Source organism: Rhinolophus ferrumequinum, chromosome 9 (genome assembly GCF_004115265.2).
Source record: "Rhinolophus ferrumequinum isolate MPI-CBG mRhiFer1 chromosome 9, mRhiFer1_v1.p, whole genome shotgun sequence".
NCBI classification, from domain to species: domain Eukaryota; kingdom Metazoa; phylum Chordata; class Mammalia; order Chiroptera; family Rhinolophidae; genus Rhinolophus; species Rhinolophus ferrumequinum.
In genome coordinates, this window is record NC_046292.1 from 86,333,139 (window position 1) to 86,477,317 (window position 144,179).

At 41.2% G+C, this 144,179-nt stretch overlaps 2 protein-coding genes across 4 annotated transcripts; both read right to left on the bottom strand.

Moving 5' to 3' along the window:
- Window positions 1-22,897: 22,897 nt before the first annotated feature.
- Window positions 22,898-43,170, bottom strand: SNRNP48 (small nuclear ribonucleoprotein U11/U12 subunit 48). The gene is made up of 9 exons (XM_033115721.1): window positions 42,965-43,170; window positions 38,536-38,649; window positions 38,221-38,281; window positions 37,303-37,377; window positions 30,825-31,013; window positions 30,201-30,322; window positions 25,435-25,523; window positions 24,930-25,094; window positions 22,898-23,822 (listed from the first exon to the last, which is right to left on the bottom strand). Exons 1-9 carry the CDS (start codon window positions 43,118-43,120, stop codon window positions 23,774-23,776), a joined length of 1,020 nt encoding a protein of 339 aa, XP_032971612.1. The 5' UTR covers window positions 43,121-43,170; the 3' UTR covers window positions 22,898-23,773.
- Window positions 43,171-46,779: 3,609 nt separating this feature from the next.
- DSP (desmoplakin) lies at window positions 46,780-87,805 on the bottom strand. Of its 3 annotated transcripts, none has more exons than XM_033113599.1 (24): window positions 87,090-87,805; window positions 75,304-75,406; window positions 73,266-73,414; window positions 72,303-72,477; window positions 68,475-68,603; window positions 67,500-67,550; window positions 66,440-66,601; window positions 65,738-65,842; window positions 64,791-64,886; window positions 64,294-64,419; window positions 63,596-63,748; window positions 62,241-62,395; window positions 61,309-61,435; window positions 60,373-60,574; window positions 59,890-60,116; window positions 59,048-59,214; window positions 58,466-58,604; window positions 57,705-57,898; window positions 56,497-56,659; window positions 55,920-56,003; window positions 55,378-55,485; window positions 54,707-54,805; window positions 53,423-53,920; window positions 46,780-50,680 (listed from the first exon to the last, which is right to left on the bottom strand). In XM_033113599.1, the coding sequence occupies exons 1-24, from the start codon at window positions 87,293-87,295 to the stop codon at window positions 47,456-47,458; spliced, it is 6,843 nt and encodes a 2,280-aa protein (XP_032969490.1). In that variant the 5' UTR covers window positions 87,296-87,805; the 3' UTR covers window positions 46,780-47,455. The 3 variants fall into 3 exon arrangements, with proteins under 3 accessions (XP_032969490.1, XP_032969489.1, XP_032969488.1); XM_033113598.1 differs by having other exon boundaries at window positions 46,781-50,680; window positions 52,955-53,920; window positions 87,090-87,450; XM_033113597.1 differs by having other exon boundaries at window positions 46,781-50,680; window positions 51,626-53,920; window positions 87,090-87,450.
- Between the last annotated feature and the right edge of the window lie 56,374 nt (window positions 87,806-144,179).

Here is a 144,179-nt window from a genome sequence, read left to right on the forward strand (position 1 = left end):
AGAATCACGCAATAGCACTCTTCACAGCAGATGGATCCTTCCTCTTGTCACACCCTCTCCTCTCAGCTTTGTGACGTCACCTGATTTCCCCCTTCGTCTCTGGCTACTCTTCCTCTTTGCTGCCCCCTAGTTCTCCAATTGATGTCCAAATGGTAGCATCTGCCCAGCTCAGCCCTTCCCCCTTCACTGTCTTGCTGGATGATCTCATGTGTCACCTGTTATATGCACCTCTCCTCCCTGAGCAGCCTGTCCCCTTCTGCCTCTCTACAGTGTGGAGGTCACTTGTGCGATTTGTCAGGATTTCATGTGCTCATTTCTTCCAGATAATGTTTTTATGGAGGGCAGAGTTAGGCATTGCAGGGAACTAGATTGAGCTGCTGGCCGGTTTCTTGGATATTCATGTCTACCTTGTTATTGACACTCATCCTTTCCTTTGTTTATTTCAGCTGGTGGATTTTTGCTGACTCACTCTTTGGTTGTTCACACTGCTAGCTTTTGGAGGAAGGAAGATTTTTGAGATCGGACTTCCCACTGTCAATTTCAATAGCAGGTCAGAGACCTGATGAATATGTTTGCTTTTTATGTAAAAATCTCATTAGAAGTATACGTTTGGGGCCAGCCCGGTGGCTCAGGCGGTTGAAGAGCCTTGCTCCTAATGCCAAGGTCGTAGGTTCGATTCCCACATGGGCCAGTGAGCTGCGCCCTCTACAGCTAAGATTGTGAACAACAGCTCTCCCTGGAGCTGGGCTGCCGTGAGCTGCCACAGGCTACCGTGTGCTGCCCTGAGCCACTGTGAGCTGCTGCCAGGGACCGACTGCCTCAGCAGGGGGAGCGCAAGGCTCATAATTCCAGCATGGGCCAGGTAGCTGTGTCCTACAACTAGATTGAGAAACAAGGGCTTGAACTGGAGTGGGGGGCAGGCGGTGGGGGGTAGCGGAAGAAGGGGGGAAGAAAAGTATATGTTTCTATTGTATCTCATACACCAGCCTATCAATCATTTTCCTTCCCAGTTCTTATCACAGCTTATAATTATATATTTATTTGGAAAATTATTTTTTAATTTCTCCACAAGTAGTCAGAAACTCCATGAAGGCAAACTCCACTATATCTGCATTGTAGCCTCAGTCATTAGTAAAACGCTTATTAACACGTGTACAAAGTGTATAAAATATTTGTTGGCTGAATTAATTAGTCAGCTGGGCAATCCATCTATTACTAGGATCACGTTATCCTCTCACTGATCATGTTATAGTAACAGTTAATCATGCCCCCACATTGATTTTGGGGTGTGTGCGTCTGTGTGCATGTAAAGTTAAAATTAAAGTTAGGACTATTTGAATAATATGTACTGATATGATATGCTGGATACTCTGCTGCATGCCATGGTGAATGGATTAACAGTATAAATTTTGGTGTCTTTTTTGTCCTCATAGCTTATAGGCTAAAAGAGACAGTAACTGGTAAGTGCTGTATCAAAAGAATAAGTCATGAAAATGCAAATCAAAACCACAATGAGGTACCACCTCACACCTGTTAGAATGACTCTATCAAAAAGACAAGAAATAACAAGCATTGGAGAGGGTGTGGAGAGGAGGGAACACTCGTGCACTGTTGATGGGAATGTAAGTTGGTGCAGCCACTATGGAAACCAGTATGGAGGTTCCTCAAAAAATTAAAAACAGAGCTACCATATGATCCAGTAATTCCACTTCTGGGTATTTATCCAAAAGAAACAAAAATTAACTAGAAAGGATATCTGTCATGGAGGATCTCTGGTTCTGCTCCTGGCACAAGAACACAGGACATTGTGAGGCCAAAAAGGAACACCAATGGAGCCATGGATAGGGGGTTCATACCACTATATTCTCGATGGCGGCTGGATTGGCGATACAGAATGCAGGAGCCGCTCGATGCGCAATCCGCCAACCGATTCTCTGCCAACCAACCAACCCCACTTGCTAACTGCAATCTGTGCTTGCTAGCTCAGCCGCGGCAGTTATATTAGTGGCTAGTGGCTATCTGGTTACAGCTGATGGCAATCTACTACCCAAGCCAGCACTTTTCCACATGAGGCCGAGAGCCTGGAAACTGCTCTCTGGGACTCTGTCCCCACAATATCCACACCACCATGTTCATTGCAGCATTATTTATAATAGCCAAGACATGGAAACAACCTAAGTGTCTTTCAATGAACGAATAAAGAAAATATGGTATACTAGGAATATTATTCAGCCATAAAAATGGAAATCCTGCCATTTGTGACAACATGGATGGACCTTGAGGACATATGCTAAGTGAAATAAGTCAGACAGAAAAAAAATACTGTATGATCTCAGTTATAAGTGAAATCTTTAAAAACATTTTTTTAACTGAATTCATAGATACAGAGAAGAGATTGGTGATTGCCAGAAGTGCAGAGTGGGGAGTAGGGAGGACAAAATGGGTGAATATGGTCAAAAGGTACAAGCTTCCAGTTATAAAATAAATAAGTCCTGGGGATATAATGTACAGCATGGTGACTATAATTAATAATACTGTATTGTATATTTGAAAGTTGCTAAGAGATATCTTAAAAGCTCTCATTACAAGAAAAAAATTTTTGTAACTATGTGGCGATGCATGTTAACTAGAGTTATTATGGTGATAATTTCACAAAATCATTATATTGTACACCTGAAACTTACATGTCAACTATATCTCAATTTTTTTAAAGTATAGGCCAAAATGTGGTTGTCATGCAGGGTGTCAGGCGGGGTCTCTAGTCCCACTCCCCACATAAGAACGCAGGACATGGTGAGGCCAAAAAGGAACACCCACAGAGCCATAGATAGGGGAGTCATACCACTATAGTCTCGCTGGCGGCTGGGTTGGAGACACAGGAAACAGGAGCCACATGATCCGCAACCTGCCGTCCACTTCTCTCTCTGCCAACCAACCTCACTTGCTAGCTGCAATCTGCCGTGCTAACTGCAATCCACGCTTGCTAGCTCAGCCATCATCTTCTTGCTAGCCCCCATTTTCTGCTAGCGTAGCCACAGCAGTTATATTAGTGGCCAATGGCTCACTGGTTACAGCTGACGGCCAGCTAGCCACAGCTGATGGCCATCCAATCACAGTTGATGGCCATTTACTACCTGAGCCAGCACCTTTCCATGTGAGGCCAAGAGCCTGGAAACTGCACTTCTGGCTCTGTCCCTACAGTGGTATATACGTACCATGGAATATTAAGGAAAGAAATTCTGAAACATGCTATAATATGGATGAAATTTGAAGACATTACACTCAGTAAAATAAGGCAGACACAAAAGGATAAATATTGCATGATTTCACTTACATAAGGTTCTTAGAGTAGTCAACATTATAGAGACAAAAAGCAGAACGGTGGTTGCCAAGGGCTGGGGGAGTGGGAAAGGGGAGTTAGTGTTTAATGGGGACAGAGTTTCAGTTCTGTAAGACGAAAAAAGTTCTGTGTATGGATGGTGGTGATGGTTCCACAACAGTGTGAATGTACTTAATGCCAGGGAGCTGTACACTTAAAAGTGGTTAAAATGGTTAATTTTGTTATATTTTACCACAATTTTTTTTAAAGTGTAGGCCAAATGCTGTGGGAGCTCAGAGGAAAACTCTTCTGTACACTTCCTAAGAGGATTCTGATGCCAGGTGCTAAAATAATGTATGTTTTCATCCCTAGTATAGAGTATTAATTAAGAGCATATGTGGGGGGAGGGAAGGAAGTGTTCATGAATTTAACGAAAGATTGGGTAAAACTAATGAGAAAAGGAAAATGCATTTCTTAATCTTTTCATGTGCAAAGATGTTTGGAAGCTCTTCTTGAGTAGGATTGGGCACAATTTCTAAACAGCAGTCTCAAATTCTGATCTTGATCTCGAATCACTGACGGTATGGACCACCATTTCCAGTTCAACATGGATCCCAGCACTGTTCACTTCCAGAGAGATTCACCAGGCAGAAAAGAGCTACTCACAGTTGCTGCTTCAAAATCATGGGGTTTTTTTCTGTTTTTAAAAAGCACATTTCATATGACTGCCAGTTCTAATCATCACGTAACCACTGAATGACCCCAGATGTCCCAGCTGTTCCAAGAGAATGGAAAACATCCACCCTGCACGTGTGTCTGTGGCTCTGAGGTAAATGGAAAATACCAAGTAAGGGATGCTTCAAGGGAGGTGATGGCAGGCCTTGCAGATCCCTTTCACGAGAACCAGACTGCGGTGGGGGTGTTATTTAAAATTATTTCCTCAGAGCCTGATAAATACCACCCTTACCTGTCGCCTCCTTTTGGCTTCCACTTTCTCTTTCACTCTTTCACCCTGGCATATGAATTGGGTATTCCCACCAAGATGGACATGAGTTAACACAGCCACAGGAGTCAGAGCGCCCTGAGTGAAGGAGCCCCCACAGCTGTATGGACCACCACACAGCAAAGCTGCTCTTAGGGTGGTTCTCACAAGAGCAAAAAACCATTAGAACTCACGAGTTCCACCCGATTATAGTGTTCGACTGATGGAGTTCCATTTTAGCTCCTCTGAATAGTAGATACTCACAAAATACAATAAACATTCTCTGCTAAGGCACTCAGTCTTTTTGAGAAACACACAAGAAACCACGGATTTGCAACTTGGTAGGTCAGTTTCTTTAGACATGAAATCAATGTTACCACCTTTGCTGAACTGGAGGTCTCCTTTATTTCCTACTTCGTTTTTAATATCTCTAGGATACAATCTGAGCATTTCCTATGTTTCCAGGACCACCTTTTATGTAGGAAAAGAGCTTTTCTCAAATGAAAAATGCTTAAAGGTTTGTCTCTCGCCAGGTCAAACTGCTGCCTTTCACCTGCCATTTGGGATCGCTCTCGTCTGGCGTGGTGGGGCAAGGACCATGGAAGGGATAAGGCTGGATAAGGAAGATGAAACATCACGCAGACAAGGGCCAGGCTTCTAAGACTTTGCTGGTCATTTGCCTGCTCTTAAATAATCGGGAGGGACCCAAAGCTTGGTGACTCTTCCCACAAACTGATCTCGACATGGTCAAAAATAGCCAGCCATTACCATTCTTGGCTGATTTAATGACTTTTATCAGCCAAATATATCCAGCACGCCAGGTGGGAGAGCAGACCTCGATGGAGATTAATTGAAAATATTTTTTTAAAAGGGGTGACCCCTGTTTCCTCTGATGCTGGACCAGCAGTTGGAACTGAAGTACCACCATCTGTAACCTCACAGCCAGTGGGTGCCCAGAAGTTCCCCCTGACCTGAGCTTCCCTGAAGGCTGCTGTGTTCTGTGGCTTCCAAAAGAAATGATTGTAATTCATTTGGCCAAAGCCCATTGTTTTTGACAAATGCGTTTTTCAGTACACATGGGAATCCCTCTGTTCTGATAACCCAGGAACTTCTAAAGGAGACTACCTTGGGTCAGCTGAAATTCTTGTGAGTTTCAGCTGCTCCTTAGAGACCTTTCCCTTCACGTGGCACTTGCCTCCATCACCCTAGACCTGCCGCTGCCAGACCACCCCGATCCTGGCTCATTCTGAGCACAGCTGAGACAGGCTGCTGAGAAATTTGCTTTGAATTATAATATCATAATTATGTATATGTATATATTCACATATATAATGTAAATATATAAATTATAATATATATTAACATGTTAATATTATAATAATATAAATATATTTATATGTATATAAAAATAGGGTCAAACAGAAGGAAATGTAGAATCAGTAGAAAAATAATTCAGTTTCACACAGAGAAAAAGAGAGTAGGGTGTGGTTACCAGCGGCCAGCGGGTGGGAGAAATGAGATATATTGGCCAAAGGGTACAAACCTTCAGTTATAAGATTAACAAGTTCAGGGGATGTAATGTACAGTATGGTGATTAAAGCGAATAATACTGAATTACATACTTGAGAGTTGCTAAGAGGGTAGATCTTAAATGTTCTCACCATGAAAAAGAAATGGTAATTATATGACATAATGGAGGTGTTAGCTAATGCTATGGTGGTGATCATTCTCCAATATATAAATGTATGAAATAAGCACATTGTACACTTTAAACTTACACAAATGTCATATGTCAACACCTCGGTAAAGCTGGTAAAGAAATAAATTTTTAAAACTTTTTAAATTAAAAAGAATAAAACATAGTTCAGCTTTGAAGGTAAAAGGTTCCAGCTCCACTAGAGTTATTTCGGGTCCTATCCAGTACACATAGGATTCTCCCAGGATGAGGACCCGACAGGCAATCCCCTTTCCAATACTGTAGCTCCTCCTCCTGTTTCCTGTCTCCATTGCAAATGCCCTCCTCCCTGCCACTCATACACACCGACTGGCACTGGTTCCAGGGCAGAGCCAATAGTTTTAAAACACCCTCCTTTTCTTTAAGATTGTGAATCTCTAATTTGGGAGACAGTACAGATATAATAGTTTAAAATAAGATATAAGAGGGAAAAGATGTTTATAAATAAGGTATATGAGCTCAAACTGCTCATATTAATAAATATACTTTCTGGAAAAGCAATTTCCAAAAGAAGTGTTATTTCAGGTTCCAGAGCAAGCACTCCTGACTCTAAACGACATAAGCATCCTGTGGTACATGTAAGTCCCTTGTAAGGGACAAGAGAGAGAATCCAGGTGCACAGAATGTGTTCATATTTCCTATAAAATGTCCCTTCTGGGGTATGCATGTGTTTGTAAGAAGTAAACACAGCTTTCCCCAGCAGTAACTTCTACTTTCACCAAATTATAGGGTGGACTTGGGTTCTGTTTCTGCATGTGATCCTTAGTGCATGCAGACAACCTCTTCAGGACGTCCCGTGTCGTGTATTTCATCATATCATACTTATTGCTGAAGACAAGTGATACCGTTACCAGTACAAGGGTGAAAGTCATGCCGATGAACTGGTAATTGGGTCCCAAATGTTTATAATCCATCAGAACCACTGGTAGCAAGTGTATTGTGAGTATTATGAAGGGGAAATAGCACTGACTAGAAAAATCTGCTTAATATTATATTCTTCTAGTCTGTTACATTTGCATGTACGCTTCTTCTGTAGTTCCGGACTTAGGTCAAATATTAAATAGCTATCTGACACTTAACAGAACTTAACACATAACCTTGCTTACATATTGTACCCACTTGCAAAATCACATGTCTGCACTTTGCCTCATGTTCCTTAACTCCTGCACCCACGGGCTGAGGCCGACTATCCCCACAACCAGCCAGACTCTCATGTAGGTGACTTTTCAGGCTGAGGTAAGGGGCCTACATTACAAGGAGTTCTGGGATCCCACCATTTAACTAGTTGGTTCCAACTTCCAGCAACCATCACATCCCCTTTTAGGCAGTATTCCAAACATCTGCCTATTATCTTATTGTCTTATTTCCTCCCAAAGCAGACCTTGAGGTAAGAATGTGGATCCAAAGCAACCCAAGTATCCCTCAACAATGGCTGAGTAAACAAAATGCAGTATATACATACAATGGAATAGCATTTAGCTTAAAAAAGGAGGAAATCCTGTCATATACTACCACTACTACTACTACTACTACTACTACTGCATGGATGAACCTTGAGGACACTATACCTAGTGAAATAACCCAGATACAAAATGATAAACATTGTGTGATTCCATTTATATGAAGTACCTAGAGTAGCCAAATTCATAGAGACAGACAGTAGAATGGTGGTTGCCAGGGGCAGGGGAGAGGCAGAGGGGAGTTATTTAATGGGTACAGTTTCAGGTGGGAAAAATGAGAGAGTTCCAGAGATGGATGGTGGTGATCGTTACGCAACATTGTGAACCTACTTAATGCCACGAACTGTACATTTGAAAATGGTTAAAACATTTAATTTTATGTTAATGTATATTTTGCCACAATAAAAACATTGATTAAAAATAAAAACATGGATGGATTCTTTTGGGAGGAAACCCTAGGAAGCATTGTGAGAGAAGAAAAAAGTTCAATACAGGGCATACTGCAACGGGGGCTCAATTTCTCTGGGGAGAGCACACCTCAGAATGGTCTCCCTGAGAGTGAGGGAGCTGGGCATCTATCCACCACCTGCACCCCTAATTGGTTGCTCCGGGAGCGTTAATTCTGGCCCTTCTAGCCTGCCTGCACCCAAGCGAAGCACTTCACCCCACCAGAGGCCAACAAATGCCCTGACACAGAGCCGCGCAGCAGCCAAGGGTACGTGCAAGGACTATCTGCAGGCAAGCTCAGAGGTTGGCTGGGGAGATGTGGATCACGCACCAACCGTGTCTGCTCCAGGCACAGTGCGTCCCAAGAGCTCAAAATTCATGTCCCACTGAAAGCACGTCTGTCACTTCTTCATCACACAAGGAGGGCAGTGTAATATTTTAGTTGGAGGAAAGGAATCTCCAGTCCTGCCTAATTTTCCTAGGCAGTAAAACTGCGTATGCATATTGTGTGGGTTTCCTTAAAAGTGCCCTCATTTGTCACTACATTCACGATAGCAAACAACATAGTTATGTGTGGCAAATGTTTTATTCTTACCTCCCTCCTTTCAAACTGCACCATCTGAAAACATTTCCTTTTAAAGATAAAAATTTCCACACATAGAATATTCAGTGTAAGGCTAAATGTTTTTGGAAGGATTGAGGAATACTCCTTCACGCCAAGTAAAAGTTGTTTCACTCTTACTAAGTTTGGTAAGGTTTAAATTTGAAGATTTCAGACTGAAAATGCCAGGAACTCCTTTGGAGAAAGAACTGTGCTCTTTTAATTGTGGTAAAATATTCATAATATAATCTCACATTCTCAACCTCTGTGGGGCACAAGCAGGGTTCTGAACATCTGTAGGGATATCGTATGCTTCGCCAGTGATGCATTAAATATTAAAATGGAACTAAACAATTACAGGGTTGAGGCATTCTGATATATAGGAATAGTCTCAGTAACTGCAAAGACATGCTAAAGGCAGAGTGACAAACTGCGACCACCTCTCAACCAGGAAGTCACCTGCATTGTAACTGAAGCTGCCGCAAGAACTGCTTCATAAATCCAGGAAAACAGGAAGAAGATGGTTTGTAAATAGAAAAAAGCTGTAACAACCTTTTGCATTTTTTAATTTGTGTGAAGAGTCAGATTCTGAAAGATGTGTCTCGGCTCATGCTGTAGAATTTGGCAATTCCAGAACTTTATGTGGTGAAAAGATAATGGGGGATGAGTGTGGAAATAATGGGGTCAATGTGGAGATGGGGGGGTGAGTGTAAAGATGATGGGGCTGAGTGGGGAGATAACGGGGGTGAGTGTGGAGATATGGGGAGTATGGAGACAATGGGATGAATGTGGAAATAATGGGGGTGAATGTGGAGCTAATGGGGGTAAGGTGTGGGGGTAACGAGAAGTGAGTTTGGAGATGAGGGTGCAGCGTGGAGGTAATGGAGGGTGAGTATGAGATACAAGCCAGACTTCCTCTCTTATGTGTCACTTCTATGGCCACCACCATGACTCTGACCCCTAAGAAACAAGGAAGCTTTGGGATTGTTGCCTTGGGAGAGAAAAATCAACCCCTTTTTCATTAACCTCCCTCAATCCTATTAATGACAGCAGTCCACGTGGAGCAACCCTAAACGGCCTCAGCACAGGCGTAGGACTGACCTGGGTAGTTAACTATGTGCAAACAGGAAAACATCGGTAGAGGAAATCAGCCCTGATAGGCTAGGTTAGATACGACAACACCAGCTTGCAGTTCTGGATTTTCCTCCAGTCATCTGAGATCAGCCACATGACTGTTTTTTCCTAACACAGGTCCAAGCACTAACACAGGAACAAGATAAAGCAGGAATGAGGGCTGAGTCACTCAGACGCCTGTTGGGAGTGAGCCTACAAAAGCAGGGCACATGCTGAGTTCCCGCACCTCCGGCCTGTAATGTCATCTCAGAATGGAGAGCCGTGCAATAAAATCTGTGTCTCTGAATGACAATTCAACCAGTGGCTGATGATGTCGTAAGGAGAAAGAGACTCCTGTACACTGGAGCCCACGGGCAACAAAGGAGGGGGGTCCTGGGCATAGACTGACATGTTCCCTTAACTTTAGGAACAGAGATTTCAAAGACTTCAGAGGAAAGAATGTTACTATGATTTGCCCAGGGAGTTTTAAAAGACTGCAACTCACAACAAATGGGATGTCCTAAAAATGAAATAGTCATGTCATAATCACAGCATGGTGGGGGTACAGCTCCCACTCCTGGTGTTTTTGTAGGTAAAAAAAATAACACACACAGAAGTCACATTACTTGCCAAAGCCCCAGCTAGTTAGTTAAAGAACTGGGATTCAATCCTGAGTCTTCTGTTTGACCTGCATATTTTATAGTAAGCCATAATATCTCTTCATGCCATATAGCTAACACTCATTTTTGGAGGGCTTGACTCCCCCAATCCAGAGTTTTCTACAAGCTCACCCCCAGAGCCCAAAGCTAAGCTTCTCTTAGTCATGTTTGATACCAGCCATCCGTCCTCTGGCCTAACTGGCCTGCAAACCAATCAATGGCACAATCTCTACCCTCAGGCACAGGGGGAGGACAGGACCCAGGCTGAGCTACAGGGATGACAGAAGGCTAGATTCACTATGGGTTCTTAGAACCCAGGAATCACAAAGGAAGGAGGGGATCTTTCCTGCTCAGGCAGGGCAGGCTTCAGGTCCCAACTGCCTCTGAGAAGGGCTAGCTCTCCACTTCCTGATGCTCCAGCAGGCAAGTCAGCCCGCAACTTCCATCCTGGTCCAGGAATGACTGAGAAAAGAAACTGCAGCCTCCCCGCCCCATCCCCAGATACCACAAGAATGACTGAAGCAGTCTTAGAGCCGCCCTAAGTGAGGGTAGCATGATTACTATGATATGAGAACGCTCCCCCTGGAAAACTTCTTCTACCATCATCAGCATTCTGAGACTTTCAGTTCCTTTAAGGGAAAGAAATTCTTTCCTTTTATGATGAGAGATACATTTCAAAGTTTCAAAACCCAGCAGAAGAAATACATTTATACAAATCACACTCACTAGTGTGTGATTCACCGCTATCTGATTATGGGTTTTGGTTTGCATTTCAATTTAAAGTTAGAGAGCATTAACCATCGAGGCACTGAGTATGCACCTCAGATTATGCGCTGAGCTGATCAGAGCACCGAATGTGCGTGTATTTCATTTCTAATCCCTTGCCCCTGCTTATGATGGTGATGGTAACATGAGTAAAGAAAGCTATGGGAGGAGAGACCGGAAGTGTACTTCAGCTGTAAATCGACTAATAAGGTCTTGAATTGCCTAATAATCAAGAATAACCAAGAATCCTTATGAATCATTGCCTTCTTCCCTGGAAGGCCAATAAATAAAGACATGAGCTTCTAACATGAAAATAAAACTCAATATTAAGATAATTTTAAAATTAACTCATCTACACACGAGTTTTTTAAAAGCACAAATGTACAGTTCTTTCCTCATCTTCCCCAACCCCTACCCAAACAATTGCCTCAAAGATCAGAATTTTTTAAGACCCCAGAGGAAGAATGAAATGCATGAAAACCTGATTGCTTTAAACCAATGTATCGGGGCAACCATTCTCCAGTACTGATCAGTGAAATAGAACCAGACCATTTCATCACAATTGCCTGCAGGCTTCACGACAATGAGATTCTGGTGGTTGTTATATAAATGTGCTATGCTCCTATTTTGGGCACTTGGTTTGATCTGCAATATATCAAAATCATTATTAAAAAACAATTCCTGGGGCTGCCTGTTATCTCAGTTGGTTAGAGCGCGGTGCTCTTAACAACAAGGTTGCCAGTTCAATCCCCATGTGGGCCACTGTGAGCTGCGCCCTCCACAGCTAGATTGAAACAACTACTTGACTTGGAGCTGATGGGTCCTGGAAAAACACACTTAGATAAATAAAAGTTTTTAAAAAAGAAAAAAACAATTACCCTTCAAGTTATGCATATTTTGTTTAATCAAAGCTGGGGTTTTTTTGGGTTTTTTTGTTTTTTTACATCTATGTATTTTTTCCGCAAAATAGTAAACTCTTATAAACCCTTGGCCATCCTTAAATGGCAAGACCATGAAAAGAAACACTTACCGAGTATCTGTAATATGACTAAACTCTGCACCAAAAGGAAAATTTATAACATTGACCATTGTTAGCCTTTAATTCCCAAAAGAATGGCTTGTTTCATTGCCAAATAAATATTAAAGAATGGTACTACATCAAAGGAATGATTATTTTAAAATGCTAACACTGGCAGTGGAAATAAAAGAGCAAAGATAAGAGCAATTTTTCTCCCTTTGTATGTGTTAACATTCTCTAATGTGGACTAAAGCTCCTTATAGTTATTCACTAAAGCTATTAGGCTGAGTCACAGAAAAAAGGGAGGCTACATAATTCGCAGGGCTCTGTGCAAAATGAAAATGCAGGGACCCTTGTTCACAGAGCAGAAAAACAAAAAGGATTTTTCCTTTCTTCCATGATCTCTCTTTTGATCCGTCATGGTGGTTTTTATGTTTTCAGTGTCCTGCTCCTTCAGGCATGAGGATGGTCACAGGTCAAGTGTCGACCCTTCCAAGAACTCCCCATGTCTATATTTTTTCAGTCCCCCCATGACCTTGATGCAGGCAGCCCAGTGCAGGTTTCTGTGCCAACATTTGGGAAGGGCATCAAATCCCACAGGCCTAGGCTTCAGGGATCAGGACCCTAATACGGTACAGGCTTTCCTGTACAGTGATACCTAGTGTCAGAATAACCTAACGAGCAACGGTCACGCAAACAGTAGTTACTAATGAGCCACTGTAGGACCAGAGCTCTGCCAGCCAGCCCCACTCCAGCCTCCCGTAGGGAATTCTGCTTCTACCTAGAGATCTAGAACGTGAAGAGACATAGCTGGAAAGATTGGGGTGCCAAACCCCAATTTTCCTATCAGTTAAGTAGAGAAAAGAATATAGAGCTGTGCACCTCACTGCTGTATGCGTCTCCTGTGGGTGGGCCTGCTCTGTACAGGTGATGATGGATTTTGGAGGGAAGAAGGGTGGCCCTGCCTTGAGGAGGCAACTGCTGGGGATGGAGGACATAATGGGGTGCATAATGGGACAGGTCACAACAGGCAGGAGGATGAGCAAGCCAGGCAGTGTCAGGACCTCAGGCGGAGACGAGCAGCTCCCACAGTGCCTCTGCTGGCCCTGTGGTGTCTCACCCGCTGCAAGGAGATCGAGGCCGGGGACAGAGCTGTCTTGACAACAGGAAGACCTGAGCCGTGGATGGATGCTGCCACATCAGTCCTGGTGATGGCGTGGTAGGCGTGCTGAGCACCTCCCCAGGGGCCTTCAGTACCATGTAGCAGAGACTGACAGCCGTGTACACATGCGTGTTTGACTTTGTCCACGTCAGCAAAAGAGGAGGAGTGACGGATGCACACACCGACGGAATGGCCACTGTGGTCGTGGCATGACCAGGCCATCACCTGACGTCATGCTGTGGGCCCAACCAACCCCAGACTGTGAGCAGCACAGCTGATATGCCTGGGCCACCAGAGCAGGGGGCCCTACAAGGGCCTGAGTGCTAACCAGGCTCCATTCTTTGATGTTTCTCAAGATCTCCTTCCGCGAGCATAAGAAACAGCAGCTACAGCTAAAGTCTATAGCCTGAAAGACAACACCTTTTACCTTCAATAGTATCCCCTTTCAGACACCAAAGGAGACCTGTTGCCTATTGAGGAAAGGTCATGTATCACCTGAGACCCCGGGGGAGATGCAGCAGTGCCCAGGCCAGCCCAGCGGAGGGACAGTGGGCATGCCTGAGTGGAGGCAGAGAGTGAGCTGGCCCAGCAGCACGTGTCCACACACTCAGGAGGATGGGACCAGGGTGCTTTGGATGGGACCAGGGCAGCTAAACGCCGGTCCTGCAAAGCCGCTGGTGCCGTCTGAGCCTCCCCAGAAAAATGTATCACATTTGAAAGGGCTCAGGGCCTAGAGTCAAGACTGGGGTACTTGCCACATTGGAGGGTCTTAGGGCTTCTCCCAAGTGGACCATAAAGCTGACCTTTGCAGCTGCTCTAAGCTCATTCCCCATGTTGTAGCCACAGTACCCTGGTCGTCCATGCTCTTCCTGAACACTTACTGCCCCAGCGCAGCCTCAGCTGTTGTGGGGCATTTTAACTACGAGAAAGCCTCCCTTTGTTTGAGCCATAATGTGTCTCTGATGGCTGCTATGTAATGAACGTTGTGTAAGTCAGCACCGTGTGTGTGTGTGTGTGTGTGTGTGTGTGTGTGTGTGTGTGTGTGCCATCAACATGTACCGTGCATATCCCTTGACCAGCAGTTTCACTTCTAGGAATCTGTTCAAAGAAGATGGCACAATGTGCAAAACAGAAGCAGCCAAGCGTTTTCATGGGAAATTGTCATCGTGCTCTCATCCTGTTCAAGCAGGACCTGAATGCCCCTGGACCAAATGTTCTAGAAGGGATCCCTGCATGAAACAGGATGTGAGGAGGAAAAATAATTTTCCTTCTATGCTTCTAAGTTCTTCTGGCTGGTTTAATAATAATAATAAATAAATATAATAACTACATAGAAATAAATGTAAATATAAACACATATAAATAAATAATAATCAAACTGACATGAGACAGATTAACAGGAGAAAATGACCAAATTTAACACTTATACGCTCCATAAGAATAGGAGACTGGGTACAAATCACGCCCCTAAGGCTTATATGCCATACTGAGATAAGGAGGAGGGGAGGACCGTGGTTTGGGACTTCAAAGGGCAGGAAAGCAATTTACATTGAGATGCAAAAGCAAATGTTTGCTGGGGCATCTCTAACAATGGAGCACAGAGGGGCCTGACCAAATGGGCCTTGCTCAGTCCTCCCTGTCTATCACACTTAATTATAGTTAGCTCCCCTTCTGGAGCACGTCTGCTATCTACATGCTTTTAGGAAGTTATGGGGATGTCAAATGGTTTTTCTGTTGTTTTGTCTTTTGTTTCTGTTCTTGTTTTTTGTCTTTTGTTTCTTAAAAATAACCAGCTTGAAATAATCAATATCAAGAAAGGCGTATTTTCAGGTGGCAAACACTGCTTCTTGTCGAGGACAATGGACTTGATGACCTCAAAGGGTCTCCGTTCTGTGCCCTCCATTTGCAGGTGCTTTTGGCCTCACTTTCTGTCTTCTCCACCTCATCTCTTTCTCCTCCCCTTGGGAGTAACCAACAGCTCCATGGAGAGGGCATGAAGGTAAGGCGGAGTTTCACACACTCCCCAAGGTGTCTGAGGCCACCTCTTCTGGCTATGCTGGGGGAAGCAGGAGGGGAGAGGGACTCCACATGCCCCCTCCCCACATAATCTGCTGATGGAATGCCCACTCACCGACCCATGTTCATTCACTGTGTAGTCACTAAGTTTGCAGTTGTGGCCAAAGGGACAACCATATGAGCAGCAGCCGGGGTGGCAACAGACCTTGCAGCCAGGGCTGTGAGCACAGCCACCCCCAAGTCTGCAAGGCCAGGACGAAAATGTGGCCAGGATAGGACCAACCTCCCCACCCCCCAAGAAGACGGGGGCGGGGATAGCAGGGCCGTGAAGCAGCAGCCTGCAGGCTCTCGTGGTGTTCCACCATGTTTGTGGTGGGTGCTGCAGCATGACTGTGGGCTGCACACAGGACCCTCCACAGAGGACAGCGTGAATGTGGTGAATGCAGAGGCAGAGACATCAGCGGGTTTATGGTGAAACAGCTAAAGGCCCAGAAGTGGAGCCTCGTCTTATCTTTGCAGAGGGACAGAGGGACAGCGACAAGAGCAAACAGCGTGGAAGCCAGAGTTGCAGATGCCCCAAAGGGAAGGAGGTGGAGAAGGCAGAATGCAGAATAGGGGGCTCCCCTCACTACAGGGCAGGGGCTGACCCATCATCCACCGAAATCATCCTCCAGCTGTGCCCACCAGAGGAGACAGAAAGACAAAGTCTGAGCAGCTCCGGGGACAGCCGACTCGGCTCCTCTCCTCACAAAATCCATGGCCGTGAAAGAGGTTGGACCTTCCCCAGTGAGGAGAGCGGACACTGCCAGTCCCGTGACAGACAGCAGGCAGCTCTCCCTTGAGGACCAGTACAGCCCCCCTCTGCAGCGTGGTCACGCCCAACCACAGGCTCCAGCGGTGGCTCTCTGTCCGAGGCCTTGGGGGAGCAGCAGGTGGCTGGCTAGTGGCTGAGGTGCCTGCTGCCAGTGTGACACTTGGCCGGGGAAGATGGTATCCTTGGACCCCGCTAAACAGGAGCCAGAACAGGAAGCTTCAGCGGGTATTAAGGGCAATATTCCTGGGGTCACTGCAGCTTTCCTCACTGCAGGTTCAGTGAAGGGACTGAGATAAAAGCAGCTCCGAGTGACACACGTCCTCCGTTGGATTCCATGTCCCATAGCCAAGTAATGACCACACAGTGGATTCCGTGATGTCACCGTCTGCAGCCTGAGTCCCCACCTCCAGAGGGGCCCCACCTCACGCCCTGGCCTGAGAGCCTGTGTGAGCTGCCGCTTTCCTTCCGCAGCCCTGTCCTGGGTTCTCCCCACTGCCTGTGGAAAGCACTCCCTCCGCCCCCTCTCCTCCTCCTGCTGGGTCTCCCTCCTCTGGTCCAGGGCCCTGAACGCAGGCATTCGGTCCAGGCCATAGACTAAGCAGAGCCTGATTCCTCTCCCCTCAGGAAGTTCGCAGAGGGAGTTGGCAAACAGCCTCAGAAATTCTGTCCTGTCGCCTCAGATTCCAGAGGTCTGAGCCCCGGAGAACCGCTCACACAGGTCCCAGGAAACAGTGGAGAATGTTCTAGGAAAACGTAGTTTGTAGCAGCGCCCACACGTCCCTGAACAGGAGAACAGAGACTGTGTGGAGACGCACAGTGGGACACAGACCCAGAGTGAAAGGAGCAGCAGTGACACGAGCAAGACTGCACCTCCCATACTGTTGAGTGAAAAAGCAAGCCACAGAAGAAGCACACAGGACAGTTCAAAGACAAGACCAGGTATGTATGTTGAGGACACGTTTAGCATAACAGTAGAGAAAGGGGGGCATAAAAAACACATAAGTTGTGAGTGCCGATGTCTGTAGAGTGGAGAGAAGGGAGATGTGATCAGAAAAGTTTCGACAGAGTTGATACATAACAAAAACCTGTTCAAGTCTGAAAGACCCCTTCCTGTAAAATTAAAAATTCCAAGTGACAAAATAACAAGATAAATGGGAGATCCAAGATGGCAGAGTAAACACTGTGCCTGTGTCCTTCCATGAACACATTAAAATTACAACTAAATTATAGAACAATTAACCTGGAGAACCATCTGGAGCCTGGCCAAATGTAAGTCCTATAACTAAAAATATAAAGAAGCCATGTCAAGACTGGTAGGATGGGCCGAGTCACAGAACGGGCCCCAAACCTCTGTGTAGCAGTTGAGAATCAGAAGGGATATCTCAGCCGTGAAGTTTCCCCCTGGAGGAGCAAGGAACCCCAGCCCCTCACACCAGACTTCCCAGCCCCTTGGTACTGGTGCCAGGAAGAGGAGCCCCCACAACATCTGGCGGTGAAAAACAGTGGGAATTCTGACCATCTGGCTGGGACGTAAGGCTGTGGGGAAACCCAGACATCCTCTTAAATGGGCCGCGCACAGACTTACTCGTGAGCACTCACCTTGGGCTCCAGTGGAGGCACGGTGACTCAGAGGTAGTCAGAGGAATATGGGGGTAGACTGATGTGTGTGGCTGCAGGGGGAGGACTGGAGGACAGTCTGCATTTTCCCAGTGAGGAGTCCTTTCCTGTGCAGCTGACAGGTGGGTGCCATCTTTTCTGTGTTGAGCCCTCCCCCACAGGCCAACTCTGAATCTGATTGGCCTGGTGAGCTCTGCTGTTCTGCCCTGCAGACTCAGCTGGGACGCTACCCCACCCAACTCCCACACTGCCGAAGTCACTTTCACAGCGAGCAGCCAGCCCTGCCCATACTGCACTCTTTCCTGGAAAACTATCGGAGTCCACAGGCCCCACGGGGCACAATTACTGGCCTCCATGTGCTCTGAGAGTTTTGCTGAGTCACTCCAGGCTCAGCAGTGGCACAAAACCAGTCTTTATTAATCTGGTGACCACAACGCTTCCACTCTGGTGACTCCGAGACCCTGTCTCACCCAACTTGTGCACCAAATGAGGCTCTATCAACAGCTGAACCTTAAGGGAGCTGGCAGGTGGCAGCGGGCCTCTGGGTGTCCTGGTTTTTTGCAGTTACCCCAGGCCTGGTACTTGTGGCAGCTGTCCTCAGGTTTGCAGCATGGCCTCTCCCATGTGTCTTTAGGTTTAGCACAGGCAGTAAACAACTGTGGATCACTTTGTAGCTCCTACCAGGTAGCCCCCAGCCAGCCACAGGCAGTGACTGACCTGGGCCTGCAAAGGAGCCCCTCCCAAAAGGCCCCAGAATGAACATACTTGGAGGTTTGCTTCAGACCACAGTAGAGAACCACCCAATTAGCCCCACAAGTGGCACACAAAAAGGGTGGTCTTAACAGGTACCTAGTCAGTGAGGTAAGCATCCCGTAATTTGTGGATGTGGCCAAACCCTACAGCCAGTTAGCCTGAGGGTCAATCCCACCCACTGATGTGCCAATAGCAATCAAGGCTCAACTATAACTATGACACACACAACCCACACAAGGGACACTCCTGGAGCTCCCAGCTCAGGTGGCCAGGGAAACTGTGCCACAGGGCCCCACAGGACAACTAAGGCCACCCAGCCAAGGCTGGGAGACATAGCAGATCTACCTAATATATAGAAACAAACACAGAGAGGCAGCCAAAATGATGAACAAAGAAACGCATCCCAAATGAAAGAACAGGAGAAAAATCCAGAAAAAGAACTAAAGGAAATGAAAGCAAGCAACCTACCAGAGACAGAGTTCAAAACAATGGCTATAAGGATGCTCAAGGAACGTAGTGAGAACTTCAACAAAGAGATAGCAAGCATAAAAAAGGACATAAAAACCATAAAAAAGAACCAGTCAGAAGTGAAGAACACAATAACTGAAATGAAGAATGTCCTAGAAGGAATCACCAGCAGACTAGATGAAGCAGAGGATCAAATCAGCGATTTGGAAGACAATGTAGCAGAAAATACCCAATTGGAACAGCAAAATAAAAAAATAAAAAATAAAAATAAAAATGAGGATAGTTTGAGACCTCTGGGACAAGATCAAGTGTAACAACATGCACATGATAGGGGTACCAGAAGGAAAAGAGAGAAAGCAAGGGATTGAAAACCTATTTGAAAAAATAATGACTGAAAACTTCCCTAACCTGGTGAAGGAAATAGACATACAAGCCCAGGAAGTGCAGAAGGTCCCCAACAAGATGAACCCAAACAGGACCACACCAAGACACATCATAATTAAAATGGCAAAGGTTAAAGTCGAGAGAATCCTAAAAGCAGCAAGAGAAAGGCAAATAGCAATTTATAAGGGAGCCCCCATAAGACTGTCAGCTAGCTGATTTCTCAACAGAAACTTTACAGGCCAGAAAGGATTGGCACAAAATATTCAACATAGTGAAAAGCAAGGACCTACAACCAGGGGTGTTATACCTTGCGAGGCTATCATTTAAAATCGAAAGAAGATAAAGGGCTCCCCAGACAAGAAAAAGCTAAAAGAGCTTATCATCACTAAACCAGTATTATAAGAACTATTAGAGGGACTTCTTTAAGATGGAGGGAGGGAATCAAAATTATGAATAATGGCAATAGCTACATATCTATCAATAACTACTTTCAATGTAAATAGAACAAATGTTCCAATCAAAAGACATAGGAGAGCTTAACGGATAAGAAAACAAAACTCTTACCTATGCTGTCTACAAGAGACTCACTTCAGATTAAGACACACAGAGACATAAAGTAAAACAATGGAAAAAGTATTTCACGAAAATGAAAACGAAAACAAACAAACAAACAAAAAAAACCACTGGGGTAGCAATACTTCTACCAGACAAAAGACAAAATAGACTTTTTAAAAAGGCTATAACAAGAGACAAAGAAAGACCCAGTAATTCCACTTCTGGGTATTTATCCAAGGAAATCCAAAATGCTACTTTGAAGGAGACATGTGCATCCATATGTTCATTGCAGCATTGTTTACAATAACCAAGATGTGGAGGCAGCCTGGGTGTCCATCAATGGATGCAGGGAGAAAGAGGAGGTGGTATGTATATACAATGGAATATTGCTCAGCCATGAAAGGGAATGGGTTTTGCCGTCTGTGGTGGCATGGATGGACCTGGAAGGTGTTGTGCTGAGTGGAGTATGTCAGACAGAGAAAGACAGATGCAATGTGATTTCACTTATATATGGAATTTAAATAAACAAAAAAACCCAGAAATAAACTCATAGATACAGAAAACATTTTGATGGCTGCTAGATGGTAGGGGGATTGGGGATGTAAGTAAAAAATGGAAAGGGATTAAGAAGTACAAATTAGTGGTTACACAGTAGTCATGGGGATGTAGGGTATAGCATAAAAAATATAGTCAACAGTATTGCAATAACTACGTATGGTACCACAGAGGGGTACTACATTTATCAGAGTGATAGATGGGAGGGGGTTTGGGTGGCAGGGTGAAAAAGGTAAAGAGATTAAGAAGTACTAATTGGTAGTTACAAAATAGTCATGGGCATGTAAAGTACAGCATAAGGAATATAGTCAATAATATTGTAATAACTATGTATAGTGCCAGGTGGGTACTAGTCAGGGGAATCACTTCTTAAATTATATATGTCTAACTACTATGCTGTACACCTGAAATTAATACAAACTAATATTAAATGTCAATTATAGTTGGAAAATTAAAAAGGGGGGGTGAAGAGGAATAAGAGGTCCAAATTTCCAGGTATAAAACAAGTCATTGGAATGTAGTAACAGCATAGGGAATATAGTCAATAATACTGGGATAGCGTGGTACGGTGTCTGATGGCTGCTGGACTTATCACGGTGATCACTTCTTTAGGTATAGAAAGGTTGAATAACTATGGTGTACCCCTGAAACTAATATAATATTGTATGTTAGCCACATTTTTAATTAAAAAATCTTTCAATTCTGACACATGCTACAACATGGATTTAACTTGAAACACTATGCTAAGGGAAATAAGTCAGGATCCAAAGAATAATTTGTAATTTCACTTATAAGAGGTACCTAGAATACTCAAGTTCATAGACAGAAAGTAGAATAGTGGATGCTGGGGGCTGGGGGAAGGAGTAAACGGACCCTTGTTGTTTAATGGCACAGAGTTTCAGTTTGGGAAGATGAACACGTCCTGGAGATAGCCAGTGTTGATGGCTGTACAGCGTGAAGGTATGTAATGCCAGGGAACTGTGCATCTAAAAACGGATAAAATGGTAAATTTTTTGATTTTACAGTAAAATGAAAGCTCAGAGCAGAGTCTGCTACATAGTAAACACTCAATAAACATTAACTATCCTTAGTGTTTTTAAAGAGTTCAAGAGAAAAAGTTTGGTTAGATCAAAAATGTAGATGAGAAGATGTCATCTGAGTTAGGAATTAATGGATAGTTAAGATGGACAGCAGTTACTGTAATTATTAATATCAGCACTTTATGAATAAAAAACTAGATGTTAGGTGACAGGGGTTTGCAAATGCTTTTGTCAAAATTTAAAATAACAAATAAAAACTATTATATGCTAGGCATGGGGGTTATATTGATAAAGGAGCTAGTAATGCACTGAAAGAGTTTAAAACACAAATAGATAAGCATGGAAAATTAATACATTTGAGGATCACACAAATACAATACCTGTCACTATCAAATTCTACATTTTATTAGTTTGCAGTAGTTTATACTATACTTAAAATTTGGGACTTTAAAGAACTCTGGTTACATTTTAGATCATCTTTTTCCATACTATCCTATTTTTCCCCAATCACACCACTGAACTCCTCCTTCCCACTTATTTCTCTTCTACTAAAAACCCAAGCATTCCTTTTAATTTTACTCTTTAGTTTCTTCCAGTTAGCAAAATCATTAAAATTATGAAAACCAAAATTATAAATTAAATTATGCTATATGAAATTGCTGATAATTCATATATTTTTGACCTTCAAAAGCAGTAATTTCATAGAGCTCATCATTATGGTAACTCCAAAGCTCTCGTTTTTAAGATTTTTAAATCTGAATTTTATATATTTAGAAATTAAATACAATGGCAGTCATATGGCTTCATATTGGTAAGTGATCTGCTGATTTCCAACGTATGACTCTGAAAGCTGTTCTCCATACCTGAAGCCTAACAGCCAATCGGATCTGAATCCAGTGACCCTTTCTGTCATTGTCAGGTACATATTGAAATAATTAAGGTTTCATTTCTATTTGGAACCCACTTGGAATCTTTAAGCTAGGTTTTCAAGACTCAAGATACTGCAATTCAGACATGACATGCTTAACATTTAATGCCAAAGTTTCACTGAATGATCTCTCCTACAACAGAATACACTACTAGCAATAAAAATGAATAGACCACCGACACACACAACAACATGGCCCAATCTCAAAAGTATGTGTAGTGGAAGAAGGCCGAGTACACTACATTTATATGAATTCTAAAAAGACGTATCTCATCAGCAGTAACAAAAAGCAGATCTCTGGTTGCCTATGGCTGTGGGTAGAGAAATTGATTATGGAAAGGGGTACAAGGGAGCTTTAGGGGGTGATGGCAATATTCTCTATCTTGACTGAGGTGATAGTGACATGCAGGGTATAAGTTTGTCAAAACGCAACGAAATGTACACTTAAAATGGGTGCATTTTATTTTATGTAAACAGTACCTCAATAAAGTTCACGTACAAAAAAACAGAATGACAGTATTTTTTAATGAACAAGTAAAACATGAAAACCTTATTTTTTTAAATTAATGTATTATAGGTGAAGCTCAAGTTTCCTTTGACCACCCTCCCAGTCCTGGTTTCCACCCTTATCTCCCCTATCTATACCATCTCCCCCAAAATAATCAGTTGTGAGTCTGGCAGGGGTTCTTCTGGACTTTTAAGAATATATTTATATCCATATACAGCCACTGAATACGTATAGTATTGTTTTGTACAAAGATATATAACTTGTATACCCTTTCTAAACTTGCTGTTTTCACTTAGCATTGTTTCTGAGATCTATGCATGTTCATATAGATGAAGTTTCTTTCTTTTAAACCCAATACAGTAACCTATTGTATGACTACAGTGCATTTTAGCCAGGCCTTTCCGCTCCTGACAGACATTTAGGTTGTTTTTCCCTATTACACTTCAGCAGTCTGCGCAGCGTTAATGGTAGTAAGGTAGTTACCATGGGGGGTGAGAGGGGATCGGGATTGCAGGTGTGTTGTTCCAAGGAGACTTTAGCCTTATCTGTAAGATTGGAAGTTTTTACAATGAGAATGTATTTGTGTATTATTTATATAATTAAATATTGCCTTTAAAGAATTTTCTGATAGATAAATTATCAAAAAAGAAACAAAATAGGAATAGGAAGCAATCACCTATTAAAATATAAGGAAAACAAAGTTATAGGGCAAATAGTGTACTCATGGTTTGAGATATAAGCAGTTATGAAAAATAATGATCTGAGCACTAAACAGGTCATATAAACACATTCTCCTACTCAAAGCAATTATAATGAAAATATTGGCATGTTGGTATCATGGATGGCATCAGCTTGATACATGCAACTACTTCATTTATACTTTCTGCTTTCTTCTTTTATGACTATGATGTCTTTCCCCATCCCTGAAATGAAAGGGGTGAAAAAAATTATCATAAATGATGACATTTTAATATATGAGCTTTAAAAAATCATTCATCAGTAACATACTTACATCAGATATAAAACAGAACAAGTAAAAACAGCATTTAGAATGGAACAGTGACTTTTTTAAAAGTAAATATGAAAAATGCATCATTAAAACTAAGGAATGTGAATTTTGCCACTAAAGAGTTTTAAGAGGTGAAAATTCACTTTGGCAGTAGGGTAGGACTGGATCTAAAAGGGACAAGCTTGGAGACAGGTAGAACAATTAGGAAAACTACCAACACTTTCCAGATGGACAGCAATAATGACAGGAAGAGAAGGTGTATATAAGGTATCTTCAGATAGAACTGACAGCAATTAAGACCAGATGGTAAGGAATAAAAAAGGAGTATCTAACATGACCCCTTGATTTCTGGCTCAGATGAACAGATGATGGTCAGCCATTAACCAGGACAGCAAACACTGGGGAAAGAGGAGCCAACTGAGAAAAAGAAAATAAGTTCAGTTATAGAGTTGATGAACCTGAGATCCAGGTAGATGCCCAGTAAGCAGCTAGAATATAGGAAGAGACCTCAATTGATTTAAATTTATTATTTTAGTACGAGTTCATATCTCTCAGCTATCGAAATGTCATCAAGGATATTAACAAGGGTCAATTGACTGACATTAAAGTTTGGATATTCTCTCTGACACTATACACCCTTTATCTGAGGAATTAGCAAGAGAAAGAAAGAACAAGAAAGAGAGAGAGGGTGAAAGAGAGGAAGGAAGGAAGGAGCAAAAGAAAGGCAAATACTTTTTTAACATAACTAACTTTCTACCTAGATATTACTTTCATACACCCTGGTTAAAAAACAAATAATAAAAAACAGAAACCTATATCCAATCAGGCATATAGAGAACTCTCACCAGAGCTGTGGTTATTTGAACTGAAATAGGACAAATGTTAAGAATTTTCATCAATTTTTTACTCTCCTTAATTTACTCTTACAATCTATTTTTTTCAACATGGTCTATAACAAAATGAACTGTCTATTTTTCAAAATTAAACAATTCAATGTTGGATGATGTAGAGTTAGACTTACCTCTCTTTCCTTCTTCTTGAGTCCCAGTTTTTATCCTTATCTTTGTTTCTTTTTCGTTTATGTGGGCTCCTACTCCGATTCCTTCTATGTCGTGAACACTCCGCATCCAAATAGCTCCCACCGGACTGCCGTGAATCTAGGGAGGCTGATCGCCTTTCTTCATTCCTTAAACATCAAAAGGAACATCAATCAGTCAGTAGTAACCACTGGTCTTCAGTATAGATGAGCCTAAAGCCCAATATTCTGTATCAGATCAGTGATAGACAGTGTCTAAATAAATGTGTATAATCTTACATTCCATATAAGAGGGTAATCAAAGAAACATAGCTTTTATAATGTGTTTTACATTCTGGTGTAATAATCCTGAGCAATGACAAGAAACCATACTCATTCTGATGAATTATAGTCGGCTACTAAAGGCCTTAGAAATGCTAAAGTTTAGTTAAACAATTATAGGTAACAGATTAAAGAGAGAGTATTTTCACTGATTAATACAATGACATACTTTTCAGTGTCATCCTCCGCTTTTTCCTGCTCTTCTTGCCACTGATTACTGAGTTCTTCCATATGCACATTTATCACGTCGCGAATCACCTTAGGAGAGGTAAGCACAGAACTTCAGATAAGGAAGCTGTTCAAACAATTAAGACTATAATGCTAAAAAAAAAAAAGTCACTGCTGACAATCAATCAAATATTTATTAAGAGCTTTGATACAGTGGACTGGGGGACGTGTGCAGTTTAGAAAACATAAAAAAGGCAATAGTCAAATTGGGATATAAATGGTAGATAAAAGCATTATATCAATGTTACATTTGCTAAAGTTGATAACCATGCTATGATTATGTAAGAAAGGATCCCTATTCTTAGGAAACACATACGACGTATTTAGGGATAAAGAATCATGATGGATGTAACCCTTTAATAATTCAGAAAAAAATTATGTAGATAGAGACTGAGAACAAAAACTGTACAGATAAAGAGAGTACAAATGACCAGCAAATGGAGCAAAATGTTAAAACAGGTGATTTGTATAAAGAATAGGAGTTCTTTGTACTATTTCAGTTTTGCAATTTATTTGTATGTTTTAGATTATTTACAAATAAAACTTTTCTAAAAACCTTATAATTAAGATGACAGACAAAACATGAAACATTACGGTCACTTCAGATACTTTCCCAATGAGACTATAAATCACCTAAGAACATTTAAGTTTGTTGTTTTATTTCCTATTTATCCTATTTCATCAAGCACCACGCTGGTCACTACTTAAACGAAACTAAAATAGAAGTTTACAGTTGGTTCCCTCATGCCTAATTAGGAAAGTTTTAAGAAAGGCATGGAAAAAAGGGCCAATCTCAGAGACACACTATAGCTCAAGTCTGACTGTGTTTCTCCCCACCTGAAAGAAATTTTCAGCAGCGCCTGAAGTAAAATGGCACAATGTCCAAATTCCTTAACAGAGCCTTCGAAGCCTTCCACAATTTTATTACATCACACAGTAGAAGCAGCCTTATCCCCCACTTGATAGTTTTTCAAAAACCCTAAGTTCTAGCCACCCTGGATTACTAAAGGGTCTCTGGAAAACCACTGTACTTTTATTTCCTTTTAGGAATACTAGTCCTTTCACCTGGAAAATCCTTATCCACCATTTCCCCTCCTTCATACATTGTCTTGTGGAAAAACTAAGATAGGTCAAGGTGTATCCCAGGGAGTGACATGAGTCACACATACCTGAAGCCCAATTCCAGCTCTAGCACTTCCGGAGTAGCCTATATAACTCCCTGACTAGGAGCTCTGTGAGCTCTGTGAAGCCCAAATGTTACTGGTGCAGTTTCCACACAGTCAACCTGGCACAAGGAGAGAGCCAATAAACAGACACGCCCTAACCTCTCAAGTACTGTCTTCTCTATACACATGTTGATCTCACCTTCTTTTAGCACTTACAGCAATCTGTATTTTGAAAGGTCTTTTTCCCTTGTTAAACTATAAGAAGTTCCTTGAGAGTAGGGTCTGTGTACATTTGTCTTACATACCCCACAGCAGTTTGTTATGCACAGTAACTACACTACGTAATACATTTTTACTGAAATTTATCAAAGTTCAGGTTCTAGTTCAAAGCAAACAAAAATTATGTAAGATAGAAATGAAGCTAGGAATGGCTAAAATGTTGAATGTAAATATAAATCAGAGATATAAATCACTAAAAGAATTGTAAACACTGAAGTAATTTAGAGATGAAAGATTATTTGGGATGGATCAGTTTCCAAAATTATCAAGCATCAGAGCAGGGCAGATAGGTAGTGAGACAAGGAGATCCAAACTCCTTGATTAGGTTGATAATTGTTGAAGCTGGGCGACGGGTACATACAGATTCGTTAGACTATTCTATCCACTTTAGTACATGTTTGAGTATTTCCATAATAAAAAGTTAACCATAAAATTATAAAGAACACTAGCAGCAACACTGAAACTTGATTGCAATGTTATGAGACTACTGAAGAAACAAATGATGTACAACCAAGTGTTTGAGGGACTACAGGCATCACTGAGGTTGTATGACATGGTCCCAGACCTCTACTGGGAAAGGTAAGTCTAAAACACGTACTTTAATTGCAAAAAGAACAGCATAAAATTAAATGCTAAGCCATGTGGTACAGAGCACAAATGCAGTAAGCCAGTGCATGGCTCAGAACTAGCACCTCATGGCAACAGTGGGTATCAAGATTTCAAACAGTGAAGATTCTGGTCCAAGATGGAGGCATAGGAAGACCCTGAACTCGCCTCCTCCTATAGACACGACAAATACACAGCTACATGTGGAATAATCTCCTCTGAAAAGGGCCTGAGAGCTAGATGAACAGTGCCTCCACAACAAAAGATAAAAGAGATGCATCAAGATGGGCAGGAGAGATGAATGGTCTCACCTGGGACCCCACCCCAGACATGGTGATCCACAACCAGGAGGGATCCAAAAAATATAGAACTCGCCCTCAAAGAGTGACGGGATTGTGCCCCAGATTAGGCACCCCAACTCTTGGATCCAGCACTGGGAAGATAAGCTCCCAAAATGCCTGGTTTTGAAAATCAATGGGGATTAAATCCAGGAGAAACAGAACTGCAGGGCATGTAGAACCTGCTCCTAAAAGGGCATGTGTGCAGACCCACTCACCTTGAGATCCAGCACAAAGCAGTCTGAAAAGGCCTAGACCATTAAGTGAGAAAGATCCACTTACTAAACTTAAAGCAGCTGCCAAAGAGGCAGGAACTTGTTAAGACTTTTCCCCAGGGACAAACGCGTTAGCTGGCACCATTTTTGCAATTTCATTCTAACTTGCTTGTAACGAAGCTGGTGTACACCATTTTTGGTGCCCACACCAGTAGAGTGATTTATCCATCTGGCACTGCTACCAGGCCAGGGAAGCACCTGCACCCTGCCCACCTGTGCAGCAGCCACACAACCACTCAGGCAAACACACCACATACCCCACGGTCCCTGCACAGCAGCTACACCTGATGAGCGCTCTGCAATCTGCCCATCTTAACACTGCAGTCGGCCCTGCCACAGGCCATGAGTAGGCACAGCCCCCCTACCGCACCTGGCTCTAGTGGTAAGAGAAGATTGAACTTTGGGGCCCATGGATCATCTCCTACACAAGGCCACTCCTTCAGGACTGGAACAGGTAGCTGTTTCACCTAATATATATAGACAGAGAGTCAGGCAAAATGAGGAGACAAAGAAACATGTTCCAAACCAAAGAACATAACAAACCCAGAAAAATAACCGTGATAAACAGAGATAATAGCAAACTAATGATAAAAAGTTCAAAGCAAAAGTCATAAAAATGTTCATCAAACTGAGAGAAGAATGGATGAACATAGTGAGAACTTTAAGAGAGAGAAAATATAAAGAGATCACTGTAAGTAGTTATATGCTTTTATATATACATTATATAGTTATAATTTATACCATAAATTTTTTATAAATTATTTATAAATTATTTATACTATTTATTTATACTATAATTTATAGTATGAATTATAATTTATACTAAGGTATTTCTTAAGCCCAAATATTTAATAGAGTACATAAAAGCACACTAAAATTTCTGCCAAAAAAGACAGCTATTGAGCAATTTGTGTCAACATACATAATCTCAATCAATTCTCTTAACAACCCTACAAAGTCTGTATCATAAAGTGAAAAAAAATCAAATCTTAAAAAGTTCAAAACCACCTTGCCCAACCAAGTGAAAACAGCCAACGATAAACATTAGAATCAAACCTTAAGCACCGGTTTATTTAAAGCCAAAACTCATGCTCCGACCACTTTCTCAAAAGTATGTCGTTTCTTGGGCAGCCAGTTAGAGGGCAGTTGGTTAGAGGGTGGTGCTCATAATGACAGGGTTGCTGGTTTGATCCCCACATAGGCCACTGTGAGCTGTGCCCTCCACAACTAGACTGAAACAACCTGGGCCAGCCCGGTGGCTCAGGCGGTTGGAGCTTCGTGCTCCTAACTCCGAAGGCTGCCGGTTCAATTCCCACATGGGCCAGTGGGCTCTCAACCACAAGGATGCCAGTTCAATTCCTTGAGTCCTGCAAGGGATGGTGGGCAGCGCCCCCTGCAACTAACATTGAACAAGGCACCTCTAGCTGAGCTGCCTCCCAGATGGCTCAGTTGGTTGGAGCGCGTCCTCTCAACCACAAGGTTGCCGGTTCGACTCCCGCAAGGGATGGTGGGCTGCATCCCCTGCAACTAGCAATAGTAACTGGACCTGGAGCTGAGCTGCACCCTCCACAACTAAGACTGAAAGGACAAGTACTTGAAGCTGAACGGCAGCCTCCACAACTAAGATTGAAAGGACAACAACTTGACTTGGAAAAAAGTCCTGGAAGTACACACTGTTTCCCAATAAAGTCCTGTTCCCCTTCCCCAATAAAATCTTAAAAAAAAAAAAACAACTTAAGTTGGAGCTGATGAGTCCTGGAAAAACACACTTAACAAACAAAAGTTAAAAAAACAACAACAGGTAGCTTTTTAGGACTGTACAACCTCTTTATATAAGGTTTTTGTACTCTGAAAAGCCTTTGTCTGGCAAAGGGTGAATCTGAAAGTGATGGAGCAAATATAAATCAGGTATGGCCACCTATAAGATACTTTCTTTCAGAAAACCTTTCCAAGGAACTGTGGAAATCCACAAAACAGATTTAGAAAACTACCTAAGGGAAATTCTGTTCTCGGCAAAGCTCTACGAGACTACGTAAAACTTACCTCCGTATATGATTTCTTGGTAATATGAACATTTTTAGCTCTATAGGACTGGCGTCTTCTTTTATAATCCCTCACTTCTGCCAGGATTTCAAGGTAAGATTTTGGACTTTTTCTACTATTATCTAATAAAAGAAAAAATAAAATTAGTATGTCCTTACCTTTTAAATTCTTATAAATTAGCAGGAAGGAATATCACCACAATCATACTACATTTCAACGTTTCAATATAGCATGCAAAAATATTCTAAAAATTCTACATTATGTAAATGTGTTAAGTTTTATATCATTCATTTTCTCTTGCCATTAGTTGAACGTAAGAGTGTTTAGGTAAAAAGATTCAAGTAACAGCACAGCTGTAACATTCTGAAAGAAGGAAGCTATGCTTAATGTAAAAATCAGAGAGCAAAATTTCATGTACTAAGTAAACATCTTAATATATACATGTATGTGAATATCAGATAATACAAAACCATCCTATTCCAACTCAAAGTAGACTGACACATCATATATTAATGGAATGACAATTAAAAATATAAAAATTAAAAAATATAAAAATATAAAATTATAAAAATATAAGATATTTGTTAAATTATAAAATATAAAATTAAGATACTGATTTCTAACCTTGATTGACTTTTGCAGCCAAGTCTACAAAGAGATCACTGTCATTTTCAACCGTTTGAGAATCAGAGCGCTTTTTCTTTGTCTCCTCAATTACAAAATCATAGAGGGCAAGACGATCGGCTTGGGTCAGATCACAAACAAACCGTTTGTGATTCAGAGGAACTTCAACAGGCAATGAAGAATAAATCCCTAAAGTAAAAATAAAACCACAAGAATAAACAATACATGAAGCATTGTGGACTTAAAATTCTACTACTTATCTCTAAACATGTGCTGCAATAATGCGGGATTAACACATTTTTTTCATAATCACTAAATATACAAAACATCAACCTATGTGATAAATGGTATTCTGAATGCTGTATCCAAATAAAGGATGTATTATAGCTGTTCGTTATTCTCTCCAACAACGTTAAAAGACAGATTCCATGAAAGCAGACAGTAATTACCATTTGCTTATAAGAAAATTTTTTGGATAACAACTTTTAAAAGGCTACCCATATTATAAAAGAAGATATTAACTTCCTTTCTGTTTATATGCTTTTTCCCACAAAAGCTAGAGTAAAAAAAACTTTTAATAGGCAATACACATTACATAGTCCCTTTGAAAATAAATTATGGAAATACGAAAAATATTTCATCAAGCTAGCTATTCCATATTCAAAATATATCCCGTCTGTGCACTGACTTAGAGCTAGGGACCAAAAAACAATTCAGTAGCAGAAACCCTGTACTTCCTCAGACCAGAGAAAGACAGATTAAATTGAGACTAAACTTGTTTTAATTTTCTGAAGAGGAAGCATATTGGCTTAACCAAGTTAACTGAAAAAAGTTAACAGTGGTGCCCCCACGACAGTTACAGAACTTCTAAAATCTGCTCATTAACGAAAAAAATTAAATACAATACCTTGATATGATGTATTAAACACTGAAGAAATTTTTTGTTTTGAGATTCAAATTTTCTCAGTGAAATAAAAAAATTATTGTAACTGTAAATAAAGCATTTTAAAACGATAGTCCCAGACTTCATTATTCACTAATGCAAACAAAGAACATGAGCTACTAAAGGAATCCTTTTAATTTTTGCTAGGTCACCTAAAGTAGTAACTTTGGTTCACAGAACAATGTAACATCAGTAGCTCTTCCCAGATACTTATATTTGATAAAGTCTAACCTTGTTGACTTCCTAAGAGGCAAAAAAAAAAAAAAAAAAAAAAAAAAATTCAAATAAAAGCATACTAGGAACTAAGCATTAGAACACACAAAAAAGAGTTGACTTTACACTTGTCTACATATTAAGAGCATAGACAGCTACACTGAATCTGAATCTGTGGTTTAACAGCTAGGGATAACAATACACCGCGATTTGTACTAGTCAAAGGATTTCAAGTAAGTGGGGAAGAAGGGTTTCCTTTCAAGTCAATCAATTTTATTCAAATTCTGGTGGACACCAGGAAAAGCCCTTTTATGTAGCCAGATGTTAAAACATTTAACTTCATAATATAAAAATGAGTTAGCTTTGATAAACCTAATTCCTTTCAAAACAGGCTATAAAAGTCTGGGAGAAAAACACAAAGATTAGAAAACACTGATGTACAGTCATGCCCTACTTAATGACGGGGATGTGTCTGAGAAATGCGTCGTTAGGCAATTTTCTTATTGTACGAACATCACCAAGTGCACTGACACAAACGCAGGTGGTACAGCCCACTCCACACCCAGGCTCTATGGGGTAGCCTATCCCTCCTCGGCTGCAAACCTGTACAGCATTCACTGTACTGAATACTGTAGGTAATTGTAATACAACGTATTTGTGTATCTACACATCTCTAAACCTAGAAAAGGTAGTAAAAATACAGTGTAAAAGATAAAATATGTGTGTGGGCTCGTGAGTTGGGGGTGCAGGGGAGCACTGTAGAGGTAGGCACCATGCAAGAGAGAGTAGACATCAGGAGGGAGGAAGGGAGGGGGAGAGAAAAGAAAGAAGGGGAAAGAAAGGGAGAGCAGAAGCAGAGATCAAGAGACAGATAAAGCTTGAGATAAATAATAAAGTGGGGAGAGAGAGAGAGAGAAACGGAGGAATGCAACTGGCAGGAGAGATAAAGAGAAAGGAAGGCAAGGGAAGTGAGTTTGTGTGCAGGAGTGGCTGTGGGTGGTCATATGTGGGGTGGGGCTCCTGGGCTCCCCCCTCCTCAGCCTGCTCCCCTCACTCCTTCACCAACTCCAGGCCCCAGCCAGGGGCAGGACATAAGGCAGGTAGACAGACAAGCTAAGCCTCTTGGTCTATTTAAACCACCCAGAGCTAGCAATAAATCCACCATCCTACGTAATCAGGTTCAGCCTTTTCTTTTGACATCACAAACTTTTGCTTATAATCCATTGTAACCTTATGGACCACCACCGTACATGCAGTCTGTTGTATACCAAAATGTCATTGTGCAGTGCATGACTGTATTGTAAACAAGCTCCACATAAACCTTTGCCGGTTACTTTTAAACAAAGAAATATAATTTCCTCCTTAAAATATTCTGCAGTTTTCTTTTATTCATCTTAAATTTCTGTATGGTGAAGATTGATACTAATTCCAAATCAAGACTACAATATTGTGACAGTGATTAAAATAAAGTTTAGAAATTTGAGTGATACTTTTAAAAGGATATCATTTGCAAAAAGGATACTGCATATCTTTAAATAGGGAGTACATTCAGGTTCCTAATTCCTCTTTATACTCACCCCAATTACTGAAAAAGAAAAAGTACAGGAAAAGTTAAACAAACTGCATTCAAATCATTCAGAACACAGATATTTCTAAGAAGAAAAAATGGGTAAACACACTTAAATAAGCTTACATAAAATGTAAATTTTCAAACGTAAGTTTCTATATGATTTAGAGATATATCTGAATGTACTGTAATCGTATCAATTCTGTGACCTATCTCCTTTTTTGTACAGTTTTTTAAATTGTGTTAAAATACACCTAACAAAATTTACCATTTTAACCATTTTAAGTGTATACTTCATTGGCATTAGTACACCTTGTTGTGTAACCATCATTTCTATCACCCCAAACTGAAACTCTAATCAACTTTTTAATAACTCAAACTCTCAATTCTTCCTTGTTAGTCACTCTTGCCATCACAGGATATCTTAAACATATGAGATACAATATTAAATATTAACAAGAGGTGCTGTTCCTAAGATACAAATTCAGAATTTTAGGGAGAATTCATACAGACTCAATTTCCTAACATTAGAGATAAAGAAATTACAGCCCACAGAAGCAAACTGACTTGCCACAGTCTCCCATGCAGTAGGAACAGATCAGCTCTAGAACCACTGTAATGAATGTTAGGGTTCTTCAGCGTAGTACACTGACCTTCAAACCATGCCCATGACCCCAGTACAACTGAGCCTTGAACAATGTGGGGGTTACGAGCGCTGACCCCACCCTCCCCACACAGTCGAAACTCCTCGTATAACTTTTGACTCCCTAAAAACTTAACTACAGTCAGCCCTTGGTATCCGCAGGGGACTGGTTCCAGAATCCTCCGTGGATACCAAAATCCACGGATGCTCAAGTCCCTTACACAAAATGGCATAGAACAATGCTTATAGTCAGCCCTCTGCATCCCCTGATATCCCAACTGTGGATCGAAAATACTGTTTTGGTATCCTCCTCAGATACCAAAATCCATGGATGCGAAACCCACAGATACAGAGGGCCAAAAAAATCCACACGTAAGTGGACCTGCACAGTTCAAACTCATGTTGTTCAAGGATCAACTGTATACGTCATGAAACTGAAGTACAGCAACGTGAATCTTTAATACTGAAGGAAAAAGATAAGCCACTACAAAATGATTTTTTATGATTGAAATTAACATCCTGGTTATAAAACTAACCTAAGTAACTGTATCTGAACATAAGTAAGTAGATCCAATGGTGGTTTAAGCTTTCACAAAGGTTAATGGGTTGTGAATTCTGTACCATAAGTTTAGATCCGACAAGACTGATGAAATGAAAACATAAACATAATCCCATCAAAAATTATAATTTAGTGAATAACAGACAAAATATTAATTAAATGGGAAAATGTGAAATTGTTCATGTTTGTCAACTTCCTTCAAAGTAAATACATCAATAAGAAGATATTAAAGAGGTCCTGGGGTAAAATATTTAAAAGGTCTAAGACATAAGTGATCCATAAAAAATCATCTCTGTTGAGAAATTGTAGAATTTTACCCAAGATGAAAAAAAGTTTTAAAAAGAGATCATATAAAAATATTCTTAACAAATCTTAATTTAAGCTAGTGCAAAAAATTCAAAATCAAGTTCCTCTTATCTATTGAAAGAAGTATTCATTCAAAGTAATTCTTTGCTTTTGTAAAGAACTCAATGTCCTAATCTGCCTTATTACTCAATTATATAAATAAAAAATTTAGAATATTTTCTAATGTTGTAGAAAATTACTCATACATATGAAAATATTATCACCCATTACATTATCTTAATATTGCTTTCTATACATTAATTTACTTAGAAATTCAATTGCTTAACCAATAGCAGCTACCAATTATTAGTTAAGGCTAGTTCAGCATTCATTATCTCTATTGCTCTAAACAACACCACAAGATAGTTTTATATCACAGGTAAGGAAGCAAAAACTCAGAAAAGTTGTCATTTGTACAAGACGAAGCAGCTAGTTTATTTCTTTAAAACAGTCTTACACAAAATAGAATAAACAATGAACAGTACGAATTGTAACAGTATGTACAGATTTCAAGTTTGTGATATTCTATTTAATGACAGGCATAATAAATAATGAATATATTTGAGCAATATCTAGAATCCACAAATTTCACTAAATGTAGTTTCTAACAGAAAGCAGAATAACTCAGTTCAAAGTCTGTGGCAAAATTCAGAACTTGGTTCTCGATCCAGCTTTGCTATTATCTAGCACAGGAATGTTAATTCACTTCTGTGTGCCTCTATTTCTTCACCTATTATGGAGGGGAAAATATTTATCCAACCTACCACAAGTTTGTTGTGAAGGAGTAATGAAATATATAAGAGCTTTGAAAAAAAGAATCTCTTTGCAAATATAAAAATATTGAGGACCTTTAGAATAAACACACCACGGCTTTATCATCTATATCAGAGAGGGTTTGTCTCCTTATCTGTAAAAAGCAGACGCTGGATTAGATAATCTCCAAAGGCTCTTTCAACTCTAAAGTAAATTCAGTAAATCTATCTAACAAGTTAAGGTCACATAAAGTCCTTTAATAATTAACCCCTCCAAAAAACAAAAACAACAGCCTCTTTTTAATTGGTTGATTAACTAAACAGGGGCAATGGGTAGAATCAATAATAAGAGCCAAAAAAAGGCTTGACTGATCACAGCTCAGTAATCTGATGGGAGTCAAATAAGATGAGAGTCAAATGTCTTCCTCAAAGAAAAAAACCTGGAATTTAGCACAAAAGTACATAAAAATGGGAGTACATCAAAACAGGAAATACAAGAAATGTGCTTATGGCTGTTGTAAGGAACATAATATAGACTAAGGGTTAAGAGACTTCCTCCTTCTGAAGCCACAGTGTGATTAGGGAGAAATCAAGCCCAGATGTTTGCTAGCACAATGGGTTAAGATCCTGAACTTCAAAAAGGAAGAAAACAAATCATAACAATGGTCTGGTGAATATAATTCAGATGGGAAAAAAGAGTGATGAAAAAAAAAAGCTATGATGTCCAGAGAAAGGTATCTTCAGAAGATTCAAAAGACAACTCAGAAATCCTTATAAAAGGAGCCAGTCATGCTTAGGCTAGATGTCATATCTAGGTTCAGAAATCTAATTAACTTAGTTACTCATATACTTCTATGTTTCTGATGGATTAAGTTTTTCTTTCAATTTACGAAAAGTTCATACTTAAAAATTCTAACCTAGGCTCTGCTGAAGTAAGTCCCAGACAGAAACACTACCCCAGCTCCAAAGTTGGGCATGAAGGGATCCACAAACACTCTGAAACTGCATGTAAAACTTTGTGCTTTATTCTGAGAGGCAGCTGTGGAAACTGATCTCTTTTAGCCTTTCCTTTTATATTGCATCTCAATATTCTTACACTTAACAGTGGGCAAATTCTCAAAAGAGGAAATCTCAGGGTAAAACACTGCCAACTCAGTGGGATTTATTTACTAAATAATCCTAATTTTAAAAATTATGTACAAGGCAATCTCTCCTATTGGGTAATTCCAAAGTATGAAGACCTAGCTAAGATAGTTTCCTGGTGAGACTGGTATATTTGAGCAGAAAATATCTAACAAATGAAGCTGACACCAAGCACAGCAGCCTAATATTAAATATAAAACTTAACCTTTCCCATGTAATTGTTTTCACAAGATTTTTCTTAAAAATTAGTAATGTGTTTGTGGAAGAAAAACGGTTTGATTCATTAATTAGCTCAAACTATGATGCCACTTACTTTGATTGTAACAGTCACCATCTTTTCCAACTGCAGTTCTAGCTTGCTTAATTATCTGGAATTGTGAATCCTTATCTGTCAAAAAAAAGGAAAAAAAGCCCAAAACACAATATGAATCATCAGTGTCCACAATTAAATTATTAACTGGTTTCTAATCCAAGCTCTTTGGGCACATAGAGACTAACCTTCAAGAATCTTAATGGAGGAAACCCCCGCATCACTGCCTACGAATCTGAACGCAGAATTCTTCCAGGTCTAGCTAGATCCCAGTCAGTGACCAGGGTTCAAGTGGTTCAGAAAACATTATAATCAGGCGTGCAGCAGCAGTACCACCATAATTCTTAGCAACCAACAATATCTAACATTTCTTGATTCCCAGCTAAGTGTCAGGCAGCATTCTAAAAATATTACTTATATCATATCATTTAAACTCACAAAGGAACTATTACCATACCCATTTTATAAACAAATTTAGGCAACAAACAGGTTAATTACCTTGTTGAAAGTCACACATCTGTTAAGTGACAAAACCAGGAGCTGAATCAGGGCACTCTGATTTCAGAGCCCAAGATTTTAACCTCTTGGAACACATTTCCATCCTCAGTCCTATCTTCAAACTGTTGTGTGGCCAGATTTTTGTTATAACCAAGAACAGTGTCTGTCCTACTGCACACAGCTTTGCAGGGTTTTCACTGCCTATTAATATAAGTCTGGTCTCTAAAGTTCGGGTTACAAAAACAATCTCACTATATATTAACTAATCCTACATTCCCTTAAGGTACAAAATGTCTTTAATCATAAGCATACTTATAAAGTCTATTCTTTTGATAAATCAAAAATGAATTATCAATATCTACATAGATATATCTATAGTAAGTAAGATATTTTAAAGTTATAACCTATTAAGTTAATACTTACTCAAAGTAATTGAAGGTATCTTCACATTCTCATAGAAAAATTCAGAATTATACATTTTATCCTAAACAGGAAAACAAAAAACACTTAGTGTTTTTGAGTATCGGAGGATTAACTATTTTAAGATTTGACATAAACCAACAATTGATTAGTATCGTTTAAATATTTCTTGCAATAATTCGTGATATTAGGCAAGTACCATTTTACCCCCCAGATGACTATTATTTTATGTCAGAAAATCTCACACTATACCTTCCATATATTGTGAATTTATTAATGCATCAATTATATGACATATACATAACAAATATATGATACCTCTTCTTCTTTGGTGTAGCCCAGTTTCCTCAATCTACACGATACCATGTGCTTTGCTAAAGATGATTTAGGCATTCGATGATTGGAATCATAAGGGCATATCACAATTTCATCCTATGAAAATCAAACAGAAACAAAGAAAAAAGGTACATAATATTTAAAAATTTAAATAATTATACCATTAAATGTTTATACTTAAGTGGTACTATCTAGTTATGTCCTCTTCTGCAGGCCTCTCCCAACCCTGTTTGAATGTAATGTACATATTAAAAATATCAACCTCCCTCAATTTCCCTACCTTTCTGCCCCCTCTCCACCCCTTCAAAACCCAATTCTGAGGATTTAGGATTTGTTCCCACTCACTGCCTCAACCACCTCACCTACCTTCTTCCTCCTATAGAGCCAAAGCGCATGTCATTGTCCTTATAATATTTGAACTCTTAGGTCACAATCCACTTGTCCATTTCTGTCATCCTGATACACTCTTCATGTTCCTTCTACCTCTTCAGCTCCTTCTACTTGGTCCTCTAAAGATCTGTCTTCCGTGTTCTACCTGTCCCCCTTTATTCTCACCCCCAAAGTGACCTTATATACCTGGGTTACACATATTTTTTCCTATTTATTTATTTTAATTCCCAACCTCCAAACCCCACCCCTTTAGCAACCTTCAGCTTATTCTCTATATCTACGGGTGTTTCTGGTTTTGTTGATTCATTTTTTCCTTAGATTCCACATATAAGTGAAATTACACAGTATTTGTCTTTCTCTATCCGACTCATTTCACTTAGCATAATACCTTCTAGGTCCATTCATTTTGTCACAAATGGCAAAATATTATTTTTATTGTTGAATAACATTCCACTGTGTATGTTACCACTACCTGTCCCCCTTTACATGCTGGTGTTTCTTGTAGGTCTAACCAGCAGTCTTTTACCATTTGACATACACTTACTGGAAGAACTCATGGCTTTAATTTTCACTGTATCATGATGATTCCCCAAATCTAGATCTTGAGACCCTGTTTGTCTTTGAGTACCTTACACTAATATTTCAACATGACCAAAACAAATTCATGATATTCATGATCTCCTGACCCCCAAACCCATTCATCTTTTGTTTCCTATTTCAGTGAAAGGTCTTACTTGCTCCAGCAAGAAACTTCCTCTTCTCCCACATCATCCACATCTAATCAATCACTTATTATTTTTACTCCTAAATAACTCTGTGAAATCTCTCCACATAATCCATCCCCACTACCACTTTCCCAATTCAAGATATCATCATCTCTCTCCTGGATTACAACAGCCATTGCCTAACTCATTTCGCTTCCAGTCTTGCTGTCCATTCCATTCTCCACTCTGTAACTAGTTTGAATCCCAGCTCTGCTTCACTGACTGTATGAACTTGGTCAAGGTAAGTATCCTTTCTTTGCCTCAGTTTCCTCATTTATAAAATAGGTATAATAGCAGGACCTCTCTCACAATGAAGTTATACATGAATTTACATACATACAGCAATTTGAACAGGACCTAGTACATAGCAAGTGTTCAATAAATACAAGCAAATATTACTTTATTCAAAGGTAAATATAATTATGGTATGCCCTGGCGTAAAATACTTGTATGCCTCCCCCATTGCCCTCATAATATGTATATAGATTCTTTAAAATGGCTGACACAGGACCTGTCAGATCTGGCCGCCACCCACCATCACTGTCCACCTTCTCCACTTCCTATGCTCTAGCTATCCTCAACTGCAGGAGGTTTCCTGATCTGGTCATGCCCTTGTCTCTGGACTTCTACACAGGCTGTTGATGTTTCCTCTGTGCTTCACCTAGCTAATGCACTCAATTTTACTTATCAGCTTAGAATTCACTTTATCCAGGAAGTCTTCACTGTACCACCACAGCCTACAACAACCTGTGCTACAGCAATTCCATCCCACCCGCCTAGATTTTGTCACATTATAATGTAATAGCTGATTTCTGTCACTATTACCAGACAGTAAGCTCAGTAAGGGCAGAAACCGTGACTGTTGTTCACTCAACTTCAGTATTAAAACACTCCAGCAGTATAGATTCATTAACTATCTGGACTGCACCTAGTCTAGCAATTATAGATGTCATTTACCAGGATTTTTAAGCCAGTCACTCTCCTGAAAATTAGCTACTGGTTTTGCAGAAGTTAGATGTATACCTACAGCTGACTGTCAGAATTTTGGAATTTTACAAAGGAGTTTTAGAGAGGCAGCATAGCAGTTAAGCACACAGATTCTCAGGAGCCAGAATGCCTGGGTTCAAATCCCAACTGACATTAGCAGTGTATCCTTCGACAAATTCCAACCTCGCTGGGTTTGTTTCCTCATCTGCAAAATGTGGCTTAATATTATTTACCTCATTAAGGTAATGATGAGTCAGTGGTAAGGTAATGTATAGTAAGTGGCCTATACAAAGTACGATGTAAGTATTAATGCAAGAAATCCAAATTTACTATAATGCTGAGTAAACAATGGCATGGAAAGGCTTGGTAGACCCCACTCAATGAAATTCACAGCTTAAAATATATCTCTAAACACAAAATAAAGTGTTTTCTTTTAATTCCACTATGCTGTGAATATAATAAATGTGAACAGTTTGTATATAAATCAAATACACTTTAAATGCCTCTGGGATCATATGGTATTTGTCTTTCTCCATCTGACTTATTTCAACTTAGGTCCATCCACATTGTTGCAAATGGTTAAGATTTCTTTAAGAGCAGAGTAATACTCCATTGTGTAAATGTACCACAATTTCTTTATCCAATCTTCTACTGATGGGCATTTCAGTTGTTTCCATATCTTGGCTATTGTGAATAGCGCTGCGGTAAGCATAGGAGGTATATATATCTTTTCGAATTAGTGTTCTGGATTTGCTGCATAAATACCCAGGGGTGGAACTGTTGGGTCACAAGGTAGTTCTACTTTTAATTTTTGAGGAATCTCCACATTGAATATAAAGACCATAATAAACGAACAAAAATAGACTCATAGATACAGAGAACAAACTGATGATTGCTAGATGGGAGCAGGGTTGGGAGGCTGGGTGAGAAAGGTGAAGGGATTAAGAAGTACAAATTGGTAGTTATAAAATAGTCATGGGGATGTAAAGTCCAGTATGGGGAATATGGTCAATAATATTGTAAAAACTATGTATAGTGTCAGATGGGTACTAGAATTATCGAGAGGTCACTTCATAAATTATACAAATGCCTACTACACTGTACACCTGAAATATAAAATAATACTGAATGTCAACTATAATTTAAAAAATATATGTAGTCACGGGATATAAAGTACAATACATGGAATGCACTCAATGGTACTGTAATAGCTACGTATGGTGCCAGATGGGTAGTAGACTTGGGGTTATCACTTTGTGAGGGCTGTACATGTGCAATAACTATGTTGTTTTGTGCAGCTGAAACTAATAAAATAAAAAAATTTAATGCCTGTGGGGAATCAGTTATGTAATTTAAACCTAAGAGAAATTATTATAGCATGGTAAACCTAGAAAGAATTCAGAGATCATGAATTATCCTACATTGGAACACTTCCCTTGCTCCCACGCCACTTACAAAAAAGAAAGAAGAGAGAGAGAGAGGGAGAGGGGGAGAGAGAGAGAGGGAGAGAGGGAAAGAGGGAAAGAGGGAGAGAGGGGGAGAGGGGGAGAGAGAGGGAGAGGGGGAGAGAGAGGGAAAGGGGGAGAGGGGGATAGGGGGAGGGGGGGGAGAGGGGGAGAGGGGGAGAGAGAGAGAGAGAGAGAGAGAGAGAGAAAGAGAGAAAGAGAGAAAGAAAGAAATCAGAATTGGTCACTCTAATACACTAGCCTACATTTTTTTTTCCCAAAAGAATTCTAATGTTTTGGAGAGTTGGCAGTCACCATCTCTTAGTGCTATCCTTTAATACTCCTAGAACCGGTGCTGTCCCCAGTAGGAAATGTGCAATTTTAAGGCAGAGAAAGGTAAACTGAACACCCAAGCTCTCCTGACAGTGAAACTGGTGCAATTGCAGAATCCATGTGACAGATGACAAAGCAAACCGCCAATACCTCTGCTAGAAGCCCTCTGAGACCCATTCATTTATTTTCTAAATAAACACCAGATCTGACATTCCCTCCTTACCCACCCCATTTTCACGTTTTCTTGAAATCCGAGGTCCCGCGGGTTTGCCGCACAGGTGATGGGTGCGGAGTGCTCCGGAGCACTCGCGCGCCCCAACCCAGGTCCAGAGGCGTCAGAGGCGCCCCAAACCCGGTCCTGGGCGTCCACCACGGCTCTACAGCGGGTTGGGGGCTCCCACGCACACGGCCCCACGCGCTAATTCTTCTACCGCCACAGAAGACCGCAGGCTGAGGGCCCCCAAAGGTACCCCGCGCGTCCACACCCCTCACCTCTGCCGCCTCCTCCTCCCCGGGGTCCAGCCGATCCAGGTTCCAGCCCAAGGACACCGTCACCTCCTCCAGCGTCCGACAGCAGCTCTCCACAAACTCGCTCAGCTCCTCCTGCAGCCGCCGCCGATCCTCCACCGGGGGAGGATCGCCCTCCATGGCCGCATCCGGCCGGCCAAAGCAAGGCTGCGGAAACTACCGGCGGCGCGCGCGAGCTTCTGGGAATTGTGGGCGGGGCCACATCGCCACGTGACTAGAACCGCCTATAGCGGAAGGCCCGGGAAAGGGCGGATCTGTCATTTTAAGAGGTTTTCCTATCTCCACCAAATACCGGTTTTGTAACTGCTCCTGGATGTATTTGCGCCTGGCATTCCCTGAACGGCAGTCGCCCCACCCCAACTTAAAAAAAAAAAAGTTTATATCTAAAGAAAAGTTTAAAGAATAGTACAGTGAGCATTCATATAGCCGCCCTCCAGCTCCTTAATTGTTAACATTTGGCCGCGTTTGCTTTCTCCCGCTCTCTCCACCTACACGGCCCCACACACTATTTTTGCTGAATTATTTGAAAGTAAATTATAGTACTTCACCTCCAAATGTCCATATGAATCTCCTGAGGATAAAGATATTTTCCTACATAGCCACAATACATGATCAAACCTAAGAAAACAATTTCCTATCATCTAATACAGTTCATATTCAAATTTCCCCAGTTGTCCCCAAAATTCCTTTTATAGCCATCTACTTTTTTTTCAACCCACGAACTATAATTATTATCTCTTTTAATCTAGTACAGTCTCCCCTACTCTCCTTTTTAAATTAAATCATTGAATTTTGTCAGGAGCCTCAACCAATTGTCTTGTAAAATGTTCTTTTGGGATTTGTCGGATTTTTTTCCTCTAGGATTAGATTCAGTTTAAGCATTTTTGCAAGATGTGTGTACCTCTTTATTGCATCTCATAGAGAACACATATTTTAGATTCTCCTGCTACTAGTAATGCAAAATTTGATCACTTGGTAAAGGTGGTGAGAGTATCACTCTATTTTAACAGTACATTTCTTCTTAGTAATTGGTGGTGTGGGATATAGCCTTGAGGCTGTATAAATGTCCTATTCCGCCAACAAACTCACACAGTCCTTCACTGAATCTGTTATTATGTTAGAAATTATAAATGATTCTTTAATACTATCATGGCTTTTACACTAATCAGCTATTATAGCACTCATTCTTACCACACCTTTATTTTGTTGTTCCACAATGGAACCAAGGGGTTTTTTAAATTATTGATTTATTAAATTGCTTCTAATTCATTATTACTACTCCGTTACCATCATAATTCTTGTTGATGCTTAAATTGCCCCAAATTTGACCAATGGAAGCCACTTTAAAACACCTTAGGTCTTTTCGACATGTCCCCATTAGTCCTTGAGCACTTTCTTAGACTAACCCAAACTTACTTTGTACATTTCCTACCCAAGACCTGTACTCTCCTTTTTAAATTAGGAGACCTGGAATCAGCCCTCTAGTTTCCTCAAATGGTTTTAACTCCCAGAATCGAATCCCTCTTCTATTGTTTATTTTTATTTTATTCAAGCCTGATGTCAAATCTTTGCTTCCCTTTGCACTTGTATCTACCAGATGAAGAAACAAACTGCGAAGTAAATTTTTTTGTGAACATGACCTACAAAAAAATGGTGATGAGTGTGAAAAGGCAGTACCAGAAAATGTATAAATAGGCCAGTAGCTTCAAGCAGATGTGGGGTAAGTTATGGTGAGTTCTAGAAGTAGTTTATTCATACTCTGCCCACAGTATTTTTCCTTTTTATTTGCATTTTCATAGTTAGCCCAGCAGCCTGGAAAATGTGAGACTATTTGGATGTGAAATGATTTTCACTGAAAAATTCTATGTGTTTCCCTTTTTTGGTGGATGCACTGTGTATGTGAACCAAATCAAAACTCGTGCAGGTCAAGTATGTCCTCTCTCCAGGACATAGCACTTTCTCATCTCAGAGCTTAATGACAACTTTGGCAACAGCTTGGAGGGGCGTACTGGTTCAACCTTGGGAACTGCTTTGCACTGATGCTTGTTAATCTGTTTCATCGTTTTCCTAGAGCAGTCTCCTGCCTTTCTAGGTTAGGCCTCTGTAATGGGATGAACTGTCATCGGCCCCCCCCACCCCAAAAATTTATGTTTAATCTCTAATCCTCAGTGTGACTGTATTTGGAGACATGGTCTTTAAAGGCGGTAATTAAGCTAAATGAGGTTCTAAGAGTGGGGCCCTAATGTGATAGGACTAGTATCCTTATAAGTTGAAGAGATATCAGAGCTCCCTCCCTACTCATCACTGCTTAAAAGCCAGGAGGAGTTGTCACCAAAACCAATCAGGGATGACACCTTGATCTTGGACTTCTACCCTCCAGAACTATGAGAAAATAAATTTGTTTAAGCCACCAGTCTGAGCTATCTCATGGCAGCCAGCGCTACCGTGTTTCCCTGAAAATCAGACCTAGCCGGACAATCAGCTCTAATTGTGTCTTTTGGAGCAAAAATTAATATAAGACCCAGTCTTATTTTACTATAAGTAAAATAATTTTAAATTTTACTATTTATTTTTTTTTAAATTGTACTTAGAGTAAAATAAGACCGGGCGGGTCTAATGTAAGACCCGGTCTTATATTAATTTTTACTCCAAAAGATGCATTAGAGCTGATTGTCCGGCTAGGTCTTATTTTCGGGGAAACACAGTAACACAGCATCCTAGCTCTATCATAAGGAACCTCCTTCATTTTCCCCAACACAGCATTTATCACATATTGTTTTTCTTCCTTTTATATTACAAGGGCTATTTTTGCACTACGTATTCCTACCACAGGATCCACAGCTTCTGGCACAATGCCTGGCATTGAGAAAAACTCAATATTTAGTGAATGAAATTAATTACAAGTCCTCCAGATCGGAAGAGGAGCAAGAAGAGTTAAGACACGAATGCGGTTTTCACCCTAAGTACTAAAAGCCCCAATAATTTAAGTATTATCTTAAGTATGATCTTTTTTGTTCTACACAATTAGCCTTTCGTTTTCCTATTTTCTATCTATAAAATTTGACTGTATTAATTTATACTGACATATGCAAGTTGTCCCACTGATTGCTTTATGTCTTCTATCCCATCTAGAGTGCAAAGGCCTGAAATCAAGAGGCCTCTACATTCTATTGAATCCTCATAACACTTAGCCCAATACTAGATGCAAAATAAGTATTCAGTAGTCATGTTAACTAACGACAAGTGTCTGAATTCCAAGTTTCTCTTTGATCCAAAGAATAGGCTTGTATCTCATAGTCCTTGGGCAGGGAGTCAAGAACTCTTCAGGAACTATATTCATAGATTCAAGGACAATTCTTATAGGGGACAAAATGAAATACTATGTATTTTGAGTATACCCAAAATGTTTTTTTTTAAATATGTTGTTTTTTAAATATTATGATGATGACTTGTGACCATGCTACTTGGTACTCACTGTCCAGAATAAACTAGAACTGGGTATTGACCTCTAGCCTGGCCTCTTTACACAGGCTTCTTTCCAATGACTCTACCTGGTACACAACAGGCACTCAAGAAATGTAGAAAAAACTAACTTCAAAGACCAAATTCTAACAAGAATTCAGAACTAAAATAGTTTGTAAATGGCCTTTCTTAATATGTATTGCATAAACAGGTGGTTTTAGACATATTTTACAATAATCAAAAAGCTGCTGCTAAATGCCCTTGTGTATAGAAACATGTCATTAAATCAAAACACAAAAATTCAAAAGTCTAAAAGTTTATTGCCAGAATAGCAAACTTCATAGACACGTTTTTAAAGTATATCGAAAATGACAAGCAAAATAAACAGAACTTTGATCAAAGAAAAGCAAAGATGGTTATTATGCACATACAGTCAAATTAATACCAAACCAAACAGATACATGGGAGTATATGGGTCATACAATCCACATTCTAAAACTAAAGGAGACTCATTCCAAAATGCTTAGGTTTGGGTCAGTTTTGGGGGGGATGAGGGCTGGAGGTGTAATTTTCTCCCAATACAGAAAATAGAAATACTTAGATAAGAAACAGAATGATGACTAAAATATCAATGACCAGTTTAATTTTCATCCCCAAGAACAGAAATCTGTATTATAGGCCAACAATAAGTTCAAGAAGAATGGATCAAAAATCTAAACACAGAAGAGAAGAAATAAATTCTAAATCCAATTTGTGCTGTCCTTACAACTGATTACCAACTCACATACTCTACATCCAGTGTATTATATTAGTTAAGATGAGCTAAGAAGATAAAAGGCCAGAACAGCCTTTACTATTTGGTTTCAACCATGACTATGTTTGCTTAAGCATAGAAAATTCTATCACTGTACTGCAAGCACTAGATTTTCTTTATTACTTAATAAAGTAAAAATTCATGTAAATGAAGGTATAGTAACAATTTCCAATTGATTACTAGTGCCCAATAGAGCTACTGCTAAAGGAGTAGGAAGAGTAAGTGTAGGAAGAATTCCCTGTTGCATCAAAGCTTCCTCTCCGGGACCCACTGCGCGAACCAGAGCGAGACCCGGAGCGGGAGCCCGAACGGGAGCCAGGGGCAGAAGACATATTATAAGGGCTAGGCAAGCCCTTGGATGAAACAGAGGCGGCCTCCAGAAGGCGTAGGCCGGTGATATCTTCCACCATGGAGCGATTCATAGCATCCTTATAGGATATTTTTAATTTGGTTTTGGGGCAGGTCAGAATTTTGGCATAGCTGCTGGTATCTTGCAGCCTCTGAGATGCTCGGCCGTCAATAAACCCCTTTCTGATGGCTTCTTCCGTGCTTATTCTCCCATGCACTTCCGGGTCAACGAGGCCTCCAGTGAGGTACTGGAACTCCAGGAAGCGCTGACCTGCCTCATAGGGAAGCCATTTTTCTTTCACTGCCTCTGCTGCTGACATCTTCTTTCCCTTCACACCTTCAAAGCCAATGAAAGCTTTCTGAGCAGGCTTCAGCCTGGTGGCCATATCTTGGTCAACCAGGCCCTGGGAGACGGCATCCTTAAGTGACATCTTCTGACCGGTGGTTGGGTGGATGATGCCACCTGTGCAAGCCTGAGCTTCCAGAAGCCTCTGCCCAGTGATGCTATCCACAATGCCCCGCTCTATACCTTCTGTAATGGAGATCTTCTCCAGGTTTTCCGTGTCAAAGATGGCTGCAATAGGGCTCAGTTCTTCCAGGGATTCAGACAGAGAGCTGCTCTTGATGGTTAAATTCCTGACACTGGATATGGTAGAAATCTTACTTACTGACTCATGTCGGGAGTTGCTGAAAACATCATCACTGACACTGACACCCATGCCACTGCTGCTGCCAACACCATTTTTCAAGGAGATCATATCAGCAAACTGAGTGAGGCTGAGGCTGCCAGATCGGTACTGATCAAAGAACTTCTTGTCAACAAGGCCCTTATCAATAGCATCTTGGATATCATACTGACTGCCTGTCTTCCTGTCTACCAGGACCACCCTAGTGGAGCCATCAGATCCAGTAATGGTTATTTCTTCCCACTCACACTCCTGCTCACACAGTTCTTTGAAGGTTTCATAATCTATAAGGCCCTTCTTGTAGGCCTCCTGAACAGACATCTCCTTGTTGGTTTCTGGGTCGACGATGACCACTCTACGTTTCCTGAGGGTATTCTTCTGTGATGTCTGCACCAGTTTCTTCTTTTCTTTCAGAGGCAGTAGACAGAGCCCCGTTTCCTCATCCTTGATGCATCTTTCTTTTAGTTGCAGATAGGTAAGATTTTCTTCAGTGTTTGGATCAAAAAATCCTTTTGTGTCATCGCTTGGATCTGAGAGAATCTCACTGAGTTCCTCATTAAAGTAGCCCCTCTTGTATGCCATGTCCACTGGCAATCGATGGCTCTCCTTCGGGTCGATGATCCCACCGGTGGCAATCTGTGCTTCTAACAAGCGAATGCCATGGCCCTTCTCGATGAGTTCCTTGTTCATGGCTTGGAACAAAGAGATGATGTTTCCCGTTTCAGGATCATTATACCCAGTGACAGCTCGTTCTGCAGACAGGAGCTTCTCTTTGAACTCAATACCCACCAGGCCTCTTTTATAGGCTTCCTCCACTGGTAACCTCAAGTTGCTAACAGGATCCACTATAAAGCCAGTAGCTGCTTGGGCTTCCAGCAACTCCAGAGCAGTACCAGGTCGGACCAAGCCAATTTTCATGGCCTCATAAATGCCAAGCTTCTGCTTTGTGGTCTCATTGTATATGCCTGCTATGCAGCTTGAACCCTGAAGGAAGTCCTTAATTCTCTCACCAACCTCATCATAAGAAATTCGACCCGATTCCAGTTCATTTACAGTGGATAGTCCCAATATACCAGAATCTACCAGCTCAGTGACAGTCACAGGTTGCCTGATTCCTTGGAAGGACATACTTCTCTTCTGTACCGACAGCAAGAGCAGACCAGTGTGAGGTTCGATTCTGCACCGTTCCCTCAACTGCATGTAACTGACCTTCTTTTCAGTGACTGGATCAACAAAGTTTTTCTGACTATCTCGGGGATCATTTAGGGCCCGATACAAATCTCTGTCAATCAGCCCACGGGCTAAAGCTGTATCTTTTGGCAAAAAGACACTGTTCACGGGGTCCACTACACCCCCTGAAGCAATCTGGGCTTCCAACAGACGCATTCCGGTCTCTCTATCAATCAAATTTTTCTTGATGGCTTCTGAAAGAGATACTGTCTTGCCTGAAAATGGGTCATTAAAACCCGTGACAGCTTTTTCTGCTGTATATATCTGCTCACGGTCATCGAAGTCGATGAGGTCCCGAGCTATTGCATTGTCAACAGTCAGCTTCTCATTCCTATGGGGATCAATTATACCACCTGTAGCTGCCTGGGCCTCCAGAAGCATGACTGTGGATTCTGGAGTGATTAATTTCTTTCTCCTGGCCTCTACCAAAGAGTACTTTTCCTTAGGAGAAACAGAAGCTCCAGCGATAGCTCCTGCACCCCGAAGGAAAGGCTGGATTTCAGAAGCAACTTCTTCCACTGACTTTTTCCCCTTCAACAGTTTGTCCAAGGTTGTTTTGTCAATCAACTGGCACTCATAGAGCTGCATCGCCGTCACCTTCTTCCTCAGTCCATCAAACACCAGCTTGGAGGAGTCCACAGTCCATTCACATTCAGTCTGGGTCTCCCGATGGGATCCGTATGGGCGCTGTTTGAGTTTGTCGATTTCCCTCTGAAGTCGGGAGCGTTCTGTTTCCAACTGTGACTGTGTCTCCCTGGTAGAGTCCTCCAACTTTCGCCTACACCTCTCTTCAATTCTCTTGATCTCCGCTTGGAGTCTTTCAATCTCACTCCTAAGGCTGTTCTTCTCTCTCTCGCTCTTTTCTCTTTCTGACTCTATCTTCCTAATAGCCTCTTCCTTGCGGGAATATTGAGTTTTCCACTGATTCAGGTCATTCTGGATTTGCTGTTTCTCACACTCCAGGCGCTGTTTCACCCTACTTTCTGTCTCCAGAGTTGCTTTCATACGGTTCAGTTCATCCTCCAGCCTCTGCAGCCTGATCTTATCTTGTTCCAGAACTTTGATTTTCACCAGAAGGCTCTCTCTTTCCTGCACCACCTGCGTGCACTGGTTCTTTGATTCATGAATCCTATTTGATGCCTAGAATTTAAAAAGAAAGAAATGGGGGGAAAATGCTTTAATTATATCATATGACTACCATAATTTAACCTCTTTTCCTACTTTTTAAAACTTGTTTACTTACTTTCCCTTTCTCTGTTTCTTCCTGGATATACTATTATTTTATTATAGTACAAGTTTATGAAAAAATTCTGCAGATATATGTTGCCACTTTGATAAATGGCTTCATATGTACTATTTTTTTCCATTAAAAATCTAGGAGAAGTTGTAGACCTGTCTTATTCTTAACAATAATTATGGTTTGAAAAAATATGGGGATTTTTGTTCCAGGTAATTACACCTGCTATACTTACAGTTCACCTGTTACAGCTATACTAACATGTTTAAAAAGCAATAAAATTCTATGGATATATATACACACCCCACACCCAGCCCCACACAAATATTGTCTGTCTGCAGAAGTCAAATGTATTAGAAGTTAAAGAAGTTATTTTTAAATTAGGGGTTAAAAAAATAAAAGCCAAACAAAAAGGGCCATGAGCAAGACAACAGAATAATGCGTGCAGAAAAATCATGTAAGCAAGAGAGAAAAAGTGATTTTAAAATTGCATAGAAAATGCCTATAACATGGCTTTTCTTTAGGAAAACTTTAATAGCTCACTAAGAGCTATCTTCTAGAAAACAGAGAGAAACACTCAGAGGAAGTGATCTTAGATGTTATACCCGTGCTAAAAGTTCTGAAAGCAGGGCCAAACACGGGTTATACACAGATTGGCATTTGATGCTGTGACAGAATAGAAATTTCTCGGGAGCAGTTGTCTGGATGATGACAGATAGTAGTACAGTGAGGAAAAGTAAAATTAGACTTTCTGCAAGCATCAGGAGCAAGGGCACAGTTCAGGTAAGATGGCAATGGGGTGAATTATTAGAGAGACAGTAAAGCTGTGATCAAATGTTTGTTAATACCTCTAAAGCCTGCTTTTGGAATTGCTCAATTTCCTGTCTCAAATTTTCCCTCTCTCTCTGTAAATCGTTAATCAGCCCCTGCAGTTCCAGGGTTCGGTTGTTGCTGATCTGCAGTTCGCTCCTTAGTTCAGAGATAGTCGTGTTTTTATCACTATCAACTTCACTTCGGCTCCGTCTGAGGTCATCGTATTCCAGCCTCAGGTTCCGTAGTTCTTCCTCCAACATCAAATGCTCCTTGGTCAGGTTCTCTGTGAGAGACTGCAGCCTCTCGATTTCTATTTTGCTTTCATTTAAGCATCTGCTTTTATCTTCTATTGCCTTCTGGAAATGCTCATTCCTCAAGTGAGCCTGTTTGACATTTTCTTGTTCCTGGAGCAACTGCCGCTTCAGGGCCTCAACCTCCAAGGAGAGCCTCCTCAGCTCTTCCTGGGTCCTCTGCTTCTCCCTCAGGTGGCCATCCAACACGTCCCTCTGCTGCCGAAGTTCGTCCTCGCTTCTTTTCTTAACAATGGACACCTGCTCCAGCTGCTGGGTCAGGCTGGTGATTTTTACCGCTTGCTCTTTCAAAGACCTCCGCATGCCTTCCAGCTCCTCCTCTAGCTGCTTCCTCTTGGAGGAGTCTTCTGAGGCTGTCCTCTTCAGCCAATTCAGCTCATCTTCCACTTTCTGCTTCTGCAACTGCAAGTCTTTCAGAGAATTCTGGAATCTGGCGATGTCCTGGTCCTTCACGGATCTCTCCTGGGAAATCCTTTCGTAGTCAATTTTCAAGCGCGTTAGTTCTTTCTCCTGAACCTTCAATTTGCTTATCGTCTCTGTTGCACTACTATTTGCTTTCTGCAGGTCATACTGGACCCTTTGTAATTTAGCGTTTTCATCTTCCAGGCATTTCCGTTCATTTGTTTCTGTTTCTACAAGTTGTTTTAACCTTTCTATCTCCTTGTTTTTATCCTGGATCGTCTTGGCAGCATCGTCAAGAGACTGCTTATATCTAAGGCTCTCTTCTGTTCGAATCTGAGTGACCTGTCTCAGCTCGATCTCCAGCTGCTGCTTTCTTTGAGACAACTCCGAGCCAGTGGACTTCTGCTGCTGGACATTTTCTTCAACCCTCCTGAGATTCTCGGTGGTCTGGACTAAGGTGTTCTTCAGCCTCTTTATTTCTTCAGATAGGCTCCTGTTTTCTCGGGTGAGGTTGTCTATCTGGGCTCGGTAACCACTGGTGTCCTCTTCCTTCTGCATGGTGAGCTGGTGGATGGTGGTCTTGGTGATGTTGATCTCTGTCTCAAACTGGTTTTTTAAGCTAATGATTTCCTCATCGTAACTGTTTCTTACCTTAGCCAGTTCATTTTCATATTCCCAGCGGCGCTTGGCCTCCTCCTGAAACTCAGCCTTAAGTCTTTCAATCTCCTTATTTTTGTCCTGAATGGTCTTTGCAGCCTCCTCCAAGGACTGCTTGTGTCTTGCATTCTCCTCAGAGCGCTGCTGGATGACCTGCTTAAGTTCTATCTCCAGATGCTGCTTCTTTTGCATAATCTCAGAGCCACAGGCTTTTTGCTGAAGGGCATTTTCCTCAGCTCGCCTTCGCTGCTCAGTGGTCTGCAGGATGCTGTCATTCAGCCTGACAATTTCATCCTTCAGATCGCGATTTTCCCTTGACAGTCTATCAAGCTGATTTCTAAGATTTTTGGAATCATCCTCTTTTTGCATGGATATCTCCTTCATGGTGGTCTTCGTAATGTTAATCTCTGTTTCAAACTTGTTCCTTAAATTACTCATCTCCTCATTATAGTGGTTTCTTACCTTTGCCAGCTCATTTTCATATTCTCTCTTCCGGGCGCTCTCCTCCTGCAGAAGAACCCTCAACCTTTCTATCTCGAACTCCTTCTCCTTGATGGTTTTCTCAGACTCTATTTTTTGCCAGCCAAGGCTCTCCTTTTCACATTGCCTTGCTTTCTGCAGCTGGTCATAGTCATTTTTCTGTTGGTCAAATCTGTCTTCCACAGTCTTTCTTCTTCTCTTTTCATCTTCAATCTCATAAGTAAGTCTGGTGATCTTCTCGTTGAGCTCTTTTATTTGGCTATAGCACTTGTCTAGATTTTGCTTAGCTGCCTTTCCATCCAACTCAGCTTGTCTCTTCAGTTCCTCCAGGCTCACAAGCTTTGCTTTGAACTGGGAACACTCTGTCTGGTATTTCTGCAGGTTCTGATCCAGGAATTTGTTTTTATTGCAGTTTTCAGAGTTGGCATCTCGGGCCAGTCTGAGCTCCTCTTCCAAAACTTCAATCTTGGTATTTTTCAGCTGTGAGAGTGAAATGAGAGATACGTTGAAAGAAAAACACCTCATATCACAAGAACGAAGCAGTTGTACTTTCCCCCTCCCAGACCAATGTACATTCTCATTTCTCTTTACACACATATGCATGCACACACATGCACCTACAGACACACAAGCACACGCACGAGCACACACACGCATCACAGATATAAGCACACACATAAAGAGTGATATAAGCCAAAAACTACTTCACAAAAATTCAAGAAATCTGTATTTTCCTTATAATTCTTCTATCAACTGCTTGCATGATCTTAGCAAATGATATATCTTTGAGTTTCAGCTTCCTCATCTATAAATGAGGTAATTTCTTCCAAGATCAAAAGATTACAATTTCATAAATCATGTTTCCTTTATTTCAAGTATAAAGTAAGTTTCCATATAAACTTTATTCAAGTATTAGAAATGAAAAATAAATTAATCACCCCACATGACAAACTCAAATGCAGCCAGTCCAGGATGTTTATTCGTAATTTAACACAAAGGTATAAAGATAATTCCTTGACCAAACATTGAATGAAATTACTGGTTTGGGGCAAGGTAAATTAGCTGTAATTATGCAAATATTACCTAAATCCATTTAGAGCATGGGACAAACCCCAGGCTTCCCAGAAAACTATATTGTACTAACTGTGTAGAGGAAATACAGTTTTACCAGTTAAGTATGTCCAAATCCATGTTATAATGAGGCAGGAATAATAAGGTTCTATCCCATTTTATTTTTTGATGCTCCAAGGAAATAAAGTAAATTACCTTCAGATCTTCCAAACTCTTCAGCATCTCACTTAAGAATCTGTAATAGTCTCCAGACCTTGTAAGTAGTTCTATGTACCGAGCATGCATATCTGAAGCCTTGGAGAAAAGGAACAAAAAGGGGAAAAAAAGATATTACATTCCAAAGCAGTCCTATGCAAGTTGACAGATTTTGTTTACTAAAACAGTAAAATAGTAAAATTATAATTTAAAGAGTGAATTCCCTTCTTCCATGCGTGCTAATGCCAAATTCTAGAAGTACAACAAAACAGAGAGCTAAAGACATTGTATTCATCCTCATCATTCCAAGGTGTTTCCCCTAAATCATCTGACAGGTGATGTTCTCTGACATCTTTGGGAAGAAGCTGTCTTTTAAACATCCACTAAATATTCCACTTTTTAAAAGTCTCTGTCATTAAACCAAGAGCCCAATTTCTGCAAAGACTCTAATATACAAATTCAGACTTCTACAGATAATTTCCTAAAATGCATCACATATTGAATAGAAGGTACATAACCTACTATTCAACCTTTTTGAGTAGAACCCTTTTTGAACTCAACCCATCAAAGAGATGAATTCAAGGATTATAGGGAAGACAGGAAGAGGACAGGGAATAGAGAAGAGGAAGAAGGTAGGGTGAGCCCTCAGAGATATGTAATGATGTGTATACCTCTTGCAGAATCATCCCAGAAGGAGACTGAACCATAGTCCTCTTGATAGGTATGTTCAGTAGAGTTTCCAGTCCTGAGGTATACGAGGCCAGCTGGAGTTCGTAATCCTGCAGAATAATGAAGTTGAAGAAAAACATAACGAATGAACTTAAAAGGAGTCACTGACAGCTACAATTCCACAGTTTCAAATCATCAAGCTCTATTTCTAATGACCAACCCCAAAGGCTATTATGTGCAGCTAATGCCCAAGCAGCTAATATTATATTATTAAGCCAAGCAGTACATCTTTATAGCTAACTGGAGAATTTTGCACAACTACCAGTCTAAAGAATGAAGATCAGACAATTCCCACAGATATTGCCAATGTGTGATGAATTCAAGTTAATGGATAACAAATGCTTGTGGTTTGTTCAGGAGAGAATAAATAAAATCCATATAAACTAATCTTCAATTAGTTTATAATCTTGAAAGTGAATCAGAAAATAATGCAGTTAATAATATTCTAGATGAAATACCAACATTCTTTGTAAAACCAGCATACCTTAATTGAATTCGCACAAAGTTCAGCAATTTTTTGTACTTCTTCTGATTTGTCTCGTTTGCCAGAAATTTCACCATGCAAGTTCTATATAAAAAATGAAATATTTACAAATGTTAAAGTGCATAAATATTTTTAAATAAATGTTATTTCATTCTTTCATCACTGTTATTTTATTCCTTCAGTTTATTACTACATGCACTGACCTCGTATTTTCACAGTTAAATCTTAGGAGATGAACATGTTTTTCTATTCAGAAAAGAGAAAGAAGGTCTTCAACTCTTATTATCTACCTAAGAAGTTACCTTCTAGTCAGTACTCTTTTCTGGTCCTTTCCCCTCAGTTTATAAAGACATTTTACTACATACAACATTATATTATTTCTATGTTCATAATTGCATTTCTTTGTAAATACCTCAATTGTTTTTCCTCTGGGCAGTCTTTAAGCATTTACAAAACGGGTTAGTAATATTAAATATTTATCATTTCAAACCCAGGCACTGCTTTGAAAACCAGAGACAAATACAGCTTACACCCAAATAATTTCAAAACAGCTATGAAATGACAACTTGGTTTATACCTTCTGTTCATTCAAAAATCGCATGACTGTGTTGGAATCTCCAAACTTCATGGATTCTAAGGAATCTTGGCGGCGTTTGGCATCGTAGAGCCACTTGCAGAAAGCCTGATAGTTATCACGATAATTCCTCAGTTGCTTGATTTGTTTCTCCAGGTCCCATAATCTAGGGAAAACACAGATAAAATTATTAAAATTGTTAAAGCACTGCCTCCATTCTCAAAGTATTTAACAAAGTGACCATATGATCCAGCAATTCCATTTGGTATATACCCAAGAGAAATGAAAACATACCTCCACACAAAAAGTTATATATGAATGTTCATAGCAGCATTTTTCATGATAGTCAAAAACTGGAAACAACCCAAATATCCATTAACAGATGAAAGAATAAACAAAATGTGTCATAGCCATACATGGAATGTTATTCAGCCATCAAAAGAAATGGAGTACTGAAACATCCTACACCGTTTAGGAGCCTTGAAAACATTATGCTGAGTGAATAAAGCCAGTCACAGACAACCATATATTATATGATTGCATTTATATGTCCAGAATAGGCAAATCTACAGAGACAGAAAGTAGACTGGTGGTTGCCTGGGGCTAGGGGTATCGGAAGCAGTGACTGCTAGTGGGTAGAGGGTTTCTTTTTTGGGGTGATGAAAATGTTCTAAACTTAGATTGTGGTGATGGTTACATAATTCTGAATAATAAAAACCATTGAATTGTGCATTTCAAATGGGTGAATTGTATTAACATGTGAATTTTATATCAATAAAGATATTTTTAGAAAGCACTGTTAGTAAAATGAGCCACGAACAAGATTCCGGAGATTTTTTTCTTAAACCTTCACTTGCAGTAAAAGATTTAATTTTCATAAACTTTTAGAGAACATTCACTCAAAGCTTCTGCTTCTTCCAATAGTCATAACGAGAGTTTATGGGACACAAAAGGGCTTGATCAACGGTTTCCGCTATTTCCCTAAGAACCTCGACGGCACCTCGCATGGGTTGATTCAAGCTTGGCTACTGTGATGTACTCTCTCTCCATTTCCCACCAAGCTGTCCACAGGAAGCCCATAAATAGAACACCTACTATGCCTAACTTATACACACAACCAAAACCACGATTTTTTTTATGGTGATTATTTCAAGTGACATTATTTTGGGAACAACCAAATGGGAGGAAAGTACAGAAGGAATGTGGCATACCTGTAGTCTATCTGTTTATCTATTCTTTGCCAGCGATCTCCCAGCTGTGTGACTTTTTCATTGAACTTGCCCAGATCCAGGTCATAAAGTTGATACTGCTGAGAAGTCTGGGAGTGGATTTGCTGGGCTTTCTGCAGTTCTGTCTTCATGGTGGCCAACAATGATTTCTTCAAGTTCAAGTCATTTTTAATTTTCTGTCGTAAGAGAAAAAGTACAAATTCATCTCATCTCCTACTTGATGCTACACTGACAGTCACCAAATGCAAAAATTTTATAAAACCCTTTAGAATATTCGTACTTTAAAGTGATAACAATCAGTTCAAGAAAATATATTTACTGGTTGCATTTCCCAGTATTTGAGTCAGTAATCTGGTTCCTTGTGCTACCCCATTAAAAAGGATTCAATGTACAAATTAATTTCAGAAATGCTAAATATCACACTCCATTCCATTCCTGAATAATTGTAATATATATTAATGTATCAATGGTTCTGAGAAGTCCTATGGTGAAGAAACCAGTTTAACTATGTTTAATTAAGCATTCCCCAAACTAATCTCACCACAAATTACTTTCTCACATAGTTCCTGCTCACACGCTCTGAAAAACAGTGTACTAGAGATTAACAATTGACATCAATGTGTGGCCAACGAAATTTGGTAGTCCTCGAAACTCATGAAAACTCAGCGCAGGTTTATAATTAGGAGCTGAGTCCTGGATTATTTTCCGTAAACTGGGCTACTGTTAACATCCTTTCACATTACCTTCAGTCCACAGCGGTAAGCCTCCACTTTATCCAGATCCAGGCAAACAGTTTCCTCCTCAGTGAGTCTAGCTTCGTAAACCTTTAACATGTCCTCTGTTTGGAGAATAGCCTGGAGTAATGATCTCACTGTACATAAGCTGTAAAAAGCAAAAGAGGCAAATAATATTGTGGTCATTTCATTAAACTTTGGACATTAGCTCCTGCCACTATTAATGAAAGAAAACAATATTAAAGCAGATAAAATTTTATTTTGCCTAGTTTATAAGCTGCAGGAGCAATGTATTTTTTTTCCCTCTGTCATGTTTCAGACCACCATTTTGCATTAACTGAAGAATTCCAAGTTCTGGCCCTTAGAGTATAGCTTAGCTGTAAGATACGTTAGATCGCAGAACAGTGAAATTAACACCCTTGGCTAGAAGATCCTTTCTCAAAAGCACAAAAGAATGTAAGTAAGCCTCCAGTGAAAAGAGAAACTGTCAGGCAAAGGCTCTGGCAAGCCATGCATATAATGCAAATGAAGTCTGACAAAGTGAAGCTAAAACAAAGCAAAATACCTGAGATCAGCATTAGTTGGGATTACCTGTTTAGGTAGCCATCTGTAACGCCATTGATATTTTCCAGTTTCTGAAACAGCCCAAATACCTCATTCTGTAAATAGCAGTATTTTTCTGAACCTCTGAAGTTAGCTAGCATATCTTTAAGCTGATTGAGAACTTCAGCAATTGCTTGAGAATCATTCTGCACACCCTGTCAAAAAAGAAGGAAAGCTCTTTTGATTTAGCTGTATCATTCTTACGATCATTTTTGTCCTTACAAAGTTCAATAAATGTAAAGGATTCAAGCAAGAGATTGACTTGACCTCTCACTTCCTTTTTCAGGAAGGCCTGATCAGCACTGTGTAACTGTGACCCTCTTACTTAGAATACATACCTGGGACATTCCGGTATAGTGCCCAGGCTTATCTGGGCAGACGAGATCACTGAGCTATTAAGCGAAACACCTGGGCTATAGTCCTAGCTCTGTCGATGGCTTTGAGACTCTACTTCACCTACCAAATCTCTTAGTGTCAGTTTCCTGTCCATAAGTAAGGATAATTCCACCTGTCTAACCCATATCATAGGTTGTTTTGGGCAGAAGCCGAATTATTGTTTGTGAAAACTTTTGAAATGAACAAAGATATAGCACAAAGGAAGAACCCGGTAGCCTGACTCAGCAACCCACAAAGGTGGCTTAATCCCCAGCTTGATAAACTTCTATAAATTTGGAAGCATGGGAAAGAAAAAAAGAAATTGTGCCCAAATCCTGTTTTCTTGAAAATTAATGTTTCTTGCATACAAATACTTAAACCAAGAAGTTTTTTAATTAGTTTGCAGATAAATATAAATATACTGACAATCAGGCAAAATATTAATGGATACCTACCTTTAGCTCATTTATTTTCACTGTGATATGGTGAGAAGACCCTTGGTCAGCCTGAAGTATGTTTTTAAGAGTCATTCTGACCTCGCAGAGCTCCATCTGCCTGCGAATCTTCTGGAGCTCTATCAGCATCCACGTTTCTTGCTTGTCATTTTCTCTGTTGGTTTCAATTACTTTATTATGGTTGACGTCTTGGCAGGAACCAACATGAGTGATTTCAGTTGTGGTTACTGTGAAAATATGTTAGGACCACAAAAATCAGAGAATTCCCAGTTAGAAGGGTGTTAGGCCTCAAAAAAATCCATACTCCATGATAGTGTAGCTACTTCCTCTGCTTTGATTCAGAAAATTTAGTGTATAAATAAATGACTTTTGGCACATTATTTTTCAAAGAAATAATTCTGAAACTAGTTTTATGCCAACTACTTCCTTTTTACAGAAACTGCATGTAGGGTTGATACAAAGAGAAGGATGCTCCCGACTGACCTGTCTGGTGCTGGGGGTGCCCAGGGAGCTGGATAACCAGTGTCTGGTAGTGCTTCTGGGCGTCCGTGAACTGAGACTGCATTTTCCGTTTGTCGTCATCTCCAAACATCTCTGAGCCTTGGCTGTTTCTGATGAACTCTTGGTAATGTAATTCAAGGTCAGATATTGTCTTCATGTAATCTTCCTGCCGCATTGTTTTCAGCTGGAAGTAAACCAGGTAGAAGTGACTTATGGTGGCCCCCGTAGTGTGACCAGGGAAAAGTTTGCTGGGAAGTACCCTGTGCTAGATGGGGCTTGAGGCAACGCTCACCCTGGGACCATGGAAATACAAAAGGTCTTTGAGGGGTAGAGATTGCCCCTATGAAACATAACAATGGGCTCTCAGTTTTCTTTTGCTACACAATTTTATTCTTCAAAGGAAGTACTCAGAAGCTCCAAACATAAAGCAGATTCTCTGACTAAAAAGAGAGAAGGTCAAGGGGAGCCAAAATTGACCCATTTCGTGCCCCTCTCCTCACTGCCACCCTACTCATCCCAAGACGGTCCCCTCACCTGGGATTCCTGCACCCCAATTTGATTACCACTGATCTTCAGTAACTAAAGCTTTGGTGTTCATCCAAGAATTCTTTTACTTCTGTGATATCCAGTCAGTAATTTATAACCTAACTTTCCATTACATCTAAGGAGAATAGAATCCAGGATACTATAGGACCCCGTGCCTTCCCCACAGGTACTACTGTCTTGTCAAGTAACGAATTTCTCTCATAACCAGCTACATGTGAATTCCTCCCATTCTGTGTCAGACAGGCCAGAAACTCTATGGCAGGCTGAGCTGGTTCTCCTGATGAGCTACGACAGCATCAGCTACACCGCTAGAAGGTCTGCGGGTGGAAGCATGCAGGGTAGGGAGCAGCCTGGCTGGTCCTGGGGACCTACCTTGGCAATAGTCATGGCCCTGATTTTCTCGATGTCAATCATGCAATAGTGCCAGGAAACCAGGCTCTTCATGTTGATGTAGAGCTGGTTCCACAGAGCCAAGATGGCTTCGTAGTACTGCTCGATCCTAGGCAGCACAAAAGGAAATCACGGCTGTCAAACTGTATCCCAAATGGGAAACCTGGACACGCTTACCTGAACTCACAAAAAAACTAAAACTCGAACTAAGAGAGGAAGGGGCAAATGGATAATTTTCAAAACATTCAACAGTTCAGGGCATTTGGACTGAGTTACTCCCCCAAAGTACATTCTCAATGACCTACATTAGTACAGATAGTGAGAATCATTTTGATCAAAATAGTATAATTTTTTTTTGTTGTGTGTTGTTTGCTGAACACACTTTTTAACTGACAGAAGTCTACTACTGACTGGGTGGGGCACCAGGGAGAAAGCGGTTGGGAATGAGCTTAGAAATTAGCATTTGGGGCTCATTATGCAACCCTCCCTATTCTGAAGGTGGCTGAAGATTTCCATGACTGAAGGTTTAGAAGAATCTGCCATGGACCATCTGTAAAATGAACGCTCCACCTATTGATGAGCAAATATTGACATGGGGCATTTTATACTTGTGGCTACATGCAAAATTACTGATTGTCTAAGAAGGGAAGAACTTTGAAATAATGCCTTTAAAGTATATAACAGGATTATATAGTCCAGTGCTCCTACAATCAGACATTCTTTTCATCCTCCCTTAAAAACTAGAGTATCTTTAACATAGAATTGTAAGATAATGTTAAGGGACCTTCGTGAGGTTCCTTTGGGGTGTGAGGTTATCATAGGGAACCGTGTGTCTAAGTATCTTCTAGAAGCATTTGCCCTATTTCTCTCCACTCTCGTTCATGTCATGGCTACTAGAAACTTCAACAACTTACTTGCCAGCGAGGTCCACGGCCAGGGGATTCGGCGGAGGAATAATCAGACTAACGGAAGGAACGAGCATGTCCACGCCTCCTGGGCCCGTCACATACCACTTGCTGCGCTCATTGTTGTCCTTCAGGATGCACTCATCCCCTTTGTGCACAATTTTCTGTAAGGCAAGCAACCCCATCCGTATTGTGGCTTTATGCATGAGTACACATTTGTATCTTTCTTCTCAACGATACAAATAGAGATGAAAACATGCAAGCTGTCTGAGCTTTTTATCTTATTCTTTTTTCCTCACGTGAAGATAATCTGTACATAACCCAGCAACACTGATGCTTTAAATAATACATGTGAGCCTGAAAAGTGTGTATAAAGTGAATTAGGTGAAGCAACTTTCCAAAGATAGCCTGGGGAATCCATCCATAAAGTGAAAAGTCCTTTTGTAAAGCAAAAACTCAATCCACGGCTTTTCTATGTTTGTGAGCTCATGTTTTATTATTAGAGTTTAGTGTGAGGGAGTCACTTGTCTCATTCATTTGCTCTCAAAATTTTAAAACAAAAATAAAAAAGTTCTGGTATCAGGTCTTCAGAAAAGCAACTTTCTAAATTAACTCCATCACCTAAATAGCTTCTTTTCTAAATTAACTCTATATAGCTCCTTAAAATGAGTATTTAAAATATGACAAGTATCTTAACTAGTAAAATGTAACAACCTTGATATTTATGTATTTCAATCTCCATTTCAACTCGTACTTCTTACTTCTCCATACAAAAGCTCTTAAAACATTTCTGCATGATAGAATAAACTCCGCTGTTTCATATCATTTATCTAATCAACTAAACACATTTTATGTTTCTTAAATCCTCCATAGTTTCTATAAGAAAGTAGAACTGTGGGAATTAATAATAATTAATAATAAATTATTACTAAAAACAAGTCATCTTTCAATATAAATGCCGGTGTTTACCACAGAACCTGCAGAATTAATATGCTCAATTACTGCATAAAATCTGCAATGACACTCACTTTGTATCCAGCATACTGGTCACCTTTCTCATTTCTTTTATATTCAGTAATTAAAAGATAAGTGATCACAGATAAATAAGTTTTTCATATTAGAAGTACTAAGCCGGAAAATTGAATGGTTTAAAAATACCCTGCCCTGATTACTGACAACTAGCATGTAATTCAGAACAAAGCTGCTGCATTTATTCAGCAGCTTGCTGCTTTGCATACAAAAGAAAAGACATTTACTATGGTGCTCACTGAAATCTAGATTAAATTCTGCTCTCTTGACTGACAAAACTCTGTATGAAGAGGAAGGGAAAGCTTTTGTATTGCTCTGAATAAGCGAGTACACACCTGGTCTTGTTTGTAGTCACACAAAGCCCTGAGAATAATGGGCTTATTGCTTCTGTAGTCTGGGTTACGTGGTTTCAGCTGCACAATCTTCTTGGACTTGTTCACCAAGTTCTGTACCTGACGCTTGTATTCAAGGATTTTCTCTCGTTCTTTCTGCAATTACAAATAAAATCATACTTTAACATAGATACTCTGTGAATTTTAGATAACATCTTCAAATGACATTAATATAGCTACTGTGACATTACAAATGAGATACTGTTATAATTGCATTAGCTGTTAAAAACCACAAATTCATCTATCTTCAGGGTCTATGGGAACCTGTCATAAGAAGTGACTCCAGAAGCTGCACAGCCATGAATTAAGTGGACAGGAAAAGAACATCATTGTGCAAAAGGACATTTATGTTGATAAAACTTGAAGTATTCTTTGCCAGAGGAATTTTCACGTTAAGTATTATAATCAGTATTCTCTCCATTTTTGTTTTGAGCAATAGAAATTACTTAAGCAAAAGTCATTTTCAACGGTAGCTAAGCATGTAAAGAAATTTATTTTGAGAAAAGCCATTGAAAGATGAAGAAAATGCTTGCTTGAGCTGGGCATACGCTGTTCTGCAAATGTGCAGTCTGAACTGCGTTGGTGGGGGCATTAAATCGCTCCTGTGTAAGGCTGCCAAGGGCCTGGGTCTGAGATGATACCTCTAGCTCCTTGATCTGCTCCAGCAGGCACTGCAAAGGCATGTTCTTGTCACAGGAGTACTTCTTCCTGATGGAGTCTTGAAGGCCCTTCAGGTAGGCTTCAGTCGACTGGGCCTCTTCAAAAAACTATTAAGGATGAGAGTGATCTCATGTCAGTGAAAAGCAACTCAATGAGCAATATCATCCAGTAGTTTTATTTCAAGGACTATCTTCACTAAGAATCTACTTGGTAGGTGGCTAAAGAAAGCATTACAGAAGCAAGTATATTAACTGATATGACAAGGGACATTTGAGTGATTGATGACCAGGTTACCTATCTATGCTCCTCTAAACTAAAAATCAATAAAGATTTTTGCAAATTATATTGCAAATAAATGTATATGGCAAATAAATTTATGCAATATTTTGAAGATTATTTTCGATGCTTTTAAAAACACATTCAAAAGATAAGGTATTAAGACCTAAAAGACAATTAAATCATTACTAAGTATAAAAACCTGAAAGTAGGCAGCATTCTCTTTGAGATGGACATCAATGCATTTGGTGATCTGAAGAATCCAGCTCCACTGTGTCTGAAGAGTATCCATATATGCCTGAAAACAAGAAAACATCAGCTGTCTCACCACCACTCAGCGCTATAGAGGCATCTGTTTTTGGGTAGATATGTGAGCATGAATGAAAGCTATGAAATATTTTTTATCGAATTCCAAATCAAGCAAACTTTTTCCCAAAAGTTAAAAACAGAACTTCCCAACAGGGAACTTCTGGTATGGTAGAAATTCAAGTGTAATACCAGTTTTAACAAACAGATACCATAAGAGTATTAAAGTATTCACCCAAATGACATGACTACTGACCAATCAGAACAGACACTGGCGCAGGGTTTCTTCCTCCCCTGCACCAAGCCCTGTTCCTGTACAGGTGCTAGATGGGGAAGTCCAAGGCACCCAGGAAGAGGGCTGGAGAGACTTAAGGCAGTGATTCTCACCAACTGATACGGAACTATTTCAAATTTTTTAACAACCAATTTTTTAACATACCAGTGCTACCAGCTAATGTCAACCTTGAGCACAGCCCCAGATGGCAGTCTAGGGCAGAGGTCAGCAAGCTACAGCCCAAGGGCCACATCCAGCCCACTGCCTGCATTTATAAATAAAGTTTTATTGGAACACAGTCACGTTTATTCATTTACGTATAGCTATGGCTGCTTCCACACAATGGCAGAGTTAAGTAATTTTGACAGAGACCAAATATCCTGTAAGCCTTAAATATTATTTGGTCCTTTCCAGAAAAAAGATTGTCAACCCCTAGTCTAGGGTATTGATCCCAAAATATAAAATAAACTTCTTGTGGCTTTATGATGAATCATTCATTTGTATAGTCCTACTTTATGAAAAGTTTCCCTTGTTTTCCCTAATAAAAATGTAAATCTCAAGGAGCCTACCTCGATTTTGTCTGAAGCTGGGTGCTGATTGAGAACAAGTTGGTCACTTTCTTGTTTAAGCTTATTGAGCTCTTTTTCCTTAACTTCCAGTTGTCTCATGCGTATCTGTGAATGAAAGAAAAACAAATCCTTCAGAGCAAGTCACCATTGGTCTTCCATCATTCCCACCGTATTTAAAGGAAGGTGAATACAAAACTGCATTATGGAACTGAACAATGCCAAAGAATCTTGTTATGTTTTCCTAGCATTAAAAATCACAGCATTTTTTATATTGGAAAGGATGTTTAAGACCTGAAAGGATGTTTGAAATCATCTGGTATATGGCTAAGGCCAGAATGATGACACGTCTTGTCCAAATTCACACAGTAAAGTGACAGAGCCACAACTGATACTGAGATTTTCTAATTCCAGGTTTTAATCCACTAGGCTACTGTGGTACACACACTCTGGGATATCTGAGTGAACTCATTCTTACACTCTCTACTGTCTCCTGGGATGTTAAACAATGCATTACTCCTCTTAAGTCCACTGAAAAGCTTTCAGAAAGGAGTGGTTTTTCACGACCATTTTAACACAGGCTGAATCACAACTGGCTGATGAAATTATGACCAGTCCATTCATCCCCACCTTGTCACCTGTTGGCCTCCAAGGCAACACCACGAGGCAAGCACCTACAAGGAAAGGGGCGGGGGGCGAGCTTACGGAGAAGGCCTCCTGTTTCTGAGCGATGTTGGTGTTCTTGTCACTCCAGTCATAGAGCAGCTCCTCCTCCTCGCAGTCGTTGATCCACATGATCTCTCGGGACGTCGCCTGGATGATGTTCTGCAGCTGTCGCAAGTGATCCATTCTCTCAAAAGACCCTTTCTGCACAGGACGTTCAGAAGCAGCGTTAGGATAACAATACACAAATTTCAAGGATACACCCACATGGTCCTTTTTACCAAAAAGAGCACAAGAATCGGTAAAAGGTTAACCTCCTGTATTCACTGACCAGCTGGTATGTGAAAAGGACCCATCCAAACTTGCGATGAACAAGGGAGCAATTTTAGATTCAATGAACAGCTTAATCCTGAAGACTCTTGATTCAGATGTTTGGGTTCAATGATTAGTTTTAGATTACAAAGGGGGAAATGGGATTCTTAAAAAGATAGATCAAGCTTTTTCTGCCCTCTCTCTCACACCCCAAAAATTCATGGTGCCATCAGTCAGTCACACACCAGACCTACTATGAAAACTACTGTGTCACTACTAGCCATGTTATCCAAATAGTGTCACTTCCAATAAGGAAATATTGAACAGTGAAGATAGTGTGGTACAAATAGGCAGAAGAAGGAAATATCTCTTCTCATGAATCAAGTAATTGATTCCGAGTCCATCACAAAATGGTAAACCTCTGTCTAAGGGAAACAAGCCTTATTTGTGCTTATACCTCATAAAAAAGGCTGTAATCCTCAAGTGCAAAAGCTTGCTTTAACTGCAAGTACTTGACAAGTGCTATTTACGTGACCCTTAACTTGCAAGTAGAACAGCACAAGGTACTGTGTTCAGGGGGAAAAAAAATTCTTTTAAAATTCACTTCTAAAGGAAACACAGCAGTAGAAATGAAATTAGCATCTACAAGGCCCTACGTATATTTCCAGGTACTTTCAGGGTCATTAGTATACCTAGAACACCTGGAAGGTACCTTACCCCCAGACTGTGCTCCATATGGATGGGACTGAATTGAACTGAACACAGAAACTTCAGAAAGAAGTTGGCTTACCAGCAGGTTTTCATACTCCTCCTCCAACTGGTAGATGGCAGATTTCTCACGCTAGAAGACAAAGTGCAGGTAATGATTTCATTCCCCTTGCGGGTTTCTATAGAAACAGCAGCCCCTCTAAACCTCCTTTTTGTCAGATACTGACTTCACATCCTTCGATAGAAAGACGATTCGCTCTATGAAATCGTTTACCTACAGGGCCATCTCCCAGATGGTTTGAAGACAAACCCTCCCTGGCCTGGCAGTGCCATCTTCACAGAGTGAAGGCGTGATCACTGTCATTTAAAGACCAACTTGTTACAAAATTGTAAAAGTCTAAAAATACAATTTAGGGCTCCCTAGATCTTAGAGAAAATTGGTCAGATACTCAGGTGGACAAAAGTAAGGCAAAAAAGAAAGTCGGAAGAAAGGAGGATGAGTAGTAAATAGCTCTGTTCTAAGTAAAAAAAAAAAAAAAGTATAGACATCTGGGGGAAATCAAGCACCTAAAATCAGATAGATATTTTACGCTGTAATTCTCAACCCAGCTTCAAGTCAGTCCTTTTAGCAAATGGAAGGTACCAGTAAGAAACATAATTTCCCTCAGTAGAAATGCATTTTAATTACCACATAAAAAAGGATTCACCATGGACATAAAACTGTATGACTGTCAGATTTTCTCTGTTTGAAGAGATGCTCTGCTTTCTGCAGAAAAGAACTACCACCCCCAAAAATACTCATTTACAAACTGCACACAAATGAGTGTCTGCATTCCCTTAGCCTTTTGTTTAACGGCCCCCGCCTCGAGAGTTAATCTCTAGTAGATCTATCGGATTCCACTTCCCCATTTATGAAATGGGATTTTTAAAAATTTCCAGTCTGTTGGGAAAGAAATTATAGACTAATGTGTCAGACAAAACTGCCTGGGATCAAGTCATTACACACAATCCTGCAGTACACTTTTCGAAGCCACTAAAGGGAAACATTTCAAAGTACCAGGTCGGCTTTAATTTTGTCCAGCTGCCAGCGATAGTCCCCGATGGCATTGTGGATGGCCCTGTGGCTGCCGATGTGCTGCTCCACGGAGGCCAGGTCCACGCCCCAGGAAATCATGTCCATCTCCGCCTGCGAGGGAAAGAGCGAGCCCTTCATTCCGGATCCCATGCACTCACCTCCCCTCACCGACAGCATCAGGGGCCAGAGGGCCAAGGGACATACACAGCTTCCATTCCAGTAAAACTGGAAATGTGAATACTCACCACAGAACCCCCGCAAAAAAGTTTAAAGGCTTGGCATTTCCAAATATCTAATGGGGGTTGCCAAATACTTCCCTCAACTTGTTTGACCTCAGCTCAAGATGGGCTGAGGAGAGAGGATGCAGAAAAAGAGATCCTTGAAACCTAGATCATGGCCTCTGAAGAAAAAAAAAAATCTACGTGTACACATGCAAGTGGTGTGCGTGTGTGCACGTGCATAGTATGTGTGTCTGTCTCTGTACTATACCTAACATGTAGTGTTATAAAATACTGATAGAAGTTTCTATAGTCGGTCATTTTAAAATGTGTATCAAAAACAGTTCATTAAGCTCAATCATATCCTACTTCCCAAGCTAAATAACTAATCTAAAAGTATTTTTTGTTGTTTTTCTCTAAATTGTTTAGATTAATATAACTGTTGACTCTTTAAAGTGAGCATTTACTGTTACCTTTCAGGAAGCAGAACTCCCTCCCTATGGCTCATTTCAAAGAGAAGTTACTATGTATACACAATGCCTGAATTTCAATGAATGTTGGCAACACCGAGATCATGGATTTATATTAGCTTTTTAAACACTAAATCTAACTTTCTATTTTGAGTCTCCACTCCTTCAGATTTAAGAATGCCACATAATAAGAATCAAACATATTATGCCACAAATTTCGTACTGTGTCAAGCCTATTATCTCGTCTTTCTTTTGCCTGAGCTCATGTAAATTTCCAAATCACCTGTGTCATCTCTTAGACATGCCAAAGTCAAACATTCCAGTCTGGTATTGCAGCAAGAACATAACACACATTGTTCTAAGCCACATCCATGTTCCAATATACTTGGCAAGCTTTCAGAAAGGGGAGCCATTTCAGAGTCAGACAACTGAAATTTACCCAGGACTCTGACCCTTCTCTCCCACAGCTCATTTTGGCTTTCACATAAACAGCTGAGTGCACTGGGAAGTCAACGAGGTGCCCAGGCTCTGGCTCATGCCCCTCATTACCAGCCAGGTGTATAGTATCTGACTGGTCCATCAGCAGAAACACAAATCAGGGCAACAACACAAAACCCTGGCATCAGAGATGTGTGACTGCCTGCTGATTATACTGCTGGGGACAGCGCTCCCTTATCAGCTGGGGCCCTGCAGCTCAGTCTCCTGGGAGTGAGAGCAAGAATGCAAGCTATGCTTACGGGAAGAAGGGGTAAGAGAAAAGGGGCCTGAGAGAATCCCAGAGACAACCAGCGGTAAGTGATAAAACTGCACAGTTCTTTTGAAACCATAGGGGATACCTAATCTGAAAAGCATCACTCATCAACTGCATCTGTTAGAAAATGCTCCCACCACCACAAAGGAAAACTGAGTCCGTATAGTGATGCCATTTTCCAAAATTTAAAAATGTTGAGCCCTTGCTACAAAGAAATTCTTACAAAACTACACCCAACATGAATACAGAAAGTGACAAATTCTAAGCTGATGTTTTACATAACTGTCATACTAAAAAGAAATTAGGGATTTGACGTTTCATAATTTGGTTCAAAGGTTGTTTCACCTAACGTTGCTGATCCTTAAGATGTAGTTCAAGCCCCACCAAGCCTTCCTTGGACCTCTCCATTCCACAGGAACTGGAGCGCCACCCCTCCCCCACTCCTACCTGAGCAGGATTTTATTACAGCTCAAACACAGCATTTAATCCCACTCTGCTCTGGAGAGAAATTTGGCATTTGGGTGTACGTATCTTGTTTTCTTCCATAATATTCATTTTCAGGGCCCTGGAACATAATTTTTGAACCCTCATTTTTTTGTCATGGTGCCAATACATATAAATGCTTAAGAAATGTATGTTCAGAGATTAGAAGGGAATTTTGTAATGTATACAAATGTCAAATCACCATGTTGTACACCTGAAACTGATATAATATTCTATGTCAATTGTACTTCAATTTTTAAAAGATTAGAAGGGAATTTGAAAACAGCAAATAAGTTTTTGTACTTAGGTTTCTGGGATAATAACTGTGGGGACAGAGTCCTAGAGAGCAGTTTCCAGGCTCTCAACCTCACACGGAAAGGTGCTGGCTCGGGTAGTAGATGGCCATCAGCTGTGACTAGTTGGCCATCGGCTGTAACCGGTTGGCCATTAGCCACTAATATAACTGCCATGGCTATGCTAGGAGGTTGGATGGTTGGCAGAGAAGCGAGCGGCGTATTGCGGCTAGCAAGTGGGGTTAGCAAGCGTGGATGGTGGATTGCGGATCGTGTGGATCCTACTTCCTGTGTCTTGCCCAGCCGCCAGCAAGAATGGGGTGCAGGAAGACCCTTCGTTGGGGTACTGGCGGATGTTTGCTTTTGTGTCTCAACCAGCCGCCATCGAGAATATAGTGGTATGACTCCCCTATCTATGGCTCTGTTGTTGTTCCTTTTTGGCCTCACCATGTCCCGTGTTCTTGTGCGTGAAGCGGGACCAGAGACCCCGCATGACAATAACTTACATTTATCCTGTATAAGCCCTAATTTCTATAATATTATCTAGTCCTTATAATAAGTGGTTTAAAAAGTTAACTGAAGGAATGAATGTTTAGTCCCATAAGCCTCACCACATAGCAAAGTACACATACAAAACTTTTTTAGTGGTCAAGAAATTTTAGAGCCACTCCTAAATTGGTCCAGAATAAGTAATAATAAAACCAGTATTTCTTACAACCACAACCACATTGCACAACAAACGATCTCTCCACAACTTATCATGCTAACATATCCACCTTCTCAAGAGGAAAATGGTTCATTAGTATCAGGTTTTCATTATAAAATTCCCATCTCCATGATTATGGCGTATTTCCACTGCCACCTGTTCATTACAGCACATAATTACTACATAAAACAACAAAACAGTAATTAGCATCGAAAAATACTTTGTAGAAACTCCGGTTCTAGCGAAAGGCTCAGTACATACTCCAGTTGCCATTACTTTACTTCACTCCCACACCAGTGACGTAATGATTGCACAACAAGACAGCTGACACTTCAGAAATATAAAGTAAGCAACTAATGAGCCCAAACCAGAATATCCAGTTTTACTGTTTCTAGCTCCTCCAAATTTGTCAACATTTTGAGCCTCCACAACGTGTTTTTTCTTTTTTTTTTAAGCACCTATCAGTAACACATGTGAGGTCAGTTACCACTCAGGACAACAATGGAGTTTTTTAGCACATAAGCTCCCACAACAGATTTTCCGTTTGTGCACAGTAAGAGGTAAAAAGCCAAAATCTAATTACATTACACCTGTTAAATATTACCTGAGTGATAAAGTATGCCTACGAAGCAATGAGGCTGAGTCTGTAAGCCACACAAGAGGGGGAGAAAAACTATCAAGTTTCATTCATTTCAAAAAAGAAGCCCACTGTCAAGTTACATAAGAGAAAAGTTCCAAAATCAGCACGTTTTTGCTGCCAGCTGAGGTCCAGAACACTTTTTATGGCCTGACCACTGAGGCTGGTCCTGCCCCGTTCCACACCTCTGGCCTACACAGACTTGGAAGGTTTGAGAACCGGCCCTCGTCCCTCTGGAAGCCGCTCACTTACCCTCTGCTGCCTCATCCACCCCAGACATTCGCTGGTGAGGCGCTTGGTGAATTCATCCCAGCCGGAACCACTCTGACAGGTGTACCCTCCACCACCCTTGGAGCTTGCCCTTCGGACTCGAGGGACGCTGATGGCTTTATACAGGGCTCGCATTTGCTCCTGGAGCTGAAGCAGTCTGAAAGGGAAGGAAAACCATTATACCATGGCAGGAAAACAGCCTATGAAAACATGTGCTGGGTAGATGTCCCCTTTTCTGAGTCTCCCTTGTGTCAGTAGAGAGGTCACAAATGCTTTCTTTGAAGAAGATTTTTCTTTACCACGTGATCTGAATCTTGATCACACACAAAAACTTAAATATTATGATGTTGCAGTCTTTGAGCATCATAATATTTAAGTTTTTGTATGTGAAAAAGTCACGAGTATCATTGGCTTTTGTGTAACCTGGGAGCAGCTTTCACTTTCTCATGAGTTTCATTCACCCTGGGAATTTTGAAATCAAAATTCTGGGTACCTTGAGAGCAAAATCAGACTCCACACCTCTGCTTTAAACTGCATTTTCAACTCTAAGAGTCTCATTTTTTTTTTCTCATTAAACTTGAGCTTGACTTGACATTAGACTCTTAAACATCAAATGCCGTGTCAAAGGCCTTTGCTGTTCCCCTCAAGGGAGGTACAGTTAATGACTCATAACAAACTCAGCTCTTCAAAATAAGCACACTCTTTTGAGCAGGTCTGTTCAGTTCTTCCTACAGCAGCTCTGTGATTCCACAAAAGATGAAGGGAGTGGTTTTAGGCAATTTGTGTTAGAGATACAGAAAGCCGTGGAATACCAAGTAAGCGAGACTTTCCTTGGGAATATCTGCTTCCTCCAAGGGAAGACTTGAGTCGTGGGACTGAGTGTAACCGGGTGTACGACATTCTTCTTCATGAGGCCTGCCTGCATCCGTGCTCCCTGGGCAATACCTTTTCTGATAAGCATCGCAGGGCTGGCCCATCTGTCGCATCTCTCTGATCAAGCTGTCAGTAATTTCCATCTGGTCACTGGCCTGAGCAAAATACTCGTCCAGTTCTCTGCTCCGAACTAGCTGCATCCCATCTCCATATTTCAGTTCCTAAAAGAAAGAATTCACATGAAGGAAACACAATACTGTACTGGGGGGAAAAGCTTCATGTGTGTCAATGGAAGCAAAAGCTTCTGCTGTAAACTTACATATTACACTCTTCCATTTTGCAAAAAATTGCTAACTGAAAATTATCTTATTAATTTGAGAAAGGGGGCAAATCTACGGAGATTCATGAACCAAAGTTTGTGGACTATATTTTAAATTTTCACCAGGCTTTTAAAAGCATTTTTAACAGAATGCTAATCTTTCCCTTTCTTTACTATGTTAAATGCCTATCTTTCATGTTCACACACAACTCTCACCTAATGGGAATTTCATTAAGGTAAGAATACTGTACAGTTATGCTGGATAAGGTCTTTTACACACAAACTGAGCTTTTCCTGCATCTTATGAGAAAAGAACTTTTCAGTTCTTCAAAAGAAAGCTGTCTAATTCATTGTATTGGACCAACTGATTTCCTGTTTTTGATGCTACACTATAGTTACGTGAGATGTCACTTTTGGAGTAAGCTGGGTCATGAGTACAAAAGACTGCTCTATACTGTTTTTATAACTGCTTGTGAGTCTACAATTATTTCAAAATAAAGTTGTGTTTTCTTTATAAAAAAAGAAGAAAAGAAAGCTTCCTCTGTTCACATACAAAAGGCTGCTGCTTCAGTGCCATATATGAGCTTTCTCTAGAATTTTACAATTGCTTTCATTCGGCTTGGGCCAAGTGAGCCTGACATGATTGAACCTCAACGAGCAGAAGTGAAAATAAACTGAGAACATGACGCCATGTACATTTGTGGAGCTACGTGTAGAACGGGTCCACAGCCACTGCCCACTGCCCGGGACTGGTGGAAGGTCCCCGGTGCCCCTGTTCTGCTTTCCATAAAGGGATCCCAGGCCTGCGATGAACACAGAGGAGGGCGTTTCACGTCAGACTTGAAACAACCACAACTACAACCAAGTTAGTCTGCTGAGCCCCCAAATCTTCTTCCATGGATTAAAGTGAAGTTATGTTTTAAGATGGATGAAGTAAACCAGAACTGGAACCCACACAACATCTAAAATTAAGAAATTAGAATATGAACATATTCTCCAAACAGAACACATAAATTCTCTTGATTAAAATCCCTCTTTCTATATAATAGGGGGACTTTGTGATGAGCCAGATTCCAGATTTAACCCCTGCATTAAGTCAGCATCGAGGACAGAAGCACTCAAATCCCTTGCTGAAGAGATACAATCGGTGAAGGGATAGAAAAGGTGGCCATGGCCCCACATTCTCGAGTCTGCTTTTAGCAAACTCAGAGCAAATGTGAACATGCTACAGTGTTTTCAAATAAAAATCTTCCACCGAAAATATCATGAAACCGATGATTTCTAAATCGGTTTCAATGAGATCCTAATCTATCTCATTCATATCAAAAAATTTTCCTCAACTTTCAATTGCTTATTTTTCTGTATCTTTTGTTTCTCAAATATGTTCTCCCAATATGGTATTTTTTTCCTGAAAAAAAAAAAAACCTTATTGAATGAGTGGTGTACATTACAATCCAGTGACATAAACATGTCAGGTAACATTTCTAGGAACAGAAAGTATTACAAAATTAATGACAACAGCTTGTTGCAATTCCAAAAGGGTGGCAATCTACAGAATAAACATTTGTTGGGGGAAAAAAACAAAAAACGTTGTGTGAAAACTGGTTCCCATTGTTAAACCAACATTGCAAGTAGGTTAAGAAGATACACATTCCTCTCCAGTCTGTTTTGAAAAAGATAACCTCCAAACACTAAGAGGGCAATGAAGGAAGGCAGTGACTAAGGACGCACAGGTGAGGGTGATGAGAGTCTAAGCCAACCCGGATACCTGAGGAGAACAGGAGGGCTTACCGGCTGCACAATCAGCTCTGCCCGCATCAAACAATCGGAGCAGTTCTGCAGAAGTTCCTGGATGGTGTTCTGGTTCTGGTGCCTGGACACTGTTCCGGTTTGACTGATAAGGCAAACACAAAGAAAGCAGACGTTTGACTTTCTTTTTTCAATTCTGAAATAATTTCAAACTTCCAGAAAAGTTGCCAAAATGAGACAAACCGTCTTGTAGACGCTTCACCCACATTCCCCAATCGTTAATATTTGCCGAGTTTCCTTTATCCCCCTCTGTGTGTGTGTGTGTTTACATATGTATGCATGCATGTTTTCTGAACTATTTGGGAATAATCATGCCCCTTTACAGCAAAATATTTCAGCATATAGTTCCTAAGAATAAAGACATGCAATTATATAATCACAGTAGAATTCTAAAAATCAGGACACTTAAAATGAATAGAATACTATTTTCCACTCTGCAGAGTGGAATTTTTCAAATTTTACTAATTAGCGCAATAATGACTTTCACAGCGAGTTTTCTTTCCAGGTCCAAGATCCAATCCAGAAATACTCTTTTGAGTTGTAAAAACACGTTTCTAGCAGCTTGTCTATCACCCTTCCTGCTTCATCCCACCAGGGTCCATAATGCCCAGCCCTCAACACCCCAAGTCCTTGGGGGATCAAATGGGGAGCATGAAGGTGCACTGGCAAGTCTGGCTGAAGAAACAATCGGAGGCAAGAGAAAAGCTTCTTCAACAAAAATATTCTCTGCAATCACAGTAAAACACAATAATGGTAAAGAAATAATAGTGTGGGGTGCTGGATGTAGCATGAGCTCTGAACAACAGGGTTGCTGGTTCGATTCCCACATGGGCCAGTGAGCTGTGCCCTCCACAACTAGATTGAAGACAACGAGCTGCCACTGAGCTTCCAGAGGGGTGGCTGGATGGCTCAATTGGTTAGAGCGCGAGTTCTCAACAAGGTTCAATTCCCGCATGGGATGGTGGGCTGTGCCCCCTGCAACTGAAGATTGAAAACGGCAACTGGACTTGGAGCTGAGCTGCGCCCTCCACAACTAGGTTGAAGGAGAAAGACTTGAAGCTGATGAGCCCTGGAGAAACACACTGTTCCCCAATATTCCCCAATAAAATTTATTTTAAAAAAAAGAAAAAAAAGAAAAAGAAAGAAAGAAAGAAAGAAAGAGAGAGAGAGAGAGAGAAAGAGAGGTGTGAAGAAAGTGATAGGAAAGGTGACCATCTTGAATGCAAAACAAGCCACTTTTCCTTTCAAGATGGTCCTAGAATATTTTTCTCCACAATGATGCTCAGCCACGTGTCCATTTCAAATGAAGCACTTTTCTGGAGGACACATGGCAGAAACCTTAAAACAACAGCAGTGTTTAAGAATAACGTTATAGATGTTCCATATTTAAAAGAGACTACAGGAATTTAACTTGCTTCAGATATAAGTAAAGAGAGCAAGGTATAATAAAAGTCTTACTTTTTAATTTGCCAAGATGCATTATGCTGAAGCACAGCCTACCATAGTTTAGTTTAAGAGCGATTTAAAGCATATTTTAAAAAATAAATAAATAAAGCATATTAAATTATTGCTTAATGTCCTGGAAAAGGCCTCACAAATGTGCTACAAGAAGCCTGAGTTCTTCACAGGACTTCAGAGCCACCCAGTCCTTGGGGGGGGGGGGGGGCGGGGGGACCTGCAGATAAAACTTTCTCTTATATGTATATGTGTCTATGTAGGGGATGGTTGTGTTTGTACATGTTTTAAAGAATTTCACTGGGGTTTTTGTGTGTGCGTGTGTTTAAAAAAAAAAAGGTTTGAAAAACACAGGCTATACATAGATGGGATAAAGGCATAAGAATGTGGGAACCTGCTCCCACTGTGCCTGATTCTGCGTCATTGCACTCGGGGAGGACACCGACTTTCTCTCTCTGCCACCTATTTGCAGTCCCTGCTTGCAAGCAAGGCTCCCCAACAAGCCAGCACTAGCTGAACCTATGTGGGTGAGGAACCAAGCTTTCCCTGGGAACCACTCCCAGATGATGACATGCCTCCCCCAGGCAGGCCTGGGCAACGGGCCCGCCTGAACTGCCCACCTATCAAAACCAGGACACCCCACACCCCATGAATGCAGTCTCTTCTTCCACTGGAACTATACAGGAAACCTGGCACAACCCCGAAGTGCTGAGATATAAACAGGACTACATTTGTTGTCCAAACTTGTACAAAATTCCACTTGACTTAGAATCAGAATACTTTCCAAAATGTACCTATTATAAAATAGAGGAAAGAAATTCAAGAGACAAAGGAAAAAATTCAGAAATACCTCATTTAAAACCCTAGGATGGAGAAAGAATTAGGAAGGTCTTGTGTAATTTATTTGTTTTCTTTTATTGAAGGGGGATGACAGTACCTTTTTTCTGAAACATTTAGTAATTCTGTTGAGCAGTTTGGTTCAGAGAGTAATTCCTGTGAAGAAAGCCAGTCCTTAGGACACATGAAAATGCCATCTCTTAGCACAATGGAAAGTCAGAGTTTCTTAAATTATTTATAACGTGTGCTACTGTAAAAAACCCACAAACTGAGCTATTAGACAAAGGCAGAGAGGGGCAACTGGGTGAGTAGTATATGAGAGCTCTCCAGTATCTTTGCAACTTTTCTATAAATGTAAAACTATTCCAAAATAAAAATGTATTTTAAAAAACAACAAAACAGGGAGGCCAAACTCAGTTGTGAATGAATGTACCAAAATGAACATACAAGTCTTTTTCAATTGAGTTTATGATGAAAGTCATTTGACAACAAAACATAAAACTCACCAGCTTCTTTTAACCCAACTACTGAAGCAGTTAGTTGCAGGACACTTAGAAATAAACTGTATCCAGGAAAAAGAAAGGTGAGGCCATTAAATGTTGCCTTAAAATCGTGGACTTTCCACATTATTTTGGTTTCTCTCTACTTCTAGAGACAGCAGCTGACATCTCTATAAAAATAAGTCATCTTATCTGCTTCCCCTCACCCGCATACATCTGAAGTTGAAAAAACAAACAAAAAGAAACAGGGGGCTTCATATCCTGTTAAAACTAACAAGAATCGTTCATGCTTTCCTACAGGACTTGCATGTTTACCACACATGCCCTTGATATCCACTAAAGCCCTATGTGTTTCACTTGACATTTTAGTAAAACAATTAATAAATATAGGAAAGAGGAATGCACAAAAATCTAATTTGTAAAGTGTTAGAACAATGTAATGAAAAATCTTTGGTATTACTACTTGTCTATGGAAAGTATGATCTGATTAACCAAATTTCATCTTATCCATAACTTTTCAAGACTGTATCTAGTCCCTAAGTGAGATCTACCTCTCCTGTTTTTCTTTCATCTGTTTTAAGAATCTCACTTTAGTCTGAAGTGTGGCTAAAGACATCATTTGGGACCAGACCTCGGTGAGAAAGGGAAGCTTTTGAATAGCCCAGTCCATCAAAGAGAAGATGGAGGAAGGCAGACTCAGGCCCGGGAGATTTAACACTGAGGCAGAGAATCCACCTTCGCCTTTCAGGTTGCTACCTTAGCCCAGTGAAGAATCCACACACAGCTGGCAATACTCAAATCAAGGAGGACATGCAGGTCGAAAAAATTTGGACCCATTGGGTCAGTCCAGCATCAGATACTCCACACTGTGCAGCTGGATTCTTCAGCATGAGAGCCAGGAGAGCTTGCTTCAGGGAACACACACATTTTTTTAAAGTGGTGTGTCACTCAAAACTTTTTAGGTGAAATCCTATTTTTTATTGACCACATAATTTTAGATCTTTTTTTTAATCCCAGAAAAGTTGTAGACATGAGTTTTCCATCTGTTGGGCTCTAGATGGTAACTAAGATTTCTCTAGCTCACTCTTTCTGTAATTCTCTTTTATGAAACCACCAAACTCACTCCTCCAATGGAAAATAATACACAGGTCTGTTACATCTAATGGTAATCAAGTTTCTTCTTCAATTGATATAGTGCACTTTGGGAAAATGCAAAATTCTACCATATATGAAAAAATAATTTTTAAATAAATTGACTTATTTAAAAAATATACAAGGATTTTTAAAATACCTATCATGAAAGAATTTTCAATACTGGCACATATAGATGTTAGGGGTGCAGAGATTTTAAACCATGTTAGAAATTGAACTAACAAGCTCAAAGTTCAATTTTTAAATTGCATTTCATGGAAGATGAGAGATGTCATGTTAAAAAAAAAAAAGAAAAAACGCATTTGGGTCAAACCAATCAAAAAAATATTGACTAAACTAAAATTAATAGCTGTCCTTGAAAAAACATTTGTTCTTAAGTGTTTAAATTTTCTGAAATTCTGTTTTATCTTCAAACTCACAAAGACAAATGATTCATACTACAAAGAACTGCCTGCATAAACACTTTTTTTTAAGTTCACTCTAAAACTTGTTCAAACAAGTAATGGTTCCAACAGTTTGCCTAAAGATCCCTTTATCAATGGCTAAAAGGAAAACACGTTCTGGATTTTAATCCAAGGATGGAGCACATGAACGTGTGAACAATATTACAGAGCTTTCTATGTTTTATCTTACCACCTTTAAATAATACTCTTCTTAAAAAAATAACTCCAAAATTAGCTGTCCTAAGGCATTAGTTTAACATGTATTGCTAAGGGGGAAAAAAGACAATTATTTTGAAGAAAGCCATGCAGTATTACGAGGTAAAAATATTTAATAATAATAATAATACTCTCCTTGTTTCATAAAAGTAATTTTATAATAATCTATTCTGTATATTAGACACTTGGCCCATGTCACCTAGCTGTATTTCTTTTGTCAATGTGCTTTCTCTCCTACTGGATTCCTTCTTTCCTTCTTTCTTTCCCTTCCTCCATCTCTTTCTCTCTCTTTCCCCCTCCCATATCCCCTTCTCCCTCAGAAAAGCTCAATAAATATTTGTTGGAAGTATAATTATGTAATGCATTAATATTGATCTCAAGACCAATTTGCTCAGCTCTTTATAATTTTCACATGTACTATTTTGTTTGAGTTTCTTTAAAGACTCTTAAGTAAAAAGGAAAAAAACGTAACATTTGTAAAACATATTTTTACTTCTTAATTTAAGGACAATACCCTAGATTCAAGACTCACTAAACACTCTACCATCCTTCGGAAGTTATCGAGCAAATGCTGCCTCCTGTATTGAGTTTCCTGCACACACTCTGCCCTCATTCCGCACTAGTTATTTACGCACCTGTCTTCCCCACTCCTGGAGAGCAAAGTCCCACACCTTAGTCATCTTGCCCTCCTACACGCACCTAACAACACAGAAGGTACTGGTGCATATTTGTTTGGTCTAGCACAGGAGGAGTCAAAGTTAAATAAAAGGCTGAGACGAGAATATTACCACCCATCTCATTAGCCTCATTTCCAAAGCTCAGTGAGACAGTGCGTCTATCCTCCTCCCACCCCCGTCCTCACTCCAACAGTGGACGAGAAAAGGTGTTTTTTTCCTATAAATTTTATAAAGAGGGCCTCCTCTGACCCTTCATTTTGTCCTCACCTAGGGGCTTTGGAAGCAGTACTCTAGTAAAAGTTCCACTTCCTTTCCGTGTTTATTATTCTCCCAGTTCCTGGTGGATTGGGGGATGGGGTAAACTGATCACATCATTAACTTCAAAAAGACTGAAGCCAGGCAAACTTGGAGTCCACTCCCTGCTCAGCCACTTCCGTGTGTGTGACACTGAGCAAGCGAGGCTCCCCGCCCCTGGAGTTTCTGCATCTGCAACATGGAGGCACAACCCTCTCCTGGGGTTGGCATGATGCTCAGTGGAGCCACTAATGCCGCAAAGCCCAGCAGAAACTAAGGCCCCAGGCAAGACAGCTCTTACATGGTGGCTGCTGCTCAGATTGCACTTTCTACTTTGTGACTTTTTTGCCCCAGTTCATAATTTTAAGCAAATTAGGGAGGTGGGATGAGAAGCAAAAAAAAAAAAAAGGAAGAAGAAGAAATAGAGGATTAGGTATAAGGGTGAGACATTGCAGAGGTTCCTAAAATTACCTACAAGGCCTGAAAATAAGAGTTTGAGATAATTCAAAGAAAGTGATACATCCGTTTAACAGCATGAAAGAAACTTATCGAAGTGATAAGAAAATTCAGAAACCGATGTATTCCTCTCCTTTATTAAGCGGGGATGACATATGAATATTAGAAATTCAATGTCAAAATAAGGGTTCTATTTTGAATTATTTCTCTGTGTGAAAACTTACATTCATTCTGAAGCCTAAAAAAATCATTTACAAGTTATCTGATTATCCATCAACAAGCCAAGTCCTTTTTCATATTTTTCAGGTGCCAGATGAAGCAAGGGATGTTATGTGCGCGTGTCAAAATTTTAAATTCCAAACAAAAACTTAGATCTATTTACTGTAGCCTCTTACTACGTCTCATCATTTTCATGAAATAGATTTCACATTCATGATGCCTTTGAAGGTCCTGGACCCTTCCAGCCCAAGGTGTTGGTGGTCAAGTATAAGGTAAGTTATGGGCCTGCACTTTACAGGACATTGCCACAGATGAGTGGCTCACTGAGTCCTTGGGGTCTGTGGGCGGTGGCTTCAATATCAGAACCACGCCTGACCATTTTCCCATAAGTGCCAGAGGGAGAAAGAGAAAGACAAAGGGTGGGGCAGTGCTCCAAGTACCGGTGCCTCCAGACTAAAGAAGCACTCCTAGAACCTCCTCTTCTGGAAAGACTGGTTAGCAAAGAACTGAGTTAGCCTCCCCCAGTCACACCCAAGCTCTCCTTCACTCCACCCTAAGAAGTCAGCATTGAGGCCTCAGGGGCATCAGCAGTTTTCCTTCTTTCCCAAGATATTTCAATCACCTGAACAACAATGAAATGATGCCTATGTTTAGAGAAAAAAATTAACGACTGTTGAAAGCTGTTTTGTAGACGTGACCAACAATTAGCTGGCTTAGTGCAGCAGCATCTTGTGTTTTTTCCCTAGGCAGATGGAAACTCTACAGGAATACGAATAAAAGAACACAATGGTCATGAAATAAATATGTCACAGAAATGGAACAGATTAAAAAGAAGTAAAAACTCACATTAGATAGAAGAGTTTACAAGTAGAAACCAAGATGAATTCTAATGACTATACTTTGATCTTTTCTTGAGTCATTGTGGTGTACTGGATTCAAACGTAGCTCAACCACTAACTAGCAGTGTGACCAAGGCCAAGTGTAACTACTTTAACCTCAGTGTTCCCTTCTCTAAAGTGGGAAGTCTGTCCTGAGGCTTGAGATAAATACATAATATACCTGGCACATCACAGGTGTTTGTACACATGCCAGGTGATGGTAACTATTATTAACCACCAATCTTTTTGTAAAATATGTAACTTACTCAAACTTAATAACCATGTAAATGTTATCTGCCACATAGCAAGCTGAACTGAATCTTACTTTGCAATCGTTTCCTAGAAAAATGTGTAGGAAATCCATTCTATGAGTCACCCAACTCTCAGCCTGTTTTCTCAGGCTCTCCCTTGCCTCTCACATCCAAATTCTTAGCTGAAGCTGCCACTCCACCCACCTAGCAATAAATGTCTACTTTCCTGTCCCACTGCCTCTGAGCTCGATCAGACTTTCATCACCTCCCTCTTGCACTGGTATAATTGCTTCCTTAAGCCAACTCCCTCCTGCAGGCTCGCCCCACTTCATGCCACCCAGCACACTGCAGCCACAGAAACAGTCCGAAAACTCACTTATGATAGTCTCATTTATTCCCTGCTCTTTCAACGCAGGAGATTCACCGGCTTCAATGAAAGCCTGGAATGGCCAATCCAAACTCCCCACCATGGACTCAAGGTCTCTCAAGCCCTGGCTCCAACCCATCCTTCCTCCTGAGGTCCTACTGCTTCCCCACACAGTGAATGCTCAGAAGGGACACTGCTCTATAGGCCTTGATTTGGTTCCTGGTTCCCAACTCGCAGACTTTCTCATGCTCTTCTCTCCCCCTGGCCTGCTCTCTACCTACCCACCTTACCAGATAAAATAAATACTCCAAAGCCTAATTCAACACCACTTCCTTTATAAAGTCTAGTTAAAGTCTTACTACAGGGGTTATCTTATCTCTTTTGAAGCCTCTGAGTCATTTATACCCCGTCTGGCCATTATCCTTTCGTATTACAGTACTTGTGTACTTATTTTCCTTTAAAGAGCAGACAATTCTTTCAAGAAGCCTTTGTATTTTCACCTTTGAGATTCCCAACACCTAACACACAGCAGATGCTCAGTAAACATTTGCTGAATGAAGAAATAGAATTGAGATATGTTTACTGTAAGTACAGGACTGTCCAGTCTGATACACAAAGAACCCTCTCTAAAGGTAGAGGGTGACAGCATAGGTTCTCTTGCCAACTCAGCCAGGAGTGGACTTAGGGACTTGGGGCAAGTCTTTATCTCCTTGTCTCTAACGTGGGAAAGTGAGGTTATTTTATACTCCTTAATATTGCCTCCCACTCCAAAATTCAGTGCAAATGGAACCTGTTTATTCATGCCACGATATAGGCTTCTTTTAAAAGGTAGTTTAAAACAAACTTAAAATGTGTATCGCATAGTAATCACATGCATTTGGTTTTTAAATCATGAGTTCTAGAGAAAAGTTAATAGCATTAAAACCACATATTTCTGAAGCTTAATGGCTACATTCGCTTTTAATCCTCCTACAAAATCCATACTTGGATCAGTGAAAGATTTTACTGTGGGACTTGGTCACTTGGCCACCAAATTTCACTACAGATTTCTAATTTCTTTTGAACTACAGGAATAAAACTAGAATAATTCTGCCTTAATTAAAAATAATATAACATTCTATACAAGAGAAAACCAAAGTTTATATTTTTCAAATATATATCTTATTATGTTATCAAGCATGTAACATTTACAAATTTTAAAATATAAGTAGAGCACAAGAAGAAATTAAATAAAGTAGATGCGATTCCATCCAGCCTAAAATAAAGATGACACAAAAGCCAGGTCAGGGAAGAAGGAAGAATTAGTAGAAGTTAATATAATACTGTCCTAAAAATTGACAAGCAATATTAATTAACGTAAAGGACAACAGAAGATGTTTTAGTCACTTTAAAAGGTAAAATAAGAATTGAGCTCCCTACACCTTTCAAATTAGTTTATTAGGAAAAGGCTAAATACAAACACTGGTTATTTCAAAATCACCATCTAATTCAGCCAATAAAGTAGCAGTTTTTGAAATAAATGCGTTTAAATCCAACCAGTTGTTTTCATGCTGGTTTTTGTGCTTTAAAAACAAAACACCTTTACGTATTTAGGAAAACGTTGCGTCAGAAAAGCATTTATTAAATTTTTAATCTTCATTTAGCAGAGGGCAATAGGGCAGAGGTGGCATCCTACTTCTACAAAGTGCATGCTGTGAACAAATAAATCCCTCCGCACAAAACCAAAAAGCCACCAGGAGAACCGATATGGGTCTGTGCCCTGTCTCTCTTCCATCAGTCACCATTATTGTAAAAATGCAGAAGTCAGCATTTGCGGGCTATTCTGTATTGTGCTAATTCTTCAGTTCAAAAAGGGTCGGCAGCAGCTGGGCAGGCCAGGCTGGGACAGGCTGGGGTAATTCCATTACCTGATCCGGAAGAACGACCTCATGCTGACTCAAGACCCCAGCCTGACACCCCGCTGCCCAGGCAAATCAACATCAATGCGCAGTAAAAACACCTTTCTCCAAGTTAAGTAATTTTTCATTTGAGTCTGTGTTGCCCTTCTCAGCAAGATGTAAAACTTGACAGTTTATAAACAAACAGCCTTTAGGTTGGAAAAACCGAATACAAGAAATGATGCTATACTATGAGAAAACACCGAAACTCTTCAAAATTTTGTTTTAGTGACGAATCCTTTTAAACCACATATCGTTATGCAGGTCATTAATTAATATATTGATTCATTACAAGTTTCTTCTACAAGAAGCCAAGGGAGTAAAATATTCAACTAACAGTAATGTTTATTGCCAATTTAAAAATTAGAGACTCTAGGATAACAGAAGCATATTTAAAAAACAAACAAACAAAAAAACCCTTGGTTTGTAAATGCTGAAAAAAGAGCTGCTGGAGAATCCTTGCAAATTCTGACTTGGATTTAAATGCGTGGGTATAAAAACTGTGCTTTCCAAATACTGGAAGACTGGGAGGGAAAAGTAAAGTTTCAGATTTAAATGGCTGGCCAAGTTTTTAAAACAGACTTAAAAACCAAAGTAAAAACTGGAAAGTTTCTCCAGTTTTTTGCTTGGCACATTTTTCCTGGAAACCCCCAGGTGTATTTTGTTCAAAAAACAAAGGGCTCCAGATTGAGGCAATTCTTTGCTAACTCACAACAAAATAAATTATTAAGATGCTCGGGGAAAATAAATCGCTAACAAAACAGGTTGCAACTCGAATAGTCCCGCCTTCAAAACTGCTGGCCCAACAAAACCCCCTGGAGTTTATCCCGGTTGCTACTCCCCAGCCTGAGGCCACAAGGCAGGGTAAATTGGATTCTGGAACCCAGACGTCTTTTCCAAAAGCCCTCTATGAAAAAGCTTGTGGGGGGAAACTGTTTGCAGGGGAGGAGAGGGTGCGAGCTACAATATTCTCACGCCTCACACGGACATCCCAAGCCCGGCACCAGTGACCCGGTAAATGCAGGTTCATTGTTTTCCTCCACCCACCCAAATGAACCCCTCCATCGGTTTCCTCGATGAAAATCTTCCCAGTGAGCCTCTCTGGGGCACCTTGGCCAGGGCCGGCCTCCAACGTCGCAGGCCCGCACCAGTGGGACGCGGCGCCCTCCCCTCCACAAGCCTCTGCCGACCCTCGGCTGCTCAGGGAGCAATTTCCCTGCAAAGCGCTCCGCGACCAAGACCTTGAGGTCGTTCCTCCGGCGCCTTATAAAAAGGAAACAGGGCGCAGGCGCGGGGCCACAGGTGCGCTCGCCCGCGGGGGCTACCGCGCGGCGGACTGACGGGGACAGGTTTCTTCCCGCGGAGCTCCCACTTGGGGCCAAGTGACTGCCCCTGCCGGCAAACTTCCTTTGAATAGCAGGGGAGACCAAGGCGGCGGCCTTCTCGAGACGGGACCCCGCGCCTCCAGCACGCGCAACCTCTATCAAAAAGCCCTTGACTGGCCCAGCAGCCCGGATGCCGCTGCAGACGTGGTCCCGGGTGACCAGGTATTTGGGATGAGCCAGTAGACACAACGGAGCGCCGAGTCCGACCCTGGCCACTGGCCACTGGCCAGGCTGGAGCCCCCGCTCCTCTGCTGTTTTACTTTTGGTTACAGTTGGATAAGTTGGGTTTTATTGTCGCAGCCCTGCCTGCCTGACCTCCCACCTGCCGGTCGGTAAAGGGACACCACCCAGGGCGGGCCGTGCAAGGGACAGTCGCGGAAGCAGCCGAGACCCCCGGCACCCCGACCCCTCGCTGGGTGGCCTCCTGCCCCGGCTCGCGGGAAGGGACAAAGGCGAGACGTAGTCCCCGCTGGAACACACACCCACACCGCAGCGCAATGGACGTCAGGCCACCTGGGTCGTGCCCCAGCGCCAACAGGAAATGCTTTCATGACCTCGAGCAAAAAGACACTCTTCTTTCTGGACCAGGGTATCCCCGTGCGTCAGGGAAGGGCTTGTCCCGCTTTCCCATGGAGAGCCCGCAAGCCCCGGCCCCGGAGCCCCGCGCACGCCGCGCGCTCCGGTACCGCCCCAGTACCCACCAGTAGCCGTCCGAGTTCTGGTCGTTGACCGTGTGTAGCGCCGGGGAGTAGTACATCCTGCTGGTGCCGCCGCCGCCGCCGCCACCGCCGCCGCCGCCGCCGCCTCCGCTGCAAGTCACCTCATAGCGCAGGTCGGGACCGGACTCAGCGCGGGTCATGCGGCCCAGCGTGTTGATCCGCGGGTGGGAGCCTCCATTGCAGCTCATGTTGGCGGGCACTCAAAGAGCCACTCAGTGCGGAGGCATAAGCGAGGACGCCCGGCTCGGAAAAGGCGGAGTGCTTCAAAGGAAAGGCCAAAACCCGGGAACTGGACAGGGAAGTGCAGAAGTGTCGCGAGGACGCTCCTCTCCACCGGGGCCGTCCAGGCCGCTGCGGGCGCGGCGCGGCGGGCGTAGATCGGGCGACGGCGACGGGCGGGGAGCCGGAGCGGGAGCAGGAGTTGTAGCTCGGAAGGCGGCGAGAGCACAGAGGACCTGGGTCGCGGCTGGGTGTTGGTGTTGGTCGGTGGGGCGCAAGTCTCCTCCCAGCTGGCACCCGGCGCCGAGCCACACCTGGCCCGTTTCTTCCCAGCGAGGGGTGCGGCCGCCGCGCCTCCCCCGTCCTCCGCGAGTGTCACAGACGCGCGCCCGCCGCCCCTCCCCACCTGAGCCCGCCGGTCCGCGGCTCCGCCCTGCGCCTCCGAGGCCTGAGTAACACACGGAGGGGAGGGGTCCCTGAGACCCGAACGCCCCGAGCGCAGGGACCAAGGGAAGGACGTCCGATTGCAGGGGCCGCCACGCTCTGAGGACTGGCTGCAGTACTGGGAAAGCGTGGCCCCTGCTTTTTAGGATTCTATGATCCCCAGGGCGGAAATAAGCTGAAAAGTAAGGGTCATTCAATTGGACAATTACTTACTGAACAAAACTTTTGCTCATCCCTGGAAACGGTGCCAACCAAGCTTTAACTAGAAACATAATTGAGAGAATTTAGAGAGCTTAGATGATGAGGTTTTGTTTGGGGACTTTATTTTCTTTGATTCCAGTAATACAGAAAAGTGCCTGAGAAGCCAGATTTCCGACACGTAAAACTATTTTTACACCGAACCACCACTTTGTGGAGAAGTGTTCACCATAAATAATTTCTTTGGCATGAAGATAAAAAAAAAACACTACGCCCCATTTTCCATGGGGTAACATGAAAATATAACTGCAATTCTTTTTATTTTGCCTGTTTGTGGTCATTTTTAACTAGAAAATGCAAACTTCCAGATCCAGACCAAGTTTCCAATTTTGTAAAAGAACGTTGGGAAAGCTTGTCTCTATGCCCCTGAGAACCTTCTCTTTAGACCCAGCCCTTTGGAAACTCAGCCTTCCTGGGACTTCAGCCTCTGAGGGCAGCAAAGAATCCTGGATAGAGATCATCCACTGGGTACAGACTTTTTAACCCTGAGCCAGAACATTCCAGCGACTTCCTCCAGGACCCCTCCCAGTTAGTGGCTGTGAACTACACCAGTCTCTAAGATTCAGGTTTAGATACAGACCCAGTCACACCATCCCTAAAAAAGCTGGGTTTTTTTAATAATTTGGAAAACTTAAATTACTCTTTAATAAACATTTAAAGATCTTTATTTTTTTTATAATTGAGATCACATTGTATATGCAATTTTTTAAAAAAAATATTTATTGGGGAAGGGGAACAGGACTTATTGGGGAACAGTGTGTACTTCCAGGACTGTTTTCCAAGTCAAGTTGTTGTCCTTTCCATCTTAGTTGTGGAGGGCACAGCTCAGCTCCAGGTCCAGTTGCCATTACTAGTTGCAGGGGGCGGAGCCCACCATCCCTTGCAGGACTCCAGGAATTGAACTGGCAACCTTGTGGTTGAGAGCCCACTGGTCCCTGTGGGAATCGAACCGGCAGCCTTAGGAGTTAGCATGGAGCTCTAACCGCTGAGCCACTGGACCAGCTCATTTAAAGATCTTTATAATAAATATCTGTCATCTTCCCAAACAATGCCAGTTAACTTACTTTCTTAAACAGTGTATTTCTGAAGTGTTTATGAACTGAAAAGAACAAAAATGGACCTACTGTATTTTGCCATATAATGTGCACTATAATGTGCCATATAATGTGCGCTTTCTTGCACAAATTTGTGAGGGAAAAATAAGGATGTGCATTATACATGAGTAGTACTAACGCCGTATTTATATAAATGTTTTTCTTCTATTTATGCTTATGAGTTAACAGTGTAACTCTAGAAATCAATACTGACATCCGTATGCAAAATAATAGCCTAGAATATGATAATTGGTTTTGTTGAACTTACCACAATGAAGAGTTCTTGGCCTTCTATGATGCTTAAATATCGTGAATTTGTTACAGGTACACAACATTTCTTGAACTTTGTATCTGTTCTTCTGTTTTGTAATTATTTGTTACATAAAATTTCTTGTACCATAATATGGTAAAAATAAATGCTAATTCCTTTATTATACAAAAACAAGTACCTAAGTGTAAACAAATAAAAATTTGAATTAAAAAAGTTAAAACAAAAGATTTTTTTCCCCTGAAAAGTGTGGGCTGAAAACGTGAGTGCACATTATACACAGGAATGCATTATACATGGCAAAATATGGTATATCATTTGCATGTTATAAAGAGTGTGGAGAGAGTTTTCTAAATGTTTCCGTAATATAGCACCCCTAATTACACCTCACTTTTTAGGCACAAATCTTAGACAGTGTCCTCTTCTATTTCTTCGCAATTGACCACAGAGTTGACCAGCTTAAATTCAAGGAGCCAAACGTACGAAGAGATAAACGTTTACCACTGTTAGCACACCCAGTAATTCCATCGTTATCTCAATTTCCTCTCATTTTTAATAAAGGCGAATGTGATAAAGTGTTCAAATGATTACACAAACACTGGTGTATAGACACTAACAGTGTTCTGAAATTGAATCAACAGCTACAAGTCAGCCCCAGCACAAATGGCTCAGGATATCCATTGTTTGGAAGGGAGAAAAGCCATGTGGGGGTATCAGTGCATAATGTACAAAATTTAATTTAGGATGTTTTCCCTCTATGCACCTCATTTGTTCAGCAAATAGTTATAATCTATAAGACAGAAGGGCCAATGCTAGACTAAGGAAAAGACAATGATGAATAAGTGACTACTGTCCTTAAAAATGTTATAGTAAAACTTGAATTTTAAAAATTCAGTATTCCAGTAACACATATTAAGAAGATTACGCAATTACATACTAGAATTCTTGAAAACAACACACATCTATGAACCTCCACCCAGTGATGACAAAAGAAAGCTCCGCTCAACCCAGGGGTCCCTTTGGGAGCTCACATTGGGTAGTCACAGACCCAAACACCGCCCAGACTCAGAGCTGTTCAATCTGTTTACAAAACGGGAGGAGATCAAAAGCACAACCCACCCATTACACACCTCTGGCTTCCAGTGCCCCCTAGCCTACCACTTTGCTCCCTGCACTCCTTCAGTTAACCAAATATGCCAGGTCTGGGGAGACAATGACTTTCATTTACTATCTTTGTCTAAGAATGATAAGGGAAGATAAGTGGATAAAATAAATAGAATGACATGATTGATGGAATCCAGACTACACACAGTTGGCTCCTGTCATGAAAGGGCCCCTAGTAAAAGCTGCGGGTCAGGTGCCATCGTTCTGATCTTAGTGCTACAATTTACTTGGGCAAGAGCTCAACTCCCTCACGTACAAAGTAGAAATAATAATAATTGCCCTGCCAACTTTCCAGATCTACAAAGAGGATCAAATGAGATAAAATATGTGAACATTCTTGAGAACTGTGGAACATTATATAAAGCTAATGTACCACCCCATTAAACCAAAAGCTCTTTGCTGGGTGTGAAATTTTGACCTTTCGTGTTCCCATCTTATCGCTCATGTGAATCAGTAAAACTTCCTCTTGGAGACATTTAACATTCATTCACTGAAAAAGTAGTTATTAAACATTGACCATGTGCCCCACACCAGGCTCAGTGGGGGTCACATGAACGTGAACGAGGCACAGCTCTGGGCGTGGAGGATATCCAGTCTGCAGTAGGAAAACAAATCATTGTAATACAATGTTAGGTATGGGATCATAAAGGTCTGCTTATAGAATTGCGGGCGCACACCACAGGGTTTTAAAGTCGCTCATTTCTTACAACTAGGTTTTCAGAGTTCAGAATCTGAAGTCTGGCGGAGTCCTCACTAGCTGACTAAGGTCAGCTATTTTTGCCCAGCCACTTGTAGATACCTCCCCTTGTACTGTTAGAGACACATCACTGACATGTAACTTTCCCTCTGCCTGACCTTAGAAATGACCTTGTGGTTAGGAAACGGCATCAATAATACCCTGAACATTTTTTTTGAAACTAAACAGAGCACCTTAACTTCAATGAGCTGAAGAGGGATCATTTACTTAAAATCCCATGGGAACGCTCTCATATCTCTTTGTTGGTAAACGATATCTTTTTGCCACAGGAAAGGTTTACAGCCCGTTAATTAAAGGAGCTGTTCTGCCTGTCAGGGGAATTGTATTTTAATATATCAGAACTACAGAAGCTAGGATTGGAACTATAATGTGAGATAAGGAGAATGCCTAATGGTTGAAATGATTATTGCTTAAAATGGCAGACAATTTAATTTTTAGTAATTATGTATAGCTTTACTCTTTCTTACTCTTCTAATTTATTTTTTTGTATGAATAAATTAGAATCCTCCACAAATAATGAAATATGGATTTTCAATATCACAAAATCAGATTGATCTCTCCTAGTTAACATAGTTGAAATCATTCAAAGCTTTCATTGAAAAAAGCAGTTTGATAAACCACATAAGTTGCACTTCAGAAAAAGAAAATGTTGGTGAAATATATGCATTAGATCAGAACTATCTTTATTTTCCTTAGTTCAACTGTCCTCTGGAACAGGATGATTTTTCTGTTTGTAGGGGTTTTTGTTTTTGCCAGGGAGGCTGGTTAACTATTAAAAAAATAAATTTCAAATATATTTTCTGTCACTGTAGTGATGAGATTTTTTTGTTGTTGTTGCCACTTGTTTTAGTTTCTGCACAAATAATATCTAATAAAATGTTCTATTTTTTTGTGGTTTAAGAGAAGGTGTTTTGACTGCCTTTAATTGGATAACATGGATAACAGGGATTCACCCACACATTCCTGCCTGATCCTCTTCATTAAGAAACCCAAGTTTGCAAGATGGGAGAGGCTGGATGTTAAGGGTACAGATGATGGAGAGCTCATGTATGAACCACACAGGGGCCACCCTAGGCCAAGCGACTTCTAACCCATCAAGCTAAACCATAACTCACATTAATTTTAGTGGGCAAGCCACACAATCAATAAATACAATACAGGAGCCAAGTAAGTTAGCCTATTTTACATAGTCTCCAAGTAACTTTTTAAGCTTATGATTGTGAGGGACTGTTATCATGGGATTGGAACACTTACTTGAACTTCTATCAATATAAAGTCAAGATGCAGATTATTGCTGTAAACCCAGTTATCAGCAAACACTGCGTGGATATATAATGTGCTAACCATTTTGAAGAAAATTATAATAGCTATTCAGCTTTTATTGCAGGAATTCAAAATTTATATTCCACAGAGAATTTCAGAAATGAAAGCTGCCTTAAAGAACTTTTCTATGAGCTGTTTTCAAAACTTTTACAGCCTCAGAACTCTTTCTACAAATGAAAGCCTAGGAGGACAGCCAGTAGCTGACACAGATGATAATGGTTGTAAGTGGGTGGCAGCCCAATCCCCACCCTGGACCATGCCTTCTGATGTTCTGTCCCCCACCCCCATCATTTCCCCAACCAAAGCTCCCTATAAACCCAGACCCACATCATAATAAAAGAAAATAGTGAATCCCACAGAGATTAAGAGACTTCCCTGAGTTACTTAATATCTAAAATATCAGAATTCTGTCTGTTTCATGCCCTCTACCTTCATGCCCTCTCTACTATGTCAAAATTCCTGTCCAATCAGACATGAAAGAACACTTTTCTGAGCAATCATTTGGTATCAATTTGAAACCAATAAAGTATTCTATCAATTGTTATTTTCCTACACTACACACATAGGATGTGTGAAAATGCAGTAACTATAAAGTAATCAGCCTGCTATGCAGAAGTCATACCCCCCAAAACATTATTCTTATTAATTTTAATCATATTTCTATAGGTGAAGTGATTGTCTTTTTTGGTATCCTCAAATTATAGTGCGTGTTTTTCTCTTGTTTTGGTTGTTTTTTAAAAATATATAGGTTCAATCACTTAGAAAAAGTGGAATTAGAGATTCATGTACAAACAACATGAAATCAGAATGGAAATGAAGCCATAAATCATCTGACATCTAACTTTGGGTAGAGTATAATGCAAAGTGTTACCTAGTATCTGAATTGACCGTCTTTCAAAATGTAGACATTCATAAGCAATAACAAGTTCCCACAGCCATTATCATTTTATCACCATGAAGGATTTATTGCACATACATTGTTTCCCTGTTGCAGACAGAAGGGTCAGCGTAAGGGTGTTCAAAGAATAAATTCCTATCTTTAATTCTCTTAACATTGAAAGCATCTAAAGCAGAAGACAAAATAGGAAACGTACACCAACTGGCAGTAAAAAGTGAGCATCTAAATATAATTTAGCAGGAGCTGGGGAAAAACAAAAATGGCATCAACTGAGTCTCCTGAGCTAGGGTTGATGCAACAGTTAAATTTTGTCAGAGAGGTGGTAAGGTCATGGATCATAGGGAAGAAACTCTATTCAAACTCCTCACTGTACACAGAGAAAACTGAGGCCATGAGAATTTGCATTACTTGCCTGTGAGGTCTCAGCCTGTGAGGGGCAAAATCCAGATTAGAGCTAAGAGTTTACTAGCAAATCAAGTAAGAGACTTGCTTAGAAGGTTGAATTTAAAGTTGGGTTATTCCTCACCATTATAGAAGTATGTATGTTTGCTGTAGAAAACTCAGAAAGGTAGAAAGGAATGTAGAGAAGTTAAGAAAATTTCATCTATAATAATACCATCCAGACAAGGCAACTGTACTAAGCATTTTTGGTAGATTTCCTTCCAGTTTGTTTTTTTTTTTAATGAATTTTTTTACCTAATTGATTAACATCACTTATATACAAATTTGTGTCCAGCTTCTTAATTTAGCATTATATCATGAGCAGTTTTCAACCTCATTTAAAATGGCTTGTTAGCATTGCTTTATAGGGTGCATACTATTTTGGTTTTTTTTAAAAGGCTCTGTCTTTCAAAGTGGCAAAGTGCAGATCCTGAAGTTATCCACCCCTGTTCTAGAACTTTTCACATCAACGGCAAATAGCATTCACTGTGATGGGAAATGAAAGAGGGTGAGGTAGAGCTGGAGCGGCGAACAATCACTTCATGGAAGGCAGTTAGGACAACCTGCAAACCGGTGTATAGGGAAACAATCCCGCCCTGTGTGATTCAGGCGTGTCCTTGTAGTCTTCCAGCAATCCTTCCGGAACCCTCAGCGTCGGCTGCAGACGTCAGAAAACAGTTTCCTCCTGAAACCTTTAGCAACCCAGGGACCGTCCACGCTTGGGAAGAGACTGCGGCTACCTCTGATTTCTTTAACCAGCTCCTCACCTCACAATTTAACGAACTGACTCACCTCCTAGTGATAAAGCTTCCATTCAGCAGCAATTGGATTCAAGGAAAAGCCATGCAAAGCAGGAGGACAGCCTAAACGATTGTTTGTTCTGCTATAAATTAATGCTCATGACAGCAAATCTAACTTGATTCGATTTATGCATTTTTTACTGATTTGCAGAATTTTAATCTGAAACATTTAAGCCATTCTGAACATCAGACAGAAACATTTCAAATTTAGGAAGAGGTTATAGAGCAGTTCCACAGCAGTTTCAACAAACCCGTAAAGCAGTTCTGTCTTGCAGGGGTGGGTGTGGACAGCTACGTACTGGTATTATTCTCGTTAGACCTGTCTGACTGCTCCCTTGAGTTTTAACTGCTTAGCAGTTTGGCTTTGGGTGGAATCAAGAAAAGCATCTGGAGTCTTTTCCCACCACGGTACTCAGAAGAAATGTCATCTGTCATCTCTCAAACAACCTTTATTTTACTTTACTGAATAAAGAAAAAACAATCTTATGATTTAAAATAGGAATTACTGTGTTCTTAAAACAAAAATCAATATACTTATTTAATGTATCCTTGAGAAATATGTAATACACAAAAGGAGGGTTTTTTTTTAACCTCCTTTTTAACTACAGAGGGACTTGTCATTACAAGAGGAACTTAATATGAAATACATCCTGACCCCAGTTATTAAAAATAAATGTTAAGAAAATGGGTGTGTTTATATAGACGTGGATGTAGAAAGACAGCAAAATGTAAAGTTATTTTAAAAGACAATTATTAAGCCATATGTATAGTGTGGTCAGATTTCTTTTTACATGTAAATTATGTTTAAAAGAGACATATAAAAATGATCTTAAGGCATAGAGGCTATCGATGAAAGATAGGTGTATAAGAGATTTATTTGTTAGAGCATACATTTCTAATAATAGAGCTTTCAAATAAAGGTAAGTGATTTTTCAAGAAAAAGATAGCTTTCGTATCTGGTTTTGAAAATGAAAGTGAGATCCCTAACACATGAGTCTTAAAAGTCTGACACTTATCATTATGAGAAAAATAATAATTATTCTCTTCATTTATATAGCACCTTACAGGTGGACTAAATATTTTCTCAACACAAACATTCACATCAGGTATTCTATTTTATCTGCTTGAAGAAATTCTTCCTGGTGGGGCTTGGGGATGGGTAAAACAGGTGAAGGGGGTCAAAAGGTACAAACTTTTAGTTGTAAAATAAGTCATGGGATGTAATGTACAGAATGGTGCCTATAGTCAATAATACTGTAGTGCATATTTGAAAGTTGCTAAGAAAATAGATATTAAAAGTTCTTATAAGAAAAAAATTTTTTTGTAATTATGTGTGGTAACAGAATTTAACTAGACTTATTGAGGTGATCATTTTACAACATACACAAATATCGAATCATTATGTTGTACACCTGAAACTAATATAACGTTATATGTCAATTATACCTCAATAAAAAATTAAAATAAAAAAAGGTATTGTAGCCTAAGGAAAGAAGGAAGGGAAGGGGCGGGGGAGAAGGAAAGAAAGACAGAAAGACAGAAAGAAAGAAGTGAGGGAGGGAGGGAGGGAGGGAGAGAGGGAGGGAGGGAGACTTCCTTGAATATTCTGACTTTTTCTCATCTGAGCTGACTGCTCTCCAGACCTGCTTCTTCATTGTTGATGCAGGAGTTCCCTTCAACTTCACTGTGTTAAACAAAAACTGTCGAGGCCAAAAGGTATCCTGAAAGAAAGGATTTGTTGAGCTATATGCTAGCCAGCAAAACGACCAGGTCCTGAGACATGCTGTCTAAACCACCAGCAGCAGGCTAGATGGAAAAGGCAAACATCTGTCATCATGGGGTTGAAGGGATTTTTTATACATTAGTCTGGGAAAGAAATATGCACGTTGTTTTAAATGAATTTATATTGGCTATAAATAAAGGGGGCAGGAAAGGGTGAAGCAGGGAAAGTTCTGGGATAGGTCAATAGTCTGTAAGGAAGAAATACTTGATGCTTCTGGATTGGTTGTAGGCAACAGTCTGGAATGTCCATGCATAAGCAGGATGCAATGGCGTCTGGTGGTTGGCTATTCTTTCTAGATAATCACTGAAATAGCTTGTCTGGAAGTTGATTCAAAGTTTCAACATACATTTTCAGGAATGTGAGCAGTCTTCTGTTGTTTTCAGCTCTGATGGCTGCTTAACTTTCCTTTGTCACTTCCTCCCACCCTCCAGCCTGCTGTAATTAAATTTAGAACGTCGCAGAATTTTTTCTCTTGTCAACTCTAAAGGTTCCCTTTGCCTGCTATGGACCCTCTGTTTTCTGGATCCCATGTCTTTCACTCTCTTGCTTTACTTCCTCATTTTAGGGACACACATCTTCCAACAACTTTACTGAGAAAGAGTACATGGGAGATAAACTTTTTGAGAACTTTATGTCTGAAAGTATCCTTATTACACCACACACTTAATTGATAATTTGGCTGGGTGTAGGATTCTAGACTGGAAATAACTTTCCCCCAGACTGTTGGAAGTATCACTCTATTGTCTTCTCTTTGCAGAGGTGCTATTGAGAGGTCCAAAGCCACTCTTGTTTGTTGTACATCTTATGAAACCTTCCATAATCAGGATATTCTATCATTTATAGAACATAAAACTGGGGGGGAGGTCAACCTAAATGTCTTTTTTGCTGGTCCAATGCAGGAAAAAAAGAGTACATAATGGATAGCAGAGAATTGCTGCAGCAAAAATGTCAGCAGTCAGTAAACATGGCAGTTAGAAGAAAAAGAAAGTGGATATTTTTTAAATTTAATAAATATGGTAAATGAATGAATGAATTCCCATTAAGAGTAGGAGAAAAAAGGGCCCTTTTCTTCCTTCCTCCCCTCCCCTTATTTCTTTCTCTTTCTTTTCTTCTCTTTCTCTCTTTCCTCCCTCCTTTCCTCGCTCCCTCCCTCCCTCTTTTCTTCTTTCCTTCCTTCTTTCCTTCCTTCTTTCCTTCCTTCCTTCCTTCCTTCCTTCCTTCCTTCCTTCCTTTCCTTCCTTCCTTTCCCTGTATTTCTTTCCAGCAATGGTTCTTTTATCTTGAAAGAATAACTTCCTCCACAGAGAGACAGACCTCTTTCCTGGAAATGCAACAAAAGCAGGTATCCTATTCTGGCTCCACTTCCCAGGCATCATCTGCTTCCTAGTTAAGTGAGAGTGGAGTGGCAAGTGGGAGGTCCACAAGGCCAGCTCAGGGGACAGAATGAGGGGGAGTGGTCAAGTCTAGCTCTCATTTCACCGGGCTTCACCTCTTCATTACTGGGGAACCATCCAGCACCTTCTCTGCACCTCCTCTGTCAGGCAGCCGTGTCTCCCCACCTCCAATGGACTCCCATTCTACCTCATCCAATTCACCCTTCTCCATGCAAGTGAGTCTCCTGTCGGTAATTTAGCTTCCCCAGTTCAGTTTCACATTTCATAGTTTAATCCATTTCCATTTCCTACCCTAACTCTAAACTCTGTTTATCTTCCCAAGTGTCTAAGGAAAAAAAAAAAAAACAGCCTGGTCCTCAAATCACCATGACTGTTTGATTCAGTTTATGCCATATGCTCCACACCCATCAATCCAACCCTCCAATTTAAGCTTGTTTCCTCTCCAGCTAAACATTCACCTGCAATGATTTTCAAAAGTGTCATCTTGTATATTTCAAAAGCATCAGCATGCATGTTGGTAAATGGTTTAAACGGCCACATTAAGAATTCATAGCGAATAGAGAAGACTCAGGGACTGTTACCCTTTCCTTAACCTTTCCTTTGTCTCTCTTTATTTCCACAGTGTGCTGGTCAGGGACTTGACAATGGCCCACCTCGAATGGATTGCCCTGTTCCTTTTTCTACTCCATACCACACACCAGTACCAGACTAATGTTCTGAAAAGTTTTCTCCTTGTGTCATTCTTCTCAAAATCTTCACTGACTCCCCACTGTCAGCAGGTAAGATACTCCACTCATTTTGTTAGACTCACATTAAGTCTTGCTTCTCCCTGAGACCCTCTGAAGTCACCAAATCCCATGGTTCATTTTTTAAATTCATTCTACCATCGATCCATTATACCTCCCATCCATCATTCAACAAACTTTCCCTTTTTTTTTGAGTACCTGTTATAAGCCAGGCATTTAGTTAGATTCTGAGGAAACAAAAATAAATGTCATCTTTTCATTGCTAGCGGGATTGACAATCTAATAGAACAAATAATAACTACCATTAGTTTGCTCATACCATATAGCAGCTGTAGTACAAAGTGTTTAAAATACGTTATAATAAATTACCTTAACAGTAACACTGTGAGGGAGGTATTATAATCTCGATTTTATTGACAATAAAACAAAGTCCCAGAAGGATAATGTGATCTGTCCATAGTCATTCTATCTGCTTGGGCAAGGGAAACAAAAAAATAAACAAATGGGACTATAACAAAGTAAAAAGTTTTTGCACATCAAAGGAAACCATTAAGAAAATGAAAATACAATATACTGAATGGGAGAAGATGTTTGCCAAAGATATATCCGATAGGGGTTAATAGCCAAAATTTATTTAAAAAAACAAAAACAAAAACTTAAGCCACTCAAGACCAAAAAAGTAACAGTCCAATTAAAAATGGGCAGAGGACCTGAATAGACATCTCTCCAAAGAGGACATGCAGATGGCCAGCAGATACATGAATAGATGCTCAACATCTCTAATCGTCAGAGAAATGCAAATAAAAACCACAATGAGACATCTCCTCATACGTGTCATCAATAAATCAACAACGAACAAGTGCTGGGAGTATGTGAGGAAAAGGAAACTCTTGTGCACTGTGGGTGGGATTGCAAATTGGTGCAGCCACTATGGAAAACAGTTTGGAGGTTCTCAAAAAATTAAAAATATAGCTACCTTATGACCCAGCAATTCTACTTCTGGATAGTTAGCTAAAGAAATCCAAAATGCTAATTCAAAAAGATGTATGAACTCCTATGTTAACTGCAGTGCTGTTTACAATAGCCAAGACATGGAAGCAACCTAAGTGCCCATTAACAGATGATTGGATAAAATAGATGTGATACCTATATACAATGGAAATTACTCAACCATGAAAATGAAAAGAATTTTACCATTTGTGACAACATTGATGGACCTGGAAGGTATAATGTTAAGTGAAATAAGTCAAACAGAGAAAGAGAAGTACCATATGATTTCACTTATTTGTGGAATCTAAAGAAATAAATGAGCAAACAAAAGAGAAACAGACACACAGATACAAAGAACAAATTGATGGTTGTCAGATAAGAGGGGGTAGGGATGATGGGTGAAAAAGGTAAAGGGATTGGTAGTTTCAAATAGTCAAGGGGATGTAAAGTACAGCATAGGGAATATAGTCAATAATGTTGTAATAACTATGTATAGTGCCAGGTAGGTACTAGACTAATTGGGGGGATCACTTGTAAACTATTTAAATGTCTAACCATTGTGCTGTACACTTGAAACTAATATAAAATAATATTGACTGTCAACTGTAATGGAAAAGAAAAAAGAAAAAATATATAAAAGGTGGGTGGTTCTCAGCTCACCAAGAATGCAATATAATTACAACAAATGTCAATGGGATTTGCAGTAACAGATTTGGTGGGACAAATTAAAACACAATTCAGCAAGTTCACTTTACCTGCCTCTTACCTCTCCATAGTCTAGATCTTAGAGAAATCTAAGTTAACAGATTTTAGTTCAGTCGAAGCTGGAAATGTACAAAATGTCAACTGATAACAGAATGCTTGGGAGGGGAAAAAGAGAAGCACCTGCAGGCCCTCTGTTGAACCTTTTATTCTAAGTCTTCTTTTATCTAAAGCAAGGCTGGAGAGTGTCTCTGAATCAACCTGCAAGAAATCGTTTGAAGCACAAAATATATGACTATTGCATAACACGAAAAGGTTATTCAATATTTTGTTCGTACATCTACCTAATGCTTCCTTAAAGAGGCCTAAACATCCTTCTGACATGAGACTTTAAACCATAGGCAATATACAAATGTAGACCAAGTTTCTCATGATCACAAAGCTGAAAGGAAAGGGAGTAAGCTGTTACTCCCAAAAAGAAACAGGCCCACCCCAAAAGGACTGCAACACATTACTGCTACTTAACTGGCAAAAAGGTTTAATTTAAAAAGTAATAATCAGGATTCATTTAAATCTAACCAATCCAGAGTTTGTACTGATTTATGGTACAGAAATATTCACAATTCTATTATCTTCATTCCAAAATGTATTTAGAGTTCTTATTATGTACATGGCATAATTAAAAGCAACAATATTCTATTTAAGAAATTACGTGTTTCTTGTATTCTAAAAGTCAGATCTATAAATACTCTATTCTGGCTTCCAAGTCTTTTCCCATGTGAAGAGCAGGGTTCCCCCTTGGAAAGTCCAGCCTCTAATACAATGCCTAGCACAAAAGACTCCTCAGTAAATGAGTTAATGAATAGGATGCCTGTGGCTTTAGCAAACAAGTGTGTAAACACACTCATTCAATGAAGATTCAGACGTGAACCTCAGGCAAACAATCAAAAGATCACACATTCTAACAGCTGGCTTTACTATTCATTTTCCCCTTCCAGGTCTAGACTTCTTAATAGTCTTTACATCAAAAGTAGAAGTAAAAAGGGGATTCTCCAAGATTGTACGTGCCTTTTGTGTGATAAATAGGGCGGCCAGATGGCTAGATTGATTAGAGCACAGCTCTGAACAACAAGGTTGCTGGTTCAATTCCCACATGGGCCAGTGAGCTGCACCCTCCACAACTAGATAGAAGACAATGAGCTGCCACGGAGCTGCCAGAAGGGTGGCCAGATGGCTCAGTTGGTTAGAGCACGAGCTTTCAACAACAATGTTGCAGGTTCAAGGGACGGTGGGCTGCACCCCCTGCAACTAAGATTGAAAATGGCGACTGGACTTGGAGCTGAGCTGCGCCCTCCACAGCTAGATTGAAGGACAACGACTTGGAGCTGATGGGCCCTGGAGAAACACACTGTTCCCCAACATTCCGCAATAAAAAATAAAAAGTAAAAAATAGATATTAAAATCGATTCAAGGCTATGTGTGCAGCAGTGATGAATTCTAGAGAGCAGAATTTGTTGAGGAAGGGTTATGTCCTGTTGAGATTGGTCCACAAATAAACAGTGAAATGCACCATCTACTAAAGAGATATTCACAGTACATCTTGAGTCTTCCATGGCCAAAAGATTAAACAAAAAGACTGAAGCCCATCTGTGGGAAAGACATTTTAGCCTTTGAGCTCCATGGCTTTATAGCAAGCTAGTTCAATTCACAAAGCACAAGAGAAAATAAATAGCATTCTTCAGAATTATAATTGGTGAGGTGAAAATATTAACAAAGAAGCTCTCTCTCCATTGGAGCAGATTTAAACTGGTTAGCTTTTAAAATTTGAAACGTTCTAAACCAGACAGTATCAGTGGATGGCATTAGAATTAGGGTAATGGTTACCTTGGATGGAGCGTGACTGGGAGGGGCCAAAGAGGGGGCTTTCTGGTGTGACGGCGACCTTCTATTTCTCGACCTGGAGACATAGTGCATACATGTGGGTAAAAATTCATCCAACTGTACTCTTAGGATTTGTATTAATATATATCTATGTATGTATATTATATGTAGTGCAGGGGATCCTGCCGACTTCGCCATGTGTCATGCAGGGTGTCATGCGGGGTCTCTGCTCCCGCTCCCCACATAAGAATGCAGGACATAGTGAGGCCAAAAAGGAACACCCACGGAGCCATAGGTAGGGGAGTCACACCACTATACTCTCACTGGCGGCTGGGTTGGAGACACAGGAACCAGGAGCAACACAATTCTCAACCCTCACTGTGCCGCTTGCAGGCTCAGCCACCATCTTCTTGCTAGCTCCCCCCCTTTTTTTTCTGCTAGCCTAGCCACGGCAATTATATTCATGGCTAATGGCTCACTGGTTACAGCTGACGGCCAACTAGCCACAGCTGATGGCCATTTGATCACAATCGATGGCCATTTACTACCTGAGCCAGCATCTTTCTATGTGAGGCCGAGAGCCTGGAAACTGCTTTTTGGGGCTCTGTCCCCACACTCCACCCCTACAGGGTCTCGCCTCACAATCTACGCGACAAGCGTCTTCCGCGAGGGGCCCTGTGCGAGGAGCCTGGAGGTGAATGCTATTTCCTGGACACAGCCAAGCTCTCTGGTCACAGCCAGGGTTTCTCAGGGCACCACCAGTACTTCTGGGCACAGCCAGACTTCCTGGACTTCTTAGGGTACCACTAGTCTCCCCGGGCACAACCAGGGTTTCTCAGGGCACCACCAGTACTTCTGGGCACAGCCAGACTTCCTGGACTTCTTAGGGTACCACTAGTCTCCCCGGGCACACGAGGGCCTCTCAGGGCACTGCCCCTCTCTGGACACAGCCATACTTCCTGGACACAGCCAGGGCTCTCAGGGCACTGCCACTCTCTCTGGGCTCAGCCAGACTTCCTGGGCTCAGCCAGGGCTCTCAGGGCACTGCCACTCTCTCTGGGCTCAGCCAGACTTCCTGGACACAGCCAGGGCTCTCAGGGCACTGCCACTCTCTCTGGGCCTCTCATGGCACTGTGCTGGAACAACAGCAGCTCACAGTCAAGGTGCTTACATATTCTCAATGGTGGCCAGTCAAGACACAAAAGCAAACATCCGCCAGTTCCACTACATGGTGGTATGTTCCCAAACAGTCAAGCTGTCCATTAAATTAGGGATGGAAGGCAATTCCCCATAGTCCATAGTCATTCGCCAGGGCTGTCCTGAGGGTGAGGGATGACCTTGACCTCACCCTCATCTCCCACGGAGAACTCAGCAAGTGTTTCCTCCTGGGACTACAAGTCCTGCATCCGGGCTGCCTCAGCAAGCACTTTCCAGCCCACGGGGCCGCAAGGACCTTTGCTTTCTCCGGCCTCTGCTGGTTGGGGAACCGTCCATGTCTTTCCACCCCTCCACGGGGGTCCAGCTCTCAGGCAGCTGCTCCTCCTGGTCTTCCTGCAACTGAGTGTTCATAGGCACAAACTGCGCCACCGCCCTTCGGGGAGCTTTGGCCGGCACCGTACCCTGCTCGCTGCACCATGCGTAGTGCAGGGGATCCTGCCGACTACGCCAAGTGTCGTGCGGGGTGTCCGGCGGGGTCTCTGGTCCTGCTCCCCACATAAGAACGCAGGGTATGGCTAGGCCAAAAAGGAACACCCACGGAGCCATAGGTAGGGGAGTCATATCTCTATACTCTCGCTGGCGGCTGGGTTGGAGACACAGGAACCAGGAGCAACACAATTCTCAACCCTCACCGCACTGCTTGCAGACTCAGCCACCATCTTCTTGCTAGCTCCCCCCCTTTTTTTTCTGCTAGCCTAGCCACGGCAGTTATATTCATGGCTAATGGCTCACTGGTTTCATCTGACGGCCAACTAGCCACAGCTGCTGGCCATTTGATCACAGTCGATGGCCATTTACTACCTGAGCCAGCACCTTTCTATGTGAGGCCGGGAGCCTGGAAACTGCTTTTTGGGGCTCTGTCCCCACATTATACTTCAACAAAAAGTTTACTGAAAATGCCTATATAGAAATATCAAGGTTACTCCATTGGCAATCGAATCTATATAAAAGAATAAGCAATTTCAAAACTATATGTATTTTCTTTAAGAAGGTGGCTAATGGATAGACTGCTAACAATTAAGAGAAAGAGCACCTATTCATGAGTCAAGTGTTTTGAGCTTCCCAAGGAGATGAGAAACTAGTCCCACATAATTAAGGGAAACATGGGGTACACTTACTACAGAGCCAAAACCGATTGGCTAGACAGAAGTCTCGGCCTTTGCACGTCAGACGGTCATCCACCCTATACTTTCCTAATTGTTTTCTTCTCTGGTATCATTAAAGGTCTATTAAGCTACGGGTAAACAATGACTACAGATGAGTGGCCATTAATCAAGGTCGTGGGTCACCTGATAGGGGTGGCTCAGTGGGAGGTTTCTATTGGTCTCACTCAGTGCGTGATTGATCATCAGGGATGACCAGGTCTATTATCACAGCTGCATCACAACCAGATTCTCACGCAGAGGAAAGGCTCCCTCCACTCACTCTCCACCTCGCACTTATGGATGAAGAAGGCAAACACAGCATAGGAACACAGAGGTCCCATATTCGGACCTACTGGGCCTTCAGATATGACTGCTGCCCTCTTCCATGACTATTGCACCCAAGGCCCAACCTCCCCTAATTTTTGTGGCAGGTTCTGAGAACTATCAGCATCTAAAATCTGCACTGTCAGCTTCTACCCCTGTAGCTTGTTTTCTCCAATCTCAACAATTGGCAGAAGTGACAACTCCTCTTTACGGGGGGAAAAAAATCCTAAGAGAATTTTTATCATTTTTCATACTCAAAGGTAAAATCATTGTGACATTACATGATGCAGAGGTGGGATTTTCAAGTCAGGTTTATCAGCATTCCACAAAAGTGCATGCCCACTTCAACAGGGACAGTTGCTCCTCTTTTTCTATCCAATGTTGGATTCTGTGCAAGATTTCATGAATAAAAAGGAGTCCTGGTGCTTTTACAAAGCTTGAAAACAGAGGCCCCAGCAGCTCAGTAGTGGCCAGAGAGGAAATGTCCAGCCAGCTCAGTTCTGTAAAGACTCTCCCAGTGCTGTCCCCACAAACACCCACATGTTCCCCCATATCCTCTCCAAGAAACCCATGAGAAAGGGCAGTCCAGCTCAAGAGGAAGTAAGGGGAGAACCCAAAGAGAAACTGGCCAGATATCATCCAAACTGCTCCTGCAAACATTGAAATTGATGTAAAAGAAAAAAATCATCAGGCAAAAACAAAAAAGTGTGGACAAATGGGAAAAGAGAAATAAAGGAAAAAAGTCAAAGTGACCAACCAAGCAATTAAAGACTCACTTACAGAAAACAGAGAAGCTGAAGTCAGGAGAGGCCAGCCAGCCTCTGATGAAGCAGGAGAGAAAGAAGCCAAATCTGGCCAACATTATAAACCGAGTCTCCTCCACCATCTCAGCAATGCTCCTCTTGAACAATCCAGAGGAACTGTTTTATCAACTGTCGTGTAAATGCAGTTTCTAAGTTCTAGAAATACACTTTTAAGGAATAAGAAACCCATTCTATGCCTTAAAATTTTTTTTTAAGTTTTTTTTTTTTTAAATGAGTTCATGGGCTGGTTGTTTACATTTTCAGCACAACCAGAAATTATTGAAATATCACATTAAGGGAGGCTTTGATTATAGGCTGGGGGGGCAGGTGAGAGAGAGAGAGTGTGCTGGCATTTTTTTAAATCAGTAACAAGAACCTTAACCAAATAGCAATTTGAAGTCATAATCATGCATTTAACTTATTGTAAACATTTTATATTACTTAACTTTAGTCCCCTACTGTCTTTTGGTAGAATTGTTTATAAAACTGTTCCCTGGTCTTGGTTTCCCTTGACAGAATTGGGTACTCTCTGTGGCATCTTTGTTCATGGTAGCCCAGCTTTTCCTCATAACTTTGTTAATGTGCTATGCAAGAATGGAAAATTTTGAGCGTGTAGTGTATAGGATATTAAATCATGAATGTATGGCATTTTAGACCTAACAGATTTTCAATGGTATGAGATAATGGTACTTAAGAACCCTATGTTTTTTCCAGCTTTATTGAGATATACTTGACATGTAACGTGTTTGACATGTTTAAGGTGTACAACATGGTATTTTGACACACATATATATTGCAAAATGTTTACCCCAAAGGGTTAACACCTCCATCATCTCATATAATTATCTTTCGTGTGTGTGTGTGTGTGTGTGTGTGTGTGTGGTGAGAATATTTAAGATCTACTCTCTTAGCAACTTTCAAGTACATAATACAGTATTGCTAACTATAGTCACCATGCTGTGTATTAGATTCCCCAGAACTTATTCATCTTATAAGTGGAAGTTTGTACTCTTTGACCGACATCTCCCCACATCCCTCATTCCCTAGGCCCTGGCAACCCCTATTCTACTCTCTGTTTCTCTGAGTTCAGCATTTTCAGATTCCACATATGACTGAGATTATACAATATTTGTCTCTCTCTGTCTGGCTTACTTCACTTAGCATAAGGCCTTCAAAATCCTTTGACAGCTTCTTTAAGAACAATTTGTCTAAATTTTAAACTGGAAAGGCAATAGAATAACTGTTTGGAAAAGAATTATAATTACACTGCATTTTATATTTTCAGTACTTGCATTAAGAATTACATGTAAATTGATCATCATGTTTACATACTGAACACCAAATAAAAACCAGTAAAACATCAATTAAGAAAGAAAGAAATTCTGAAAATACTAGGTGTGGTAGAAATCGTAGGTAGGTGGACAGGTGCTCCAACCCAGAGAAGTTCTGTGACTTGTCTCACATCACATAGCAAACCTTACAATAGTAAACCCAGACCTGAACCTTGCCTTGAGGTCCCTTCAGACCTTTTCAGCCCGTTGCTGTTTCCATTACCCCAGACGGCCTCCCAGAAGTAACTCATCACCCCACAGGCATACATGGCTTGCAAAGCCAAAGAGCCAGAAATGGGTTCAAATCTAGATTTTTCTCATTCACTAGGTTGCCTATAGCAATGATTCTGAACACTTGTGGTGTACCAGATCATCTGAAGGAGTTGTGGCAGACTCCTTTGAGTTGTCAGACTCCTTTTCAGAGATTCTGACTCATTTGTTCTGGGGTGGGGCCCAGGCATTTTGATTTTTTAAAATCTCCCCAGGTGTTTCTAATGTGCAGCCAATGAGATGAAAATCACTGCACTGTGGCACCGGTTCTCCACCCTGGGTACACATCGGAATCACTTGGAGCACTGAAAGCTACCTGCCTGCATCCCATCTTCGAAGGTGCTGATTCACCTGGTCTTGGGTGCAACCTCAGCACAAAAGCTTCCCAGGTGATTTTTAACATGTAGCCAAGGATGAGAACCATCCCTCATGGGCTCCCGAAACCACACATCTCTAGTCTAAGTCATATCCCAGGGAAGGTTTTCAGGGTCATGATCATTGCCATTCTTAAAATTCCAGTGCAGTCAGTGTTCAATAAATGCTTGTTGATAGAATTGCCTAATGAAGATCAATGTTAATGGACAAGTGAGAAGAAAAGGGCACGCTCAAGAAATAATGAGCATTTAATATGAAAATGTCCTTTGGGTGGATTATACGGTCAGTTAAACAAATATTATGGTAGTTAGTAGATTATTTTACAAGCGCACAAGTGACCCTCTTGGGTAATGAAGACTACCCGCCTAAGCCTAGGATATTCTTGTCCCCAAGGATATTTCGAGAATGGGAATAAGCGGATTCTACCTACCGTAACTATTAGGTTGGTGCAAAAGTAATTGCGGCTTTTGCAATTATTTTTAACCTTTTAAACCGCTATTACTTCTACACCAACCTAATAATTCCTACCACAGATAGAATCACGTTTTACTGAGTCTAACAGCAATTTCAGCACAAGCCTCTGAAAAACAAGGTCATTCTCTTACCAAATGCTGGGGCCAGTAGGTGATCACAGGTGGGTTTTATAAGGCAAATCGATCGCACAGAAGAGCTATTTTCCTGAATGGATTTCAGTAGGCTAAGAAAGAAAAATGATTTCTCCTTTTAACATTATTTAACAAAAATGCTAAAAAAAAAAAAATGTTAAGTGAACAAGTAGGACAGCGAAGCTGTCTGGGCTGCAGAACCACACATTTGTAACCAACATGCTAGGAAGAAATTTATCAAAATATTAAAGGGCCTATCTTCAGATAGTGGGATTATGATGATGTTTATTTTCTCCTTTTCTATGTTTTCTAGATTTTTAAAAATCAAGTGCAGCTATTACTTTGTAATAAGAGAAAAGAACACAACCCCTTTAAAAAAATTTAATTGTGCTCAAGCTTGGGGAATGATTGTCAAAAGCATTTCTAAACCTGTTGGCATGTAGGTGAGGAGAAGCAGGTTTGTCCTGCAGTTTGAAAATTCAGCAGGTCCATTTGTGCTTTCATAAGCAGTTGGAAGATTTGCAATCCTGACTATGTTCTTCCCAGGCTCAGCAAAGCTGGTATCAGACAGATGACCCATGAAGATGAAGATCCTAGTAACCAGGCACTCTGTCCATTTGTTGCCAACCCTGACAAGATAGGAATGAATTAAACACTCTTTATATTGGATTGCTGCCATTGACTGAGAATGTGAACTTCATGGAGATGCGAAGAGAAAATGCTTAGACAGATTCATGATCTAACATCCCCAGACACGGACACTTGACGAAGTTGGCCTCAACATTTATAAATCAGATGCAAATGAATACGTGATTTGAAAATCAGAAGATGCAAATGACACATGGGTGAGCCCTTTCGAGAAATTCTCGTGGTGAGCTTGTGTGCTTGGTTACCCTGGTGAATAAAATGGGCCGTGGGGGCTCCCCAGTAAAGCCTCAAATTCAGTAGTGAGGTTCTATTACCTCCATCAAGTTTCTCTTTCCTCGGAAACCTCCAAATCTTCACCACCATCTACAGACTCCTTTTGAAGAACCAGGATGCAAAGTGTCCTTTTCCTATCTATTCATTTCTTCCACCTCTTTCCTGAGTTTTCCAGACTCTTCTGTTGTTTCACAGGTATTCTTCTTTCAGTACTTTCCTGAAACAAAATTCTTTCTCTTAGTATCCTCCACCTGGAAAAGCCCCTCGACAGCTTTTCCACACCCTTCAATACGCACGCCGTTTCACTGCCGTCAGAAACATTACAGTCGGCAAGTTTTATTTTCTGATGACTTAAATGCTGTCTACTATAAACCGAATTATAAACAATTCAAGGGAAGAAATCTACTTATTCATCTTCATATCCCTTCAACAGCATATAGCTGTAGTAGGTTATCATACATTTGTTGAACAAGTGAGTTTTCATTCAGAAAAACAACAGCAGCACTCTATAATGACATCCTATGTTTATGTATATGGAGCCATTTTCAAAGCTTGTGAGACTTGCAGCTCCAAATGCAATTCCCCAAATTGCGGAATTGACATTTCCTGGAAATTTGTTAGAAATGCAGTATCGTAGCCTCCTGCGTCCTCCCTCTGCTCCCTCCCCCGACACACACCTACTGAATCAGGGTTTGAGTAGTAATAAAATTGCCAAGCACTTTCTTCCTACGACGTTCAAGTTTGAGAAATCTTGGTCTAGACCAGGGGTGTCCAAAATGAACTGCGGCCCACAATCCATTTTTTATTGGCCCGCAGCAAATTCCAAAAATATATTTAGTTTACTTAAATAAACCAGGTGAGGCAATACGTACTTCACCTCGAGTGAGTGGCCCGGCTGTTTGTGTATTTTACTGCATATGGCCCTTGGTGAAAAGCGTTGAAAAAAGTTTGGACACCCCTGGTCTAGAGTATCGTCTCTCAACTGAGGCTGCACATTGGAATCCTGTGGGGAGTCTATAAATACAAATGCCTGGGCTCTAACTCCCAAGATCCTGATTAAATTGGTGTGGATGACGCTGGGAATTAAAATTCTTTTTTTTTCTTCTTTTTAAGGAGGGCACAGCTCGCAGTGGCCCATGTGCGGATCCAACGGGCAACCTTGGTGCTATTAGCACGGCGCTCTAATCAACTGAGCTAACCAGCCACCTCTTGGGAATTAGAATTAGGGACACTTAGAATTAGTGCCCCTAGTGTGCAGCTGGGGGTAAGAACCCCTGTGAGTGTCCTTGCTGGAGCTCCCCAAAACTCCCACAATATTTTTTTTAGAGCCTCACCTATATACTAGTGATTTCTCTCCTCTTTCCTACTGAGCCTTCCCTTAAGAGTGTATTGCTTCTCATCTTTCAAAAAATACCTGCTAGTTTCATTTGTCAATACATATTTATTGAACACCTAGAATTTGCATAAACACAAAACCTGTTCTTAAACCTCTCACGGTAAATTATCTAAATTCTCTTTCTTAGGCTCTTTCTTCACTAACTCTATTTCCTAATTTTGTAAGCATTCTTTGTGCCACTATAATTATGGCTTGCAGTTTCCAGAATAGAGGAAAAGAAAATTAACTATCTTTTGTCTCGCTTTAAAAACAACCTAAGGATTATTTGGAGTCACAGAGACATCAAAAGCTGATTATATTTGAAAAGAAATACAGTTTGTTCTTTAACCTTTATAAATATACCAGTGGCCCACTTTGTCATCCTCACGGTAACAGCTGACATTCCCAGAGGGCTTGCAATGTTTCTGGTACTGTGCTAACTGATTTACCTATATTACCTCAGTTAATCCACCTAACAACCCTAGGAGATACATGCCATTGTTCCCCCTGTTTTTTGGATGAGAAAATAGCAGCACAAAGAAGTTCAGTAACTTGCCCAACGTTCCACAGCTTGTCTCCTGAAGACAGGATTGAAACCCAGGCAATCAGACACAAAACCTGCTTGAAACTATTCTGCCGATTGTTCCATTGTGGATGTTGTTTTGGGAAGATATGATGCTGTGGTTTAGGATTCTGTCATAGTTCTCCCAGACGTTTAATCTTTTCCAGCCTTTTTCCCACTTTAATCTGTGGCCCATAAAGCTGTTTCTCAGGTATAATCCACTGTGAAGTTTAAAGGATTTCATGTTTGGACAAATTCCTCCTGAGTGTTGAGCAAGATAAGAAACAAGTTCTGACAAATACAGTGACAGTCTAAATAAAGAAGCCTAGATAGTTTATACAGAAATGTTCTCCTCCTAAGCAAATCCAGTTTTAAATGTTAACATCTCTATTGAAAAAAGAAAATAAATAAATGTAATAGATGTAGACTCTGGTCACTGTGTGTGTGTGTGTGTGTGTGAGAGAGAGAGAGAAAGTGAGAGTATATAAGTAGAAATGATAAATGTCAAATAGTATACCAAAGCCATTCTTTTTCTTTGGGCTCTTCTACAAGCATCCCATTTTAACAGCGCTTTTCTTTCATCCTTCTCTCAGCTGGGGAATGATTTCTGTTAATCCCTTGGTTGTTGTGAGCAGAGTTCCTTAGCCTCAGCACTACTGACATTTTAGGCCACGTACTCTTTCGTCGTGGAGGCTACTCTGTACATTGCAGGACATTTAGCAGCATCTCTGGCTTCTAACCACTGGATGTCACCCCATGAGTTGTGACAACCAAAAATGTCTTCAGACATTGCTACATGTCCCCTGGACGTGGGGAGTAGAGGGGCAAAATCCCCTCCAGGTAAGAAATGCTGTTCTGAAAATATTCATTGGGATTATGACACGACACATACATATTTTGCCATTTTTCATCCCTAAATATTGTCTCCAAGAGTTCAAGTCCGCACATAAGATCCCCCTAGTATTATTTCTTTGCTTTTCTCCTTGGCTAGGCCTTCTTGAGTCTTCATCCTGTGAACTTCCCAAGCAATCTCCAGAAGGCAGCACGCTGGCTGCCTCAGCAGGGGCACAGAGATGGCCTCGGAGGGGCCATGAGCATGATGCTGAGTGGGGATCAGAGGCACGCCCTGCCATCGTTGCTACCTTCACCACAGACCTGGCTTAACTCCTGGGTTCCCTCCTCTGAAGCTTATGTGGAAACACCATAACACCTCGATCGTGATTCTAGCACTTCCTCATAAAAACCAAATGTCTAATCTTTGGTGGTATTGATAAACATAAAACATCTCTGCCTTAAAGGTAGTTTGCCTAAGGGCAAAGCAAGACTGATATATTAGCAGAAAAGACAAGTTTAGACTACATGGAATAAATATGCTGACTAAAGACATTAGCTTGCCTTTACTTGATATGTATGTGGATCTTAATGGTGCCTGTATTTTATGGGTATGAGTATGTGTGGTGAGAAGTTATTGTTTCATTTTTTGGGTGAAGTGGAAAGTGACAAGTTAAACAAGACTGCCCATGGCCAGCTTCTAGCTGACCTTCAGCCACGATGCCTGAGGACTCGACAACAGCAATAGCTACCATTATTGAGCACGTAGTATGTGCCAAACACTGTGTCAGGTACTTTACCAGGATTGTTCCATTTAAACCGTAAGAAGTATGCACCATTATCATCTCCATTTTATAGATGGCAAAGGCTCAAGTTGGCCGAGTAACTTGGCCAAGTTCATATTTCTAACAAGCTGTGAAACAGGGACTCCTTTCCAAGGTGTGTGTGTGTGTGTGTGTGTGTGTGCGCGCGCGCATATGTAGAATTTTTTTTGATTGTGGTAAAATACACATAGCATAAAAATTTCCATCTTAACCATTGTGAACATTGTAAACACACAGTTTTGAGGCATTAAGTACATTCACATTGTTGTGCCACCATCACTCCTATCCATGTCCAGGAATGTTTTCCTCATCCCAAACTGAAACTTGGTACTCATTGAATAATAACTCCCTACCGCTACATCCCCTGCGCCTGGCAACCATCATTCCATTTTTTGCCTCTATGAATTGATTACTCTTGGTAGTTCATATGAGTGGAATCACACAGGATTTGTCTTTTTGTGACTGGCTTATTTCACTTAACATAATGTCTTTAAAGTTCATCCATGTTGTAGCGTATGTCAGAATTTCCTTCCGTTTTAAAGCCAAATGATATTTCATTGTATGCATATACCACATTTTGTTTGTCCATTCACCTATCGAGAGACACGTGAGGTGTTTCCATCTTTGGCTATTGTGAATAATGCTGCTATGGACATGGGAATATAAATCTCTCTTCAAAATCCTGCTTTCAATTCTTGTGGGTATATATCCAGCAATGGGATTGCTGGGTCATATGGTAATTCCATGTTTAATTTTTGAGGAACCACCACACTGTTTTCCACAGTGGCTGAACCATTTTACATTTCCACCAACAGCACACCAGGGTTCCAATTTCTCCACATCCTCGCTAACATGTATTTTTGGTGGTGGGGGAAGGGGCTTGATAGTAGCCATCTTGATGGGTGTGAGGTATGTCCCTAAGGTTTGAAAATTTACTTATATCACAAGTCTTTCTTTTCTAGACCTTTTCTTCTTAATTCAATAGCAGTTGCAGGTGCGCACACACATAATGGAAAGATCTTTATCATCGTATGGTAACTCGTAAGGATTCGTGTTTATTACATTCCTCACTGCATTCAGCTTGGTTTCTTTAGTAAGCTAGAGAGGAGGGTGGCTGGGAGGGCAAGAGTGGATAATATGAAACCACCTCCCTCTCTAACCCTCAGCCTCCTGGATGTCAAAGTATGCTTCTCCCTCTTTTCTCTCTCCTACATTTTCAGGTTTCTCTGTAAGCGTTTAGGAAACAGAAAGAAATCACATTTCAAAAGAGATCCGCCTATTTTGGTTCTATTAATTTTAATGGGAATGATCTTTCCGGAAACCTGTTCTAACTTGATCAGGGGAGCTTGGCGTAGCCAAATTCTCCACCTGGCATTCAGAACTTGGACAAAAGGTGTGGCTGCCAAGACAGACAAGACTGACTCACACCTGCTTACAACTCAGCAAGGGCCCTGCCCTAGGCGTGTTCCTTTCTCCTCGTTCCTGTTTTTTCTGTTTCATGCTCTCAAGCCCTGCCTGCTTCCAGACACCCTAGGAAACGGTGGCTGAAATTACATGGCGATGAGTCATCATCCATCTGACTACTTAGATGAAGGCAGGAGCAGCTCTAGAATGACTCCTCATGTTTCTAGACCCAAGTCCCCCACTTTTAGCCATGTGTGCTTCAGAGCAGCTTCAAGTTCAAAGGCCTCCTGACCAGAGCTGCTTACTCAAGAGGGAGGAGAGCTCTGAATCGACCGGAGCCAGCTTTAATCAGGATGCTGATGAACTTCGGTGCCAAGTGAGTGCTGTTAATGAGGTTTGGGGTGTATCCTGACAATTTAAAAAAAAACATTCAGTGCTGGAATCATAGAACAGTAGCCTCTTAAGGCTAAAAGGGGTTGTAGGCATATAACATCAAAGAATTTCAGGATTAAAACTATGTGTAGTATCGCTCTCATCCAGAGTTGTGCTGAAACTGGCTTGTCTTTGTCTCACCGGAGCCCATTGTTAAATTCTCAGGAAATTTGTGAGCCAGTTGACTTCACATTGGTAGCTTCAAATGGGCCTTCTGTGGGATATTTACACCACAGAAATTGACAAACTCCAAATCAGGGCTCTCTTGTCCTCCCTCCTCCACCAAGAGCTCGACGTTTAAAATTTTACCCACACGTCATTGATCTTATCCAAGCCTTTGATTTATAGATGAGAAAATTGAGCCCCTGAGAAGGGAAATGACTTACCTACGGTTACACTACTAATTAGTGTCAGAATTTGGGATCCACATCCTTTGCATTCTAGTCCAGTGAATGGCTACCTAGAGCAAAGCCCTGTTACCCAAGGCCCAGCATCCTGCCAAAATATAGGACCATGAACAGGGTCCTATAACAATAACAGAGAGTGAGAGATAAATAGTTATTTAAAAATGAGGTTCTCCAGAAAAAGACATTACCCACTGTAAGACCCATCCTGGAAGTCCTTCTAATAGTTTAAGCTGAGTAATGAGCACTATTCTTGTCATACTTATGTGAAACGTAACAGAGACAATTGGACACAATCATGTATTCGTATTATCCTAAAAAATAAGAGGCTTGGTAGCCTTTGAGGGAAAAGAAATGGCATATTTGGTAGCTGTTTATCACAAGAGACAATAGAGCAAGTCTGATGACATACTCTAAATGATGGATTTTCAAGCTATAAATCTTAGTCAGGCTGTTTACCCTTTGTGATAAATGTGGTTCCAAAACAAAAGCAAATGAACTTTGATGTTTGCACATTTATTCCAGTCTGATCTTCCTGTCCTTGCACAGCTGAACTCAATGCTCTGGTTTAGGACTTTCAAAGGATGAACGGCAAAAGTAGAGAAGCCATGGCCAGCTAGTACACAAAGCAGCAGGCAAGGAGAGGACAGATGGAGGAGATGGAAACCCAGACTGGGGTACACATTCCAGACGGACCTCCAGAGCTGGTGCTCAGAAGGGCGGAGGGGCCCCCACTCCGCAGAGGGCCGTGAGCCCGGAAGGAACAGCGAGGCCTCTGGTTCTGCCTGGTTGAGTCCCCCAACCAGTGATACCTTCCAGAGCAGGAACTGGGAGCAACCACGTTGCTTGGAATGCAGGAGAAAGGAGGAATCATGATACTTCCGAGGGAGGAGAGAAGAGGTCAAATGTCTCCAGAGGGGCTGTGGATTCCACCCCCTTCACACTCCCTCTGTAACTCCTTACAGTTGTCCTGGTCACACCTGCCTTTCTAGTAATGTGCTCTGCCGTGCTACCAGGGCCTTCTCATCATGTTCTAAAGGCTCTTTCTCCATCCCAGCCTCCCCAGTCTTGACAGTGTTTGCTACATCTGAGTCTGTGAAAACACTGACTCCCACTTTTATACACCCCGACCCCACACTTTGTTCCTGTATCCTTTATAAGTTTTTACAGTTGTTATCTCTTTAACCTATCATTGTACTCTTGGCCCTGAGTCCAGTCAAGGTCTCACATAAAGAGTGACATAATCACTGACCAGGACAAGAAGTCACTGATGATAGGCAAAGGAAAGAAAAGCCCCAGCTCTGGATGAGCAGCCCTCGTGTACACACTTCAAATGCCAGGTGTAAAAGAAGGGGTTCCTATGTGAGGGTTGCAGACAGAAGCCAGTCAAGTGGAAATAGCCAAATCCTTGGAAGGGGGAAGCCCCGACAAAGACCCAAAGAAGCTAGACCACCTCTGAGGACAGTGTGTGGAAGGCCCAGCTCCACTTTGGGATGTCATTGATGAGCCTCACGGAACAACTTGGTTGTGCTAGATTAGAACCGTATACTTGCAAATCCAATGTTCACTGAGTTCTCTTTTGTCCTCTGTTAGTACTTGGAAAATTCTTTTTTTGAAAGTCCCAGCCTATCACAACGGTAGTTAAGGGGAATGGTTATATCTACTCTTTGGCCAAAATACTAAACAAGTGGCAACATGCTAAATCATCAAGGTTCTAGGTTTCGAAGTGAGTTTTCATTTACGCCACCTCCTTTTCCAGACTGCGGAACCTCCCCGCTGCCCTCATTCTCCTCCTACATCTCCCTGTCTTCCTGGTCACCTTTCACGCTCCTCTTCCTCCTCCCGCACAAATGGGCTGTTTCACAAGGTGAGGCACTCTGCTGCCTTCTGTTCGGTCTCTTCACTCTGCCCTCAACAATGTCATCTGTGGTCAAGACTTCAGTTATAACCTCCATGAGGATGATTTCAAACCTTTATCTCTAGTCTTAACCTTTCTCCAGACAAAGTTTCCATCTTCTTCTGGGCCACACGGCCCAGATAGGTGATTGCTGCTTTAAATCAACATTTCTAAAATGGAATTTATTTTTTTCAACCCAAGCTCAAAATTTTCAAAATGATCTTAGGCAACCTCCCACCCTCACATCTAGTAAAGCCTGTTAACTCTGTGTCCACTGCTCCCTTTACATGACCCTCTTCTTTTCAATACTGGGTCCCCACCCAATCCAGGCTCCCATGACCTCTCCCCTGCACTATTGCAGAACCATGCTAACTGGTCTCCCCACTTCCAGCCCCTACCCATTTGAAATAACCTAGATCGACCCTGACAGGTTTTCCTTGTCAATCTCAATCCAGGATTTCTATTCCTCTGCCGAAAATGCCTTGCTCTGACTGCCATTCAAAGTCACCGATGGTGACCTTCATCAACATCTGCTATCGCCGCTCCCTGAACACAACCTCAAGCTTCCTTGCCCTCTGTCTCTTCTCCCTAGAATGGTCTCCCTTGCAACATTACCTGCCGAAAGCTCGTTCATCCTCACCCAGAATCCATCTTCAATGACACAGCCTGCTCGGGACTTCTCTGAGGCCCTCAGCCAGATGCTCTGCCTCACTCTTGAAGCACGTGTGTGCTGTGGGCTCCCGTGGCACTTCCTCCGCGCTGCCCCGCGTCATCGCATCGCGTGTGCGTGCTGCGTTTCACCTCCCCCTTTCCCCCACCTCAGCCAGGGCCACGATCTCTCATTGTTCAAGCCAGAAACTTCGAAAATCGTCCAGACTTCTTTCTGTCCCTCACCCTGCACTCGAGTCCTCTCACGTCTTTCCCATCTGTCCCCTTCTGTTCATCTTCCCTTGCCCTGCTTTAGTTCAGGCTATCCCAGGAACTGGGACAGGACTTTCTACATGGCACTCAGGTAGGCAGCCTCCCATCTCCATCCTGCTCACCACCCATGGGACCTCAGGGAGTTTACCTAGCTTTAGCTTTTCTGAGCCTCAGTTCCCTGGCCCGCAAAAGGGGATTAAAAAAAAAAAAACTCTAAAATTTTGCATACACACACACAACATATAAAGAGAGAAAGAGGGTAGACACTCGTAAAATTGTACATTTATGATTTTTTTGCTTGAATTAATAAAACAATTTCCTAACTGGCCTCCGGCTGCAGTGACACGTGAATAAAATCCAGTGCTCACTATGCCATCAGTAAGCTCTACAAAAAACACGTGATCCCACATATAACTTTTCTTTTATTGGCAATATGTCTCAGAATAAAATTTTGTTGGTTGTTTTTTTTCTTAGCTTAGCCTGTAAGGACATGCACATAGTGGCCCAGCTGTACCTCCTACTTCTCTGACCTGCCCCCAAGAGAGACAAGCGAGAAGTCCCCCAAAAGCAGTGAGCCCTTCCACATGCCCAAGGCCTATTAATCCTCCCCAACCCACCTCCTCCCCACTGATTTCCATGTCTACTAACTCTCCAAGTTCTTCAAGACACAACTCAGCAGTCACTGCCTCTGAGAAGCCACCCTGGCACCCCCAGATTTAGGGAGCTCTCCTCTGTATTCCAATTGTCCCAGCACTTAGGGTATGTTCCTTTACCACGAACTGACCTGGCTGTCCTCTCTGCTGGACTCAAGGTCCCCGTCTTACTGGACTTGGTGTCCCCCGTGCCCAGCTCTGGACCTCAAATGTATACACAAATAATAATCTTGTGCTGAATGATAAAAATGACACCCTTTTCATATATTACAAGCTCATCGAAGGCCAAGTTAAATCTGCCTTGCATTTCTTCTACCATCTGCCAGTTGATTTTACATGAAATAGCTTCTCAGTTAATATCTGGCTATTTAAGGAAGAGCAAGGTGGACCGTGTGGCAAAAGCATAGTGAGCAAAGGGAAGAAGAACAGCAGGACCCAGATAGGACTGGAGTTTGAGGCCGTGGTAGAGTGTGGGTTTTGTCGCAAGTGTACTAGGAAGCTATTCGAAGGACGGAAGCAAATGAATATGATCAGATTTATGTTTTTTTTTTAAGCCAGACACAAAAGGCCATATGTTTTATGATTTTTTAATGTATATATGGAATATTTATCATGCTCAGAACCATACCCAGGAAAAACTGGTCCTCAATTTTCTCGTCTATAAGATGAAGTTAGACCTCTCGGATCACGCCAAGTTCTATGTTTGTTTATTCCATTTTTGATTCCTTGTTAGTAAAAATGACTTTTCAATAGGCTAATGGAATGGATCCCAATCCCCGGGAAGGGACTCGTGGTCTCTCTATTTCAGCAGTACTCTGGTATAGAGGGAATGACCCTGGAGGTTTGTGTTCTTCCACTGGTTGGAGCATTGACCATTTGAATGACTTTTCAAAACGTCATTCACTCCTCCGGGCCTTGGTTTTGCATCTCTAACGCATGGGAGTTCTAGGAGCTGGCTTCATGGTCCTTCCCACAGAAAGTTCGTGTTCTAGCCCGTTTTCACTTTCTGAGGGCAACCTAGACCAGTCTTTGAATAAAGGACATACATATTCACTCATAACATAGATTCTAAGAGTATTCATAAAATTCATGTCATTGATGTTTTTCTGTTAAAAAGACTGAGGGAAGTACATGGAATACTGTGCCTCTATGAAAAAAACTGCAGCAGCAGCAAATACTGATGTGCAAGATGTCCCACGAGTGTTGCTAAGTTAAAAACTTGAGTTACAAAACAATATGTATAATGTATCATTTTTATAAGGAAATAATGTGTGCACACACATACAAATACCCAAATTTTCTCCCTCAATCTTTTCCATCTCACTATGCACAACAATCTATCTGGCTTGTCGAGGCAAAAACACAGAAATAAGTCATTCTTGGTTCTTTCCTTTTCTTATGCCTGCCTCTTTGTCTTCATAGGAGATAGGGGGAAAGTCACATGGATGTTACCCTTGGTAAGTTTTACGATCTAGGAAAAAAAGACAATGCACAAAAGAGGATTAGAGAATCAATTGGAATAGATGTTGTAATCAGAGAAGAGAGAGCCCCGCGGGTGGGGGTGGTCAGAGAAGAGACAGGAAGGAGCTGAGTTAGACTTCAGGAGTGGGTCTGGCTAGCTGAGGGAAGGCTGGAGGGGCAGATGCACGGAGAAAGCAGAGGGAATGAGGGTGGTGTGTGAGGCGAGGGAGGCTGCTGTAGAGGTAGACCTGACAAAGGTGCCTGTGTTAATTTGCTAGGCTACCATAGCCTCAGACAGGCATTTATTTTCTCACAGTTCTGGAGGCTGGAAATCCAAGAGTAAAGTGTCAGCAGGGTAGGTTTTTCTGAGACCTTTCTCCTTGTCGCGGAGATGGCTCCCTTCTCCCTGTCCTCACATAGTCCTCCCCTTGTGTGTGTCTGGGTCCTGATCTCCTCTTACAAGAGCAACAGTCACACTGAATTACAGTCTGCCCTTCTGACCTCATTTTCATTTAACGACCTCTTTAAGGCTCTATCTCCAAATACAGTCACATTCTGAGGTACTGGGGCTTAGTACTTCAACACATGAATTTTGAGGGGACACGATTCAGCCCATCACAGTGTCTAATGCCTGAGATGTGGTAGACGGTCAGGAAATGGTTGAAAAATTGAATGAAGGAAGGAAATGCGATAGCTTTATTTGTAGGTACAGTGGGAAATTTGTGAGACACTTACAGTGGAAAAGACCATGGAGAACCTCGAGCACTGGAGAGAGAAGTCCAGATCCAAGTGACAAGATTCCCTCGAGCAAAAGAACACCGTGATGTTGGTGTCGTTGCAAGCACATTAGACGGCAGTGGTTTGCCTTATGGTTTGGAGCAAAGGTGAGTCTGGGGGCAGGGTGAGCCAATGAGAGGCTGTTTCTGTCATTCTAGGTGTGCGGGGTGACAAGGGCCTTGACCAGGGTGGTGGCCACAGAATAAAAGCTGGAGACAGATGGGTGTGCCTGGGGGTTGCTCAAGCACCTACACCCAGCTAATGGTCTGTGAGGGCTACATTCCACCTTCACAGTTGAGAACAATGAGTCCTCTAGAAACTAGAAAGGCAGTCATTAGCAAAGCTGTGTAAGATGAGCTCATAGGTCCCGGAACACCGATAATTCCAGATAATTCCTTTTGATTCAAAGCTGTCTGGCTTGACCCTACCTTAGCTCTGCATCTGGGTCTTCTCTCCCCTCCAACACGAGTGGGTTACACTAAAACAGATTCTTAGTGGTTCGAGAGGCTTTAAACTCACTCTTCTTTGTTGTGGATTTTGTTGTCATCTCCCCTCATCACACCACTTGCACCTACTAGGATGTCCTCTCTTTTCTTCTCTATCTCTGGAAATCCTACCTGGCTTTTCAAAATCCTGTTTATGCACTGCCTTTGTTCACATACCCGTTGGTGGCACTACAACTCATGTGGCACTCTCCCTTGGCTGAATCCTAACTACACGTATTTATACTATAAGATACACCATAATATTAAATAATGTGGGGCGGACGGGTGGCTCAATTGGGGTGGCTCAGTTGGTTAGAGCGCGAGCTCTGGGCAACGGGGCTGCTGGTTCAATTACCACATGGACCACTGAGCTGCACCCTCCGCAACTAGAATGAAGTCAGTGAGCTGCCACTCAGCTCCCAGATGGCTCAGTTGGTTGGAGCACAAGCTCTCAATCACAAAGTTGCCGGTTCGACTCCTCGACTCCCGCAAGGGATGGTGGGCTGTGCCCCCTGCAACTAACAACGGCAACTGGACCTGGAGCTGAGCTGCGCCCTCCACAACTAAGATTGAAAGGACAACAACTTGACTTGGAAAAAGTCCCGGAGGTACACACTGTTCCCCAATAAAGTCCTGTTCCCCTTCCCCAATAATAATAATAATAATAATAATAATAATAATAATAATAATAATAATAATGCATCATATCTGTGCTTGAGATGTTTGGAATATTCATATGCCATACAAACTCCCCCATGAGACTCTAAACTCCTTGAGATTAGGAATTTAGGATTTCTTATGTATTTGTTACACTGCCAAATCCGGTGCATATTAGGTACTCAACAAATTAATGCTGAGACAATAGCCAACACCCCAAAGGTCCATATAGGATTCTCCCTTGGCCCAGTTAGTGAGCAAAAAGGGCAGAGATAGAATATAAACAAGTTCATCTCGACCCACAGAAATAGCTTCTGAGTCCCAACCCCCTACTCCCTTAATGCAGCTCAAAAAACATTAGCCCCAAACTGGAAGGGGGTTTTAGACGTCTAAAAGGAGCTTGACACTTGGAAATTCAAAGTTGACTTAACCTCATATGCATGTTGATAAAAGGGTTGAGCTGGAACAGGCTCTTGTCAGTCTGCATCCAAAGAGGTGATTAACTTGTCCTGGGGGGCAGGTGGGACCTACACTTGTGATAGGGATCGTGCAGAGGGCCTCCAGAGAGCTGGCACCAGGGTGGCCTTCGGGAAGGAAGGCAGGTGTTTGAATGCTCTTTATGAGAAGAAGACAAATAGAGTTGGCAGTTTGGGGGAGAACTATAAAAGCTGATCATCAAATTCACATAGAATTACAAAGGGACCATAAATAGCCAAAAGAATCTTCAGGGGGAAAAAAAAACCAACTTGGAGGACTCACACTTCACAATTTCAAACTTACCACAAAGCTCCAGTGTGGTACTGCCATAATGACAGACATATAGAGCAATGGAATAGAATTGAGAGTGTAGAGATAAACTCATGTGTCTATGGTCATGTGATTTTCAATAAGTGTGCCAAGTCCAATCAATGGGGGAAAGAAGAGTCTTTTCAACAAACGATGCTGGAAAAACTGGATTTCACATGCAAAAGAATGAAATTGGGCCCCTATAGTATACCATATACAAAAATGAAGTCAAATGGGTAAATGACCCAAGTATAAGCTCTAAAACCATGAAATTCTTAGAAGAAAACACAGGAATAAATATCCATGACCTCAGATTTGGAATGGTGTCTTAGATATGACACCAAAAACTAAGCAACAAAAGAAAAAATGGACAAATTAGATTTCAAAGTTAAAAACTTTTGTGCACCAAAAGACATTATCAAGAAAATAAAAAGATGACCTATAAAATGAAAGAAATGATTTGCAGATCAAATATCTGGTAAAGGTTTAGTATCCAGAATACATAAAGAACTCCTAACACTCAACAACAAGACAAACAACCAAATTTAAGAAATGGGGAAAGGACTTAAATAGACATTTCTCCAAAGAAGATGTACAAACGGTCACCAAGTACTTAAATAGACATTTCTCCAAAGAAGATGTACAAACGGTCACCAAGTACTTAAATAGACATTTCTCCAAAGAAGATGTACAAACGGTCACCAAGTACTTAAATAGACATTTCTCCAAAGAAGATGTACAAACGGTCACCAAGTACATAGAAAGATGTATAAAATCATTAGTCATGGGCGACCGCATGGCTCAGTTTGTTAGAGCACGAGCTCTTAACAACAGGATTGCTGGCTCGATTCCCACATGACCCAGTAAGCTGCGCCCTTCAAAAGTTGATTGAAAACAACAAGCTGCCACTGAGCTGCCAGAGGGGCGGTCAGATGGCTCAGCTGGTTAGAGTGTGAACTCTTAACTAGGTTGCTGGTTCAATTCCCTCATGGGATGGTAGGCTGCACCCCCTGCAACTAAGATTAAAAACGGCAACTGGATTTGAAGCAGAGCTGCTCCCTCCACAACTAGATTGAAGGAGAACGACTTGGAGCTTATGGGCCCTGGAAAAAACACACCGTTCCCCAATACTGTTCCCCAATATTCCCCAATTAAAAAAAAAAGTTCTGGGGTTAAACCACCTGCATCCCTGCATCAGGATTCTAACTCTGTACATACCAGCAGTACAGTACAACCTGGAGCATATTACTTAACTTCCCTGCCCTAACTCCCCATATGTAAAATGGAGATAACTGTACCTACAAAAAATAAATAGTCATTAGGGAAATGCAAATCAAAACCACAGTGAGATACCACTTCTACTACGATGGCCATTATCAAACAAACAAACAAAATAAGAAGTGTTGGTGAATATGTGAAGAAATTGGAACCCTGGTGGGAATGTAAAATGGTACAACCACTGTGGAAAAGAGTTTGGTGTTTCCTCATAAAGTTAAACATATAATTACCATATGACCTAACAACTCTTCTCCAAAAGAATGGAAAACAAGTGTCCAAAGGGATACTTGTCCACCAATGTTTATTGCAGGATTATTCACAATAGCCAAAAGATAGAAACAATCCAAGTGTCCTTTGAGATGAATGGATAAACAAAATGAGGTACACGCATACAGTAGAATATTATTCAGTCGTGAAATTGAAGTTCTGACACAACATGGGTATACCTTAAAAACATTATGTTAAATGAAATAAGCTAAACAAAAAAGGTCAAATATTCTGTGATTCCACTTCTAGGAAACACCTAGAATAGTTAAATTCATAGACACAAAGTTACTAGGGCTGGGGGAAGAGGGAAATGGGGACTTATTGCTTAAGGCTTGCGGGTTTGGGGTGGCGAAAGAATTCTGGAAATTGATAGTGGTTATGCCATACAACACTGTGAATGTACTTAATATCACTGAATTGTACACTTAAAAATGGTTAAAATGGCAAATTTTTTGTTATATATAGTTTACCACGATAAGAAATGTTTTTAATAAAAATGAGAATTAGCAGATGTGAAGAGGAGAAGCCAAGTGTGATGTGGATATGGCACTGCATGGAGTGGGTAGTTATTGGGAGACTGGGAGATGATGGCCAGCTTTTTATTCCAAAGATCTTTTGTGTCAGACACCAAAATATGCCTGAATACAAATTTTTAAAAAATCATAGGCAGGGAAGATTTGCTCTAGCAAATACAGAAGCAAAATAGAATCTTGGAGTTAGGAGACTAACCAATAGGCTTTCTGGGCCACCCGAAGACGCCAAGATAATGATCTCTAAAGTGACTTTTTATGCCCAAGTTTTGTAATTCTGGTGGCATGTACTTCCTCTGCCATAATGAAGCTAAAGTCCCATATGAAATATGGGAATCTTATTTTTTTAAAATTATCTCGCTAAGCGAAATAAGTCAGACAGAAAAAGCAGAGAACCGTATGATTTCACTGATATGTGGTATATAAACCAAAAACGACAAAAGAACAAGACAAACAAATGAGAAACAAGAACTCATAGACACAGACAATAGCTTAGTGGTTACCAGAGGGTGAGGGGGTTAGGGGATGGGAGATGAGGGTGAGGGGGTTAGGGGATGGGAGATGAGGGTGAGGGGGTTAGGGGATGGGAGATGAGGGTAAGGGGGATCAAATATATGGTGATGGAAGGAGAACTGACTCTGGGTGGTGAACACACAGTGGGATTTATAGATGATGTAATAGAGAATTGTACACCTGAAATCTATGTTACTTTATTAACAATTGTCACCCCAATAAACTTTAATTAAAAAAAAATTATCTCAAATGACAGATGCCTGAAAGCTTGCTTAGCTAGAAGATGTTTTATCTTCCAGCCTCTCTTCTGAAGAAAACAAAAGGCACCATGGCTTGCATAGCCCTTCAAATTTACTTTTTAAGGCAAAATGTGTCCATTTCCTATCCTCCAGCATTACAAATTCTGTTATAAGAGAAGGCTACATCAAGTCACGCTCCCTCCACACAGGGATTTGACTTTAAATCTTCATCCTGGGGTGTTCAGGGATTTGCCGGCTGTGCCCGACGCCCTCCTAGGACACTGGGTCCAGAGTTCCACTCATCTCTAGAAAGGCACCAACGTGTGGACCAATGTACTCCACAGTGCTTGGCGTAGTGGGAATTCACAAACACATTTTGAGCATCCCAGTTCCCTATGAGATGGAGAAAAAAGCATGAGAAGATGACTGTGAAGAGAAAAGAAAAAAATGACATCCAATACGTTTAATTTTCAGACAGGGACATGTTTAAAAGAGAGCACATACCCTGTTTCCCCAAAAATAAGACCTAGCCAGACCATCAGCTCTAATGCGTCTTTTGGAGCAAACATTAATATAAGACCTGGTATTATATTATATTATATTATTTTATATTATATTATATCCGGTCTTATAGTAAAATAAATAAGACCAGGTCTCATATTAATGTTTGCTCCAAAAGACGCATTAGAGCTGATGGTCTGGCTAGGTCTTATTTTCGGGGAAACATGGTATAGTCCTTTTTTATTTCAAGCCTCTTTGAATATCTCTGCAATTTCATTTGGATGATTTTAAACCTACAGTTGGATCAGAAATTGATTTTCAGGGATATCCACTACTGAATTGAAGAGTGAGCCACCTGCAAATCAGACATGTCCTCAAATATTTAAACCTCCTAAATGAAATAGGCCTCTGGAAAAGCACAAATTAAAAAATGGTATGAATATGTCAAACTGTTTAAAAATTAAAAGAGAGCCTTTAAAAACGATATGTACTTCTGTAGAGGTGACATTAAGATAGATGTGATATGATGGCTAGTTTGCTTAGTTTTCTTTTATTTTGGTTGCTTTGTCTGTTTAAATTGTACTGTGCAAGATACACCACGTAGCTGGCGCTAAATACTAATTGCCGGGAGACAGACAGCTCCTGCGGGCAAGTCAATTCAATTAGCATCACATCTTTAATTACACAGCATATTATATAGTTCACATGTATAATTATTTATTTTATGGCATCATGCCATCCTACAGATAAACAAAGACTTTGAGAACATTTACTAGCTTTTCTGGGAGTGTCCCCAAAAGGGTGTAATTTTCATTCTAACTAATAACTAAGATGGGAATAACCCTACCAGTAAATTGTTAACCTGTTGAGGTACAATAAGTTCTGAAATTCCCCCTCATGCTTTTTTTTTCTCTTAACATAAAATTGCAGAAACATTTATCACACCCACATGTACAAGGGATGGTCATAGTGTTGGAAATACAAATATGAATAATCTAGAGATTTTGTTTTCAAGGAACTCACAGTACAGCATGGGGGACTGACATATAAGTAAATCATTAAAATAAAAGGCTGATGAAGGCACAAAAAGAAGTGAGAAGGGAGGGGTTGGAGGGTGGTGATCATCTTCACGAGGGTAGGGAAAAATCAAAAGTGAATATTGAAGAACGAATAGGCATTTTCATGACATACGAAAGTCAGGAGAACATTCCAGAAAGAGTGAACAGCATGTGTGTGTAAAGGTGGGTTTGGACCTCTGCTGGCAGAGTTGGTGGAGGGAAACTAGAGGGAAATGAGACTGAAAACGTAGGACCTGAAGTAGAGTAAGGCTTGAGAATTCTATATTTTATCCTCCTTGACAAGTAATAATAAAGGAAGACACTGCATAGGTAATTCATCTTCATCTTAAAATACACAACATAAATTGGGTTATTGGATTGTAAAATATGACTGAGGTGGATGGAGCGGTCCTAGGAGCAACTGAACCAAGAATCTTAAAGCTCAGCAATACTCTGCAGAGAACTAGCCACATCAAAAGAAGACCCTCTCTTGCCACACCACCATCCCCAATTTTTAAAGTGTCAGTTTATCACAAGCAAGCCAGGCAGAACACAGACAATTCAGAAGTGGATGCTACTGGGGCATTTCCCAACAGGCTGAGTGACTCCAGCGCCCAGCTGTCTGCATGCTGGTGTCCTGAGTCCAGACTAAGAAGGGGTGGAGGCAGAGTAAGGGCTGCAGCAGGTAGGATGGGATGCACAAGGCAAAGCAGTCTGGAGAACTGATCTTTATCAGGCAATAGAGTCAAGCTCCCGGCTTGGGGGTGGGGTGGGGGGGGGCGTTCTCTATTCTCTAAGGATGGCTGCTGCTGGCAATTCTTATTCCACACATGGCTGCTTCCCTGCCCGTGGCTCTGTTTTCTCTTTTAATGTAGTCCAGCATCAGAACGTCCTCTAGTCAAGCCCTCAGAGTGATCCTTCTACACAAAGCTGCCTGGTGTCTCTCACGGGCCACCACTGTGCTCTGCGTCTCCCTGCTTCTGTTCCCTCCCCATCTCCTCTGTCCTGTTTCCTCTCCCCAACCTCCTACCAAAAAAAGATGAGAAATTCCCTCTGATTAAGACAAGGCAAAGTTCATCTGAACATTCAACAAGCTATATTCTTTTTGTAAAATAGTTTTGGTAGATTAGCACAGCATCTAATTGAGGAAGGGAATGAGGAAAGAAGATAATATTTATAAACACGCTATGTACTTGACTCCACTGTGGTGGGTGCTCTAAGTATATGTCATGCAGGGTGTCATGCGGGGTCTCTGTCCCGCTCCCCACATAAGAATGCAGGACATGGTGAAGCACAAAGGAACACCCACGGAGCCATAGGTAGGGGAGTCACACCACTATATTCTTGCTGGCGGCTGGGTTGGAGACACAGGAAGCAGGAGCCACACAATCCGCCACCTGCCATCTGCTTCTCTGCCAACCAACGCCTTGCTAACTGTAATCCACCGTGCTAACTGCAATCTGCGCTTGCCAGCCACCGTCTTCTTGCTAGCCCCAATTTTGCTGCTAGTGTAGCCACGCAGTTACATTAGTGGCCAATGGCTCACTGGTTACAGCTGACAGCCAACTAGCCACAGCTGATGGCCATCCAATCACAGTGGATGGCGATTTACTACCTGAGCCAGCACCTTTCTATGTGAGGGCGAGAGCCTGGAAACTGCACTCCTGGCTCTGTCCCCACAGTATATAATCTCATTTAATCCTGTGAACATTCCTGGGAGGGAGGCTTGTTCAAGCCATTTTACAAGCGTGAATATAGTCACCAAGTCCGTGTTCTTGGGAACTCTAGCAACCACCTTTCCCCCGCCCAGTTTTGAGTGCAATGGTCTAGCCAAGTATCTACTACAGGAGATGACTGATAAATGGTCGATGGGCTCCACTGGATCTTTGTCCCTGATCACGTTGATAAAGTTTTTCAACTTGTTTAACTAGTTTTTCCTGCCCTCTTTCCCCTAGCCAATTACCATGCCTTCTTTCAGTACTCAAAACATATTGGTGGAGAACAGAAAGTTCTGCATACTATATTAGGCTCGCTAAAGGAAAGTCAAAATCTTAGGAAATATGGGGGAACAGTGTGTTTCTCTAGGGCCCATCAGCTCCAAGTCATTTTCCTTTAATCTGGCTGTGGAGGGCACAGCTCACCTCCAAGTCCAGTCACCATTTTCAATCTTTAGTTGCAGGGGGCACAGCCCACCATTCCATGCGGGAATTGAACCGGCAACCTTGTTGTTAAGAGCTCGCGCTCTAACCAATTGAGCCAGTGGGCCACCCCTCCATTGGCTTTTGATTTTAACAAAGTGAACATATGAATTTTTGGGTGAGGGGAAACAATTCAGTCCATAACAGGCAGTGTTTTCTTCACTATAAACTTGAATATACACATGGTTAAGGGCTTTGAATAATAATTTAAGAAGTACCATCTCTCAAGTGTACGGTGCCCTCCCTTCCTTACATCATGATCCTGTGTCACGCAGGGTGTCAGGCGGGGTCTCTAGTCCTGCTCCCCACATAAGAATGCAGGACATGGTGAGGCCAAAATGTGACACCCACGGAGTCATAGATAGGGGAGTCATACCACTATAGTCTCACTGGTGACTGGTGTAGCCACGGCAGTTATAGTAGCGGCTGGGTTGGAGACACAGGAGGCAGGAGCCACACGATCTGCAACCTGCCGTCCACTTGTCTCTGCCAACCAATCTCACTTGCTAACTGCAATCCGCGCTTGCTAGCTCAGACACCATCTTCTTGCTAGCCCCCCACTTGCCACTAGTGTAGCCACGGCAGTTATATTAGTGGCCAATGGCTCACTGGTTACAGCTGACAGCCAACTAGCCACAGCTGATGGCCATCCAATCACAGTTGATGGCCATTTACTACCTGAACCAGCACCTTTCCTCGTGAGGCCGAGAGCCTGGAAACTGCACTCCTGGCTCTGTCCCCACATCCTGTTAAGTTTGTCTTCAGATAAACACGTAAGATTTGAGAGCTTGTGCTCTAACAAACTGAGCCATCTGGCCGCCCCTCTGGAAGCTCAGCGGCAGCTCGTTGTCTTCAATGTAGTTGTGGAGGGCGCAGCCCACTGGCCCATGTGGGAATCAAACCAGCAACTCTGTTGTTCAGAGTTTGTGCTCTAACCAACTGAGCCATCCAGCCGCCCCAAGTCAAAGTCTTATATATACCCCCTTTTCCCACAAAGGATTTAAAGTGATTTACTATAAAAATACATAAAAATAACATAACTAAATATAAATAAGAATAAAATAACTGGATAATGGATAACATAAACATAAGTAGTCAAAATAAAAGTTAATAGCAGAAGAGGGAAAGAAAAGTCATAAACATGCAGTTTATGAGGAATTATATAGTTGCTATAATTAAGCCTGAATTTTTACTTTTTTCTCACTAGCAGCCAGACTAAAAAGGGAAACTTGGTCAGTTACATAGCTCTACTTGTTAAATAAGAAAAGAAACTTCCTCAGGGGAAGCTTAGCTTTTTGGAACACTTAGTTCTAAAATATATACTTTATGCAGTTCCACATTAGCTTCTACCCTCCCCACCTCATGATAGAATCCATCCCAATCACGCATTCCTATAGCAAAAGCAGTGTCATGCAGGGTGGCCTGCGGGGTCTCTGGTCCCGCTCCCCATATAAGAACGCAGGATATGGTGAGGCCAAAAAGGAACACCCACGGAGCCATAGGTAGGGGAGTCACACCACTATACTCTCGCTGGAGGCTGGGTTGGAGACACAGGAAGCAGGAGCCACACTGTTCGCAACCCTCACTGTGCCGCTTGCTAGCTCAGCCACCACCTTCTTGCCAGCCCCCATCTTCCTGCTACCATAGCCACGGCAGTTATATTAGTGGCCAATGGCTCACTGGTTACAGCTGACGGCCAACTAGCCACAGCTGATGGCCATCCAATCACAGTTGACGGCCATTTACTACCTGAGTGAGCATCTTTCCACGTGAGGCTGAGAGCCTGGAAACTGCACTCCTGGCTCTGTTCCCACAAGCAGTAAGTAAAGCAAAGCCCTCTAGTAAAGGTTAGGAGAGAGGTTCTCAAGCTGGGATACACATTTCATATCAGTTATCCATTGCTGTGTAACAAATCACCCCCAAATTTAAAACAAACACCATTTTATTTGCTCACTATTCAAAGGTCAGCAAATCGCGCTGAACGCAGCTGGGCAGCTCTACCAAAGCTCAGGCCTCACACTCCAGAGGTCCCATTTATCTGCAAATGAGACCCATTTATCAGCAGCAGTTACAAAGTTCCCCAGGTAGTTCTTAGGTATTGTCACCCTGAAGTGCCACTGGCATGGTGCATCACAACTGACTGAAGGCAACTAAATCACAACTGACTGAAGGCAACTCTTCTCAGGTGAGGTAAAGTTAAAGAGGACTTTAGGAAATAGAAGACCTCGATTAGCTAAAACAGTACTGAAAAAGAAGAACAAAACTGGAGAACTCATACTTGCTGATTTTAAAATCTACAAAAAGTAACTCAGAATGAATCATAGACCTAAATGTAAAAGCTAGAGCTATATAACTCTTAGGAAAAAAATCTTAGGTTTATACACCATGACCAAGTGTATATCCCAGGAATGCAAGGTCTTTTTAATACCCAAAATTCAACTAATGTAATTCACTATTAATAGAAAAAGGGACAAAATGATATGGTCATCTCGATAGCTACAGAAAAAATATTTTTGCAAAAATCATTACAAAATCCAATTTACATTCATGATACAATTTCTCAACAAGCTAAGAATAAAAGGAAGCTTCTTCAATTACATTATATTTAATAGTGAAAGACTGAACATGCAATGGAATATTATTCAGCTTTGAAAAGGGAAAATATTCTGATACATGCTACAACACGGATGAGTCTTGAAGACATTATGCTAAGTGAAATAATCCAGTCACAAAAGATAAATACTGGATGATTCCAATTATACAAAGTACCTAGAATAGTCTAATTCATAGAGACAGAAAGCAGAATGGTGGTTGCCAGGGGCTGAGAAGCAAGGGAATGGGGTATTACTGTTTAATGGTATAGAATTTCAGTTTGGGAAAATGAAAAGAATTCTTGAGATAGGTGGTGGTGATGGTTGAACAACAGTGTGAATGTCGGGCGTCCGGTTAGCTCAGTTGGTTAGAGTGTGGTGCTCTCAACAACAAGGTTGCCGGTTTGATCCCCACATGGGCCACTGTGAGCTGTGCGCTCCACAACTACTTGACTTGGAGCTGGTGGGATCTGGAAAAACACATTTAAATAACTAAAAGTTTAAAAAAAAAAAAGTGAATATACTTAATGCCACTGAACTGTACACTTAAAAGGGGTTAAAGTGATAAATTTTATGTTATGAAATTTTGTATTTCACACAATCAAAAAAATAAGTAAACAAAATAGTGAAAGAAGGAATGCTTTCCCTGTAAGACTGTAAACAAGGCAAAGATCTGCTCTCACCATTGCTGTTACTCAGCATTGTCTTGGAGTCGCTAGCCAATGAAATAATGCAAGAAAAACAAATAAAAGGTATATGGATTGGAAAGGAAGAAATAAAACGGCCTTTATTCACAGACAACATGATTGTATATATAGAAAATTCTAAGGCATCTCATAAAACTTACTAAATGAATAAACTAGACCAGCAAGGCCACAGGATACAAAACCAATAAACAAAATTAATTGTATTTCAATATACTACGAATGAATAATCCAAAAATGAAATTAAAAAGCAATTCTATTCATAATGGTATCCCAAAATACCCATGGTATCCCAAGTAAAATACTTGGGAAGAAATTTAACAAAGAAGTACCAGAAGAGCCAGCCCAGTGGCTCAGACAGTTGGAGCTCTGTGCTCCTAACACTGAAGGCTGCCGGTTCGATTCCCACATGGGCCAGTGGGCTCTCAACCACAAGATTGCCGGTTCAACTCCTCAACTGCCACAAGGGATGGTGGGCTGTGCCCCCTGCAGCTAAGATTGAAATGACAACTTGACTTGGAAAAAGACCTGGAAGTACACACTGTTCCCCAATAAAGTCCTGTTCCCCTGCCCCAAAGGAAAAAAAGAAGTACAAGAACTCTGCCCTAAAAACCATGTAACATTACTGAGATACTTCCCTGAAGATCTGAATAAATGGAGAGACAAACCGTGTACCTCAATTAGAAGACTCAGTATTGTTAAGAGGGCAGTCCTCCCTAAATTGATCTAGAGATTCCACACAATCCCTATGAAAATCTCGGCAAGGTTTTTTGTAGAATTTGAAAACCTGACCTTAAATGTTATACAGGAATGCAAAATACTTAAATGAGCCAAACAATTTTGAAAAAGAACAAAGTTGGAGGATTTTTACTACCTGATTTCAACACTTACTATAAAGCTATAGTAATCAAGACAATCTATGTAATAGGCATAGACATATAGATCAGTGGAAGAGAATGGAATGTCCAAAAACAAGCCCTGACATTTATGATCAATTGAGTTTCAACAAAGATGCCAAAGGAAAAAAAGAAAATATAGTCCTTACTTTGCACTACAAACAAAAATTCATTCATAGACCTAAATGTGGGAGCTAAATAATTATTATCTGTGCTAATGCCAAAAATGAACAAAAGAAAAAAATTCTGACTAAATAGCTCTTTGCTTTAATATTTTATCGATATTTCTTACCAATATCTTACCAATATTTTTCTCTCTGTGACCAGATTTGTCCAGCTGAGTTCCCTGGAAGGAAACCCCATCACAATACCCTGAGGAACATCTGCAATGGAAGAAAAGGCAGTGGAATTTTTAGGTTGCTCACAGGTACTGAAAAATCCTAGGTAAGTTCTGAACTCAAATTTTTGTTTTATAGAAAAATAATTTGTTTTCCGTCTGGAGAATTTAATTGAGTTGTGCCAATAATTTCTCAAATTTAGCTGTGATCATTCACCCTAATTTATTTTGAAGACGTGACAAGGAAAAGAAAACCTACCCAGGGCTGTTTGCTACTGGGGTTTTTTCGGCCCTGGAGGATTGAGAGTCTACAGACTTCCAGGTCAGCAGCTGTGTTTTGTAGTTTTACATACTGAGGTGCCCGAGTGTGTCTATCCCACAGCCTGGAACATTGCAGATCAGGACAGAGCCTACTTAGGGAAAGTGCCTCCAAGGCAAGCTGTCCCTCCATTAATCTTCAGCAGACCTGAGAAATGAATGGACACACCTCTCTGTCAAGGGACAAGCTGTGGGTTTGTCCATGTCTTCTGGATTCCTTCCAGCTTCTCTTGCAATTCAGGAATGGGTGTGGAAAGCAGCACGCTTCTCTTCTCACCAGTGGCAGCATATTCCTCCACCTGCTAACACAAGCAGCGACTTGCAGGACCTGCTACATTTCACTTCTTTTGTTTAGAGATTTGGTACAAAGAAAAGCAGGTCCCCTTCCCATGAGGCTAATAAAAGGGAATTGCTGCGACTTTACTAACAATTATCACCCAATAAACTGTAATTTTAAAAAAAGTGGGAATTGTGTTTAAAACAAGGATATGTACTCAAAACATGATTTTCATTTCCCCTTACTCAGTAAAATTTAAGAATAACCATGCATGTCTTTTAAAAAATTAACTTCCCTCTTACCAAACGAATTAAACTTAAAAATTCTATTTCAGTTAGCAGTGACTTTTCTTTGTTTTAGAATGTGCCACTCTCTCATCAGATGCAGCAGAACTTTTTCTTTTCATGAATAAAAATGTCACAATGAAGAATTACAGTTCTCAATATTTATATTTGCCCTCATAATCCACTTTCTACCTGAGAATATCAAGACAAAATTACATGTCACATAATAGGAAAATGTAGATAATAGCTATATGCTATTAATAGATTCTGAGCAAGTCATTTTCCTCTTCTAGAGAAGCTGTGAGCAGGGGTTAGCACACAATCACAATCTTTTTCAGATCTATTATTCCTCGGTTTTATGATAAATAGATTAAAGAAAATGCCTAAGACCATTCCCATTTTGTGACAAAATTAAGCATGTCATGTGATCCCTAATTTTCCAGTGTTATTTTTGAGTATTTCTCCTACCAATGTTCTATGTTTCACCATTTTTTTGAATGAAGCGATGTTCTCATCATCCTGCCCCTTTTTGGTATATCCTTTTACAATGTTTAAAAATGCACACTTTCTCAGATTATAAAATACTATTCATGACATAATTTTAAAATATGAAAACTTATGAAAAAGAAAATCAAATCATCTATAATCCCTCCAAGAGATAATCACTGTTAATATTTTTGTTGTATTTCCCTTTAGGATTTTTATGTATAAACACATTTTTCCCCAAAAGCTACCCAGCAAATAAATCAAAAGCAATTTACCTATTCTCAATCTATATCCATATGAGTAAAACCACTTACGTTTGGTCCCTCAGTGCTACCAGCCTGGGTTTTCTGGTCCCTGCCTGTGATCTGTTTCTCCAGGTTCCTCAGCTGGGGCTCCACTTACACAGGACTCCAGGTTCAGATTCTGACTATTTGCCTCCAATGCTGTTTGACCCCCTTGGACCTTGAGAATGTGATTGTAAAAGCAAAACTCCCCACAACTGTGCACCAATATAACACAAATCAAGTAGGACTTTATTAAAATCTACATTCTTTGTTGTTTTGATGCTTTGGAAATTAGAGTTTTATCTGCCTTTTTAAAGTGCAGGCATTTCAAAGACACGAGCTACTAGAGAGTAGGAACCGTTTTGTATCTCCAGCCCATGGCCTGTAGTACCATGTTTTATCGTGTATAACGTGCACCTTTTTGCCCAAATTTGTGAGGGGAAAATAGGGATGCACATTATACATGGGTAGCACTAATTCCATATCTATATAAATGTTTTTAATTATTTTATTTATGCTTAAGTGTAACTCTAGAAATCAATAACGATATCAGTTATGCAAAATAATACCCTGGAGTACAACAATCGATAACGGTTTTGTTGAACCTACAATGAACTTGCAATGATGAAGAGTTCTTGGCCTTCTATGATGCATAAATATTGTAAATTTGTTACCAGTACATAAAATTAATTGTATTTCGTATCTGTTCTAGTGTTTTGTACTTATTTGTTACATACAATTCCTTGTACCATAATATGTTAAAAACTAAATGCTAAAATTCTTTTATAATACACAAAACAAGTACCTTAAACAAATAAAAAATTTGAATTGAAAAATTAAAACAAGAGATTTTTTTCCCCTGAAAGTTTGGACCAAAAACATGGGCATGCATTATACACGGAAGCACATTATACATTGCAAAATATTGTAAGTGCTCAGTAAATACCGTGTTTCCCCAAAAATAAGACCTAGCTAGACCATCAGCTCTAATGCGTCTTTTGGAGCAAAAATTAATATAAGATCCAGTATTATATTATATTATATTATATTACATTATATTATGTTATATTATATCAGGTATTATATTACATTACAGTACATTACATTACATAAGACCGGGTCTTATTTTAATATAAGCAACTTTTTTTTTAATATAAGCAATTTTTGCTCCAAAAGACTCATTAGAGCTAATGGTCCGGCTAGTTCTTATTTTCAGGGAAACACAGTATCAACTGAGTGCTTAAATAACATTTACAGAAGTCTTGTTTCCTGTCTGGGGGACTATAATCAAAGCTTGAGGTTAATAACAGCAACAGTAAGTAATGTGGTCACTTGCTCTTCATCCTTCATCAGCCAGAATTACTGGTCTTTAATTACTTAAACATCTCTGTTCCCTTGCTGGCTCTCACCTTGACCACTGGCCATCTCCTCCTGCAGCCATGGACTTAATCTGCCTTCGTGACTGCTGCTTCTATTGACTCTCCCTGGTTGACTTTGACTTTGCTTTCCCACCAAGGATGCTTTGGCCTCCCCCTTCATTGACTCACACTCTGTTCTTCTCACCTGCCACCATTTCACCTACTGCACTAGGCTCCCATCTCCATCTCTCTACTGAAACCATTCTTGACAAGCTCCATAACCACTTTTAAGCCTAGTTTTATCTAACCTCTCCTAGTCATTTGCCACACTTGACCTGGCCCACCTTGAAATTCTGTCTTTGAAGTACGTGATTCCTGCCTCTGAGTTCTTGTACCTCTGGCTGCCCCTTCCCAGCCTGTTTTGCAGAGTCCTCCTCTGTCTGAGCTGTAAATGTGAAAATTCTCTGAGTTTTCCTCTTCAGCTCTCTTGTCTTCTAACCACGCAGATTCACCTTTCTGATCTCATTCATTCCCATTGATGTAGGTGATGTTGGATCTGCCGGCAGTTTCTGAGTGTGGGCCGGGATCGTGTCTCGTGAAGCCGAAGAACGGAAACACTGACCAGGGAGAGGCAAAAAGTTTTAAAAACAGGATAGTTTATTAGAGGCAGGAGAAGAGGTTGCAGCTCCCAAGCGGGAGGGGGTCCCGAATGGGGGGTGCCCCATGACTGAGGCAAAAGCTCTTATTTTTATACCTTCCCTTGCCTGCTTGGGGAAGGGGAGCTGTTTGGAGAAGGGAACCTGTTTGAAGAAGGGAACTGGTGCCTTCTAATGAAATTCGTCTACCAGGCTTTGTTCTGCTTGCCCATCCTAAAGGAATTAGCAAAGTAACCCACTCTTTATCTCTGGGATCTGCTCCGTTTGTCAGGCCAAAAGGAATTTCATGATTAACCTCAAGGCCTTGTTACATTATGTCCTGGAGCGAAGGAGTGATTTCAAAACCTGAAGTTTTAGGATATGGCTGTCTTTTCTTTATTTTACCAGGGACCTCCCTATCTACCAAGCAGTTATACTAACTAACCTGTCTCATCATGATTTCTGCACCAACTGTAGACCTACATGCCATCTGTGAGGGGAATATCAACTGCCTGCTGAATAATTTCACTTGAACATCCCTCAAAATCAACATCTGATCCTTTCTCTCTGTAACATCCCATTCCTTCTATAATAATAGGTCCTTTGGAATCAGGTCCCTGCTTACCATCCCTTAATAGTTCCTGTGTTCCCGTCATAACCACCTTCTTTCCGTTCATTCAGAAAGCCCTGACTTCTCTGTCTCCCACCTCCAGGTAGTTGCACCTCCTTCTCCATCTACCTGGAACCCACTCTACCCCTTCTGTCACCTGGCCATCCTCTGCTCCTCCTTTAGGTTTTAGTTTGGACATCATTTTTTAAGGAGGTTTTTCAGAAAGTCTTTCTGAAGCTCCAAATCTCTTGGAATATGCTTCTGGTATATAAGCTCCAAAAATGCTCTGTACCATTTCAGCACTTACACACAAGTTGTGAAGACCTTTGTACTTGCCTGGACTGCCAAGCAGGTGTAAGTGCTGGGAGGCAGGCCCCAAAGTTACCTTGTTTATCTTTGAGTCCCCTGCATACAACACAGCACAATACTAGCACATAGTAGTAAATAGATGCTCAGCAAAAACGCTGAGTGAATGTCGCATTAGAGAATGAATGAAGGAATGACTAAATGAATGTGTTTCTCTCTGTGGGGACAGAGGAAGGAGTGTAGTTTCCAGGCTCAGCCTCACGTGGAAAAGTGCTCACAGCCCTCCATCAATTGTGATTGGATGGCCATCAGCTGTGGCTAGTTGGCCGTCAGCTGTAACCAGTGAGCCATTCGCCACTAATGTAACTGCCGTGGCTACGCTAGCAGCAAATGGGGGCTAGCAAGGGTGGAGTGCGGGTTGCGGATTGCAGAGAAGTGGACGGCAGGTTGCGGATAGTGTGGCTCCTGCTTCCTGTGTCTCCAACCCAGCCACCAGCGAGAATATAGTGGTATGACTCCCCTATCTGTGGCTCCGTGGGTGTTCCTTTTAGGCCTCACCATATCCTGAGTTCTTATGTGGGGAGTGGGAGCTGAGACCCCCGCCGGCCGCCCTGCATGAACTCTTTTGTCAATGCCCTTTTCATCTCTTGCCAGGATAAAGCAGATTTCTAACAGATGCCCCCACCCCCCACACACACACGCCTATTCAATTTAGTTTCCACATTTACATTCAAGATATCATTCTAAAAATAACCCCTAATCATGTCATGTCCTGGTTTAAAGTCAATGGCTGTGCATTTCTCACAGGATAAAATGCAGGCTTTAGCATGGTTTTAAGACCCTTTATGATTTAGCTCCTACTTACCTCCTCTCTCACCACCCCACCCCCAACCAAACACTAAACCCCAGCTCTACTGACCACGCTTGGCTCTTCCCACAGGCCAGGCTCTAGTGTGGCTCTGAGCTTTTGCCCATGCCCTTCCTCCCTCTCCCCTTCTGCCCAGCCCACCCCCACGTGATCCCCGGGGCCCAGCTCAGGAATCACTCTTCCAGGAAGCTACTCTGAGTCCTCAGTTCCCTGACAAGTAGAACTTGGGGCCTGTCTGCGGTTCCCGTGTCCTTCATCCAGCCTTTAGTCACGGCCCTCCTCAGCCAGGAGGTGTTCACCAGATGATTCCATCCAATTCTCAGGAGCTCAAGAACAGTCCTTCAATACGTGAGGAAAGTAACAGATGAGTAGTGAGATCATTAACAAAGAGCTATTTACAAAGTATTTTGAGAACAATTGTGACCCCTGATTATAATCTTGTGTTACTATTTCAGCAGTGATATTACATTGTCTGTGGTGGGAGCAGAAGGGGACCAGTTATGGAGAGCAGGGAGCAGTGAAGGGATATATATGAGAGGGGCCTTGCAAGACTCAAAATGACACTGACCACAGACTGAGGAGGATAATTCATTCACTTTCTGTACCTTAAACTTCATCCCACCTTTAAAGTGTAACTAACAGGACCTACAGATTTTACCACAGTCTTATTTATTCCAGTTATCTAAAATTTGGGCATAGATTGTTTTCTGATAAACAGCATTACATTTTTAAATATTGCTATTTAAAAGAACCCAGACACCTCATACCCATTAGGAATACTGGTTGCTGGAAAACAGGTTTGTGTTATACACATATGCCACAGGAAACAATTCAAGTTCCCACCGAGGTAAGCCAAGCAATCAGTGCATTTATTAAAAGAGAAGAGGACAGTACACTCCCAAAACAGTGGGAGCAGGCAGGCCAGGAGAAGAGCGACTGCACCGAAGCACGAAGGGGCTTAGGAATTAATTACCCTCAAAATGAGAGTGTGAAATATTCTAAATTTAGGGGTGGCTTTATAGGCATTCCCAGGAGGGTCCTCGCTAACCACTCCTTCCCGAGGGGAGGTGGGAGTCTCTTGTCCTTATTTGGCCCTTGACAGAACTGTCATGGTGTCTGAAATGCTAATAATATTATCGTTCATTATAATTACCGAAAGTTCACCTTGAGGGGCAAGCTGGAATCCTGCATTTGTTCTTGGCCACTGAAATCTAGTTCTGGCCAGTCCAGTAGTAGCACTTTTTCTTAACCTTTTTGCCGCAACCGTTGGATATATCCGAATGAATATTTCCATCTGCTGACTGCAGATGGAAACTTCCAGAAAGGAAATTTAGGAAAGCTAATGTACATTTTTCTATATTTTTGTGTTTTTTAAGAATGAATAACAATAGGAAACTTGTATGCATAAAAATAATGTCAAAGCAGCTCAAATTGTTATTAACTAGTCAAAATATCAACTTTTTGGTTTTTTTGTGGGTTTCTGACACATTTTGGAAAAAAACAAAACTTAAAATCAATCAACGCAGGGAAAGTTAAGGATGACCTCATCTCCTCCCTCCTTTGTCTCTCCTTACTTCCTCCTGCCCTTCCTCCCCCCTCTCTCCCTGTGGCCCTATTCTTTCTGCTTAGTGTAACATACGCATTAAAACACACACACACACACACACACACACACAGAAACTAATGTGTCGGCAAGAAGGGGGAGAAATTGGAACTGAAACAGTATAGCAGTTTCTCAAAAATTAAACATAGAATGACCAGATAATACAGTAATTTCACTGCTGGGTGTACACCCAGAAAGAATGGAAAACGGACTCAAAGAGGTATTTGCCTGCCCATCTTCATAGCAGCATTATTCTCAATAGTCAAAAAGGTAGAAATAAAACACCCAGGGATGAGTGAAGAAACAAAATGTGATCTATACATGTAATGGAATATAATATTATTGGGGCTCAGGGAGAGGGGGTGGGGAATTAGTGTTTAATGAGCACACAGTTTCATTTAGGGACGCTCTGGAGATGGATGGTGGGGAGGGTTGCACAACAGTGTGAATGTCCTTAATGCCACAGAACTGTACACTTAGTGGTAAGTACAAGTTAAGATGGTAAGTTTTATGTTATGTGTATTTTCCACAATTGAAAAAAAGAGCTCGGGGCGGCCGGTTAGCTCAGTTGGTGAGAGCGCGATGCTTGTAACACCAGGGTTGCTGGTTCTATCCCTGCATGGGCCAGTGTAAGCTGCGCCCTCCACAACTAGATTGAAATGACTACTTGACATGGAGCTGATGGGTCCTGGGAAAAGACACTTAAAATTCAAAATAAAAAAATTAAAAAGTTAAAAAAAATTTAAAAAGAGCTCATAGCTGAGTCCCTTTGTAAAGCAAGTCTTGTGTATGATGTGAAGAAGCACACCTCCTCCCCCACCTAATTTGTTTTGGAAATTCAGATTTATGGGTATTGAATGACCTATTGCCACACATAGCTGAGATACTTTTGCTCTGGGAGCTGCCTAATTGCAATCACTTCTTCAAGGAGATTCTGTGACAGTCACTCATTGACAGACATTTTATTTCGTGCTTGTGTCTAAAAATTACTTTGAGAGTCAGAGATATTTACTCACCTCCATTACTATGTGCTGACGCGTATATGACAACCAACCTGCTGCTTAATAATGTCATTCTGTAATCGCCCCTACCGCAGGGAAACTGGGATAGATGGATACGTGTTTTTCCGTAACATCACAAAAGTGCAATGAGAAACTCCTGTTTCTCTCAGCAATCAGTGGGAGTGCCAGGCGGGATGAGTAATGGACCTGCCAACCACAAATGAGGCTTCCTCTTACTCATCCATGCACAAAGCTGCTTTATCTCCCTGGTCCCACCCATATGCCCTCCCTGTCCTTTCCTCCAGAGAAGCCTGGGACTGAGATGAAAGTGGGCACACTGTCCCCCAAGTGCAAGGAGGCTGTGAATCAGGAGCCCGCCTGGCCCTTGCAGCATGGGCCCCAATAACACCTCCTGCCTGGGCCATTCCTTTCTTCTGGGGACCTCAAAGCCCTTAAAAGCATTGACTATGAATCCTCACAGGCCTGAGATAGGGGGATTGCAAAGTTGGGGAAACTAAGACACAAGGGTGTCACAGTCATGATGAATACCACGCAAGAGGATGGTCCAATGAGAATTCGGGACATCCATGTTATCTTTACTGCCCCCCTCCCACACACACACTTTTTCCTGCTCTTTTCTGGAATCGAATTCATATTTTCAATGGATGGGGAAAGGGAATAACAACTTTGCACAAAATGTAATCCACAAATAGCAACCCAGTACTTTGAGACAGCCCAGAGAATCTATGTTTGCATGGTTTTTAGAAAAGTTTTTCTTCCTGAACTCTGAGGGTCTCTCCTTTCTGAAAGCTTTATTTCTTACAATGCCAAACTTTTTGTAAGGCAGTCACCTCAGGCTATTATACTTAGTGTTTTCCAAACTTTAATGTGCAGAAAAATCAGTTGGGCCTTATTAAACTGCAGAATCTGATCCAATAGTTCTGGGTGGGGCCTAAGACTCTGGATTTCTAATAAACTCCCAAGGACCACACTCTGAGTAGCAAGTAGTAGCTAGTAGACAGAAAAAGCCACCTGTAGACAATAACCCTTCTTGAAAAAACACTTGGAGCCTATTCATTCCTCCCTTAACAGCAGTTTTCTGGGAGCTTAATTATTCTGAGTCTTTAATTATTCTGACTCTTTAGAGTCTAATTTCAAACGGTGCTAATGTTAGCATATCATAGCACTGAAAGGAGGTAAGAAAGTTGTGGTTGTTTAAAGACTATACATACTAGAGAGACGGTGCTATCTCTGATCATACTTAACATAGTTAATAGACATGCTCCTTTAAAGAATAGTACCGGGTATAATTGTTTGCTCAGCAACATTCCAACACATTAGACTGAAACAATTGTAAACTTAATAGGAGGTCACTCGGGGTGAAAAGAAAAAATGACTTTCAAACCAACCATATGATGCATGTCAAGTACATAGTCCAGGGTTAGAAGAGGTTTTACTACATATGTTTATCAGTGTCTGACCTGACATTTTTATCTCCTCCATGTAATTCATGTTCCCACTGTTGCCATGACAACACTGATAAGTAGCTGGGCTTCTCAACACCCACGGAATGCCAGTCATCCAGGCAGTCTAATTTTTAAGTCTTCTAGCCTGTCACCCTATAAGAGGCGGTTGAGGCTTTGGGGCACGATTTCTAAACAATAAGGTGTACTGCAAAGTCTAGGTCCTTCCCAGATGGGAGTCTTCAACCCGAGGCTGGCCCAGAACAGGAACCATCACTGTAACAAAAGCTTTGTGTCTGGGATCCTCTGGCCCAAATATCAAGGATAGGGACAAAGGGTACACCTGGTAATATCTACTGCCCGCCAACACCTCCCCCACCTGACTCCCCACCCTCTCTACCCCCACGCCTCTGTGTGGGCAAGATGGCTGAGACAGCACTGACAGTCCACCCAGCGTGCTTCCATCCAGGTGTGTGGAGGGGGCTAGCTGGGGGGAGAGAGCAGCTCTCCAGCTCTGGCTTCTGCTACACAGCAGATTTTCATTCTCTTCACAAATTCCTTCAGCCTGACAACATAAGAAACGATTGTACAGGTGCAGTTAATGTGTACTCCCTGTGTACACATTGAGGAGTTCCCTGTGTACTCCTCCCCAACTTTCTTATCCTCTTTCCAGAGCTAACTATTATCATGACCTTGCTATTGTCATTCCGATGTGTATCTTACACTATTACTTCATATGTTATGTCATAGTAAAAATAGTTATTGTTTTCCCTGCCTTTATATACATGGCATCCCACTGTATGTATCTTAAAAACTTGATTTTTTTTCACCAAACGTTATCTTT

Bases quoted from the DNA above. Each gene is read 5' to 3' on its own strand.
- SNRNP48 (XM_033115721.1), bottom strand. From the start codon at position 43,120: ATGGAGGGCGATCCTCCCCCGGTGGAGGATCGGCGGCGGCTGCAGGAG. The intron at 38,650-42,964 runs GTGAGGGGTGTG...TGATTTTCATAG, and splicing joins GGGAGGAGGAGGCGGCAGAG to GATGAAATTGTGATATGCCC. The intron at 30,323-30,824 runs GTTAGAAATCAG...TTCTTTTATTAG, and splicing joins GGCTGCAAAAGTCAATCAAG to ATAATAGTAGAAAAAGTCCA.
- DSP (XM_033113597.1), bottom strand. From the start codon at position 87,295: ATGAGCTGCAATGGAGGCTCCCACCCGCGGATCAACACGCTGGGCCGC. The intron at 64,887-65,737 runs GTAGGCTCCTTG...TCTTGTTTTCAG, and splicing joins CAGCTTCAGACAAAATCGAG to GCATATATGGATACTCTTCA. The intron at 53,921-54,706 runs GTAATTTACTTT...TCACTCTCACAG, and splicing joins AGAGTTTGGAAGATCTGAAG to CTGAAAAATACCAAGATTGA.